At 51.5% G+C, this 109,034-nt stretch overlaps 1 protein-coding gene across 5 annotated transcripts; it reads right to left on the reverse strand.

Annotated features, from left to right (window-relative positions):
- Positions 1-27,129: 27,129 nt before the first annotated feature.
- Positions 27,130-87,893, reverse strand: ELFN2 (extracellular leucine rich repeat and fibronectin type III domain containing 2). Of its 5 annotated transcripts, none has more exons than XM_073330283.1 (3): positions 87,805-87,893; positions 49,287-49,359; positions 27,130-31,393 (listed from the first exon to the last, which is right to left on the reverse strand). In XM_073330283.1, exon 3 carries the CDS (start codon positions 30,859-30,861, stop codon positions 28,456-28,458), a length of 2,406 nt encoding a protein of 801 aa, XP_073186384.1. In that variant the 5' UTR covers positions 30,862-31,393; positions 49,287-49,359; positions 87,805-87,893; the 3' UTR covers positions 27,130-28,455. The 5 variants fall into 5 exon arrangements, with proteins under 5 accessions (XP_073186384.1, XP_073186393.1, XP_073186402.1 ...); XM_073330292.1 differs by lacking the exon at positions 87,805-87,893 and adding an exon at positions 67,792-67,973; XM_073330301.1 differs by lacking the exon at positions 87,805-87,893 and adding an exon at positions 63,855-63,901.
- Between the last annotated feature and the right edge of the window lie 21,141 nt (positions 87,894-109,034).

Here is a 109,034-nt window from a genome sequence, read left to right on the forward strand (position 1 = left end):
AGAGCAAGGCAACCCAGTGCCTGACATGCCGTGACCCAGTCCTGGGTCGTGACCCACGGTTTGAAAAACACTGCTCTGTGAGACTAGATCCCCCTGGCTTGCCGTCTGGGACTGTGGTGGGCCCACTGTGCACCCCTGACTCTCTCCCCCCTTACCTCTGCTTGCCAGGAGCCAATCAGAAAAAAAAAAAAAAAGAAGCAACAAGCCAAAAACTAGCCAACAAGCAACTCACAAGCCAATTAAGCCAAAAACAAGCCCAATTTCTGCATTTTTTTCGCGGGTTTGGCACATCTGGGATGAAGCAAATCGGTATCAGGGCCTGAGACAGGGAGCCAAACAGAGAAAGGGCTGGAGAGAAAAGAGGAGAGTGAGAGGCAGAGATGGAGGAGGGGAGTGGGACAGTGGGGAGGGCGATGGAGGAGATTTCTCCCCCCGCCCCGACAACAGTGCTTACAGTAGTTGAGGCTGTACTGACTCATTTGTCAGTGCTGTGGAAGACAGTAGCACATGGGTGGGGGGTGGACGGTCCCAGTCCTACTGCAAGCAGCTGAGGAGACTGGGAAAGCAATGAAGTTGATAATGAACTGTCATGGCATGAAGGGGCCGTGCCTCTGAGACACGAAGGGGACACATGAGCCAGCTGCTCCCCCTCTCCTTCATTCTGCTTCTCCTCCACAGAGCCAATCTCAGTGCTCCTGCTATGTTTCTCTCCCTTCAGAGTGGCTGCTTGGAAAGTTCATGATGAAGAGAATTGATCTTGGAGCTGGGATTCATTTTCAGAGCAGGGAGATAATTGCTCGGGGAAAATCCCAAGAGCCAGGGCTTGCTTTTCCTCTCACCTAGCCTGGGGCCCGCCAGAGTCCAACAATCAGGTCCACTGCATTACTCAATCTCTGTGTAACCTCAACAGCTTCAATAGCCTCAACAGCAGGATGCAACACAGAGACACTAACAAACACACCAAGGAGGCACACTCAGACCCCAGGCCCAGACATAGAGAATGCATACATCTACACAACAAAAACGCATAGCAGCATGTCATGGAGCAAACATACACACTGAAACCCGGCACAAAGATGAACACAACTAACCCTCAATCCAGACACACACACAGCACACACACAGAGACTCAGCACACAGACAGAATGCAATCACACATAACAATGCAACACCCAGAGCACACATTCTCTGAAACCCCATGCAAACACCCTGTGCTAACACCCGGAACAAATCCCCTGATACTCAGCAGGCCATCACAGAATAAAAACACAACCTACACAGGTGCAACACAAACACCAACACGCAAAGAGCAAACACATATCTGCACAACATAGAAAGTAAACACAAGTTCACGCACACTACAACCCAAACCACAACACAGTACAGATCATCAGAATGCATTCTAACACAGCACAATCATACACACATGACGCAAACACGAGGCAGCAGCACTACACACGCACTGACCCAACACACAACTACATTGGCAGGGCAAGGGTAGGCTCCATTGTGAAGAGCAGTGTGATAGTGACTGTAGAGGTATTTAATGATTGCTGCAGGGCTCGAATTACTGTTTTGTTCATCCAAGGAGCGAAGTCCCATAAGATGTCAGCTGAAGCACTTGTCTTGGGCCCTCATTTAGACCCCAGTTATGCTTATCATATGCAGCTCTCTCCTCCCCAGGTTCACCACTTCTGTCTCTTTGTCTAGCCCATCCTTTCATTTATTCCTCTCACTTAGTTAGTCTCAGGTGAGACAACATATGACTAAGCCAGACACTGAATCCCTCTCTTTTCTAAAGCCACCAGCCCTCTCTCCCCTCAATGCCCTCAACCTGTGTGTGAGGGGGGAGGATTAGCCACAAGCAGCCATCAGAGAACTTGAGCTGCCCATCCACCTCTTTTGCTGGCCAGAGGCAAGTGGATGGAGGAGATGGGCAAGTGCAGAGAAGGATGGCAAGAAAATCACTCCCAACTCCCACTTGCTCCCCATTGAAGTCAAAGGGAGCTTTGCTGTGCCTACTTCAATAAAAGCAGGAGCAGGACCCTAATTAGGAGCACGGCCTGACAATGCTAAACCATGGGTGCCCGGGGGCTTGAGGAGAGCGAGCCTGCCAAAGGATCCGTTTCATTAAGGTGAAGAATAGCAAAGAGCCCTTCCTGAACTGACATCCATCTGTCAGTGGAGCCTGCATGCAGAGACAGAGCTGACAGGGGCCCCAAGGAGAATCTCATTAGGAAGGTTCGAAGGAGCCTCCTGGCAAGAGAAATTGGCCTTGTTTTCCATCTGCAGGGGGCCTCTTGTGCCTGGTCAGTTTGTTCCCTTGCCCCGGTGGACAGGTAATACCGACGGAAGTCACGGGCACAGAAACGCAACCAAGGAGCGAGGAGCGTTGAGCTGGCTGGGACGCCGTGGGTGGGAATCAGAGGGAGACATTCCAAGGGTGCCCCAGGCCTGGCTCTGAGCAGACAGACTGGGCAGTGGTCTAGGGCAGAAAAATATGTGAGGCTGTCAGCTCCCCAGTGACAGTTTGTGCCATGAGTCCGGGCCACTGCGGGTGGACTTTGGCCCTGACAGCAGCCCCCAGTGCTGGCCAGCCAGAGATAGCTCTTTGCTCTCTGCTTGCGTGGGATGGGTATGTTCAGCATCCACAAGGCGTGTGTTGGCTCCGGGAGGTTTTTATACAGGTCTCCAGTTGGTTGGATCAGTCCAAAGCCCAGCATGGGGTGGATGGGATAGGTTGTGTGCTTGTTCCCCCTACCCGCCCCCTGCCCCCACCTCCTCCTGGATCAGAAATGAGGAGGAGCTCTTGCACTTCTTCTTAGTATATGTGCAACATGCCGCAGGTGACAAGGATTCATCACCAAATTTGTGCCGCTGGTTGGATCATTCGCTTCCCTGGCCCGGCTCGGGTACTGACAGGGAGCGCAACATGAACGCTGATCCACACCCCCTGCTCTTCCACTCCCTGGGCAGCAATGGAAACAGGGGGGGTATGTGCATGGACTCCCAGGGCTGTATCTCAGTGTCAAGGGTCTAATCCTTCTGCAGCACCCCTTGGGGCTGTGACAGGGGCATGTGCTCACACAGGCTCTCATCCATCCACACTGGGACAATTAGCATGACTGGCCCACGGGCAGGAACTCAGGCCTCCGGCTGCACCCTTCTGGAGCTTACCCTTGCGGTGCAGAGGAAACACAAAGAAAGGTGCAGGCAGGGATGAAAAGAAAAATCAGTCCCTGAGGAGCCACCAGCCTCTCTTCCTTCAGGTGGGTCTTGGGCAAGTCGCAGTCCAGCTCAACATCTTCCAGGCAACCACCAGAGAGTGCCTTGGTAATCCTTTATAGCCCAGCCCACCTCTATCTCAGGGAGCTCAGACAGTTTGTAGGCATGGGAGCAGGCTCCCCCTAGGAGATAGGGGCTTCTCCCAGCACTGCCTCCTACTGAGCTGGGCCTCTCCCTTGCAGGTGTGACAAGGCAGGACTACTTGAGCCCAGAGCATCTCTTAACCCCTTCCTGTCTGGTGCAAGGTGTGTACAGCCCCATCACACTCAGGAACATCTGGGTCTCGGGGCCTGATCCAAAGCCTGTCAAAATCAATGTGTATCTTTCAGTTAACGTGAATGGACTTTGTATCAGGCCTTTGTTTTGTAAGCCCTTTAGGTCAGGAACCTTAGCTTCTTCCAGGTTAGGACAGCACAGCGTGAGCACCACTGGAATACAAACGGGGAATAGTAAGCTGGGAACGTCAAAGCCATTCTACAGCAATGAGACACACATCCCCCATGAAAATTAGCAGGCAGGTATCTAAATCCCCTAGCCAATTTTGATCATCTCATTCATCATAATGTCTGCATTCACTGATGATGTCACCCCTGGGTATTTCTCTTGTGCACGCTGGTGATGTCATATGGATAGTTACATGGAAGGCTTGCAGGGAGGTTGTCACATTGGGACTTTAAATGGGTGCACTGATGTTGCCCTCTGGGTCTTAGGGCACAGTGGGTTTCCATGCAAATTAAGGGTATCATTTGGGGTCTCATCTAGAGGCTCACATTGGTGATGTCACTTGGTAGTTTTTAAAGACTTGCACTGATGGTGGCGCTAGGTGCTTTTAAAGTTTGACACTGACAATGTCTTTCTCTGTCTTGGAGAGCTTAGAAGCTGTACTCAGACAGTAATTATCAATGGCCAGTACCTGGTCCTGCCTCAGCATGGGGAGGTGCACTAGGTGACTCGTCGAAGTCCCTTCCAGTCCCACATTTCTACGAAAGCTCATGTGACAATGTGCCTAATACGTGTACAGTGCTTGCCCTTCTGGTTTCTTAGGGGCTTGCACAGATGAGGTCAACGTCTATAAGGGTCACTGCGGGCTGCTCCGGGGGCATATTTCACAGCGCGGTGGCTGTGAGACTATAGTTGAGCGGTCTTTTTTTCCCTCAGTCTTCCGTGGCTTGGAGAGAATCCATCTTGAAGCCCTGACCAAGACTAATGAGCCTCGGCACACCAGCCTTGAATCACTAACCTCCCACGAGCTGTCAGCACCGGTACAGACACAGGCGGACGGATCAGCGCCTGGAATGTAACCTCTGTCCATCAGCTGCTTTATCTCTGTTCTCTGAGGCCTTGGGAGCTTCCATCTCCAAATCAAACAAGCCGGGCGAGTGCAGGGCTGGGAAAGGTGATGCCAGCTGCCAGCACACAGCGAACGTGCTTCTCTGCCAGCTACCACACGCTTCTATCACTTATCTCCCCCAGGGCTCCTTTCCCCTGGTGCTGGCAGTGCACTCGGAGCCAGCAAGCGTATCCCTGCTACTACCCAGGAGACACCTCCATTCCCCAAACTCTGAGTCTCGAGGGACCACACACCCCACTCCCAGAATGCTCGTCAGATCTCATGCTAGTGGCTGGCCCATAAAGAAGATAAGGAACCTGCTACTACTGCTAGCGAGGGGTGATTGCTTCAGCTCAAGTGGTGCAGGCTCCTGCTTCTGGAGCTCAAAGACCAGGCCCATAGGCCCCAGCTCCCGTGTGACAAGTAGTAGCTGCGTCTGCACCTGGTGGATTCATTACAAGTGCAACTTGACTTAGCGAGAGTGACTCTGTGCTGACAGCAGGCAGCCTCTCCCGTGCTCTGTTCCCTCTGGAGAGGCAGCGGGAGCTGACTCGGTGATGGGTTATGGCCAAGCAGGTGTCGGGAAAGGACAAGACGTCCCCGCTTTCTAACCCTGGGCCGCCATGTCTTTTCCAAGCTGATTTTGCTCAGAGCAGGACCCGTATTGTATTGACTGCACTCGGTGCTCCTGCTGGCTGGGGTAAAGCAGAACCTTTCACCTCCTCCAGTCCCCGGGGAAGTGCACAGATTGCACACGCAGGCAGCCAGACGGGCAGTGCAAGCAGCAAAGCAGCTGCTCTCTGCAGAGGACGTGCGCCTCTGATCCCCTTGCCCTCTCGGTTCGGGGAGGGATGGGTGCTGTCAGCCTGCCACCTCCCTCCCCCCTTCGCCCCAGCCACCACTGCCCAGCTTTTTCTGATGCTGCATTGGCAGCGGCTGACATAACTGACTGGGCTCACAAAGAGCGAGTGCCTGTCCCTTGGGTCACCCCGTCCCCCTGCAAACTCCAGTCACCCACCACCGTCCTCAGCCCTGCGGTATCCTCGGAGGCCAGAGCGCGGGAAAGAATTCCTGTAACAGGTTCTGGCTCAAAAGCCATGCACCTCCTTCAGTCTGTCTCTTGAACACACATGCACGGACAAGGTGTCTCCCTCTCCTGGGACTGTGGGTGCTTTTGAGAGCGAGGCCGGCTTTGGTAGGTGCTACGTGCTGTAACCATCTCTCTGCCGGTCTGCGTTCAGTTTGCTTCGTTCCTTGCTAGTATCATTGTCACTGGGGGGTTGTCTTTTCCCCTCCCCCCTTTTCCCAGGGGGCTGAAAGGGGACCACTGCAGATGGGGTCAGCACTCTGCCCCAGTTGCATGGGGTTCAGTGTATGCCTGCTGGCTCCTGCTCCAGAGAGAATGCATTGCTGAGCGTAGGTGAGGTTCTTGCCTGTACCAGTCTAAAATGTGCCTCTCAAAACTAGCAAATCTGGTTTAGGAAGGGGACTGGCTCAAGGGAGTCTTCTATTCCAGTTTTCACCCTGCTGGTGAAGTCATTTTTTCCCCAGTGTCGCCCCTTCTCCTGCAATGACACCCTGGCATCTGTTCTCTCCCACACTGGGAAGGTCGGTTCTGCCATTGGGATGATCCCGCTGAGCTGCGAGAGCCTAGTTCCCTAGAGGGAACGTTGTGTCCCTCCAATGGCAGGCTTAGGCGGAAAGTAACGCCGAGCAGCCCCTGAAGCACCACATGGATAGGATGGATTATGTGTTGTTTGCCACCCCTAGCACCTGAAGCCGTTTTTGGGTGGTGAGCTGGGTCGACTAAGAGGGTCTTGTCTGCTCAATGCTGGCTCTGGGTGAGAATATGGGATCCCAGGGGAGGGAGCTGGGACATCATGGAACCAGTAGGAGACAGAGCTTACGCCACTGAGACGTGTGCTCCCCCCTCCCCCTGTAAGGTCTGTTGTTCAAGGAGGAGCCCGCCATTATGATCCCGTTGCCTCCGCTTGGACAGAAGTGAGTCCTGGAGCCAGAGGCACACCTCTTTGTAAGCAGAGCAGAGACAGATGCTGGAGATGGGGGAAATGGCTTGGTGAGGAGGCAGATCCACCTAGGTCTGCTATTAAAAGGGCTGAGGCTTTGGAGGCCCATGAGCCGCCAGTCTCTAGGGAACAGGATTGTGCAGGGCTAGATGGTGGCTCCATGTCTGGGCCTCCCTCAGATATGGTGAGCCCTCTTGCTCTGCACCCTGCCTACTGCGGTGATGACACTGAGTCCAGCCCAGGGCTGCCCTGCCCCTCAATCCTGAGAGGACAGGTATGATCCACGTGCCAACCAGGCCTGTTGGGCCCGTCCCCCTCCTAAGCAATGTGGATACTGAAGCCGCAGACCAATGTTCTTTGAACTGGCAGAATCTGAAGGAGAGGAGGAGGATGACAACAACCCTTTTGACTCCTTGCTGGTCCCCGATGTCCTGGCCAGTAAGCTGGACCTGATGGGTGAGGACAACATGCAGATCGGTGACTTTTGAGACAGCACTAAGAGGAAATGGGGAGTCAAGGTGGAGGCCTATTCCCCCAGTGTACGATGCTTGGCCCTCCTGGATTCCCTCGATTTTGAGGGACGCCTCGTTTCATTGCCAGAAAACGTTCCCATCTCAAGAAGCAGGTGTGCAAGGCTCAGAAGCATACATGCGCTGTTCAGGGCACGTAGATTCCCCAGGCTCGCGTCTCTCCAGGTGACCACACTTCCCATCGTTTCTCTCTACTCTTTGGCATGCTCCTTCTAGAGCATGGAGGTTTTGAGCTGGAGGGGGCAGAGGACAATGTGGAGGGCGCTGCTCCATGCTGGCTCTTTTAAAAGTTAATGGGTGCCGGAATGACCCTAAAAGGCGCAGCTTTTTGAATTTCTCAGACAAAAAAGAGCTCCATCTTTTTCTTTGCAAGAGACATCTCATTCCCGATAACCAGAGGGACTGCTTGATGGAGTGGAAAGGGGAAGTGTTCTTGAGCCACAGCTCAGAATGTCAGTGCTGGGGTAACTGATCTTTTTTCCTGGGGGAGCCGGGACACCGCTCCTCTCTGCGAAGGAGATTGGAGGAGCCAGCCCTGCACAGGGAGGCACATGTTGGTGTTGTGGATTTTAATTTTTTTATACTGTCTCTGCCTCTGTGGAGACATTGTATTTTTGCAGACACTTGGTCAGCTTGGCTGTTACCCTGATAGCATTATTGTCCTGGGGTGTGGAGGGGGACTTCAACTGTACCTTTGACTATGTTTTAGATTGGAACTATACGGAGCCAGACCCTCACTCAGCCAGGGAACACATTGTCCCTGCACACCATCAGGTTAGTGGGTTCTCATGCCCTGTTAGGCAGTACTCCTGGCTGAAGGCCACTCCCAAACACATCTAAGAGGAAAGATACTCCTGGGGGAACTCTGTGCCAAAAAATTAAAACTTCTGCGCACATTTCAAAATTCTGCATATCTTATTTGTTAAAACAACAATATAATCACACCAGTTTCAATTATTTTGGTAATTTATTTCAAAATATCTGTCAGCAAGTATGTCTAACAATACAGACAACAAAAAAGATTAAGGAAAATTGTTTTTGACAACTAGATTCCTTACGAGACATATTAATACAGAACTTTGAGTAATAATTCATTTAAACTATAATACAGACTTCAAGTTACAGAGAATTCATCATTTATACTAGTTTAAACCTGCAAGTGCCCTGCAGCATGGGGCAGGGGTCAAGGCCAAAAGTCCCCAAGGTCTTGGCCAATCTGATCCAGAGGAACAAATATGGTGATCAGTTGGACCCTGAGCATGTGGGCAAGACCCACCAGGCAGACCCCTGGGAAAGAATTCTCTGTAGTAACTCAATCCTCCCCATCTAGTGTCCCATCTCTGGCCATGGGGGATTTTTGCTACGGGCAATTGCCGATGGGCCACATGCCATTCTAGGCAGTCCCATCATACCATCCCCTCCATAAACTTATCAAGCCCAATTATGAAGCCAGTTAGGTCTTTTGCCCCCACTGCTTCCCTTGGAAGGCTGTTCCAGAACTTCACTCCTTATGGCTGGAAACCTTCTAATTTTGAGCCTAAACTTGTTGATAGCCAGTTTATATCCATTTGTTCTTGTGTCCACATTGGCATTTAACTTAAATAACTTCTCTCCCTCCCTGGTATTTATCCCTCTGACGTATTTATAGAAAGCAGTCGTATCTCCCGTCAGCTTTCATTTGGTTAGGCTAAACAAGCCAAGCTCTGAGTCTCCTCTCATAAGGTAGGTTTTCTATTCCTCTGATCATCCTAGTAGCTCTTCTCTCCATCTCTTTCAGTTTGAATTCATCTTTCTTAAACAGGGGAGACCAGAACTGCGCGCAGTATTCCAGGTGAGGTCTCACCAGTGCCTTGTAGAATGGTACTAACACTTGCCTGTCTCTACTAGAAACACCTTGCCTGATATATCCTAGGACTGTACAAGCCTTTTTCATGGCTGCATCGTATTGACACCTCCAAGTCATCCTGTGATCAACCAATACACCCAGATCTTTCTTCTCTGTCGCTTCCAACTGATAAATCCCCAGCTTATAGCAAAAAGTCTTGTTGTTAGTCCTTACATACATGACCGTACACTATTCAATTTCATGCCGTCTCTATTACTCCAGTTTACAAGATCATCCAGATTTTCTTGCGTGATATTCCAGCCCTCCTCCATACAGGCACTACCTCAAAACTTTGTGCCATCCACAAATTCTATTAGCACGCTTACTCTTTTATGCCAAGGTCAGTAATAAAAATGTTAAATAAGACTGGTTCCATGACCAATCCCTGAGGAATTCCACTAGGTAACCTCCCTCCAGCCTGAGAGGGCACCTTTCAGTATAACCTGTTGTAGTCTCCCCTTTAACCAGGTCCTTATCCTGCTTTCAACTCTCATATCAATCCTCACCTTCTCCAATTTACCTCATAATTTCCCATGTGAAACTGTATCAAATGCCTCAGTGAAATCCAGGTAGATTAGATCTACTGCATTTCCTTTGTCTAAAAAAAATCTGTTATCTTCTCAGAGAAGATCAGGTTGGCCTGGCGTGATCTACCTTTTGTAAAACCATGTTGTATTTTATCCCAATTACTGTTCACCTCTATATTCTTAACTATTTTCTCTTTCAAAATTTGTTCCAAGCCCTTGCATACAATTGAGATCAAACCAACAGGCCTGTAGTTTCCTGGATCACTTTTTTCCCTTTCTTAAAAAATAGTAACTATAGTAACAATTCTCCAGTCAGAGGGTATGACCCCTGAGTTTACAGGTTCATGAAATTGCAAGCCCAATAGCAATGATTTTTAATGTGCCCGTTCCTTTAATATTCTCGGATAGAGATTATCTGAAGCCCCTGATTTACTGCCTGTTTGAAGTTGGGTTCCCCCTCCGACGTGGTAACTTCTACCTCCATATCCTTGTTGTCATTAGCCACCCTATCACTACCCCTAAGATCTTCATTAGCCTCATTAAAAGCTAAGGCAAAGTCTTAGTTTAGGTGTTGGGCCATGTCTAGGTAACCTTTTATCTCCACCCCATCCTCAGTGTTTAGCAGTCTCACTTCTTCTTTCTTTGTTTTCTTCTTATTTATATGGCTATAGAACCTTTTACTGTTGGTTTTAATTCCCTTTGCAAGGTCCAACTCTGCTTGGCTTTTCGCAGGTCTCACTTTGTCCCTACACTTTCTGACCTCCAAGCGGTATCTTTCCTTGCTGATTCTCCTCCCCGTCATCTTCCATTCCTTGTTGGCTTTCTGCTTTCTCTTCATCACAAGTTGGAGATGCTTGTTCATCCAGCTTGGTCTGCAACCCTTCCCTACAATTTTTTGTCCCTAGCTTGGTGTGCAGGCTTCAGATAGCTTCTGCAACTTTGACTTAAAGTAGTTCCAAGCCTCCTCCACCTTCAGATCCTTGAGTTCTTCAGTCCAGTCCACTTCTCTAACTAATTCCCTTAATTGTTTTTAAGTTGTTCTTTTGAAATCAAGGCCCCTTGTTAGCTCATGATCACTCGAACCAAGGCTGTCCTCTACAACCAGCTCTTCTATGAGGTCCTCACTACTCACTAATACCAAATCTAAAATGGCCTTACCTCTTGTTGGTTCAGTGACTATTTGGTGAAGAAATCTGTCAGCTATCACATCCAGGAAAATTGGGGCCTTACTATTATAAGTAGCACTTGTCCTCCAATCTATAGCACGTAGCCAGAGAGACCCCATATGGAGACATACCTAGCGCCTCAAATTGCCTTAATCCAGGAGGCTGAGTGTGACTGTTGCAGGTTGCGTTTGCCAGGTGGAACAGGCCTGGTGCTGTAGAAAGCGCACCTGGGAAGGATGAGAACTGGGGGGAGGGAGAGGACTCGGTCATAACCCCCCTCCGGATGCTGCCCCGCTCCCCACCACACACACACACTCACTCTTCCCCATGCAAAGTCCCTGTCTCATTAGGCTCAACTGATTTAGAGCTTGAAAGGCTTTTTGGGAATTAATGATCTGGGTCATGAATATTTCCCACTGTTTTGTTCTGAATGTGGGCCATGGGGAGCTGCAGTTACCACTCAGAGCTGGGGGGAGGAGGGAAGTCCCCGCCCCTTCTCCGAAGGCAGGCACTGGCCAGCGTCTGATAAGTAGTGAAGGTGAAGGGACGGGTCTACCGAAGTAACTACATTAATGAAGTATAACCCCGATTGGAGAGACCACCCAGGTGTAATTGACCCCAGTAACTGGTGTGTAACACGATGCCCTGACCAGTTGTCAGCAGTGGGTATGGAACCCAGGACCTCTAAAAGTATGAGCCCCTGTTGCCTGAGCTAGGAGGGCCTGCTCTGCCAGCTTCCAGGCACCCACCTCTGTGTGTGGCCCAACCACTAGAGGGGGACAGAGCACCACACTGCGCAAGCACGTGTTACCAGTGCAAGTACCACCTTATGCCAGTGCAGTGCATCTACACTGGGGCTTGCACTGACGTAGCTACATCACTGCAAAAAGACCCCAAACATAGGCAGGAAACGTGGCAGGTTACAGATGGGAGGGTTCATAGATGAGAGGACTCAGAAATCTCAGGGCCTATCTATACACAGCAGTTGCACTGGCATAGCTTACATCACGGCAGTTAAATTGATGCAACTAAATCTAGCGTGTGTGTTCACGCACGGTGCAAACTACATTACACGGGAAGCCACGTGTCTGCACAACAGCACCGCCTCAACTGAAGTGCATCTCCCTGTGGGGTGGGAGCCCACGTCACTTTTCATTGCTGCCAGCAGTTGCAGTATTCTGAGCAATTTTCACAGCTGAGTGGGAAGTATGTCCTGGAGGCTGGAGTTACTGTGGGAGAAGGGGCAAATCCCATGAGTAGGGCCCTACCAAATTCACCATCCATTTTGATCAATTTCACGGTCACAGGATTTTAAAAATCGTGAATTTCATGATTTCAGCTGTTTAAATCTGAAATTTCACAGTGTTGTAATTGTAGGGATCCTGACCCAAAAGGGAGTTGGGGGAGGGGGGTCACAAGGTTATTGTGGGTTGCAGGGGGGTGGGGTTTTGCAGGACTGCTACCCTTACTGGTGGGGCACCACCTTCCGAGCTGGGCGCCCGGCCACCGCTCTCCAGTCACCAGCTGGCACTCTCCAGCCACCCAGCTCTGAAGGCAGCACAGAAGTCAGGGAGGCCCCCTTTAAAAAAAACCCCTTCTGACCCCCCCCTTTTGAGTCAGAACCCCCAATTTGAGGAACAGTGGTCTCCCCTGTGAAATCTGTGTAATAAAGGGTAAAAGCACACAGAAGACCAGATTTCACGGTCCCGGACGCATTTTTCATGGCTGTGAATTAGTTAGGACCCAACCCATGAGCCCTCCTGCTGTACCCCAGAATTCACTTGATGCCCCCAGCTGTATCAGAAAAGACCTACGAGATCATCCAGTCTACGTCCCGATCTCCAGTGCAGGGGAGCGTGTGTGTGTCCGTCCCACTCTAATTTTAAATATCCCAAGTGATGATGTTTCTACCCCCACCCCCACCCCTTTGGAGAATCTAGTCCACAGTCTAATACATTTCCCCATTAGGAAGATTTTTCTGCTACTCAGCCTTAATCGGCCCTTTCTTCATTTCATCCCAGTACTTCTAGTGCAAACCCTGGGAGGTTTCACCAACCTAAATAACTCCTGTGGCTCCTCAGAGCGTGTGCCCTTGACATACTTGGTTGGGGCTGTTGTCATTTCCTGCCCCTTAGTTGTTAGTCGTTGCTGGGCTGATCTATCCCTGGGAATCTTTCCTTGTGTATCAGTCCTTCTAGTTTCCCAGTCAGTTTGGGTGCTCTCCTCAGAGCTCCTTTCAATTTGCTGAGATCTTTCTGGGCCCAGGACTAGGGACAAAATCCCAGGAGCGGCCACCCCGGAGCCTTATGGAGAGAGACTGTCCTACCCCTGTTCTGAGACAATGTCTCTGCATGAGCAACGAAAGTCTTCATTTTGCTACCCCATCCTGTTCTCCGGTCCCTGAATACACACTGGTTGATTACGTCTTCTATACCTTCCCAGCTGTTTAGTAGCAGGTGTTGTTCAGGGAGAAGAAAGAGAGCACAAGGAAGACAGCTAGACCTCCATCACAGTCTGGCACACAGCTGGCTAGTGGCTTCAGGCATCTCAGTCCTCACTCAGTCTTACAGACAGTCCAGCAGCAGGTTAGTGCGGTCAGGCCAGTGGCCATCAGCCCCCACCCACTCCCAGAGAGTCTGGTCAGGGAATGATGGAGGTTACAGTAGAAGTGCTAGGAACTGCGGGCAGTTGCAGACTCTTGGTGGGGACAGGGCTGGGTGTGCAGGGACAGCATCACAGTGGTTAGCGTGGCAGGCTCTCTGCCGCTCGCAGGCCTCAGCCCCTCTCGGAGGTCACCCGAATGTTTCAGCCGTTCCCAAGGGGGCTGATGAGTCAAGCTCTATTTCCCCTTGTTCAAGCACTTTCTCTCCGCAACTCCATGCCCAGCTCAGCTCCCCGTGGTGGCAGAGACGGAGCTGCCCGCAGCTTCCTCTCCAAGGTCAGAGCCATCCGTCAGCGCGACGCATGACCACGGCCAGGTGGAACATCCTCTCCCCCCTTTACTTTCCTCGCCCCACCCCCTTCCTCTACCAACCCAACATTAAAATTCTGCAGAGCCACCGCATCTGTCTGGCAGGCACATGCTGGGAGACGTGGCCCCCTCTTCAGCGAGCATCCTTACCGCAATGATGGCCCTCCCACCTTTTACTATCCATAAGGGCAAGTGGTGGGGGGGCAGAGAGGAGTAATCGGGGGATGGGACCTCGGGGGAAGGGGCGGAGTGAGGGCAGGGTCTTGGTTCGGATGCCACTTTTAGGAAGCGTTTGCCATCCTCTGGTGCCCACAGGCATGTGATAGAGGGCTCCCAGTGGAAAGAGGATGCCCACTGCTGGGGGCATGTGACAGGGGGCATGGATATTTGTGTCTCCGAGCCCCTTTCCAAACTCCTGGGGTACACGGTCTTTTTCTGCCTAAGCTTGTGTAGAAGGGGCTGAAGGATCCCCCCACAACACACACACACACACAAGAGCTTGCCACCCTGTGTGCTTTGGGGAGCAAGGCGCTGTTCAGCGTTGGCTAGCCACTGATCTGCCAACACCTACATGCTCTCTTGGAAGGATTTCAGTGACCTCCCTGCAGGAGGAGCCCCATGGATCCCTGGCCCTGTAGCCTCCTGAAGCCCCTTGTTAGAACTTCCATCTGCCAGAGATGCCCCTGCTAGGAGAACCGTCCCTGGACGACTCACGCCCATGCCTGATCTGACCTGCATGCCCAGTGCAGGTAGCATCATGTCCAATTGCACATGCCAGGGCCTCTCTGATGGCTGTGAGGAGGCCTGTCCTATGGCCAGCAGCAGTTTGCCCCATCCCCACTTCTTCCACCCCTGTGGAGAGGGAAAGAGCACCCTTTTCCCAGTTGCCACTTTGGTGCCATTAGCTTCACTTCTTCAGTGCCTCCCTCCTGCTCCATTCCCCGAGATGGTCCTGAAAGTGGGGGTATTATCTGCACAGAGCCTGTGTGGAAACAGAGCCCCCAGAAGCCTGTAATTAGCCCTTATTATCTAAATCACAGCTTCGTTCTGGCAGCTCCTGCCACAGAGTGCTCAGCAGACAGCATCACAAATAAATACCAATACCAATCACAAATACCTGGCTGCCACTCCAGCGCGTGAGAGAGATGGGGGACATGGGCAGATGGACAGCAGGGACATAATAACGAGGAATTGAGCCTGGGGTAAACTGAGGCAGCAACTCGCTTTTTCTCCAGGCAGCATGGGCTGTGACAGATATTCCCTGCCTCCTTGATGAGGGGATGAGGTGCCCCTTCACGATCCTTCCCCCCAGGAGAAGGAACCACACACAACAGCTTCTAGTCATGTTCAGCTAGACGGTGTTCAGATACTACCGTGATGGGTGCTGTATAGCAGCTTGACTAGAATCTAGACAGCAGAGACACCACTCTTCTGGATGAGGTAGTGGTTAGAACAAAGGACTCCAACTCTCTCTGCTACTGACCCCATTGGGTGACCTTGGGCAAGTCACTTCACTGTTCTGTGCCTCAATTTCCCCATCTGAAATGGTATTTCCCTACCTCACAGGGCACTGCGGGATTTAAGCAGTTAATGGGCCTTGTTCAGACTGGTGGAAGTAGGAGCAGCTCAGAGACTTTCATGGAGCTGGACTTGCTAATGCTGGATCTGAGTTTGGCCCAGTGCTTGTAAAGCACTTCGAGCTCCTTTGGCGGAAGGTGCTAGAGACATGCAAAACCACAAACTCTCCAAACGCTGCCCCAGCTTCCTGCCTGCCACCTGCTGGGAAATACAACACAGGACACTGATGTAGCCTCTACAGCCTCGTCTCCTGCATCCGTCCTCTGAGTCCATCCCAATCCCTTACTGCCCTGGCGAATCAATGTCTTGGGTTCACAGGTCTATAATAAATATTGCAGTGATCCCTACCTCCTAGGCATAACTCCACTGAGCCCCCAGCCCCCTTATACCAGCTGTGGATCTGGTCCCCACTTGGCACCATGCAGGCTGAGGCTTGTACCCATGATTATAAAAGAGTCCCTTGCCCTGTGTCTCTCTCCTCCCCAGATTGATCCAAACAGCCAGAAGCCTAAGGCAGCAAAATAGAAGGCACAGGAAAATGCCCAGTAACGGTTTGGGACTCCAAGCTGGTGGGGAAGATCTTTTCCTGTTTGCCAAGGGAAGCAGAGAAACCCTAGAACCAGCCCTACTCTTCCCCACTCCCTCGCTTCCCTGCAATTCTTGAGAGACGTCCCCAGCTCTCACTCAGTGGCATTATTCAGACATCTCTCCCCTGCGCTCCGGGCAGCATCTCTGTCTCCTCTCCCTTCCGAAGCCGGAGCGAGACAAGCGGGACAAGGCACTGGGCTGGAAAATTGAGTACACGAGCTGCAATGAATTCTTAAAGCTGCCCTTTTGGGCTCTCTAGCTGGAGAATACATCCTGGAAGGCGCGATTTTGTTGATTTGTTTTTCATTTTGTTTTTTTAAAGGGTTTTCTTTAGCTTTGTTATTTAAGAAGCGAGGCAGCTTTTGATTCATTTCCCAAGGCAGGACCGACTGGGCTTGGTCGCGCTGCCAGCCTGCCGCTGCCTGCAGGCCAGACGCCACACAAATGCTTCCAAGGATCTGTTAGCAAGAGGGAGAGTCACCGGCTTCATGGACTAAACTCATCATCCCACACACCATACTCTGTTACCCTCATCCTTCCCCACCTTCAGTATTTGTGTTACGGCCACAGCTGGTGCCAGGGCCCCTTTGTGCTAGGAGCTGTACAAAAACAGAGCAAGAGAGGATAGTGACAAAGGGCAGGGCAACAGCAGTGTCAGTGTCTCCGTTTTACACATACGGAACTAAGGCACAGAGAGGTCACGTGACTTGGCCAGAGTCAGACAAGGTGTTCTGTCACATAGCCAGGCACTCGGCACAGATCTTCTACATCCCCAGGCCAGTACCTTGACTGCAAAACCGGGCGATCCATCTGTGGCACTTGGATGCCTCTTCTAGGTACCCAGTCACTGGAGTATCTGAGCATCCCCCAGGCAGGGTAGTTCTCCTCACAGCTCCCTGGGAGATGGGGAATAACAGCACTTCCCTATTGGGCAGATAGGGAATGAAGGCACAATACCTTTGAGGCTGTGGGCCTAAGTGACTTGCCCAGGATCGTACAGGAGGTTTACAGCAGAGCAGGGAATTGAACCCAGATTTACCCCAGCTCAAGCTTGGCCTCTAACCACTGGACCATCCTTCCTTTCATCAGCCAGTCCCCATTCCCTTTAGATATTTAGGGATTTCTTCCCCACCCCCACCAATATTTGCTGCATGGGGATAGAAGTTAGACCAATACAGGTAGTTATTTTAGAGTTACCATATTTGAACATTCAAAAAAGAGGACACTCCACCGGGGGGGGGGGGGAAGAGAGGAGATTTGCTTGTGGCCCCCCGCCCCAACTCCACCCCTTCCCTGCCCCCATTACAACCCCTTTCCCCAAAGTCCCCGCCCCAACTCCACCCCCTCCCTGCCCCATTGGACCCCTTCCCCAAATCCCCCCAAGCCCCACCTCCACCCCTGAGCATGCCGCATTCCTCCTCCTCCCCCCTCCCTCCCAGCGGCACGAAACAGCTGTTTCATGGCGCAAGCACTGGGAGCAAGTGGGGAAAAGCGGGCACTCTCTCAAGTGATCAACATTCACTCTCTTTCTTGAATGATCAATTCTTCTTTGAAGAAAAATAATGGCAAAATCCCGGCCATTTTTAGATATTTAAAAATTCCTCCCAGACGGCGATTTAAGAACCAAAAAGCTGGACATGTCCAGGAAAATACGGATGTATGGTAACCCTCCTTATTTGGCAGGATCACTCCTCGGTCCTCTGCTGAAAATGGTTGTTGTGTGCATTTGTTTTTTGTGTACACCTCCAGTCCCCTCTAGAGGGCAGAGAACCAAGGCTATACCTAGACCTCTTCCCACACTAGAGCCCTGGGCCAGAAATATCCCTTCCCCCTCCAGTCCCTTATATTTATATAGGCTGCCTGGCAGCCCTCTCTGTATCCCCAGAGCTAGCCCAACATGGCAAGCATCCCTCTGCTCCACTGATGTGTCTCAGCCTTCAGTGGGCAGTTCAGTCTCCTTGACCAATTTAATCTTTGGCTTCCGTTTCTGCTGGCCAGGGACTCAGTTAGTGCTGCTGGTGGGGTGGCTGTGAGTTCCCAAGGAGCTGAAATACCCACCCATTTCCTGTAGGCCTCTAAAGAACCAGCTGAGGGTATCATACCTGGCAGGGCCAGTCTCAGGGGCATGTAATCAAGGCAGCCAGCCTCAGTGCCAACTTCCAGGGGGGGCGGGGGGGTTAGTTTTTACTCAGCCATTTGGGAGGATGCCAAAAACATTTTCCAGCCTGGCCAATGAGCTACGTAGGGCTGGCCCTGGTAGCTGCTGCTGTCTGAGCATGGAGGTGGAACTGATCGCGGGCCCCACGTCTTATTGCCGTTCCACTGAAACACACCCTGAAGATTCTGCAGCCTTACGAGTGAAACCTATCTCCGCGGGCTTTGGACACCAGACAGACAGGGGCGCACTGCCAGGCCTGATACAGTCCAGCCAGTAGAGGGCAACACTGCACACATCCCAGCACATTGCACACAACATTATAGCCAAGGGCCTGTGTAATCAGCAGCCATGCGACTTGCTATTGATTCCGCCCCTTGCCGGGGGTAAAAAAAAAAAAAGACACAAATTCTGGTGTTTGGTACGTTTCTAGCCCTCATGGCATGAAAATACCCTTGAAAACAGGAACTGAGTTCAGCCCGATGCAACACTGACTTCCTGAGTCTGCAGGCAGCCTGAAACAGTAGCTGAGACAACTGAATTCAACTGGATTGTACATTCCCCCCTGGAACCAAACAATGGCAATTTAGCACTGGTGACTGGTTCACTGCTGAACATTTAGCAGAAGCACTTGGTTCATGCGGTCACCCCATAATCCCAAAGTGACTCCAGAGCCTTCCTGGGTGCCACAAGCCATGACTGCCCCCTACTCGGTTACCAAAACCACCTGGTAGCTTTTACCATGCAGTTTATACAGTCTCCCTTGTAACAGTCACAGCCTCCAGCACACACCCTCACGGCGTGGGGTGGCCCTGCAGCACCTCTGCCTGAATTTCCTCTCTTCAGGGCTCCTTAGAAACACCACAGCCCAAGGCATTCAAAAACAAGACTCCGCTTCTGGGGTCCAGTTTATTAAGCCCTTACACAGTTTCCAGTTGCCCTCCAATTACTCGCCTCTGGCTCCATCTGGACTGGTACCACAGAGTCTGTCAAAACAAATGGAACTCAAAGCCAAGCCTTCCCAACAGTCCTTCCTCCGCAGCATCTCTGCTGGGGTACAGCAGTGTCTCCATGCTCAGGAGATCAAAGGTCAGGAGTTGGACCCCCCCCCAAAATTCATGAGTTGGGGGGTTTGGGGATTAAATTGTGGGGTTTGTTTCTGGTCTGTGTCCGATTTCTAAACTCCCCTCGCCCACCGTGCGCATGACAGTGCTGCTCACACTCCCAATGTTGCCGCGTAACAGGATTTCAGCCCCTACCGCAGGAGCTCTCACCCCATATCTGCCCATCCCCTGCCCAGCAATTAATTCTGTCCCCATCCACCTAGTTTCAGCACCTCCCTCAATACAACCCCCTCAGCCTCCTCCATCCCCAGTTCTGCCCCCATCAGCTCCTGCCTCCTCCAGTTCAGCCCCCCTACCTCACCTCTGCTCCTCCTGGGATTCTTCACCCTCCTTTCCCAGGCCTGGGGGGGCTGCAGCAGGGTCCCCTCTCCCCCTACCAAGCAAGGGGGCAGATCCAGGGGCCCTTTATTCCTCTACCCCTTCCTAGGCTGGGGGCTGTGCAGGGAGAGAGGAAAGGGGGGAAACTGTCCTGTCCCCATTGCACACAGGAGAGGAGGGGGTAGGAACAAAGCCCCCTGTGCTGCAGAACTCTTACTCTTTCTGCGTTGCATCCCTTCCTGCCAGCATAGCACTGGGGTGCTGAGGGGAGGGGGAGAGACAGACAGCTCTGCCTGTAGCAGTTCTGATCCATTGCCCAGTCCCAGAAGGCCAGCAGCAAATCAGAGGGCTCAAATTCCCTAGGGGGCTGGAGCTTCCCATACCATCCCAGATTGGTCAGCCCCTGCCCAGATCCTGTCACTGGTGAGAAGGAAAAAAACAATCAAGAGAAATGGCAACACTACAATGCACTGCATTCTGCCTACCTGCTGCCAGGGCTTGGAGGCCAGAGGCCAGGTCCCAGGGCAGGGCAACAGGCAATCAGCCTTCTCCTGCTAGCTCAAAGTCTTCTGCAGAAGCCTCCTTGCATCATCACTACCATAGCCCTCAACTTCCACCATGCTCTCTCCAGGTGTCTTCCTTATCCACCCCAGAGGCCTCACTGAGTCACCTGACCGCCTTCATTTTCCCCTCCTGGGGAGGAGAGTGGTTGGCAACACAGGCCAGCTCAGACCCATCTCGCCTTAAAGGGCCAGCCACCCTGTGACATGCTGACCCAAACCTCTGATGTACCAGACACTGAGAACGTGGGGCCAGCGTGAACAAAATCTAATCTCAAAATAAATGCCAGGGGGTACTGTACTGACTGGATTGTTAATGGTTATATTTAATTCATTAAACCCTCCCAGATGTGTCATTTAATAGCCATAGATCCCTCAGGCTCCCTAGTCTGCACCAGGTTTCAGAGTAGCAGCCGTGTTAGTCTGTATCCGCAAAAAGAAAAGGAGTACTTGTGGCACTTTAGAGACTAACCAATTTATTTGAGCATGAGCTTTCGTGAGCTACACTAGTGATGCAGAATCCAGGCAGCTTGTAACACCTTTCCGTGGTGTACAAAGGGCCTTGATTACACCCAGGCCTCCTCTTTCTTACGAGAGCATGCTCACCTCCTCGAGTCCTCCTCAGCCGGTCTCCCCAAGCCTGTCCTTTGTAGCTCTACATGTACAGAGTGATGTGGAGAGTTGAATTCTCAGAAAAACAGCCAGCCAGGTACCCTAGAAGGGCAGCCAGGGACTCCTCCTGACACAGAGGAATCCCTGAGTGAGGCACAGCTGCTGTAGCCCTAGTAACCCCCTCCCTACAAAGTGATGTCGGACAGGAAAGGAACTTATCTGGGGAAGAGGGGGGCGGAGAACTGCACATAACACTGTCAGTGTAGTGGCTGGCTGCAGAAGGCATAACGTAGAACATCCCCAAGGCTGCTCTGCGTTAGGAGGGAGCGGTGTCAGTCCCCAGCAGTCCTGAGATCGGGGGGAGCAGAAAGTGTGTTTGGCCCAACTTCCCTCCCCAGCCCAGGTTGTAAAATCTGTACATCTGAGGGCTGGCTCATTTGCTTTTGCTGATACAGATAGGAAGTAGAGGCTGCTCAAAAGCTGCTATTAGATGTGTGCAATCGAATCCACATGCATTTGAATAGTATGAGAAGCCCTAGAGAACACACAGACCTTGGAGAAATTGGACATGGAAACACAGCAGGAGCGGACCTGGAACGCAGGGGTGCAAAGTTACAGGGGGCAGGGAAACAAAGTGGGGAGTGAACTGGGTGTGGGATGGATGGAACAGAAAGGACCAGGATGCAGGATGGTGTTAACAAGACATGGAGGAGGTGGGACGTAGGAGGGAAACGGAGTAGACTTGGAGAGAGGCAGTGGCTAAATGGAGCAGATGCGGGGCAAGAGCAGAGATGGAGGCAACATGGGCATGCCTTTGTTCTCAGTGGACTCTGCTGGGTGCTAAGCACTGCTGGAAATTCAGCAATTCATCTTGCTCTTTCTGTCCCCCAGCTAATTTCTGTCACTCCCCACCATCACCGACTTTCTCAGCAGTGCATCCTATGGTCACTCCCCCATCCCAGGAAGCGCCCCGCCCCAACTCCATTCCACCCCAGGGAGCCCTTCCTGGGGGACTAGGGGGAAAGCCAGGCGGTGAGAGACAAGCAGACTCAGACACAGACTTAGACTTGCTCAATTCGTTTTGTTTGTTTTTTGTTTGCTTTTTTTTTTTTATAAGAAATTTATTGCAAATATAGAAATTGATTTTCTCCATACAGGAATCTCCGAGTTGAGGGAAAACGATTTCGTGCCATTCAGTTTAAAACAAGGGGGGAGGGGATAAAAATAAAAACAAGATAAAAATCAAATGTGTCCATACACAACCAAGGGTCACAGGGTCGTTACAGGAGGAGGGACAGGAGCTGCTGGCGAGGAACCAATCTGGGCAGCTGCCTCCGGATCTGCATTACATTCAAGGGACACATGGGGTGGGCACTGGAGAGGGAACCGCTGGCTCTCTGCCCTTCTCTGGCCCTCTGGTTTTGTTCCTGTGACAAAGCCATGGGGGTGGGAGAGCTGGGCTGACCCCTCACAACCAGCCTTCTCCCCAGTGTGCCCAGGAGCAGAGGAAGTAGGATTTCTAGAGCAGGGGTCACCTGAGAGCAAGGCCTCATGTGGGGTGGGGAAATGTAGGCAAAGGTCAAGTGTCCCTATGATGGTGCGGCCTGATGGGAGGAAGGAGGGAGCAGAGGAGAAGGGGAAATCCATCCCTTCCAGGAAAAGGAGAGGAGATGGAGGCACCCCACCCAGAGAGGGCTGGGGGGAGCAGCACAGAGACAGCCCCTGGCTGTGTGGGGGCAGGTGGTCTGGTGGGAGCAAGGTACAGAGACAGGCCAGTGCCACAAGAGACTTCAATGTGTCACAGCCTCTACTCTTCCCTCTTGGGGTAAAATGCCAGAAACCTCCGGGGGAGGGAAGGGAAGATTCTCCAAGACAGCAGATCCCCATGGGGAGATGAGTTAAGAACAAGCCACTCACCACCACCAGTAGCTTGCCTTGTTCATAGAGACATAGATCCTGAGGCCAGAAAGGACCACTGTGATCATGTAGCCTGCCCTCCTTATAACAGACCAGAGAACTTCCCCAGACTAATTCCTAGAGCAGATGTTTTAGAAAAACAGCCAATCCTGATTGAAAAATGGCCAGCGATGGAGAATCCACCACGACCCTCGGTAAGTTATCCTAATGGTCAATTACCCTCGCTCTCAAAAAAGTATGCCTTATTTCCAGTCTGAATTTGTCAAGCTTCCACTTCCAGCCATTAGATCGTGTTACACCTCCCTCTGCTAGAGTGAGGAGCTCATTTTCAAATCTGTGTTCCCATGTTTCTTGGGATGCCATTGGCCAGGAAGGGATGTCCTACAAACCTGGGCAGCTTCATGTGTGCCAGGCACTGATTGGCCACCCCAAGGTGCCTCCCGTTGGGTAGCAGGACTCGCTATGCACTCCCCATGCTGAGCTATGCAGGGGAACTCCCTACATCCCAGGCTGAGGCAGTGGGAGCTGCGCTTGACAGGTTCCAGATGGGAGGATCTTCACCAGCGGAGGCATCCACAGAGGGGGAGTGTTCCAAGATATGCTTCTAGCCATGGTTTGACTGGGCTGGCCTTCCAGTGACGCGCACTGTTGCCCCACTTGGCCCATTGCTCTAAGTGCCAGCTCCCTGCCACGCTGCTGCCTGTATCCAGCCCTACGAGGAAGTGGCACGGTACCCACAGAGAGGGGTCAGAGCCACCCCATCGACCCAGCCTCCTCGGTACTACTCCTCTGTCATCCCATCATCCACCGCTGCCTCTCAGACATCGTATCTGCTCCTCCATTCAGTCACTTCAGTCTCCTCCATCCCCTCTATCCCTCCTTCTCTCTTCCCTCTTTGTTCTCTCCTCTCCACAGTCCATCCCAGCCCTCTGTCACTTCCTCTACCCACCCGACACCCCTCCCCTAGTCCCACCTCTACATCTTTGCCATCCCTCCTTCCTCCTTTATCCTCCCTTTGTATACTGTAACTGCCCTTCCCCTCCATCACCCGAACTCCTCCTCCTCTCTGTCAACCTCACCTTCTCCCCTGCCCCCACCTGCTTCCTCCTCTCCAACATCCCCACCCTTTTCTCTCCTTTCCATTGTCCTGTCTCCCTCTTCCACTTCCTCTCCATTGCTCCAACTCCCCCACCTCCCGCTCTGCCACCTTCCCTTATCATCTCTCTCTCCCTCTCTTGTCTCATCCCATCCCTCGCTCCTCTCTGAGCCCATCCATCCCTCCTCTTGCTTTCTGCTGCCCACCCCTGCTCCCCTGTGCCCCTTCTCCTTGCGAGCTGCCTCAGAGAGGCTCTGGCGGGCAGGGGCGCTGATTAGCATTGCAAACACATGGACACCGCCTCAGCCAGCATTTCTTGACATTAATTTTCATTTGTAGTTCATGAATATTTCACAGCAGCCTGGGGAGGAATTGTACGACATAGGACGCAGGGCAGCGAGGAATGAGTATTATACAGCACAAGTGGGGGCTGAACCTAGCCTCTCTTGCAAGGGGAACAGCAATCCACTCAAGGTTCAGAGTCCCTCCCAGGGGCACAGGAATCCAGCTCAAGTACTTCCCCTTCTCCCCGGGGGGCTGCACCCAGCATCCATCCCAAGGGCAAAGGAAACCAGTTCTGCTCCAGCCAACTGATCGGAGATTCCTGTCGTCCCTGCAACAAATCCTGGGTTCTCTCCACCAGCACAGAAACAAAGCAAGAAACTAGCCATAAGCTTCAGGCTCTGAATCTGCCCCAAGAAAACCCTTTCCTCTGAGTGGTTTCACAGCCTGGCAGTTGGAGGTCCAGGAACTCCAGACAGGGCAGGAGACTCAGGGTGGCCCCCTTAACACACCCCTCCATCCCAAAGGCATTAGCAGTTCCACCACACAGTGCCCCCCATCCAAGCTCCACCCTGCCAGCTATCTGAGGGGGGGGGTGGAAAGGGTCAGCTCCAAAGCCCTCTCAAGTCAGCAGGAGTCTTTCCATTGACTTCAGAGATCAGGCCTGAAGACATCAGAGGGGTGCCCAAAGCTGGGGCACCCCAAACCAAGACTCTGTCTCTCCACTGACTGGCCTCACTCATGGGTTCAGGCTGGGGGCCTTGCTCATGCAAGTGGCTCTACTGACAACAGTGGGGGCCGAAGGAGGAGGAGGGGCTAACGACCACAAGAGTGAGCAAGGGCTGCAGGGCCAGGCCCATCACACCTGACCATGAGGTAGCCACTACCCTAACCAGGAGCTAGGAAACTTGTGGGGGATGGGGTGAGGGGGATGGATATTGCAGCGTGAAGGGCTGGGGCATCGTTCAGCTCAGGCACCTGGCTTGGGTTCTCTTTGGCGTCCGCTCCCTCCAGAGATCTTAAGTCTCTTGTCCAATCACAACAGGGTGAAGGTGGGGAGGGGAGGGACCAGGGAGAGGGAGGGGGTTAAATCTCAAAGAATGGCACATACACAACAGGTGTTTGCTCAGAAAAATACAGTCAAATCATCATGCAAAGATAAGGTTAGATCTGCTCATTTCAGTCATGGTGTGTGTGTACTTCGCTGGCGGTCCTTCCCATTCGCCAGCCAGCAGCGGGGAGGAGGGGCGGGCTGTTCCCCCTCCCATCCCCTCAGAACAGTCCTCTTGTGCAAAGCTCCCCCCCCCCACAAGGCTGGGGGTCACTGTGGGGCAGGAGCTTGGGTTGCACACCCCTTCAAACCCACCCCCAACCCCACCCCAGGCAACAGGAGGAGTTTCTCCTTCTAGGAGACCAGCAGCAGCCCCCCACCGCTTCACCCACCCCCCTTATTCTCCATCTCCTTTCCTCCCCTGGGGGATGGAATGGGAGCTGAGATCCTGGCAAAGTACAGCCCCCCCACCCCCACCCCAGCTCACCCCACACCATGTGGCTATGTAGAATAGCTTATGGGACTTCCCAGGCACTGGCAGTACCGTTGAGGAAAAGCAGAGGGGAGGGAAACATAACAGGACAAGGTATACACAGGATTCAGTCCCGTCAGTCCCCCACCAGGTCCTCACCCTTTCCTGAAATGATGGGAGTCAGCACCATCTGACCCCTTCCCTTCATCTGCAGGCTCACTTGTTTTATGAGCCCCCTGGAGTTGGTCTGAACCCCAGATCCCCACTCACCCTTCCCCTCACTACTCAAGCTCGGGGGGCAGAAGGGCTGTGTTGCGGCCAGGGTCAGCGCAGGGCCAAAGAGCCCATGCTGCACGCTGACAAGCAAAGGGGTCTGAGGAAACACGAGCCTGGGGTTGCACTAGGATATTTAACATTGGAATCGTCATGGGGACTATATCCCGAGATTCCTTCCCTAGGCCCTTCCTTGGGATTATACCCCTGGGATCCCTTCCCAACAATCTCCATAGGGAATACACTCTGCGAGCTCCTAGGAAATAATCCCCTGGGATTTACCACACCGGTCACTGGATGGTGCTGTTGCCCACGAATAGCCGAGACTCAGTTTGACAAGACTAGGCGGGCGAGGTCGATGGCTCGAAAGCGGGTCTCTCTCACCAACAGAAGTTGGTCCGATTAAAGCTGTTACCTCACCCACCTTGGCTCTCTCCCATCCCAGGACCGACAGGGCTACTCCACTGCCGCATGTGAGAATCTGTTTATACTAACTAGCTCCTGCTAATAGGATCCAAGCTGTCTGACAGATACTGGTACCTGTGCCCAGTGTGGAGAGATACCCGGGCCCTATATCCTTGTCTCCCCTGCCCCCCAACCCTGCAACGCGGCCAGAGCCTCTGACCATCCCCTGGGCTCTGAGCAGCTCCTCAGAGGGAATGCCCCCCTCCCAGGCTCTGTGCATGGCCTGGGGCAGAGGCTGGAGCCAGCCACAATGCAGCCTCCCCCTGGAGAGACAAGCTCAGTGTTGGACTGGAGGGAGGGGAGACCTCGGCCTCTGCTTTGCTCCCACCTGAGAAAGGGGAAAGATTGTCAAAGGTTGGGGAGAGGGGTGGCCAGCTGACTTGAAACAACCCCCACCCTGCAAGCAGGCTCCCCAATAAAGGACACGGCCGGGGATTTGGTGGGTGCCAAAGATTGTGCTTTTGGTTTCTTCAGACAGGGGGAAGGGAGGGCAGTGGGCTATAGCCCCCTTCCCTACCTCTCCCCAGTTGGCGGGGAGCTAGGGCCCAAGTCGCAGGGAGCAGTGTGGGGAGGGGAGCAGGCTGGGCATGTGGGGTTTGCAGGCACGTTGGGGATTCCCTCTGATGGGTGGGCACCATGGCAAGTGGCACAGAGGACCAGCCCAATACGGAGGAGGAGGAGGAGGCCTGTTGGGAGTTTTGCAGAGGGCAGGGAAAGAGCTCAGCCCAGGAGCAGATAACTCTCCCATCCCAACACCACCTCCATGACAGAGCCCACAAAGGGAGGGCCCAAGAAATCATCCCCCAAGGCTGCTCCCCCCTTCCCCTTGCCTCAGAACCAATCTCCTGGGCTGTAACCTCTTTCCCCTGGCCATTCCCCACACTCTCTCTCTCCCTCCCTCCCATATTTTACCCCCTCTTCTCCAAGCTCTCGCCTATCTGTGGGAGGTGCATGTGCCCTATTCGTGTGGAATCCAGGTCCCCCACACTGTCCTCTCCAGACTCATCTTTTTACACATCCAGTGTAATGGGCAATAGAGAGCTGTCCCCGGTCCCATCCACTCATTCTACCCCCTCCCACCCAGGGAGAAGGGGGCCCTGCTCTGGTCTAGCTGGGTGGGAGGAGGCATAGGAGCATCCTGTGACTGTTATTCCTCCCCTAGGCCCTCCTCAAGGGTCTGATCCCCCCTCTTCCCCCACGAAGCACAAGGGGGGGTGCAGAACCTGCAGCACAAATGAAGGAGGTGGCAGACGCGTGCCCCTCCCCAGCTCTGGTGCAGGGCAGGGGTGGGGGTGAGAGGGGGAACCCTTCAGATCTCAGTGCAGTTGGGAATTCCCGTCTTCTTCCCCACTCCCCCATCGCCCTGCCGTTAGCGAACCCCACTTTGCCATGCCAGAGAACATGCTCCCCAGCATTTCCTGGAAGACAACTGGACTGTTCGGCTGGGGGTGGGGGTGGGGGGTTCCCCGGGGTCTAAGAAAGTCGGTGACCTCTCTTCTGAAATGCACCGGTGGCGGGTAGAGCCCTGTGCTGTGTGCCCTACCTCCCTTCCTCAGTGAACAAGGGAGGCTGATGTGGCCACAAGCCAGGAGACCCAAACCCAAGCTCAGGGAACCCTAATGGAGTCCGAGGTGGAGGAAAAAGAGAGAGCCTCCAGTTACATGCTAGAGTCTGTACAAACCCCACAAGTCTTGGGGGGGTGGAAGGAAGCCTTGAAGACCCCCAAACCCTTAAAATGCCAAGGAGGGGCTCTTTGTTTTGTGACATCCCCCATTTTCTCTTGGTGGGGGCTTCCCCCAAGGGAGCAAGCAGGAGCCCCACTCCCATCCTTAAAAACCCCCCACCATCTGGAACAAAATAACAACAGGAACATAAAAGCAATGGTTAGTGGTTTAGTCTAGGGCTGGTTAGCATCCTTCTCTGCCCCCTGCCCATGCCTAACCCCCTCTTCGTCCTTCCCTCCCGCTAGCCCGTCAGCATCATTACCACAGTGTCAAAGCAGGCGGCTCCTCCCAACCAGCTGCAGGAGGAACAGTGGTCCCCATAACACAGGAGAGACAATTCATTGCGGGACTTTGTTTTTTGTTTGCCTTTTTTTTTTTTTTTTTTTGTAAACTTTGTAAGAAACGGTTCTCGGTTCGTTTTTGTCATGGCGGGAGGGGCCTGTTCGGTTTTTGTTCACAGTCAAGTGGTTCTTCTGTTGGTGGTTGTTGGGTTTTTTTTCTTTCCTTTTAAACAGAGAGTCACAACTTCTGCTGAGCGGAGACTCCTTTCCAGTAATCCAGGATGTCGTGCAGATCCTCATCCTTGGCGAACTGGACTTTCTTCCGCAGGGCGTGGCCAGCCGCCATGTAAACCTCCTCCCGGTGGTGCTTCTTGTAAGGCCGGAAGCGCTCCCAGATCTTGTGGGTGCTCTCGGACGAGTACTCGGGGCTGGAAGAGTAGCCCGAGAAGTAGTGTCTGGGGGAGAGCTGGGAGTACGTGGAGTCCCGCTTGGAGCGGGAGAGAGGCTTAAGGAACGACACCCGCTGGCTCAGGGTGTCGGCACTCTCCTCGTAGTAGAGGGCCGGGAAGGAATGTCGGTGCTCGCTGCAATGGTAGGAAGGTTTGACCTCCAGGTGGTGGATGGCACCTGGGGATACCAGGGGAAGACGATCCAGGGGGCTGTTGAGTGGGCTGCCTTTCTCAATGTACTTGGAATCTGACTTGCTCATTGGTGGGTGGTCGGGCACATCAAGGCTGAAGACCTTGGCACTCTTGATGGAGCCACTGGATGAGACGCTGCAGGTCTTCCTGGCCACAGCCGCATCCGCGCTCAGCTGGCGCTGCAGGGGGTGGTGGGAGCTCTCCTTGTAGGGTGGCGACAGGAAGCCGGGCCGCTCCAGCCCACCCGAGGAGCTGGCAGGGATGGACTGGCACTCAAATGCCATGTCCGAGTCGACACCACTCCCTCCTCCCAGGAAGGAGGCCGTGTCCAACTTGAGGGCGTCGATGCAGTTGTTGATGATCTGGTTGACCTTGTCCACCTCCTTGGCGATGGTGGAGATCTCAGCTGCCGAGCCCTGGCCGTTGTCGAGCTCACGCAGATCATCGTCCCGCTGGGCTCTCTCCAGCGCATCCCCGCCGCCAGTCCGCACCTCAATGTAGTTGCCCTTGGTGGTAACTTTGGGGGTCTCCATCCCAGCCTCCATTGACTTGGACGGGGGCAGCTTATCCCCCATCATGGAAGGGATGGAGGACATCCGCGAGACAGGGATGACGGGCGGCTCGCCCAGCTTCTGCGAAGTGTGGACGATGGAGCTGGTGTCTATATCCGAGCCATAGCGCATCTCCAGGATGGTCTTCTTGACGTTGAGGGACTTCTGCTTCTCTTCCTGCATCCTTCGCTTCCTCAGGCAGTAGTACACCACTCCCAGGACGATGACCATCCCAAAGAGGCAGCCCAGGATGGTCATGATGTAATGAGTGGTGGTGGAGGTATTGGGCACTGGGTCCTCCCTCCCCTTGCTCCTGGTGGCGAAGGACAGGCAGGTGTGATTGTAGCGCTTGGAGTTGCGGATGGAGGCCACACAGAAGGTATAGTCCGTGTGGGCCTTCAGCTTGCTAAGGGTGACAAACTCCTTCTTGTTCTTCAGGGTCGTGACATCAGAAACGTAGCTGTTGTTGTACTGGACCAGCACGTACATCTTGCTGAAGGGCGAGGGGATCGTCACCACCAAGGTGGCTGAGGTGATGGTTACGTGGTGCAGCTTGATGCTGGGGTTGAATGAGGAGTCGGTGGTGGAGGAGGCTGGGGGCTCGACGGAGAGGAAGTCCCCGGGGTTGAACCCCGAGTTCTCATCCAGGTCTCTCTGGGAGTCAGGAGTGTAGGGGGTGGGGTTGATCCTTGAGAGGGATGGGATGGTGCCTCCCCGGCACATGGACTGGAAGATGGTGATGGCGTTGCGGTTGTGGTGGGGTCGAGGCATCAGGAGCGGGTAGCCGGCGAACTCTCGGGGGGTCTCACACTGCAGCCGGTCATAGTTCTTGGTGACGTTATTGAAGACCACCAGCCAGGTGAGGAAGCTGTAGAGGCTACAGTCACAGTTGAAGGGGTTGCCAGCTAGCTCACACACCATCAGGTTGCTCAGGCTGGTGAAGGTGTTCCCCTCCAGCCTGCTCAGCCGGTTGGAGGACAGGTCGATGCTGATCAGGCTGGGGCACTCAGAGAAGGCGGTGGGTGTGACCACCTCGATCAGGTTGTGCTGCACGAAGAGGAACTGCAGCCGGGCCATGCCGCGCAGCATGCCCTCCGTCAGGTTGGTGAGCTTGTTGTAGCCCAGCTGCAGGACCTGCAGGTTGGCCTGGCCCATGAAAGCCCCGTCCTCAATGTAGGAGATCTCATTCTTAGTCAGGTTCAGGTCGGTGAGGTTGCTGAAGCGGTTGAGGGAGGAGTATAGCACCACCTTGAGCTTGTTCTCATTCAGGCGCAGGTCGTGCACTGTGCTGTTGATATGCTGGGGGATGGTCTCGTAGGGAGGCTGGTTCTGGCTGCAGATGGCCAGCCACACATAACCCTTGTCCCCCTCGATCAGCCAGCAGTCGCCACGCACCATGCCAGGGGAGAACACGCAGAGCAGGGCAGCTGCCCACAAGCCCAGAAGCAGCATGTTTGGATGCGGCACCCCCCCCTCCCCCTGCTGGCAAAAAGGAAAACGAGCCTCCGAAGAGCAAAGGGAGGGGACGAGAGGCGACGCTCCCTTGGTGGTTAGCGATAGGAGGGCACAGGCACCTCAGTTCTATCCGGTGCTGTCACCAACATTTTTCTTTCTCTCCGCGCCAACCCCGGGGTGTAGAGCAGCAGGGGGCAAAATCCACTCCTTCCTGCCGCTCCCAATCGGGGGGAAAGGGGGGGGGCGAGCGGAAATCTGTGCTTCTCTTTAAAACAAAACAAAAATTAAACAACTAATCTTCCTGGAGGCTCAGGAACGACACCTCCCCACACCCTCTCCGCCTTCCCCCACGACCCCCAGGTGTCTCGGAGGAGCTGCCTCTTCTGTCGCTGGGCTCCCTGGGTTGCTCCTCCTCCCCCTCTCCTGGGTCCCCTCCGAGATGCTTCAGAACTTCAGATCAAACATCTTGAAAACAAAAATATAGAGAGCTAGAGAGCTAGCGAGCGAGCGATCCATCTGTCACCGGAATCTGGAAAGGAAACACATGAGAGACAAGTGGAGGCATCAGTCAAGGGGGCTTTGAAATACAGAAAAAGACAGCTAGGGTTGTTAGTTTCTTGGGGACAGGGAGGAGCAGAAAAGAGAGCGTTGTGGGGGGGGGAGGTGGTATTGCCTGCTACACTGATAAGCCTTGGCAAAGGGATCCCTTGCAACATAATCTTGTATCGGTGATAGCTAGAAGGGTACTTGGGTTTCATTATGTAATGGAATCACAGCCTGGTTGCGGTGGGGGGGGGGGGAAAGGTGGGATGGAACAGAGGGAGGGACACGGCTGTGTTATGATCGGCTTAAAACTCCAGAGCATAAAGAAACACAACCCAAGCCAACCCAACCCCAAGGAGTTTCAGCTGGTGTAGAGAACGGAAATCGCGCAGTACACAAACGTGCGCGCGTACTGACGATAAATAAATAAGAATCCCAACTAAATGGGGTTTTTTTCCTTGATGCAAAATGATAAATAATTCATTGGTTGCATAACCGCTCTCGTTCCGAAAATAATTCCCTCGTCTCAGTGCAGGCGAGGGTTGGGGACAACGCGGCCTTTGCAAGCAGGGCTCAGAGAGGGAAGTCTGGAACCGGGGGAGAGGGGGTTGTGAGCGCCGGACACCCATGCTGGAGCAGAGGGCTGTGTTGGCACAGGGCGGATGGGGGCTGTCAGTCAGAGCCCTCCAGCAACGGTTGGCTGCTTTACTTGGCATAGGACAGGTATACAGAGCTGCACCCCAGTGTGGTGTGGGCAGCATGTGCTGTATTATTAATTTTATTTATTTGTGCTCTCGTGGTGCCTACTGCCAGGGAGGGAGACCAAACTATTTCCTGCCCAGGCTGGTTAAAGAATCTAGCCAGCTTCATTAGGATGAAGGGAAAGGATCATCAGCCGCTTTACCCCACCGTGGGAGAGCACCCCCTGCTGGTGGCAGGGAAACATTGCTGTCCCCCCCACTCTCAGGCTCGGAGAGTCATCCTAACCTGGAAAATAGCACCCCCTACTGTCGCCAAGCCAACATCCTCCCTGCTCCATCCTGGAGTCACCTCTTCCCAGGGGCTGCCAACACACCCCTCTCTTGTGAGAGATCCCCTGCTGGTGCCAAGGAGTCATTTGCAGTCTCCCTTCTCTGGCCCGATCTGCCCTTCTCCGTCAGCACCACCTGCTGACACATCCCCATTCGCCCACTGACCCCCTCTCCCACTATGCTCTCAGTGCATCCCCAGCCTTGGCTCAGTGCCCTCTGCTGGGGGCTAAGGAGACATTCCCATTCTCCAACTGGGGCACGGGAAGGGGGAGCTATAAGAAATAAGAGAAAAAAAAATGCATCTTAGTTATTTAAGATTAAGGATTCTGTCTTCACTCTTCTTTTTTTTTCCAGGGACGCTCACTAAAGATATTGCTAAACCCTTTGCTGCTAAAGCCCAACCAATTTCCAGTGCAGAGACCCGAAGGGCAGAAAGAAAGAAGAGGTGGCTGGGGGGGGGGAGCGGAGAAGAAACGCAAACCCTTGAAGGAGGAGGCTTATGTCTGTGGAGAGATCTGAGCTGATCTGGGGCTGCAGAATTACCAGGGCAGCCGGATTAAGGGATCAGAGATGGTGTCAGAGAGAGACATTTACATATTCAATAACCCAGAAAGGAAAACCAAGAGCCAAAGGGGAGGGCAGGGGGAGGAAGGAGTGGGGCAAGGGCGGAGGTTGAGCGGGATCCAAGCAACAAGAGGGAGGAAAAGACCCCTTCCCCACCGCTGCCTGGCTGAGGCCTCCACCCTTATTCCGCCTGTTACCATCATGCAACGGCCCCTGGCTGAAGTGCAGGTTTGCTGTGGCCAGGGACTGTGCTGTAGCCAGTGGTGCTGGGTTCCAAGGTCTGGCTCTTCTTGTCTTCAAGTCTTAATGTAATAATAAATAATGCCTTGACTCGGCATCCCCCTGTGGGTCAAGGGAAGGAGACTCAGCTGGCCCCAACTGGGTCACTGCTGATTTGCTCCTGTCGCTCCCTAGCGCTCTTCCCCACCTCCCACTGGAGCTGGCTGTCTCCCTACCTAGGTCCATCTGAGAGGTTTTTGCTGTCCCGCACCCCTACGCTGTTCTCTTTGGCCCTCCCTCTCCCTTAGCATGGCCTCTGGGTTCCCTGCTTGCACGCATCCAGCCAGCTCCACAAACACAAGGGAAAGGGATAAACAGACAGACAAATGTAGTTTCCAGAGACAGCCCCAGGAGCAAGGCTCCCAACACACCCTCAGGTGGACTGTGGGAGCAGCCCCTTGCGGGGAGGGGAAGAACTGAACTGGGTTTCTCTCTCACACACACAAGTACCTCTACCTTTGCTACTGTTTGGCTTGGCAACCTCCCCTTGGCTAGTTGTCCCCAATGCAACCCCCCACCCCTCTTCACCATGGATGCAGTGCCCAGACTCTGTTTAGGCCTGGCGCGCTGCTACTGGCTTCAGCCCATTTCATTATGTTGGCTGGAACTGACAGCAAAGCGGGAACTGCCGCAAGCTCCCACGCTCCAGTCGCCGGGCCAGCTCTGGGGTGCAGAGCCACCCGAACACTGGTGCAGGGTGGCGCCTGCACAGCTGAAGGGGAGGCAGCACCCAGGACAGGCCCAAGGTTCCTCTCTTGCAGAGGCAAGCCTGGTTCGGCCAACATGACTTGTGCAGAGGAGCCCCGACCCGTGCTAGTCAGATCTGGCTGGAAGAGAAGGAGGTGGCTGGTGGGGAGGGGGGATGAGGACGAGGTGTGCCTGTAAGGGCTGGGGGACACCATGGCACACTAGTCCCCTGTGGCCCCCCCATGTTTGGCTTCTACTCATGCTGGATCCCTATGCAGTCCCCCTCCCACGCAAAGGGACAGCAGCTTCGCACTCCCAAGGGTAAAGGGCACAGGATGGGAGAGGTTTTCCCAACCCCAGCTCTCCCATCTCCGTGCCTTGGCTCCTGGCTCATCCGTAGGCAGAGTTCCTAGCCAATAAATGGGCCGGTCGTCACATTCCTGCAGCAAGCTTCATCAGCCCCCTCTCTCCTCCTGGGGCGACCCCCTGCACTGTCCTTCAGGGCAGCACCCCACGATGCCTCTCCTTCCTCTGCCCGTTCCTGCCTCTGCCATCACAGCCAAGGCATCCGCCACTCAGGGGCGGGGAAGTGGACCATGGTGTCCTGCAGCCAAGCCCTGCTATAAATCAGCCAGCAGATGAGTCCATCAATCCCAGGAAACAGCAGTGTCCTCAGTATTGGCCGGGAGGGTGCTGACACCACACTTGGCCACAATCCTCCCTCTTGTTTCTCCGAAGCCCCAGCAAGGGAGAGAATGATATGCGCGGTGGGTGGAGGGAGCAGCTGCAGACTAGGGTGGGGAGAAGGGGCATGCTGGGGAAATGCAGGTAAGAAGAGAAGCCCCATGGGGCTGGTGTGGAAGGAACCTCAGGAGGAGATGACACCTCTCCCAGAGCAGAGGGTTGCGGCCCCCCAGATAACTTCCTTTGTGACAAAGTGGGAATTTTTGGTAATATTTTTATGAAGCCTGTGCATGCCTCAATTTCCCCTATACTTTGCATTGCTACCCTGTGGGGAGTGGGGGGGAAAGGATTAAATTTGCTCTCAGGGCAGCTAACAGACAGGGGTGCGTATGTGTTGCCGAGCTGTCTGAGCGGACTGAATGAGTCTGAGAAAGGACTGGCCTAGGCTGACCCATATCACTGGAAAACCCGAGAAGACACTGGAAAGCCCAAACGCCGGGCTGCTGACACCTAGCAACCAACCACCCAGAGGAAGAGTTCCCCGCCTCTCAGCAGGGAAGCTGAGCAGCTTGAGAACAAAGGCTGGAAAGGCGGGAGATGTAGGTTATGGAGGAAGCTTGGGGCTCTCTCACCTGGGAACTGACTGAGGAAGTCAGAGAGAGACCCAGAACCCAAAAATGGAGCTCTCGACAGCTGAGCTGGTGAATTGCTCGGGGCTGACCACAGAGGATTTTGCTTTAACCTTCAGTGCACTGTGCTAACCTAAGCACTTCCTATGCTGCGTTCCAGTTGACTAATAAACCCCACTGTCTTGACAACACTGCGTGAGCGTCACTACCAATGCTGGCTGAGTCCCTGACAAGTGCACAAGTCTCTACCAGGGGTCTGTCAGTCGGACTCACTGAGCAGAGCTCACAGGGTGAAGCAGGGGTGCTGAAGGCCCAGAGGGTCAGTCTCAGGAGGCTCTGAGACCGCGTGGCCTGCCCGGAAGGAAGAATGAGACCCCTGGGGGGTCTGGCATATCTAAGGGGTTCCTCCACCAGACTGTTCAAAAGCTGGAGGCGTAGCACTGATCCTGTGGATCCGTGACAGGGGGTCAGAGGACTGGGGGGTTAGTAAGCCAGGATGGTATGGAGGAATCGGGGGGTGTCAGTAAGCCTTTGGGGGATTGGAGGGGTCAGTGAGTCTGAGGGGATCAGGGATGTGGGTGGGGCTCAATGAGCCAGGGCAATATGAGGGGACTGGGGGGGGGAGAGTCAGTGTTTCAGGGGGATTGGGGGTTTTAGAGGTCAGTGAATTGGGTGGATCAGAGGCAGTAAGTCAGGGCAGTTCCAGGGGACTGGGGGGGTCAGTGAGTCAGGGGTTTTAGAGGTCAGTGAGTTGGGGGGATCTGGGGGCAGTGAGTCAGGGTGGTGCTGGGGTATTCAGGGGTCAGTGAGTCAGCAGTAATGGGGGTTTTAGAGGTCAGTGAATCAGGGAATGGGGTGGGTTCAGTGTGCCCGGAAGGTTCAGGGGGCCCAAGCGCAGGCCCCATGTGTCAGTGAAAGCACAAGTCACTAAGGGAAATCCTGGGAGTTGGGGCCTGCGTTGCCAACATGCCATTCGCATCCCCTCCCCGCGGGGCCCAGCGCATTAGGAAGCCGGCGTTTATTCTACCATCACATAAACGGTGCTAAGAGCCTCCCCATTAGAAATTTATGCTTTAAAAACCCACCGAACACTACTTGCTCCCTGCGGGACTGGAAATCCAGAAGCAGGCTGAGCCACCCTCCCTCTCTGCCTCTCCACGCCCTGTCCAGATGATTGCTCACCTCCACATACCTGCCTGCCTCTGGCTGGCTCTCTCTCCTGCACTGGGGCCTGCTCTGTTTTCAACTGGGCTCTCCTCCCCGCCCCCCACATTTCCCTCCCCTCTCTTTCGCTCTCTCTAATCCCTGTGCAGACTCTCCCAGTATGAAGCTGGCACTTATGCCCCCCAATATTGCTCTGCCCCACCAAGATTTGTTCAGCTTTTGCCCCGTGGCTTGTTATTTGAGTTCCAACCACCCCGAGTCAGTGACGTGCCGCCTAACCCCCGCCACGGCTCTGCTTGGTGGGTAGCTTCAGATCACCCCCTGCCCTTCTGTGCTGACATAGATACGGCCGGGTCCATATACGGCTGGTTTAAATGACAGCTCTCTCCCTCACCCGGGGCACTGCGGGCTGCAGGAGAGCTTCCACTGTCGTAGCCCCAGCTCACGTGGCTCTAGTCCTGGCTGGCACGGACAGGGCACTGCTATGAGGAAGCTCACAGTGCTAGAGTGCCCACTGGTACTGGGTGGGCGCTAAGCTGAGGAAGCTCCCACTGTCTGAGTGCCAGCACTCAGTGATGCAGGGCTTCCCAAGGAGGTGAACGTTGCAGAGGGCTCAGCTGGCATCGACAGGGCCCAGCTGCAAGGAAGCTGGAATCTTGGCTGCTAGAACTGAATGGGGAAGTTCCCACTACCTGCACCCTAGCCAACGGGGCACTGCCATGCAGAAGCTTCCATTGCAAAGGTCTGGGAGCACACAGATAGGCTACTGCTGCATAGACGCTCACATCACTGGCCCCGGAAGGGACACACTGGATCAGGAATCTGGCAGTGCAGGAGTATGGGCTGGTTCTAACAGAGTACAGCTGAGAGGCTGCCTCACGGTATTGGACTCCTAGCTACTACAGGAGGGCACTGTGACAAAGAAAGTCTCCCAGCGGGCACCGCTGTGAGGAGGTTCACGGGCAAGAGTCCTGCACGGCACCACTGTGGGAAAACTAACTCCTCTGAAGCTCTGATCGATATTGAAAGGCACATTGCTGTGAGGAAGTTCAGGGAGCCTGCACCCTAGTTGGCACTGACGGGGCACCGCTGTGAGGAAGCTCACGGAGCCTGCACTCCGGCTGCCACTGACAGGGCACCACTGTGAGAAAGCTCACAGAGCCTGCACCCTGGTTGGCACTGACGGGGCACCGTTGTGAGGAAGCTCACGGAGCCTGCACCCTGGTTGGCACTGATGGGGCACCGCTGTGGGGGAGCTGGTATGGCTGAAGGGCGGAGCTGGGTACTGCTCAAAGGAAGCTTTCAGCACAAGTCCTCCCCAGTGCTAATACGGAAGGGGCTGAGCTCAGCTGACAACCCAGAGCCACCCTCTTCTCCACACACCTAGCCTGAGGCAAAAGAACACATATCCTCTGTGGTGAGGAGCACAGGAAAATCTGTGCGGAGCCTAACATCTTCAAGGAAAAAGTAACCACATCGAAAGGAAAGGAATGATGTAAATAAGCCCTTTGCAGCGATTACATCCCTCATCTGTCAGACAGGAGGAAAGGGAAAGCTCTGGAGAGATAGTTAGAGCAGCTCAAGAGTTTAAGAGCACCACACAGATGAGGGAGCTTTCAAAGAGGAAATCTTATTTAGGAGACCTGAGGGCTGGAGAAATGGTCTTCCATGCAGGAGCCACTTCCCAGGCAGGCCAGAGAGAGCACCCTCTGTTTTCCCAAGTGACCTAGGCACTTTATATATTCATAGTACTACCAAAGGTTATGGGGAATTTGCATCAACTCAGTCCACCTGGAGAACCCACAGCAGCTCCCAGCAGGGAAGGGGAAGGTGGGCACAAGAAGGGGAGGGACAGGGCAACAGGAGATCAGAGGTTCTGAGAACAGTTATTAGCATCAGAGCTCTCTGCATCGCTCTGCCTGACAAGGGAAGGGAGGGCTTCAATGTCTCTCCTCCGTCTTATTCCCCTGGACTGCACAGGAGGAACCAATGTGCACAAGAAAGCAGAAAGTGCTGGCTTCAACAGGAGTCGCTGGAGGGAACAGGGTGGGAGCGCTGGCTGTGGGAGAGTTGCTGTAGGGAACGGGGTGGGAGCACTGATTGTGGCGGAAGACGCTATAGGGAACAGGGCGGGAGCGCTGGCTGTGGGCGGGTCGCTGGAGGGAATGGGGCGGGAGCGCTGGCTGTGGGGGGAGTTCCTGTAGGGAACGGGGTGGGAGGGCTGCCTGGGGGAGAATCATTGTAGGGAACAGGGAAGAAGCACTAGCTGAGGTTGGTGTCGCTGAAGGGAACGGGGAGAGAGCGCTGGCTGTGGGGGAATTGCTGTAGGGAACAGGGTGGGAGCGCTGGCTGTGGGGGGAGTTCCTGTAGGGAAGGGGGCAGAAGTGCTGGCTGTGGGGGAGTTGCTGGGCGGAAAGGCATGTAGGAATGATTCTACCACCTAGGGAGGTGGTAGAATCTCCTTCCTTAGAGGTTTTTAAGGTCAGGCTTGTCAAAGCCCTGGCTGGGATGATTTAACTGGGAATTGGTCCTGCTTCGAGCAGGGGGTTGGACTAGATGACCTTCTGGGGTCCCTTCCAACTCTGATATCCTATGATTCTATTCTATGAATGAAATCAGGAGGGCCAAATCGCACCTGGAGCTGCAGCTAGCAAGAGATGTCAAGAGTAACAAGAAGGGTTTCTTCAGGTATGTTGGCAACAAGAAGAAAGCCAAGGAGGGTGTGGGCCCCTTACTGAATGGGGGAGGCAACCTAGTGACAGAGGATGTGGAAAAGGCTAATGTACTCAATGCTTTTTTTGCTTCTGTCTTAACTAACAAGGACAGCTCCCAGACTGCTGCGCTGGGCATCACAACATGGGGAGTAGATGGCCAGCCCTCTGTGGAGAAAGAGGTGGTTAGGGACTATTTAGAAAAGCTGGATGTGCACAAGTCCATGGGGCTGGACGAGTTGCATCCGAGAGTGCTAAAGGAATTGGCGGCTGTGATTGCAGAGCCATTGGCCATTATCTTTGAAAACTCGTGGCAAACGGGGGAAGTCCCAGATGACTGGAAAAAGGCTAATGTAGTGCCAATCTTTAAAAAAAGGGAAGAAGGAGGATCCTGGGAACTACAGGCCAGTCAGCCTCACCTCAGTCCCCGGAAAAATCATGGAGCAGGTCCTCAAAGAATCAATCCTGAAGCGCTTACATGAGAGGAAAGTGATCAGAAACAGTCAGCATGGATTCACCAAGGGAAGGTCATGCCTGACTAATCTAATCGCCTTCTATGATGAGATTACTGGTTCTGTGGATGAAGGGAAAGCAGTGGATGTATTGTTTCTTGACTTTAGCAAAGCTTTTAACACAGTCTCCCACAGTATTCTTGTCAGCAAGTTAAAGAAGTATGGGCTGGATGAATGCACTATAAGGTGGGTAGAAAGTTGGCTAGATTGTCGGGCTCAACGGGTAGTGATCAATGGCTCCATGTCTAGTTGGCAGCTGGTGTCAAGTGGAGTTCCCAGGGGTCGGTCCTGGGGCCGGTTTTGTTCAATATCTTCATAAATGATCTGGAGGATGGTGTGGATTGCACTCTCAGCAAATTTGCGGATGATACTAAACTGGGAGGAGTGGTAGATACTCTGGAGGGCAGGGATAGGATACAGAGGGACCTAGACAAATTGGAGGATTGGGCCAAAAGAAATCTGATGAGGTTCAACAAGGATAAGTTCAGGGTCCTGCACTTAGGACGGAAGAACCCAATGCACAGCTACAGACTAGGGACCGAATGGCTAGGCAGCAGTTCTGCGGAAAAGGACCTAGGGGTGACAGTGGATGAGAAGCTGGATATGAGTCAGCAGTGTGCCCTTGTTGCGAAGAAGGCCAATGGCATTTTGGGATGTATAAGTAGGGGCATAGCGAGCAGATCGAGGGACGTGATCATTCCGCTCTATTCGACATTGGTGAGGCCTCATCTGGAGTACTGTGTCCAGTTTTGGGCCCCACACTACAAGAAGGATGTGGATACATTGGAGAGGGTCCAGCGAAGGGCAACAAAAATGATTAAGGGTCTGGAACACGTGACTTATGAGGAGAGGCTGAGGGAACTGGGATTGTTTAGTCTGCAGAAGAGAAGAATGAGGGGGGGATTTGATAGCTGCTTTCAACTACCTGAGAGGTGGTTCCAGAAAGGATGGTTCTAGACTATTCTCAGTGGTAGAAGAGGACAGGACAAGGAGTAATGGTCTCAAGTTGCAGTGGGGGAGGTTTAGGTTGGATATTAGGAAAAACATTTTCACTAGGAGGTTGGTGAAACACTGGAATGCATTACCTAGGGAGGTGGTAGAATCTCCTTCCTTAGAAGTTTTTAAGGTCAGGCTTGACAAAGCCCTGGCTGGGATGATTTAATTGGGGATTGGTCCTGCTTTGAGCAGGGGGTTGGACTAGATGACCTCCTGAGGTCCCTTCCAACTCTGATATTCTATGATTCTGTGATTCTATGAAAGGGGCAGGAGTCCTGCCTGGGGGACAATCATTGTAGGGAACAGGGCGGAAGCACTGACTGAGGTTGGTGTCGCTGTAGGGAATGGGGTGGGAGTGCTGGTTTTGTGGGGCGTCATTGTAGGGAACACAGCGGAAGAGCTGGCTGTGGGGAAAGGTCTCTGGAGGGAACAGGGTGGGAGCGCTGGATGCAGGTGGGAGAAGGGGGAGTTGCAGCAGGGAATGGCCAAGGAGCCCTGGCTGTGGCAGGGAGGCAGCATGCTGGAGAAGGCCAGTCTGCAATCCGGCATCCCCTGAAAACAATTCCTCCCACAGCACAGCTCTTGTCTTTGGGATACAAATAAATGAAGTTTGCCCAGGTTCCTCCACTGTTTCCCCCTCAATATACCACTCCATGCTTTGAGGTCTAGCAAATCCCTGACCTAGACACTCCCACTCCTCTCTCATGTTCCTTCTTTGTCGTTCCCTGTGAGAGGCCGACCTCCAGGAGACCTACTCCCATTTCATCCCTTCTAGGGCAGCGTGCAAACTGCAGCCCACCCATCTTGAACTCAGGTACAGACCCGCATGGGGAGAGGCATTGCTACCAAACTTGGTACAACTCTGCACATGCCCTGCTCATCATGGCAGCTAGACACATGCATTTTGCTCTGCCCCCAGAATCAGAGTGAAATTACGATCTCTGGCTCCAAAGCACAGACCTCTGATTCACCAGGAGCAGTGCCAAGCACCTACGCTCTGTGGCTCTGCCACAGAAGGGGTCACGTGCTCACTTGGCCTCATGAGTTACACTTACGGCTGCACCTTTGTTTCGAACTCACCCTCTTCCAAGGAAAGGGATGCAACCCTACTCTCTGCATCCTCAACACCTGGGCGGCAGCAGCTCCTAGGCACTGCTGGGGAGGACTTTCCCCCACCCACCAGAGAGCTAACACTTGACATGCATTTTGACACAGCCTTGCCTCTCTCCCTCCCCACCTCCACTTGCTTTAGAGCCTGGGTTTTTTCTTCCATTGCCAAAACACAATGACTGTTATAATTAACTGATTATCTCAGCGCGACAGCTGCAGTCCTTTGAAAATTAGGTTGAATAACAGGATCCCGGTGTATGGTAATTTCTTTTAGTCTCCAGAATATTTCTCTCTCTTTCTCTCTCTCTTTCCCTCTCTCGTCATTTTTTCCTTCCCTCTCTCACTCTCCCTGCTCGTCGGAGTTATTTCTTTGGGGTTAGGTGGGTTTTCTGGGTACGCTCTCCCTCTGTCAGCTTCCTTCAATCTTCTTTTACTATCATCCTTCCAGAGGAGACCAGGGTTGCAAACAGGAATGTAAACATGGTAGAAACAGAAGCACAAGTGGCACCCAGATACCAGGGTTATGGGCACATAAGAAAGCCCAGGCAGCCCACTCATCTACTAGGGTAACCAGCACATAGGAAAACCCAGGAAAGGAAGCCAATGGAACTGTATTTGCACCATATTTACAGACAGGATGGCTTTGGCAACTCAATTCTACTGTCCCCTAGGTACATCACACTGCTTCACTGATCAGTCTGTATCTACCCCAACCCAGCTGTGCCACCCACCCACTGAATCAGCAGTTGCACTGAGTCACCCTATCCCTCTCAGAGTGGGTACTTCCACCAAAAAATCCTAGGGTTCCTCTCACCAAGCGAGTGGCTCTCCCACTTAACACTGGCTTCAACCATTATCCACCTACATCTGTTTCTCTATGAACTACATCAGCTCACTCTATAATTGCCTTGAACCCATTCAAAATCCTCCACCTAGCAACACCATTCACTAAAACCACATGCAGGACTGACTCAACACTTCTCACTGAACGATGGCTCTTTCCTCTTCAAAAATGAGCGACTGCATGGAGTTATTCTTCCCTGCCTTGTTCAGTACAGCCCCAACACACTCACTCAAATAACCCCTGCTTCATACAGCCCAAACTCACTCACCCCCTCCATCTGAACTCAGTACAGCCACAACTCACTCATTCACTCATCCCTACACCTACGGAATACATCCCAACTTACTTATCCACTCCTCCCTACGTCTACTCAATACACCCCAACTCACTCATTCACTCCACTCCATCACTACTCAATACAGCCCCAATACAGTCATACTTCTCCCTACTTCTATTTAATACAGCCCCAACTCATTCTTCCAGTTCTTCTTACCCCTTCTCAGTACAGCCACAATCCATTCATTCACTCCTCTCTAACCCTACTCAACACAACCCAACTCACTCATCCTTTACTCCCTATACCTACTCAATACAGCCCCAACTCATTCAGCTGCTCCTCCTACCTCTACTCAATACACCCCCAACTCACTCAGCCACTCCATTTCACCCCTGTTCAGGAGAGTCCAAGTTACTCATTCATTCCACCCCTAATCAGTACAACCGCAATTCATTCATTCATGCACCCATACTCAATTGAATAGCAACTCTCACATTTGCACCATTACTCTAGGAAAATCAGAGTAATTCAATACACTGTCAGTCAGTCATGCTAATTCTGCAATAATGCTCCTCCTCTTCACTCTATAGTCTTCCTCTCATTTGAGTAAAGACCCTTGTCCTTCATTCCCTCTTTCTTTCTCTCAGCCCCAGGCATGTTCACTCCAGTTACTGAACATCTCCTCATTTATTCAGTGTTACTTATCCAAATATTCTCTTTATTTATGAATCTCTCTCTTCTTCAGTAATATTCGCTTGTTCAATGCTATGTGCCAGTGATACTCAGACTGAGGCTCGGGAGCTGCAAGTGCCTCTTGAACACGTCTCCTGCGGCTCCTTGCAGCACGGTATTAAAACACTGTGTGATTTAAGTATTAACCAATCTAAGTTATTAATCAATCAGGATGCTTTTACTATGTTATTAACCAATTGTGGAATACTTGGTCAGTCATTTTGATGTGAGAATAATATATTAAGTGAAACCATGAATTCACACTACTGTGACTCTTCTGGGTAATGCTGATTGCTAATTTGGCTCCTGAACCACTGAGGTCTGAGTATCACTGCTCCATAGAGTCTTGTTTACTTATCCAATAATAATGATTTCCTAACCAGTGATTCATACCCCCATTGGCAATTACAGTTCTCTTCATGCTTAGAAACATGCTTATTCATTTTCCTACCTACAATAACCTATGTCTACTCATTACACTACACTCCCTTCAAAAGCCATTCAAGGAACAGATGATCAGTGTAAAATAAATCAATAATGAAATAAAATAATAAGATTGATGTATATGTTTTTGCATCCCTTTTTAGGTATAGGGGTCAAATCCAAAGCTATTATTGCAAGTCACCCAAAAGTTGGGGGATTCAGATAGAAGGGGTCCCCAAATTCACATCCTCCTTAGTTTTGGTTTATCCCACTGTTCTGCCCTCTCTCAGCTCCTTACTCTCTATTCTACACTTTTTCCCATTCTTTACTGGATGTAGTAGTAGTAATGGTAATGCCCAGCTGAGATCAGGGTTCCATTGTACTAGGCACTGTACAAATATTGTAAAAGACAGTCCTTCCCCCAAAGAGCCTACAGTCAAAATATACAAGACAAACAAAGGTATCATAGAATCATAGAAGTGTATGACTGGAAGGGACTTCAAGAGGTCTTCTAGTCCAGTCCCCTGCACTCAAAGCAGGACTAAGTATCTAGACTATCCCTGACAGGTGTTTGTCTAAAAATCTCCAATGACAGAGATTCCACAACCTCCCTAAGCAATTTATTCCAGTACTTAACGACTCTGATAGTTAGGAAGTTTTTTTTTAATGTCCAACCTAAACGTCCCTTGCTGTAATTTAAGCCCATTGCTTCTTGTCCTATCCTCAGAGATTAAGGAGAACAATTTTTCTCCCTCCTCCCTGTAACAACATTTCATGTACTTGAAAACTGTTATCGTGTCCTCCCTCAGTCTTCTCTTCTCCAGATTAAACAAACCCAGTGTGTTCAATCTTCCCTCATAGGTCATGTTTTCTAGACTTTTAATAATTTTTGTTGCTCTTCTCTGAACTTTCTCGAATTTATCCACATCTTTCCTGAAATGTGGCCCCCAGAACTGGGCATAATACTCCAGTTGAGGCCTAACCAGCATGGAGTAGAGCAGAAGAATTATTTCTCGTGTCTTGCTTAGAACACTCCTGCTAATACATCCCAGAACGATGTTTGCTTTTTTTGTAACAGTGTTACACTGTTGACTCATATTTAGCTTGGGATCCACTGTGACCCCCAGATCCCTTTCCGCAGTACTCCTTCCTAGGCAGTCATTCCCCATTTTGTATGTGTGCAACTGATAGTTCCTTCCTAAGTGCAGTACTTTGCATTTGTCCTTATTGAATTTCATCCTATTTACTTCAGACCGTTTCTCCAGTTTGTCCAGATCATTTTGAATTTCAGTCCTATCCTCCAAAGCACGTGCAACCCCTCCCAGCTTGGTATCGTCTGCAAACTTTGTAAGTGTACTCTCTATGCCATTAATTAAATAATTGATGAAGATACTGAACAGACCCGGATCCAGGACCAATCCCTACGGGACCCCACTTGATATACCCTTCTAGCTTGACTGTGAACCACTGATAACTACTCTCTGGGAACAGTTTTTCAACCAGCTATGCTCCCACCTTATAGTAGCTCCATCTAGGTTGTATTTCCCTACTTTGTTTATGAGCAGGTCATGCGAGACAATATCAAAAGCCTTACTAAAGTCAAGATATACCACATCTACCACTTCCTCCCTATCCACAAGGCTTGTAATCCTGTCAAAGAAAGCTATTAGGTTGGTTTGACATGATATGTCCTTGACAGATCCATGCTGACTGTTACTTAGCACCTTATTATCTTCTAGGTGCCTGCAAATTGATTGCTTAATTATTTGCTCCATTGCCTTTCTGGGTACAGAAGTTAAACTGACTGCTCTGTAATTCCCCAAGTTGTCCTTATTCCCCTTTTTATAGATGGGCACTATATCTGCCCTTTTCCAGTCTTCTGGAATGTCTCCCGTCTTCCATGACTTTTTGAAGATAATCGCTAATGGCTCAGATATCTCCTCAGTCAGTTCCTTGAGTATTCTAGGATGCATTTCATCAGGCCCTGGTGACTTCAAGACATCTAACTTGTCTAAGTAATTTTTAACTTGTTCTTTCCCTATTTAACCCTCTGATCTTACCTCACTGGCATTCACTATGTTAGATGTTCACTCACTACTAACCTTTTTGGTGAAAACTAAAAGAAAAAAGTCATTTAGCACTTTTGCTCTTCCCACATTTTGTTTTTTCCCCCCTCATTGAGTAAGAGGCCTACCTTGTCCTTGGTCTTCCTCTTGCTTCCAATGTATTTGTAGAATGTTTTCTTGTTACCCTTAAGTCTCCAGCTAGTTTCATCTCGTTTTGTGCCTTGGCTTTTCTAATTTTGTCCCTCCATACTCGGGTTATTTGTTTATATTCATAAAGGACTGTTATCCCCATGTTACAGATGGGGCACTGAGGCACAAAGAGATTAAGTGACTCACCCAAAGCCCCACAGGATGTCTGTGTTGGAGCAGGGAATTTAACCTAGATCCCCTCAGTCACAGTCCATCTTTGCTCTCCGCAAAGCCCTCATAAAAGGCCCACATCCATACCTTATTATGCCTCTTGCTCATCGTCCAGTCCTCATTCCCTCTACCTCTGCTCATACTTTCGGGCCTTGAATCAGCAAACCACTGAAGCACATGACCAACTTTAAGCACATGCACAGTCCCATTCCAGGGCCCAGATGATTCTTTCTAAGCATCCATACTGATCCTACCCACATCTCCCAAACACAAGAGATTCTTCCTGCTTGGGCGCTCCCTCTTGCCTTTGAGTGATCCATCTTCTTTCTCTCTCTTCTCCTCTCCCCCTTGCTTCTAAAAATATAGTCTCCCATTTACTACTGACCGGACACTCCAGCCTGTCATGTCACCCTTCTTCCCCTTTCCCCTCTGGTGTTCCAAAAATACCTGATGTTCCTTTAAAGAGGGAAGTTAGGTCAGGGCACTGCTGTCCATGGTGCTGAAACAGAGCACTGGCAACAAGGTCTCTGGGGTGTGAAAGAGCAGGACTGTGGCCAAAACTATGAATTGCCATTGCTGATCTTAAACACAAAAAAGAAGCTTACAAGAAGTGGAAGATTTGACAAATGACCAGGGATGAGTATAAAAATATTGCTCGGGCATGCAGGAGTGAAATCAGGAAGGCCAAATCACATCTGGAGTTGCAGCTAGCAAGAGGTGTTAAAAGTAACAAGAAGGGTTTCTTCAGGTATGCTGGCAACAAGAAGAAAGTGAAGGAAAGTGTGGGCCCCTTACTGAATGAGAGAGGCAACCTAGTGACAGAGGATGTGGAAAAAGCTAATGTACTCAATACTTTTTTTGCCTCTGCCTTCACGAACAAGGTCAGCTCCCACACTACTGCACTGGGCAGCACAGCATGGGGAGGAGGTGACCAGCCCTCTGTGGAGAAAGAAGTGGTTCAGGACTATTTAGAAAAGCTGGATGTACACAAGTCCATGGGGCCAGATGCGTTGCATCCAAGAGTGCTAAAGGAGTTGGCAGATGTGATTGCGGAGCCATTGGCCACTAATGAAAACTAATGGCGATCTGGGGAAGTCCCGGACGACTGGAAAAAGGCTAATGTAGTGCCAATCTTTAAAAAAAGGAAGAAGGAGGATCCTGGGAACTACAGGCCAGTCAGCCTCACCTCAGTCCCCGGAAAAATCATGGAGCAGGTCCTCAAGGAATCAATCCTGAAGCACTTACATGAGAGGAAAGTGATCAGGAACAGTCAGCATGGATTCACCAAGGGCAAGTCATGCCTGACTAATCTAATAGCCTTCTATGACAAGATAACTGGTTCTGTGGATGAAGGGAAAGCAGTGGACGTGTTGTTCCTTGACTTTAGCAAAGCTTTTGACACTGTCTCCCACAGTATTCTTGTCAGCAAGTTAAAGAAGTATGGGCTGGATGAATGTACTATAAGGTGGGTAGAAAGTTGGCTAGATTGTCGGGCTCAACGGGTAGTGATCAATGGCTCCATGTCTAGTTGGCAGCTGGTATCAAGCGGAGTGCCCCAAGGGTCAGTCTTGGGGCCGGTTTTGTTCAATATCTTCATGAATGATCTGGAGGATGGTGTGGATTGCACCCTCAGCAAGTTTGCAGACGACACTAAACTGGGAGGAGAGGTAGATACGCTGGAGGGTAGGGATAGGATACAGAGGGACCTAGACAAATTGGAGGATTGGGCCAAAAGAAATCTGATGAGTTTCAACAAGGACAAGTGCAGAGTCCTGCACTTGGGACGGAAGAATCCAATGCACCACTACAGACTAGCGACCGAATGGCTCGGCAGCAGTTCTGCAGAAAAGGACCTAGGGGTGACAGTGGACGAGAAGCTGGATATGAGTCAACAGTGTGCCCTTGTTGCCAAGAAGGCCAATGGCATTTTGGGATGTATAAGTAGGGGCATTGCCAGCAGATCGAGGGACGTGATCGTTCCCCTCTATTTGACATTGGTGAGGCCTCATCTCGAGTACTGTGTCCAGTTTTGGGCCCCACACTACAAGAAGGATGTGGAAAAATTGGAGAGAGTCCAGCGGAGGGCAACAAAAATGATTAGGGGACTGGAACACATGACTTATGAGGAGAGGCTGAGGGAACTGGGATTGTTTAGTCTACTGAAGAGAAGGATGAGGGGGGATTTGATAGTTGCTTTCAACTACCTGAAAGGTGGTTCCAAAGAGGATCGATCTAGACTATTCTCAGTGCTAGCGGATGACAGGACAAGGAGTAATGGTCTCAAGTTGCAGTGGGGGAGATTTAGGTTGGATATTAGGAAAAACTTTTTCACTACGAGGGTGGTGAAACACTGGAATGCATTACCTAGGGAGGTGGTGGGATCTCCTTCCTTAGAAGTTTTTAAGGTCAGGCTTGACAAAGCCCTGGCTGGGATGATTTAACTGGGGATCGGTCCTGCTTTGAGCAGGGGGTTGGACTAAATGACCTCCTGAAGTCCCTTCCAACCCTGATAGTCTACGATTCTATGAAATACAACTCCCTGCTCCATATTAATTCCCCGCCATTTCCACAATCAGCTCAGCTCAGTTTTCCAGGTCAAAATGAGATTCTACTTCCCTCCATTGAGCCACCAGCATGGGCCTGAGGTCTGAAATTTATAATTCACATTGACAATACAGGCTGGGGTGGTCCTGCTGGCTTGGATAGAGGCAGGACAGCAAGAGTGGCTTCTGCAGAGCTCACTAAAGTGTTTTCTAAGTCCTTGGTTTTAACTGTAAGCAAAGCAGGAAGCACTCAGGAGGCAGACACACCTGAGAGATGGGAGAAGTACTCATGGTATCCCGGTCTCAGCAAGGAGCTGGAATCCCCTCATTATCTCCAGTTCTATGGAAACAAACAAGTGGAAAGAAGGGTTATAGCATGAGGGATGGAGACGGCTGTTTGGAAGCGAATCCATGGGATAATCCAGCTATCTACCCATATATTTATCTCTGTCTCTATGCCCTGTTGCATCAAACACCAATTTGAGTGGTTGGTAAACAAGTTAGGCTGTTCAGCTGTCCCATTAATTTGCTCCTTGCCTCACTAGTCTACCTGTAGTAGGAAAAAATGTATGTTTGGAAATTGGCAGTGTTGGGTATAGAATTACCAGGCTGGGGGTCCACTGACTGCTAGAGAAAGAGAGAGACAGACAGACAGAGAAAGATTAAATATTGCAACATCCATGCCTAGATATTATGATTATGGGCACATTAGAAAGTAGAAAGAAAAGAAAAGAAAAGAAAAAGAAAAAGAGTCCAAATTAATTTCGGAGTGATATACTGAAAACAAAACAAAAAAAGGGAAAGAATTAAATACGCATTGACGGGAAACTGGGAAAGAATATTTTTTTATGCACTTGTTAACATTTGTGAAGTAAAGTAACCCAAAATTTATGCCATTAATTTGCATGTATTACATTTTCCCCCCTGTGCTGCCAGTTTATAGTCTCTGTGAAACCTTTGAAAAGTTGTGGTTTTCCCCCTTCGCTTGTGTTAATTAACGCTTGTGAAATAGGTTTTTGTTTTGTTTTGTTTTACACAGCTGCTGTTGTACATCACTAAACTAATCATCAGATGATCCCTATGCCTTTTTCCATAGGCCACTTCTGCTGCCTCCCCATTCACTTGCATGGGAGGTGACCCAGGGTCCACTAAACCACATTGTTAACTAAGCGTGCCCAGAAGCAGGAGACTCATGCCAATCATCTTTCCAGTTTGCACAAATTGTCACGCAGAGGGGCTTTCACTGGGGATGGTCTCTGACAGATGAAGAGTTAACAGCTCCAAACCACTCATGCTATCACATTGCCATGCTGAGGCACACTGTATTTACACATTAGTAGTCACTAGGGTGCTTTGAAATCAGATTCCCGGGGGAAATCCAGCCAAAGACTCACTGAGACTCCTAATGAAACGACTGACGGCCACACCAGGAAAAAGAAACCAGTGTTTGGACTACAGCATATTCTCATGCTGGTGGTAGAGGAAGGATTTTCTCCTGGGTGTTAAGGACCCCTGCAAAGCCCGAGATCTGGAGCAAGCATTCAATAAATTCAATTCAGGTTCTTCCCCTCCTCCCAGGGGCTACCCCCAGAGTGCATTCCAAGGACCACAGCAGCCCTGTTCAAGTTCTTCCCCACCAAGGTAAATCCTGGTATTCCCATTGCAGGCAGGCATACATTATTCCCAGGGAGCTAGCAGAGTTGGAGAGACCCTTTTCTGCCTGACTCTAGCACAGAGTGTATCTGTCAGATCCTCTTTGAGCTCAGCAGGTATCCCAGCATGTGATTTTCTGTGCTCAGCTGGAGGGGAATCTTAGTCCTGGCCTCATTATGTCCTGACTTTCCCTGAATGTCTCTAAGGCCCCATCCTTACCGGTACTACAATGACTTGTGTTAAGCAAGAACACAGGTTTTAAGCTTGGTTTTGACACCGGTTGGTTCCCAGTCGTGCTGGCCAGCCAAACCTTCTTAGAAACCAGTTCAGCTAGGACCACGATTCCGCTGATGTTCAACATTGATCCTTGTGGGCAGGGCCTGACCCCCTCTCAAGAGGCACGGCCCCTTCTTGTGCAGCGAAGGCAGGGAACAACGTTGAAACCGTTAATCACTTCAACAGTGAAGATGCTTCCCCCTCCCCCACCCCACCCCAAACCTAATTCTCTGCTTTCAATCAACTGAAGGCTCTGGCAGGCACTTTATTGGTATCCAGGGGGGGTCTCTGTTGAATTGGAGCGGGAGGGGGGGGTGTGAACCAGATTTCTATTCTGACATTATTACATTGCGGCATGGGGGTGTTAAGCACTGGGGAGGATACTTTCATTTACTCGCTGGCTTTCTGTTGCCTTGGCAACACGAACAATGAATCCGAACCAGGACTCCAGCTACCATGTGGTGGTAATGGGGCGGGGGTTGGGTTCCCACCTGTCTGTTTGTTTGGAGGGGTGCAGGGCAAAGTGGTGAAGAGCGCCAAGGTGACAAAGGGAGCAGGGACGGACTCCTACACAGATACACACCTCCCGCACACGCCAACAACATAAACACAGACACCCATGCAAACAGACACACGGCCTCCACACTGAGAAATGCAACCACACCCCCTCCGGCGTCCATGCAGGCACAAACAGATACACAACAGGCACAAACTCGCAGGCACATTCACATGAACACACAGATACACCCTTGGCTTTTTATTCTTGCCATTAACTTGCACCCCCTGCCCTCCTGGACTACTGTAGCTCGTTTCAGGCACTTAGACCAGAGTGTCCCAGGCTTCAAACTCAGGGCTCTGAAGCACAAGGAATACAAGGGGGCCATCCCTGCTAGCTTCGCCAGAGAAGGGATTTTCCATCTCTAACCTGTGCCAAAAGGCAGCTGTGGTCTGCCCGCAGCCTACTCACTCTCCCAGGAGATGCCAAGCAGTTTGCGGCACGTGCCCGCTCAGCCCCTCCTCCTCTGCTAGGCAGCTGGCATCACCGTGCTCCCATTTACACCTTTCAGCACTTCAAACTAGGGATCTGGCTTGGACTAGTGACAGGCTGTTCCACATCTGTGACTCAAAGCCACCTGTCCCAGCCAGGAGCTGCCTCCCCCATTACAGTCCCTCAGCTGCTTCCCCTGCCTCCACCCCAGCCCAGCTGGACAGCTGAGGGCCCTCATAATCACGGCAATTCCCCTCCACTTCTCCAGGCCGGCCCGTCACAGACACAGCCTTCTGACCACGGGGAATGAAACGGGCAACTCACGGGAGCCCAGCTACACACCGCCAAAGGGGGGCACTGTACACCAACGCTAAGTGCTGCTTTGTTTCTTGGCCCCCTGGCACCACAGTTCTCCCAGCCTGGGCCGTGTTGGGTGTATCTCCCGCGGGATAGGCAAGAGTGGTAACCCTATGCACACCCTTCCCGGCTGGCTCTGGGGGAGCGAGCAGAGCAGTGAATTGAATCCCCGTCCTGTGTTCCCACGCAGCCTTTGGGCTGCTGCCACTCATATTCCCTTTCCCATAGCCCCCTCTGAGCCCTGGGAGCAGAGGACAGCTGTGGTACGGTGCCATGTGGGCATGCCCCCTCCCTGCCCTCAATGGACCCCTACACTGGGGGCTGAAGGCCGGGCTAGCCCAGAGCCTGAATGCCAAATCTGCTCCAGCCAGAGGGGAGACTGGCTTCATCCACTTCCAGGCTGCCAGAGTGATATTAAGGGGCCTTCGTGTGATGGGGAATCAGCCCCCCACCCTCAGAGGGGGACTCTGCCAGGGGCAGGATCGGGTTCCCGTGCGGTAGAGAAGGAGGCAAGGCCTGAGTGAAGCTGGAGACTGAATTCCCGTCAGGCCAGCAGAGCAAGTGCCTGGGGGTGAGGGGGTCAGGCCTTAGGGGAGCACTGCATGCAGAGGGACGGGAAGTAGAGAGGGGATGCCCCACTCAAGCCGGCAGGGGGCAAAAGCCCTTTGCATGGCAGAGCCAGGGTTTGTTGTGGCTGGCACAGCATTGTGTATGTGTGTGTGTCAGAGGGCGCTGCCTCCTGTCCACCCCACACCCACAGGGCTTTCGACGCCCAATTAGGCTCCTGGCTGCCTCCCATCCTGTGACTCCAAACTCTCCATCTGCTCAATTAAAAAAAAAACACCACAGGAAAGGAGAAAAACAAACACTTAATTTCTAATCTCATCAGTCCTCTCGCTAATTAGCGCCCTCTGAGCTCAGGCACAGGCTTCCTGAGACACCGGTGGGGACGGTAATGACCCCCGACCTGCGCACACATATGTAGGGAGAGGAGGGAGGGGGAAGGGGGTTTCCAATCCCTCCAAACAGTGTCGGGAGGAGGTCACAGGAGCGTGGAGGCCTTGTTTGCTGTTGGTTTGAATCTACTTTCATGCACTCTCTCTTTCCCCCCGCCCCCCTCCTGCCCCCCAAGTAAACCAAGAGAATGGGATTCTGGGGCAACGCCCCTTCTTGGCAGGATCCCTGGGGTGGGGGGGATGGGTTTAGGGGAGGGGAGGGGACTGGAGCAGATTCTGTCACTGATCCCACCTTGAAACACATGCTAATTTGTGCCTCCTGCAATCACGTCAGTGGTAATGAAGGGCTCCGTTCAGGACACGCGGGACACTAATTAGGGGGCTTCCAAGCCAGCATTCTGTGGCGTGCTCTCTAAAGCGGGGGTGTTCTCTGCTCAACGGAGGAGTTTTGGCTGCGGCTGCTGGGAAGGCTCTTCCCCCCTCCCTTCCCCCCCCCCATCTCCCATGGCAACTCTAACATGGTAGCAAGCAAGTTGCAGGTATCTGGTGTGAGCAACCCCCAGCCAGCCCGGTTGGGGTTTGGTACCAGGTGTATGATGCCAGGGGAGGAGTTACAGAAGATAGGTCCCTACTGCTCTTGGAGAGCTGGGGAGACAGAGGAGAGAGGGGGAAGGCGATAGAGGGCAGAGAACGAAGAGGAGGAGAGAGAGCATGAAGGAGTGAAGACAGAGAGAGAGATGGAAGATGAGCCGGACCACAAGTGAGGGAAAGAGAGGAAACCGGAAAGAAGAGGAGACACTCAGAGAGACAAAAAGAAGAGGCAGAGACAGCACGGTACTCATGCCTGCTGGAGCTGGTCACGCTTAGCTTGGTTCCGAAACCAGCCCCTGTATTTTGGGGAGCAAATAACTGCCTGATTCTGCTTTCCTCATTCTCCAGAGTGTTTGGACAAAGTGCTCTTAGCCTCTGGGTCCTCTGCAAACTGCGCACTCTGACTCGTCACTGGCAGGGCTGTGTGGCTGGCTGGTTGTCTACATCCCATCGCGTTACTGCTGCTCACCGATCGGATGGCTGACACGTTTTCAACGGGACGATATCAAGTAACGGATCAAGCGCTTGCCGCACAATTGTCTGTGCAACTTCAGGGACTCACAGGCATTTTCACAGACACCTGGCGCTCATCCAAATACTGATGACTAATGAGTTCCACAACCACACAAATCAGAGCAAGCCCAGCTCATGGGCACATCAGCCTGTCTATCTAGGCACCCATCTGGCCCATGACACCAGAGCATCTGAGCACTACACAGCACTCCCTGGGAGGAGGAGAAACACTTGGATTCCAGTTTTACAGATAGGGAAGTGAGATATGGGGGGGATTAAGTGACTCACCCAAGGCCACACAGCGAGTTTGTGGCTGAACTGCAAATTGAACCCAGGACTCCTGATGACTGGTCTAGGGCCCTAGCCACTAGAACATCCTTCCTACCCTAGGAAACCTTCATGAAAGGTTTGGTGGTAAGTATCACAGTGCTATTAAACAGGCACAGAGTTAGAGACAGAAGGAGAAGGACAGACAGAGAGAACTAGGGACAGAAGGAGATTCATGGAGAAGGAGAAAGTATGAGTCGGAGAGACAATGAGAGATGAGAGGAAAAAAGCATAACTTTCCATTGTCTTCAATGGGCTTTGGATCAGGCCCAGAGAAAGAGAGAGAACAAGGGAAAGAAGAGGAGGAGGAGAAGAGAAAGAGAAGGAGAGATGAGCAAGGGAGAAACCGAAAGAGATGAGAACTGACTCCGAGAGACAGAGACAGAGGCAGAGACTGAGAGGTGCAGTTTGACTAGTGCTGATCAGCAACGTGCGAAGTGCTGCTATCCAACGGGCCACAGAGTGGCACAGAAATCCCAACCAGCCTGGGCTAGCCTAGAGGCTGCCCACAAGCTGCTTTCATTGACTCCAGGGTGGGAGCCACACCACCATGTTCTGATGAGCCAGGACCTTGAATGTGGCTAAGCCAGCCCAGTGCTATCCTGCAGCCACCTCCTAGGGATGCCAGGCTGGACCCCCTGGGGGTGTCAGAGACCATCACTGCATTAGAGCCAATGTAATTTACACCAGCTGAGGATCTGGCCGTGCCACTGGGCTAGCTCTGGTGCGCCAGCCGCTCCCTTCCCGGACATGGCCACTCACTAACACTGCCTTCCCCAATTTCCACTGTAACATTTGCAAATTCAAATCTCGGGCTTTATGTAAAAAACATGGTGTTTTCTTAGAGCCAAATCTCCCAGCTAATGAGTCTGAGATGGTGATGAAGCCTCAGCATGCTAGGGAAAATGGCTACCCGCCCCACCACCCTTCACTCCCCATCACTCAGCACTGTACATTAGCAGCCCCGTTCTCTCCTTCATGCACAACACTTCATCCCCGCCCTGGCTCCGGCAGCCCCTACAAGTGCCCGCCCTTTCGGGAGACTCCAGGATTAGCCAGTCTCTCCATGTCCCTTGCTTTCTCTCTCCTTCCAGAGAAAGTACCCCAACGCATCCACCCACCACTGGGGCAGCACTGTATCATGGACAGGGCAGCCCTGCCTCCCAGGTGATGCCTGGCATCCCAATGCTTCCCTCAGAGGGCACTACCTACTGTCCCAGCAAACGGTATCCCTGTAGCAACATCCCCAGAGTCTCGGGGGAGCATGGGGCTCTGCAGCAATGAGTGTGGGACAAGGAGTCAGGACACCTGGGTTCTATTCCTACTGGGTTCTATTCCTACACCATCTCGCTGTGTGATGTGGGCAAGTCCCTTTGCCTCTCTATGCCACTTCCCCCCACCACACAGGGGTGTTGTGTTGCAAAGGCTACTGCATGTCTGTTCAGTGTATTGGAACAGGCGAAGTGACCTCTATGCTGTGAGTCGTGGTGTTACAGGAGATGGGCTCTCCCAGGAGTGCCTCATAGGAGACCTCAGGTGTTCTCAAAGGAAACACCATGCTGAGCTAGGAGGGGAATACCAGGGAACAGGGCACCACCACACATCCCCGCAGGGGTGGCAAAGCATCCTAACCTATTCCTTGCAGTACACGCCGCACTGACCCAAGGGATAGCACCAGTGGGACAGAGCTCCTGCCACCACCCCAACAGGAAACACAGACACCCCACTGACTGGGGTGGGCCTACCAGTTAGCAGCACCCCGTTCTCTGCTCCCTGGACTCTGCCTGGTTAGGAATCTCTCTCTTTCCCTGCCTCTGCCTGGTGAGGAGAGCTCTCTGCATCAGCAAATCCTCCCTGATCTCCCAGCCGGCTCTCCCAGACTGGAGAGGAGATAAAGATCTTTGAAGTGGGATTGAAACTACTCCTCCACTTGAGAACCCCTCACTTAAGGAAAAGCCTCCCTGAGTTAACCTGCATCTCTGCACACAACACAGCATGTCAACAGACAGCGAGGAGTCAGGAGAGAAACGACAAGGGAAGGGGAGGGAGAGAAACCAGTCCCACATTCTCCCGGCTTCTGCAGCCAAGGCGGAAAACCCTTCAATGGAACCTTGAGCCTCTCGGTCACCCCCCTTCCCTGCCTCCTTCCCTAAGCTATGTTACCCTTGTTCTCCTGACTGGCAACGCTGTCATGGGTCTCCCAACACCCAGCTCTGGAAAGGAATGCAAGGCCCAAATCTCCAAGGTCCCCCTAGAAACACGGCTGAGAAATGGGCAGGTGCTACTGTTTTGCATCTGCCTGCCCATTTGGCAGGTTCACTTTCCAGGGCAAGGTCAGAATGCAAGTCCCTGTGGGAGGAGACTGCACTGTGTGCACTTATCTAGCACATATATCTGTGCAGTATTTTGGAGGCCATGGGCTCCCAGGAGTGCCTTCATGTGCATCGGAGATTGTAAGGGCACCTACCTGCACTCTTACTCTCAGAGTTGGTGCATCAGAGGGAATATTCATGCACGTGTGTGGGAGAGTGTATTAGCATATGTGTGAGCATGTGTCTGCCCCAGTTGTTACAAGGCATGGAGGGTGTGTGAGCACTTGTGCACATGAGTGTGACTGCTTATTTCGGTGGATGCCTGGCTTGAGTGGGCCCACGCAGCTTATTTCGGTGGTGCAGGCTTGAGTGAGCCCAGATCCATATAAGCATGTCAGTGCAGATACTAGTATGTGAGTACACACGCAGAGGTGTGTCTGTGACTGGCAGTTCAGATCCATCAGAGTTTATCCGCATGACAAGATCACCTGTGAGCATGTGTGCGCGCACACACAGCAGAAAATGTATTATCCTTCGAATGTGCATAGGCATGTGTGGATATTAACATGCCCGCATATGTACACATAGAACAATGTACACCAGTGCCCAGCTGAGGATTGGGCAGACATATGCGAGTGTGAGTGTGTATGCATGAAACTGAGTGCAAACACTGTGAATGACAGCATGCCTGTTTGCTGGGGAACTTTCCATCTAAACCAGCTGACAGCTGCTCCCCTGAGTTTCCTGGACACCAATAACGTTTTCCCTTTCCTAATCTCCCTGATGTAAATCCATTCGCTGCGAGTGCCTAGAGACTTTTAATTCCATCGGCATTAAACTCACTAAAACCTCTATTACCAAAAGCTTTCAGGATTTTCCCCGGAATCTACAAGTCAGGTCTGTAACATGACAAACTCCTCTTCTCTGGGGCGTTTTAGAAATTAATTTGTACATTCTAAATGCCAGGACCACAATGGGACGATCCAGATATCCCCCTTCTGACTGTAAGCTCCAGCCACTGTGGTGTCCAGGCAGAAGCAGTTCCCAGGTGCTGTGCTGTATTCCTGCAGCTATGGCTCAGTGCTAGAGGTTCCCAGATGCCCTAATATACAAGAGCAGACATGTAGCAGACAAGCTGCCACAGTAGCTTGGTGTTGGAGGTCCCCAGAGGCTGTCAAATAGTGAAAGTGACACAGATATCTCTTAGTGCCAGGGGTTCCTTGCTGCTTTTATATAGCAGTGGTGATGTCACTGCATCATCGTGCTTGAGGTTCCCAACAAGGCAAAGATGATGAAGTCCTGTCACAACGCTGCAGGTTCCCAGTACTGTAATAGAGCAGAGATCATCCACTTATGTCTCAGTGCAGGAGGCTCCTGGACACTGTGATAAAGAGGAGGGGAGCCGGAGCGGTGAGTTGCTGATGGAGGTTTCTAGGCGTTGTAATATAGCAGAGGTGAGGCCACCAGGTCTCGATCCCAGAGGTTCCTGGGTGCTGGAATATAGAGGTGATGTAGTCGTGTCTCAGCCCCTGAGATTCAGGGTGCTATAATGGACATTTCTAAGTATTCCAAAATTACCTCCAGTGGTATCAGAGCCTTTAACCTCTTGAAAAGGTGAGATATACATGCTTAGGTCTGATCTCTTTTCATTTCCAATGGAAGCAACTCTGCGTGAGTCATCAAAGAATCAGGTAGCTCCAGCAGAGCAAGGTACTTCAGTGTATGGAATCCGAATGAGGGGTAAAGAGAGAGGAGTACAAGAGGGTTGCAAGAGTCTACTTCCCTTTGGCTAGAGAGCGCTGAGCAGCAATACCCCTCATCATTTTTGTTGCCCTTTTCTGAACCTTTCCCAATTCCAAGATTTTTTTTTTTGAGATGGGGCGATCACATCTGCACGCAATATTCAAGGTGTGGGCATACCATGGATTTATATAGCGGGAATATGACATTTTCTGTATTATCTATCCCTTTCTTAATGTTTCCCAACATTCTGTTCGCTTTTTTGACTGCCGCTGCACATTGAATGGATGTTTTCAGAGAACTATCCCCAATGACTCCAAGATCTCTTTCTTGAGTGATAATAGCCAATTCAGACCCCATCATTTTATATGTGTAGTTGGGATTAATATCAGGGGGTAGCCGTGTTAGTCTGTATCCACAAAAACAACAAGGAGCATCTGAAGAAGTGAGGCTTTTACCCACAAAAGCTTATGCTCAAATAAATCTGTTAGTCTTTAAAGTGCCACCGGACTCCTTGTTGTTTTTGTTGGGATTAATGTTTTCCAGTGTACATAACTTTGCATTTATCAACGTTGAATTTCATCTGCCATTTTCTTGCCCAGTCACCTATGGGAGCAGTGAACTAAGGTAAAACTGCTGAACTGGGGTACACTCTTCCCTTGGGAATGGAGAGCCTGGGATTTCTGGGGGTATCCAATGATAAGGGGCTGGACACCACAGGAGGACACTTTGAAGGCTCAGAGGCTGGGGAGCTTTCATAGTCAACCTGCAGGGCAAAGGCAGGGCCCGTACAGCCCAGAGGAGAGCGCCTGAGTGGCTGACAGGCTGGTTGTGTTAGAAGCTAATACCCAGCTGGCACAGGCAAGACGCGCTCGAGCTGGAGACTGCTGGCAACAAGGTGGCTCACAGCCCTGCGTGCCCCAAGAAGAGCAACAGTCTAATGATGCACTGTGTGAAAAAGTATTTCCTTTATCAGTTTTGAATTTGCCACCCTTCAGTTTCATTGCATGGCCCTTTGCTCCTGTGGGATGGGACAGGGAGAACAGAAGCTCCCCAGCTCCCATCTCTAGACCAGTCACTGCTTTATAGAGTTTAATCATATCCCCCTTTATTAATCTCCCTTTTATAGGTGAACAATCTCAACCTTTCTTCATATGAAAGAGCTCCCATTCCCTGGATTATCCTCTGAACCTCCTCTAATTCTTCACGGTCCTTTGTGAGACAGGGTGACCCGCATTGCTTACAGTATTCCAGAGGAGGCTGCATCACTGATCTATATAAAGCATAATGTTTTCCGTATTATTCTCTATCCCATTCCTTATGCAGCCTAACATCCTGTTTGATTTTTTGAATGCATCTGCATATTGAGCGGAGGTTTTCATTTAACTGTCTACAATGAAGCCACAGTCGCTTTTGTGGGTTGACACAATTAATTTAGAGCATTATGAGGTGCACGAGTAGTTTAGATCTTCCGCTCCATGGTGCATTACTTTAATCAACACTGAATTTCATTTGCCATTGTGTTGCCCATTCACCTAGCTTGGTTAGGTCTCTCTGAAGTTCCTCACAGCCCTCTCTGGTCCAGACTAACCTAAATAACTTTGTGCCACCTGCAAATGTTTTCTACCTCACTACCTCTTTCCAGATCATTAATATATTAAAACAATGCAGGACATAGTACGGAATCATGAGGTTCCCCCACTCTTAACCTTCTGCAATGATGAAAACTGATCATTTAATCCCATTCCTTGATTTAGTCTCCCAGCCAGTTAATGACCATGCCAATATTTGGCCTCTCATGCCATGCTTCTTTAGTAGTCATGTGTGTCAAAGGCCTTTTGAAAGTCTAAATAAATTGTCAGCCTGTTCTCCTTTATCCGCTACTTTATTGACACATTTAAAGAATTCTAAGAGATTAGGGAGACCCAGTTTTGCTGTGCAGAAACTGTTCTGATTAGACCCTATCAAATCATCATCTTCCAGATATCATCAACATAGCTTTTTATTGTTGTTTCAACCAATTTGCCAGGTACAGCTGTAAAGCTCCCTGGTCTATAATTCCCCAGATCACCACTAAAGCCTTCTTTAAATGTAGGTACAACATTTGCTACCCTCTGCCAGCGTGGCTGGCATTAATGAGAGATTGCATGGTTTTGTTAGCAGCTCAGCAGCTTCATACCTAAGCTCCTTCTGAACTCTTGGCTGCACCACCTGGGCCTAGCGACACTGATTTTTAAATTATCAGTTTGTTCCAGCACATCTTCTCCTCACACCTCCGCATCTGAAAGTTCCTCATCTTTGTTACCAGGCAAGAACAGGTCTGCAGTAGAACTCTCCCCAATATTCCCAGCTGTGAAGACTGACACAAGAGGAATCACTGAGCCTCTCAGCGACGTCCTTGGGACTGGGGCGCTGAGTCACTTTAAATGCACAAAGCATTTGAGGGTGATCAGTATGGATTTCCCTGCATAACCTCCATCCCAAACTTGCCTTGTTCTCTTTATCTGCTTGGGTCTGTTGCCTCCTAGTGAGTTCCAGCCTGACCCTGGCCCCCTCGCTGGAGGTTTCAGGGCTGGGGAGCGAAGGTTTGACTTTCTACAGCCCAGGGCTCAGTGAAGAGAAACTGACCTGAATGCTGAGGGCTGTGTGAACCTGGGAGGAGATGAAACCCAGAGAGGATGAAAAGGAGTAAATCAGAGAGGGAGATGAACAATGCAGAGCTGTTAGCTCCACTGATTGCCTTTCAGCTCTGAATCAGCCAAGAGACATAAAATAGGATGGGAAATGCTAGGAACTCAAATAAGAAGCCCCATTATCCAAGTATCCCTCTCTCAATGCCAGCACTGCTCACAGCCTTCTCATTGCTCGTACCAACTTCAAAGGGTCCTGGGGATCAGATCAGGCTAACACACACATGCCAAAGCACACATGTGTAAGAAAATCCCCAGGGTGCAAGCCACCAGAATACCTGGGTTTGCATGTCTGATTACCACCTGCTCCCGCAGGAAGCCAACCACACGCACACACATCCAAGCACATGGTCACATGCGCCACGTATCTGACAGGCAACGAACGAAGCCTGCACATGAATACACAAACACAACACACCCATTCACATGTTGCAGCTCCACGCAGCCTGCTCAGATCTCGACAGACTCACCCAGCCATAATATACATGAACCCCACATCCCTTCAGAGCACACTGTTCCATCAAGGATCCCCAAGTGAACATACAAGATACTTGATTCCCACTGTTGTTTCACAGGGACGATATGAAGCTAGGATTTCCGAGGCTGTGCTTTGGGTGTATAACCAGTTGTCATTATGATCAACCATCCACTGTAGACCCTGATGATGTGTGTTAATGTGGCTGTCCTCATTTAACAACGCCCCCTTGTCCCTGGATGTGGCATTGCAGGGGACTTTGCCTCTCGGACCCCCTTGGCCTCACAGCCAGGGTCTTCTCCCAACTCCTTCTATGGCTCAGACCTCAGGCCAAGTCACGTGACAATTCACTCTCCTTCTGGGGTAACTGGAGAGGTTCACAATGGCCGCTCTAAAAGTTCTGCTCATCTCGGACTCAACTGAAATCCTCTGCTTCCTGGCTCCGGCACAGATTCTCTTGGACCACTTCTTCCCCAGCAGGATTCCCCCACTGCTTCCCGTGGCTGGGGACTCCAGCAGTTTACGTCTGAGAATCTCCCTGTTCTTTGTAGGCCCTATCTCATGGCTCCCCCACAGGCACCTAACCTACTCCCATGGGTGTCTCCAGGCCTTAATTCAGGGCATCCCCTCTCCCTGACAGGAGCCCATCCTGCTCCCTGTGGGTACCTCAGCTTGACTTCCTCAGGGGAACTCCCCTTGTTCTTCCTTCCTGCACTGTGTTCCCAGCTCTCCCTGCTTCATTGCCAGGGTCAGTCTGTCTCATTAAGCCTCATTACGCCCTTCTGGGGTCACTAATTAGCCCATAGCTTACCAGTGAGGCTGACGGCTGAGCCCAGCTTGCCTCAAAGGGCCAGCCAGCGTGGGCCTGTGGCCCTATCTATTATCTGGGAGCTGTCTGGAAGCACAGAAACAGCTGTTCACACATATTCAGGCAAATCTGTGGCCACCAAGCCGGAGCCACTCACTTCACAGTTGTCACTATGCTTCACATCATGGCAATGCAGGATTTCATGGCACCTTGAGGGACAGGACTTGGTCCTGCTCCAAAATCCCAAGCCCTTGCCACATGAGCTAAAGGAGAATCTCCACTAGCTGTTATGGTCTTTGACACACAGCTGGACTGTTCTGATTCCATCCAGTAAAGGGCAGCCTGAACACACACCCTAGCCACGTCATTGCAATATCAAATATGGGGGGAAGGGGTGTCTTTCTCCTCTGAGTTTCACTGACTAGTTTATTCTGCTTGTTGATTATTTCCTGCCATTTCCTTTGAGACAACCAGCAGGCAGCACGGCAGAGGACACTAGGGAGGGGTCTGCCAGCAATGCCTCTGACCTCCATACTCAGAACACAGGACAAAGCTGAACAGAAGCAGGATTCGAACCAGCTGCCTGGAGTCTCAGGAGATTCCCATTAACTCTCTGAGCTGGGGAGATGCCTCGGAGAGGCCAATGGCACAGATTCAGAGTCTCATCCTGCTCACTACTAGTTGCATTCTTGGACAATACGGCACTTCCCTGATCACATGAGCCAGTGTGTCCAGTACAAAGGCTGCCATCTCCTTGGTGTCTGCCTCCCAACTATAATCTTTGTGTAATGTGCGGAGAAATGAATAACTGACCCCCACCTTGGACCTCTCACCAAGGCGGACCATGGCCTCACCTCCCTGAGGCGACATGGCTCTCTGTTTCTCTCTCTTCCTTCCTTTTCAATTGTTCTTTCTCTCTTACTCTCAATCCTTCCCTCCCTTGGTTATGCTGCTACCTCTTCACTAGGTATCTGCCTTTTCCTTTCACTCCCCTTCCCTCTCTGCCACCTAGCTCTCCACTTCCTTCTGTGTTTCACTCCCCGCCTCTCTCTGCTGTGTATCTTTCTGTCTCTCTTTTTTCCCATCACTCAGCCTTTCTCCCTTTCTCTCCCCCTTTCCCCATGTTCCTCTTCCTTCCACTCCCTGTACCTTTCTCTCCCACCGTGTTCTCCTTGGGTGGGTACTTTCTCTCTCTCCGTTATGTGTGGCTCTGTCCCTGGGTGTATCGCGGCCCCATGCTCAGCATCCCCAGCAGCGCGTGTGGGACAGGGTTGGCACAGCTCCAGTGGTACACACACAGCATGCCTGCTCAGTTAGATCCAGTTAAGACGTCTGTCCATCGTCAATGAATTCTCATTCTGTTTCCAAAGTGCAAAGCCACAAACTCCCTTTCTCTCTGCAAACAAACAGAGGCTTGAGAGTCTCGCTGCTTCAGCCCTGGCACACAGCAGACTTTCCATTAGGGATTCTCCTCCACACCCCTGCTGCATCCCCTTACCCAGGAGGGTGCCACCCAATTCAGTTTCCTGGAAGGGGGAGCAGCCACCTCTCCTGTTCATCATCCCCTCCCCCATAGCATTCATGCTTTGTAGACATTACCAAGACCTCACGTGTAAGCCAGTCATTGTCATCCCTATGTCACAGGTGGGTAAATTGAGGCACAGAGAGGCTTCCCATGTAAGGGGCTTCCCAGAGCAGAGAGCAGAACTCAGGAGTGTCTGGCTCCCAGACCCTCATTCCTTCCAGTACTTCATGCTGTCTTCTGACTTCACTGAGGGAACTGATTCCAGGCCTCTACCTCCTACCTCACCCGAGTGGTAGGCGCACACTGGAAACACCATCCCAAACCTTCTGGCCTTGGGATATAAAGGGAGATTGACATCCCTGACCCCCGCCGTTCAGCAGGATTTGGGGTCTCTCATTGGGGCAGCACGACTCTCTCTCGCTGACCAGCCCTTTGGGGAAAGCCCAGGAGGAGGTATTTCTGTAATCCAGCAGGAGATGCTCTTCTCTCTAAGGTGAAGGTCTGACGTGGGCTCTGATACAGGTTTAAGCCAAGATGCCCCTACCATCCACACATAAAGCCTTGGGACGTGTGCCCCCAGAACACGGGCTTCCTGACTCAGCTGGGCATAGCGCGAGCCCATGTTCCTCTACAGTGAATGTCTCAGCCTGCCCACTTTTGGGACGTAGCTAAAGCATGTGATGCCAGGCTCAAGTTTGGACAGTCCACCAATGTTATCCCACAATTCCCAGGGCCTGTGTGTTCCAGCCCTTCTACCTCCCAATTTCCCACTTGCCTCCCATGCACCAGAAGTAACCTGCTAGCTTAAATACAGCTGTTCAGCGTTTAACCCTTCAATGCACATGTTTTGCTCCGTTTCCAACACAGCGAAGCTGAGCTCGCAGAAAGGCAGGGGAAACTGCCCCCCGCTCAGCGCTGACCCCAATACCCCAGCCTGGTGCTGGAGGAGGCAGAGCTACTGAAGGTGGTGTCCACAGCCCAGCAGGAGGCAGTTGAGCCCTGCGGTGGGTGGTGCTACAGGCAGAGGTCTGCATGACTCAGGATGAGGCGCTCTTCTCGCTGAGTCACTGCCAAAACAGCGCCCCAGGAGGCTGGGTCATTTGACCAGCACTGAATGGCTTCTGATTTTCCACCTCACAGGGAGCTGGCTTTTTGTGTCCAAAAGAAATGACATCCATAGCAGAGAGCTCTCTGCTCACGCCTACGTCCCACCCCAAAGGCCCGCTCACACCCCAGACAGAGAACAACATATCAGCAATAGAGTCACCACCCTCTACAAAAGTGCGAACCAGAAGGATCTGGGGGAAAGATCGCCTGGAAATATTGTCTGCCTGCGAGAAAATTCACAGACATCCCATGCATTAATGAAAGCCCCTCCCATTCCACATAAACCAAGGGGGCTTGACGCAGGGAAGGTAAATGCTGATGGGGATAGGATCTACTGAAGAGAAAAGCCAGAGGGGAAGGTGCTCATGATATATGGAAGGAGAACATACCCATCAAATACACTTTGAAGGCTGAGCGCTGTGTAGCTAGGGTGGGGTTGGGTTTGGAGAGCTGAGAGGCTGTCTATGATAAGAGGAGTGTAGAAAGGGACTGGACTCATGTAGCACGTAAACCCACACACATACACAGAGGAAATATAGTGAACCATAACTAAAGGCTCATCCACCAGCAGCTGGGAGATGAAATGGGTTTAAGATATGGACAGTCTATCATGCAGCACAGTGCCCCCTAGTGCCATGCTGGGGATACCACCTCCAGCAGCACATTGCTCTAATCCAGCTGGGACCATAGCGCCACAAGGGATAGTCCCTTCACTCAGCCGCAGGGCGCCCCCTAGCGCCACGGGGACAGTCCCTTCACTCAGCCACAGGGCGCCCCCTAGCGCCACGGGGACAGTCCCTTCACTCAGCCGCAGGGCGCCCCCTAGCGCCACGGGGACAGTCCCTTCACTCAGCCGCAGGGCGCCCCCTAGCGCCACAAGGGATAGTCCCTTCATTCAGCCGCAGGGCGCCCCCTAGCGCCACGGGGACAGTCCCTTCACTCAGCCGCAGGGCGCCCCCTAGTGCCACGGGGACAGTCCCTTCACTCAGCCACAGGGCGCCCCCTAGCGCCACGGGGACAGTGCTTCCTACCACCAGAGTAGGAACAGCACTTTCAGCACCACAACGCTCCCTGCTCCTATTCTATTCTATCCCAGCTCCCCCGCATTCTGCAAGAGCCTGCTGGGAGTCGGAAGCCATGAAAGACAACTCAACACCCCCTTCCTAGCGCAGTGCCACGCGAGGGACAACAACTCCCTCAGCATGGCGCAGCCCATTGCCAAGCTGGAAACAGTGTCACTAGTATCTCTGGGTCCCACAACTCCGAGCAGGATGGGCCGTGGGATGGGATACGAAGGACGGATCTCCCAGCAACACAGCAGCCCCTGGCATCTGCCTGGGGAGATGGAGCCCATCCAGCTCACGAGGGCATGACTCCCCATTGCTCCAGGGGAACAGGTCCGGGTCTGGTAATGAAAGTCAGCCCCTGCAGCAGCACAGTGCCGCTCCCCATTCTGTGCTGGGGCACTGGAGCATGTCCAGATATGAAGCACAGCACAGCACCCCTCATCCCTGTGCTGGGGTGCTGGGAGAAGGAGCGTGGTCCTAACGCTGGGAGAAGGAGCACTAACAGACCGCACCGTCAGCACCACACCACCTGCAAAAGCTATACTGGGCTGCTCAGCGAGGGAATGTGCCCAAGCGGAGGTAAAGTGGGGGGCGGGGCTCGGAGCCAGGTCTGAGCCAGCCCTAGCACTGAGAAGGGAGTAAGGTCTAATGGGTTAAAGCAGGCGGGGCTCAGAGTCAGGACTCCTGCGCTCTATCCCCAGCTCCAGGAGGCCTCCCAGGACCAATCTGGTGTTCAAAGAGATGGAGCGCCCAGACATGAGGGAGGACAGCGCCTCCACCTGTAAGTGAGCCCTAACGCCATGCTGGGGTATGGAGAGCAAGAGAACATTGGAGTTTTAGATGGACAGTGGCCTCCAAAGCCCTCTCTCTCCCACCACCCAATGCCATGCTGGAACAGCGCCTCCTGCAGTACAACACCCCTCAGTACGCTGCTGTGAGATGCATCTCCAGGAGCCAAATGCACCCCAACATCATGCGAGAGTGCACAGGGACAGCGGGTGGCTGCACCATAGACTGCACCCTACCTCTTTGCTGAGCAACGTAAAAATCTCTGTCCCTTCCACCGAGAAATGTGGGGGAGAGGGGAGCAGGGAGGAGACAGAGGAAGAGAGAGAGAGGCATATGTGGGGAGGAGGGGAGAGACAGAAAGCTCCGGATTACATACAGCAAACCTGCACCGCTTCCTCCTACAGATTTGCAAAAGACCCTCCCGTGCCATGCATGCATCGCTGAGATCAGGGGGTGGCATCAGCCCCTAACCATGGGTAACAGTTTAAGCATAGATTCAATCAACAATGTTGCAGAAACTCAGCCTTCACACCCCCACCTCTGGGGACCGAGTGACACAGAGAGCGACACACACACACACACAATTAGGTTTTCTTACCTCGGGATGCCGTGCTTTGAATGCCGGGGTACATGGAAATAGGGACAGGTAAATCCGCGCCCCCTCACGCCCCTCAGAGCTATATAACGGACTCTTTCAATCACACAGAAGAGCAGGCAGTGACTCATTGTTCCAGCTCTTTGATGGACCAAAGCTGCCACCGTTTCATTGCAAAAGTCTTCGCCTTTTGCAAGGAACGGGGAGGGGAAAAAACAGCTTAAGACTTGGAAGGGATATACACTTCTTTCTTAGGTTTCCAATGGCAACCGAATATACCACAGATGAATATCCAGAGAGAGAGAGTGTGTGCGGGTGCGCGCATAAGACGGAGACAGAAGGAGTGAGATGCACAGCTGCTGAGTCCACAGGCAGTGCAGGGTGTAACCTAGCAGGGGCATGTCAGTGCTCATGGGAAGAGACAAGCGGACACAGACAGAGGGGCAGACAGACGGTCTGAGGGAAAGAGCCTTGAAGCATGGAGGGGAACGTGGCCTCTACCCTAAGGCCTGAGCAGTCCCACCAGTGATAGGAGTGAGCCAGCACCTGGCAGTGTGGGAACAGGGAGGGTCTGCTGTCTAACTGATCCCCACAGGGGCAAAGTATAACTATATCTCCATACACACCGGCACGCTTGTAATCCCACAAACACACTGCACGCACAAACCCCACACACCAACTTACTGTGCACACGCACACCACCCTACACACACTCCATACATGCAGCCTCACACACCAACTTGCTGATACACACACACCATATACATACACCGCCCACATACACAGCCTCATACACCAACATACTGATACACACACACCCCCTCAGCCCCATACACATACAACCCCCTGCAGTGTCACCAATTTACAGATACACACACACCAGCCCCATACACATACACCCCCACAGCCTCACACATGAATTTACTGACACCCACATTTACACACACACACACACACAAACTCACACACCGCCCTACACATACCCCATATACCAACCTACTCATACATATACTCCACCCCTAGACATACGCAGCCCCCTCCACAGCCTCACACACCAACCTGTTCATACACAAACATACAAACCCAAACCTCCACCACCGAATGAGAGGCTCACCATTTCTCTCAATCATACACAACATGCCCACCCCACCACAACACACACACACACGTACACACAGCCAAACATATGCTGTCTTTCAGATACTCGTCACACAAATGCTCATGCATTCTATACATAACATACACCATCACACAAACACAAATACATGCCAAACACAAACACACCACCACACAAACATGCACCATTACACAACACACACCGACCACTTGAACACATACAACACCACACAAACACACTCCATTAAACAAACAAACATTCATACACAGAGATATGGATACATGTACAAACACCATCATTCAGACATGAATATCTCACAAATATACTATAAATACAAACCACACATAACATACAAACTTACACCAAAAATACACACCAAACACCACACCACAAACATACACCACCACACAAGCACAAATACACATGAACACACCTGCACAAATATTTGTCATCAGACACCACCACCAAACATACACCAGGAGACAAACAAAGACTACACACATAACACCAACACATCCCAGTGCATGCAAAAAAGTGACATTCTCCAAATAGCTGGTAAACAGGAACTTCATTTGGAAATCAGTGTATTGCTCTGTACACCTGTGCACTGCACACACTCACTCTCTCTCTCTCTCTCACACACACACACACACAATTGCATCTAGTCAGCTTTGACTGTCCCCCTCTTTTATCCTTTTATTCTGGTTCGGTCCATTTCTCCAGTCTTCCAGCGCTGTCCATCTCTCTGTTCACCAATAAACATTGCAGCTTAGTGACTGAGCATCTAGAGGAAAAGCATCCTACATACATTCACACTCCTCCCTCCCTCCTTCTTCCTTCCTCTTTTCCATTGGCATCGGATGGGTATAATTTGCATGCATAGAAGAGTGTGAGGTCCCACCAGCCCAGAGTGCTGTGAAATTGGCTAATAGCGGCATCAGGGGACGTGACTGCAAAGTCTAAACACAGTGAAGTAATGCATGAACCCTAATGGAAGGTGGGGGGATGGAGGGGAAAGTGACAGTTTTCTTCTAGGTCCGAGTAGGGACAGGGAGACAAGGGAACGGGTGGGACAGGGTGGCAGAGAGATGTAGGCAGGCTGGATGCCAGGGACATCAAGAATAGAGTTCTGTAAGGCTTGCTAACAGGCATGGTAATGCCACTGCGTGAGGTTCAGAGTTCATGACTGCGGGTGAGCGGGGCCCCGTGTAAGGTCAAGCGAGTGTGTCTGTGCCTCGTTAGAGAGGAGAATACCTGTCTGCGTGCGCGCATGTGAATGTGCACAGATGATGTACGGGGGTGTCAGGCTGGGTGTAGATGTGAATGAATGTGCGTGGATTGGTTCATGGGGGGAGGGTGAAGGAGCACGTACAGCGTACGGGTTCGGGTATGTGGCCGGCTGTGCATGAGTTTGTGTCTGTGTGGATGGTGTGGATGTGAATGGGCTTGTGTCCGTCTGGGAGATGTGTGTGTCCCGGTACCTGTACAGTATGCGTCTGTATGAGCAGAAACGCAATGCGCAGTGTGTGTAGGTGTGAGCAGGGAGCCCAGCGCAGCCCCGGTGTCAGCAGGGGATGAGGTCAGGGTTATCACACCTGCCTGCCCTGTGTGCACCTGGGTTTTTGTGGGAGGAGGCACAGGCAGAGCAGACGAATCCTGAAGCCTTTGCGCACGCAAAGCCCTCATTGAAGGCAATGGGCCACCTCTTCAACTCCTGGCAGTCAATGTGGGGGAGGCCACAGGTGCAGCTCCCCTCCCCACCCAGCAGTTCCTGGGGGGCTTGTGCTGGCTCAGGCACGGGAAAGGCCCCAGGCACTCACTACAGCACACGCTGTGCCACCCTTTGGAAAGGTGAAGTGTGGCCTACACCAGACCCTGTCTGCTGGTGTGGGCGAGGGGCAGATCCTGCCCTCCCCCAACTTCAGCTCCACAGACCGGAGGAGGAGTCCCTGGACTAGGAGAGCACAGGCCTTTGCAGGACACAAGCCTGCCCTAGTTTCAACGACTCCCTATCAAGGTGGACTTCCCAGTGACATCAGTGAGTGATTTCCCTGAGCGATAGCTCAGGAAAAATGGAGGAAGGCCACCAAGATACGGTCCTGTCTCTGTGTGTGTGTGTGTGTGTGTGTGTGTCTGCTCTGATAAGGTAAGTACAGACACAACCGACACACACAATCATCAACACAGCTACTGAGACACACAAACACTCTCCCCCACAAAACTGCCTAGCCAACACAAACACCCCTGCACCACACTCACACACACACACACCCCCACTCCTTAGCTCACACACTCCTCCCTTCCCCCTCCTACACACACACCAAACACAAACACAGGTTCTGATCCTGCTTACGCAGCCCCACAAAAGAGCATAGAGAGAGGGCTGGGGACCCCCACATTTCCACCCCCCCCAGCAGTACCAAAACTAAATCTCCCTCCCTGTGTGATGCCAGCTCTCTGGAGGAACCCTCTCCTCGCCCTCTGACCTGTAGGGGACCCACGGTCCTAAGGACCTGGCTTGCGGTGAGTATCCTTTCCTCCCCGATTGCACCTGTGTGCCTTCCCCGCCTCACGTTCTCCGCTAACATTTCTTTTGCATTACAGGTGATAAATAATGCAGGCTGCAAGGGGAGAGGAGAGACAGTACATCGGAGCAGGGGATGGCACGCCCGTGATACCGGAACAAAGCCGACACATGCTACCCACACTGGTGGCTGTTGCTGACCCCCATTACAGCCACACAGAGCTGACAGCTATTCCAGTGAAAGCGCTGTAGGAAGGGCACTTTAAAAGGGCTCTGTAGTCTGTGTTTCTTGCAGTAGCAGGGGGAAGGCCTCTCTCATGCAGGCGGCAAGGTGGATCTTCAGCTCTGAGCTAAGCACTGACAAGAGTTGCCAATGGAGCTGGGAGCTGTCACCCTAAACCTGCCCTTCTCACCATCCGCTGTTGGGCTTTATGACATGGCAAAATCACCTTAGCTTGTTAAACAAAGAATGAGAGAGGGCGCATGTATGTCTGAATGGTGTGTTTGTGGGGCTGCGAGTGATGTATGCTGTCTTCTGTGTATGTATGTATGTAGGTGTGGTGTCTGACATGCCCATGCACACACATGCACATGTACCAACAATGTTATGCCTGAGCATTTGTGTAGAATCGCTGTGGATAACTGGTGTGCGGCGTGTGCCTCTGTGAACGTTTTCTGCATGTGTGTAGCCTCTGCATGTGTGTGACATGTGAATACATTCTGAATGCACAGCACCTGTGCAAGTGTGGTGATGGGTGTGCAATTTGTGCCTACGTGTAGAGGTGTGTTCTGTGTGCATGTGAATATGTTCTGTATGCATCGCGCCAGTGTGAGCATGGTGAAGTGGGTGTAACTTGTGTGTATGTTGGGGGGGTGTTCTGTGTGCATGTCAGCATGTTCTGTTTGCATAATACCTGTATCAGTGAGGTGATTTGTGTGTAACTTTTGTGTTTGTGTGATGTGTGCAAATGCATTCTGTATGTATAGCACTTGTGTGCCTGGCATCTGTGGGATTTGTGGATAACTTGTTTTTGTTGTGTGTGGTTTTGTGCGTATGTTCTGTTTGTATAGCATTTGCATGGCTGACATTGTTAGGGTATCTGTGTACAATGTAGATCGGGTGTATCTTTACTGCATGTGGGTGCGTGTGGTTGTTCATAGGGTGTTCCTTTCTAAGGTGAAGCAGACAGTCTGGCTCTCCTCCCAGTCTCTGCTTCTCCTTCCTCACCCTCCCTCACTCGCTCGTTCTGTGACTGCAGCGTGCTCAGCCCTAAAAATCATTCCCCAGAGCTAGGTAGACCAATCCCCACAATCCCTGGTACATGCCTGGAACCCTACTCTCCCCTGGCTGGGGAGCACAACACAGACACTGCCAACAGGAACACAGAAGCTAGTTCCCTGCTCTTTATACTTAGACTGAGGGGACTGGGATGGGCGGAGGCAGGCTTGGAGGACAGGGGCTTGTGTTAGAGAACAATTCTGGTCTGGAGGATGCAAGGAAGAGACCTCCATGGGCTACCCAGCACTATCCACCCCTGGAACACACGACTCCCACTGATGAGGCAGGAGCCACGAACCAGACCAGATGAAAGAAGATCTGACTGAAATCTTCATCCCAACATGATCTGAACCATAAACCTTCAGCCACATGCCTGCATCAACATGCAACCCCCTTGAACCTAACCATGGCCATGAACTTCACCCAAACCCCTGAACCCAACCATGAGCCTGAACCTTCACCCAAACCCCTGAACCCAACCACAACCTTGAACCTTCACCCAAATCCCTGAACCCAACCACAACCTTGAACCTTCACCTAACCCCTGTGCACTAAAGCCTGAGCCTTTGCCTAATGCCTCTGATCTGAAGGAGGGCAGGAGCAGCATGGGTACTGAGCCTTTATCCAATATCAAACCCTGAACTTTTCCCCACAATCTCTTGGCCAAACTTCAGAATCAAGCAGCCCAGGAGTCTTCTTCCAAATGCTGTGATCTGAGCCCCTTACCTGACTCAAACCACCTCAGTGCCCTGAACCAAAATCTTGAGCCCCAAATGTTTGTCCAACACCCCAGTCTTTGTCTTTGCTCTGAACCCTGGATTTTCACCCAAACCCTCTGAACTGAGCCACTGAAACAAAATTGTAGCACCTGAACCAAACCCCCAAATGGGAACCTTCCCTCAAATCCCCTGAGCAGAGCCTCGAACATCCACCCATGCACCTGGAGGCAAGTCCCAAACTCTCACCCAAGCATATAGTTCAAGCCCTGACCCAAACCTTCGCCCAAAGTCCTTCAAATTGAACTTCAAGCCCTGAATCTTCCCCCATTCATCTGGAATCCAATCCCAAACCTTTGACCAAACCTCATGGAGAAAATCCTGAATCATCACATAGCCCCATTAATTGAAGATGAAGCCTCAAAGCTCCCTCCAGCCCTAAAACAAACTTATGCCCTAGAACTTTGTCCCAGGTCCCCTGAAATGATTCCCCATAGATAATGTGGTATGAACCTCAAGACCCTTCCTCATCAGCTGGAGGAAGCTTCGCTGCCCATCAGTGGGTCAATTAATCCTTTGCAGGTGGGAGAGTCCAACCTTGGAAACTTCCCTCTCACCAGTGTTGCCCACCTGGTTCAACAAAGCCTTATGGGAAAATCCTGGTTGGGTTCTTCTACTGCTCCTGGGGGGCTGCATCCAGAGGCCATTCCATGGGGCTCAGAAAGCTCTTCCCAGTCTTGTCCCCACATGGCCGAAGAGGCTAAAAGGAGCCCCTCTCCCAGTCTGACCCCAGTGCAAATTTAGTGAACATTTCACTGGTGATGCTCCAGCCAGGAAAACCTCCCTGTTAATATTTAAAGACACAGCTCAACCAGTGCCCTCTGAGCCTGGCCCCCAGCGCTACCTGCTATTCCACTCTTGGGCTCTGCCGATGTACCTCACTCCTGATCTGTGGCCCCTCTTCCCCCATGCCAATCTTGAGCGCCACACACAACTCTGCCAAGGTGCTTCAACCCTCACCTGCAGCCTGCCCTCCCCTCCCAGCTATTCCAGCCCTGGACACACACACGCCCCACAGCCCTGCCAATGCAGTTCAATCGTCCTGCCTTGCAGCATAACCTGCTGCTTCATTTCTAGGGCCCCCTTAAGCAGAAAGAGAGACCAAGTGTCTGATTGCCATTCTGGCTAGATTCTGATTACTATGAAGTGCCCCTCCAGAAGACACATTAATAGCCCATAAAGTTAACTTAATCCAACCAATCTTGTGTGGTCTCTGCCCGAATTCTTGATTAAATTAACATTATTGAATCTTAATTAGCATGTGAGGCAGAGGTGGCATTATTAATAGAGATAAAGCACAACGTTAAAAATAAACAGGCCGTCCTTCCCCCTGCCGCATATGCAAATGCCCTTTGGGATTGAGGTGATGTGAGATTCCCCCATGATAACCCATGCTGAGGGGAGGAGGTGCTCTGGGCCAGAACGAGTGAAGGGACACAGGGGCAAATCAATGCACCAGGGAGCGTCATTCCTTTCTGCCAACATCCAGCCCCTCATCCCTGGGGGTAAGTCCCAGATCACTGGCCTCGGAAGCAGAACAGCAGCTTATCCTGACCGGATTCTACCTCCACCACGATAGGTAATTCAGGGGCACTCAGATCGCTCAGGGAGTGAGAGTGCTCAGCCCACACTAATCCCTCTGGTCTTCCAGCTCACCCTCAGTGGGAGAGGAGGGCTAGTAAGCAAAGATCTCAGGGGGCCAGCACGGCACCAGTGGTGACTGCTCCAAAGCATGTGGGGTTGACACGGAAAGGAACTCAAAGGAGGCAGACAAGGGATCTCTGGGAAGATGGGATGCAATTCACACATGCATTTCTTGACCAGGTAAGGAATGGACTGGGGTGCTAGGTTAGTGTACAGAGGGATAGTGTAATGGGGGCAGGCTTGGCAGTGCAGTGGGTGGTTGCTAGAGGCTGGGGCTCTGCCCATGGCTTAAGATCACAAGTTAAAGGAGTTCAGTGGGTCTGAGCCTCGTCTGCTGTTTGTGCACGCTCAAACCCACAAGCCAGAACCAAGCCGCTCTGTTACTGCCAGACAGGACTGACTGGCTCTGGCCGAGAGATCTGCTGCAGTGGAATAGGAGAGGGGAGGCTGCAGGTCAGGAGAGGCCTGCACAGCCAGAGCTGTGGGTGGGGAGCCCTGGGCTGGACTAGCGGAGGGTGCTGAAAGCTAGGAATAAGGTGCATTGGCAGTGGGGGCAGAGCTGGGGGTGGGAGCTGAAGACTTGCACAGCAGGGGGCGAAGTGGGTCTGGACTGGAGCGCCTCAGCAGAGCTGTGGGTGGGAAGCTCACCCAGCGCCTGCCTACACTATACTGCCTCTAGACAGTGATTTCAGTCCTTTATTTTCATGGGCAGGAAAAATTCACTCACAAAATGTGAAGAGAAAAAAACTGAAGAGCCAGCGATGGCAAGGATGTCTGCACTGAGGGCCGTGCTGGGAGCATGTTGCTGGCACCCCCACAGCACGGCCTTGCCCCTCCCTCAGCGCCCACGGAGCGTCGCTGCTCCGAGAAACACACGGGGAGACTTTGTGGAGCTGCCAAGGCACATGAGAGGGGCAGCCTGGCACACTCACGGGTGCACGCCGTTGGATCCCTAGCACGTCACACATCTATCATCATCATGCTCTGGAGGAAGGCATGTCCCAATGGGCTGAAGTCGCCCCCATCCCTCTTTCCCTGACCGCTAGCACCCATAACTGCAGAGATGGAGACTTGGGGCCTGATCCAACGCTCACTTGAATAGAAAGGTTCCCAATGGGCTTTGGATCAGGCCCTGAAGCATCAGTATCTTGCTGTGGTGGAAGCTGGTTAGAGTCCCCATCATACACGGCAGTGACATTTAGCACCAGGGCTGCTCCCTGCAGCATTCCCAGGCCCCTGATGGTCCCGGGGCTGACAAAGCCACAGCAGGGACCTAGCTCTCCCACAAGGCAGTGCAGAGCACTCACCCCTCAGGCCAGCCAGCCAGCCCGCCCCACCAAAGCCATTCTTGCAATCATTCTTCTCTAATCCTGTTGAGCCATTTTTCAGTTGCTTTAAGGCAGAGATGAAAAAGTTGCTGCTGCCCTAAGATGTTTTCCTGACCTGGCGCAACTCAAGATAAAGGCTTTGATTTCAAACATTGCAGTGGGGTCTGTCAATAATCCATAATATGGATTAAGGAAAACAAACAGAGACCCATGGCCCAGCTGGCATTAGGTGAGAGAGTGGGGGTGGAGAAGACAGAGGGAGGAGAGAGAGCACAGAAGAGAGAGGGAAAGGAAGAGTGGAGAGCGAGGGAGGCGTAGGAGACGGAAGGGGGGAAGGAGGGACAGAGATGGAGCGAATATATTGCAGGGACTACCTACGGGTGGGAGAGGCTGGGCAGGAGGTATCTCCAGCAAACATAATGGTACCAATGGCAGGGATGTGGAAAACTCCAGGGACCCGGTTTTTCACCCCAAACTCCCTCTCCTTCCCTTGTGCCCCTCACCTACACGGCAAGCACGTGCTGCACGTGACTGTCCCCACCACCCTCCCTCTTGCTTGAGTCTACCTGGAAAGTTGCCTTTTATCCTGAAAGCTACAAAGAGGATCTGGGAAAGGGGAAACACCCACAATATTAACCCAGACTGCCCAGCCAGGAGGTCTCTGAGACTGGAGCTGATGATGAACAGAGCAGCCCCCAGTCTGCTCTTAGCGTGGGAGCCTGCTGGGAGAGGAGATGGGATACAACCCAGGAGATTCTCCTAGTTGGTTGTGGGTAGACTACAGCTGCATGCCATCCTGGTGGGTGCCACACTGCAGACGGGGCCTCCAAAAACTGGGCAGAGGGCCAGGGGAGCAGCCAGAGAAGCAATAGCTGAGGAGGACAAGGGGGGAGATTATGGGAATGAAAAACCAGAGGCTCTGCAAGGCAGTGATTCTGTAGTCTGGTGATATTACTGGATGCTACAGACAGAGCAGCTCTGTTCTGTGCCATAGATCTCCCCATGCTGCTCACCTCTGCTACTTCCTCCTTCCCCTCCTCCCTCACCTTGGGCCACTCGACCACCCCTCATCCCTCCTTCCCTCTCTCATCATTAAGTCCCCCTTCTTCCTCCCTACATTACAACCACTTTCAGTACCCCGCTTGCAGCTGGTCCCTTCCCCAGCTCTTCACACAGCCCTCCCTAGACCCTAACGGTCTCCATAACCCATCCCTAATTCTCCCTTTCTCAGCAAAGCACCAGGGAGAGCAGTTCTCTCACCAGCCACCTCACGCAGCAGCATCCTCAGCCCTTAATCTGGATGGCTTGAAAACCACTTTCCCTCCTTAGAGCTGACCTCCTTCTGTAGGCTGCTGCTCGCTCCTTTTTCCCACCTCTTCACCTCCATTGCCATGGACCACTCCATTCCCCCCAGACCTCCTCTAGAGCCCTGGTTTCCTCCCGTTCAGGTTCTGTCCCTCCTTAGCAATCTGCCCTGTTCCTCTCTGCCTGCAGGCCTATCCCCGCGGGAGTCTGGGGGAAAATTCCTTCCTAACCCCAAATATGGTGATCAGTTAGACCCTGAGCATGTGGGCAAGACCCACCAGACAGACACCTGGGAAAGAATTCTCCATAGTAACTCAGAGCCCTCCCCATCTAGTGTCCAATCTCCAGCCATTGGAAATATTTGCTAATAGCAAACACAGATGGGCCATATGCTCAATGTCTCAAAGACAGACATGCTCCTCTCGGAGCCTCCTCAAACACAGCTCCATCTCCTCTAGCTCCTTCCTTGATTCCTGTCTCCAACAATTAGTGTCCTCCTGAAGTTCCCATTTCCTGTGTCTGCAGATTTGCCTAGCATCACTTCCACAGCCTTGCCTGTATGTCCACCACTGCCTTAAAATTCCCATCCAGGTCCTCATCTCCTTGGGCCTTGGTTCTGACCTCTCTTCTCTCCAGCCTCCCCAGGTCCCACTCTCCAGGCTCCTGCATGTGCAGAATCACACTGCTGGACATCTCACCCATGCAAAGGAGCAGACACATCACTCTGAGACACCATCGGGTCCCCGTATATCCCAGAATGCAGTACACAAGCAACTTCCTTTTTTGTAAAGCCCTCTGTGATCTTGCTCCACCCCACCTCCTGGACCTTGACTCTCTCCACTGACCACAAAGCCCCCTCCCTGTTTCTTCCACTCATATCATACCAGCCTCCTCTTTGTCCTTTCATGCAATCCCAGCACTGTTGGCATGACAGCCTTCTCTGCATCTCCTGTTCCCCATTTCTCACTGCCATATCATTTCAAATCTCCTCTGCAAACACCCCTTCTCTCTCCGGCCTGTGTCCCTCTGCCATTATTTATTGTTTAATTCTACTCTGGCATATTGGGGTCTGGCGTGAATGAAAGACTCTGTACAATGCTGTGCTTTTTTACTGAGCAATGAGAAGAGTAGAAATAGCAGATTTCAGATGGAACAAGAAAGAAGGAAGTTGCAACTGCAGAAACAAGTTGTTTTTTACAACCAGATTAACAACGAAATGGAATCAAATTCCAGAAGGGGCCAGGAAAGCAAAATTGCCTTGAGATCTTCCATATGAGCCCATGTTGGGGAAGGGCTAACGACAGGTGCGACAGTCGGGCTCCAGATACCCCAAGGGGAGAGTAGGGGGGTTGAACCCAAAAGAATAAGAAGTCAGATCAACTGATTGTGTACAATAAATGCCAAAAAAGGGTCCAGCTAGTTCAGCAAGGTGGCGCAAGACAAGCAATTCACATGGTGGGTGTCAGTAGGGTCATCCCTTCCCTGCTATCTTGGGGCTGGACTGTGACTCAGGACTAACTGCTATCAAAGACGACTTTCTGTCATGGAGTTCGGGATGCAGTCCAGACCAGAGAGGCGTTGTGTCACCTCCTACCCTGTAACTCCCTGCCTGGGACGTTCACAGTTAGCAACACACGTGCATGTCACACCCTGAGTGTTTCTGTATAGCTGCAGCCCTGATCCAGCAGCTCTAACTCCAGCAACAAACCAGTCACCCTCCCTGGTCTCTACCCACCTAGGTTACTATCTGCAGGGTGACCCCAACACCTTACCAGTCCTGAATTTTCCCAAAACCATGTGCTCTACAATGTCCAGCTCTGTCCTGGATAGTTCAGAGAAATAATATGATTCTTTTGTTCTTCTGAAGACACAAAAGCACATCACAGCTTATTAACTTAACTGGGGTAAATACATCCTTCCCTTTAAACACAGCACTGAGTTGGTTTATAAGAAAAATAAAAAAAATTATTATCAAAATAGGCAGAGGATTAACTGAGTTCATGCATAACGAATGACAACAGAAAGCATTACAAGTAAAACAAAACAAAACAATGCTTCTAAAAGTCTAAAACTTAATCTAGCTAGATACAGGCTTTGTTCAAGATGGTTTCTCTCACCAGTCATTCTTCTTCCCAGTCATGGCTGACTTTCCCTCAGTTGGGATCTTCCACAGAAGAACAAGAGGCTGGTTTCCCTTGTCTTCCTAGGTGAAAGAGCTTTGCCTAAGCCTGTTTCTCACCTATATTCAGTTTCCAGACACTTCAACCCCCACATTGGTTGAAGGACCCATCTTTCTCAGCTTGCAAGAAGAGCTCTCTTCCCTTGTGTCTGCCTAGTGAGGGATCACCTAGGGGTTCTCTGCCCCTCCTTTTATAGTCCAGTAAACATTTGAAAGCATCTCTCTCAAAGTTCATTGACTTTGCTTCAGGATGACTTCATGCTGTTCTTCCTTCCTGAGGTCTTCCCACCCCCCTGCTAAATTCTCTGTAAATGGGGCTTCCATTGTTTTTGGCCACACCTTGCTTAATTTCTTTGGAAACAGGTAGATAGCTGTGACATTCAATCCCTCCTGTCTGGGAGAGACCTGTTTCTCCCTTTGGGTCACTGACTTTAAAGCATAATATCATTAAGTATCCATATTTCCTCAGATACCGTTAATATACACATTTCACAATTATATTAATCACCAGCGTGATATTAGCTTTCAAAAAAGACCTCACTCGATACACTTTTATAACACAGTAAGATTGTACACAATCAACATCACTTGAGATGCAGCCTCCCGGTTTTTACTGACCAGTAAACCTTTGCAACGTATTCTTTGAAAAGTAAAACCCGGACCAAGTTTCTCTCTCCTACTGGGACACAGATGCCACGTCGTCTCCTACCTGACTTGTTGGCTTGATAGCTTTGTTCACCTAATATGTAAAAAATAGACCTTCACTGTCTTTGCCTGAAGTCCCAGCTAGTCAGAGAACCAGCTACACATCAGTGTGTCTAATGTGCTTACTCACTGCTTGCCAAATACATTTTAAGAACATAAATCTAGGGCATATTCATAACTTTTTGTACACACCCCATGTATACATCATGCAAAAATATTAATGATCAGTGAGTTATTACTTTTCCAATGATAGCCTGCCTGACACCCTTTAGATACAGACTATAACCATAGTGAGTTGGAGTACACTGAATTGGTCAGGCCATCTGAAACCCATCACCTGCTACCAGTGAGCCCCTTGCCTTCTGGCACTGGGCTGCTCTTAGGGTCACACCTCCCCCCTTACAAAGTTGCAGGCAGGTTAGCCACTGGCTGACCCAGACACAGCAGGTCAGGGCCCTCTCTCCTGGACAGGGCATCTACCATGATATCTCCTTTGCCCTTTATACAGAAGAAACCTGTGTTGTCACCTTTGTCTGTTTGTAGTCTCCAGGACAGAATAGCAGCGAGAATCCATAATTACACCTACTGAGGAGTTACAAACATTTCACAGTGACATTAATGACCAGTGTGTTTATTACATTTTACACGATATACTACAAGTTACCTTTTAAATAATCAGCCTGACTCCAGTGTATGAGGTGTAAGGAGTATGTCAGGCCTGACAAGAGTTGCTGACACACCGTACTGACCCACAAATGGGTGTCTGTGTCACACCTTCCCTGCTCCGGAACCCTCTTAGGGAGAATGTCTGTGGTATGGAGTTAATTCCCCCGACACCTTACCTCCCCTCCCCAAGGGCACTCTTCTGGTGCCCGTCTGTCTGTGACTAAAACTTAATCCCCCTCAAATCCCCGTTCCCACTCACTGAACATGTTGTCCCCTTGCTAGATTGTCTGTGACAGAGCTAATCCCTCTGAAGTCCCTTCAACCTTCCTGGACTTCTATCCCACTGCTACACTATTAGCATCTCACAGCTAATCCTTTTATCTGACCCCATTGTCCTACTCTGTGACTGGGGGCTGATCCCCTTGACCCCGCTGTCCTGGTGCTGGACTTCTCTGTGAGTGGGGCAGAGCCAAGCCCCCTCGCCCCACTGCCCTGGTGCTGGACTGTCTGTGACAGGGAGGGGGGCTGATCCCCCTGAAATGGTCCTTCAAACCTAGATTATTCGAGCAAGTTTTTTTTTTGACACAGTTCCCATCTGATCACAGACCCACCCCCAAGGCCACTTCCTATACCATGTCTCTAGAACACTTGGGAGTGGGGGCCTTACTCCCCCTTGCAAGCTCAGTCTACAATGGGGCAGATTCCCTCTCCTCTGGGCTCCCTTGGCTTTTTCAACCATGTCTGCAGTTTTCCCCAGCAGCAAGACAGAAAAGCAATAAAATGAAAAACGCAGTCAGCCGAAGCACAAGATTATGCAGAAATTAGAGACGGAAAAGGCCTCTTAAGTCACATCCTCCTGACTCTACACCAAGGCAGGACTGTTCCCCGCAGTATTTTTCACCTGCCTATCTTTAATTGCCCCAAGCGATCACGTCTCCAACGCGCCCCCTGGGAGACCCTTCTGTAGCCTAACCGAGCCTCCCGGCAGGAAGTGTTTCCTGACAGCCAGCTGAAATTTTTCCCCTTTGCTCAGTTTCATTCCATTACTCCAATTTACACCATCTTGCGCCACCTTAAATAATTCCTCTCCCTCCTTGGTGTTTCCACCTCTTCACTGTGTGCAGACTGTTATCGTGTCATCGTTTAACCAAGCTCTACATATTTAGTGCATTTAATCTTAACTCATAAATCAGTCCCTCCAGCCCCTTAAACATTTTTGTGGCTCTTCTCTGAATTCACTCCACTTTGTCAACATCCTTCTGCTAGCGAGGCACCCAGGACTGAGCGCTGTTTTCTAGGCGGGTCTCACTAGAGCAGTGCAGAGAGGAACTATTAGCCACTCGCTCCAGGGCATGTCGTCTCTGGATGTTGTCATATACAGACACCATGAGAGCTAGCTCATTACATACAGCTGGCACCAGGGAATAGAATTCAAGAGCTTTATCTTTTGAAGCACAAACTCTCTGCCCATGGAGTTAAAGAAGCAGAACAGGAGCTCTGACAGGAAAGGGAGTTGATATATACCTGGGCAAGACTGATCAAGTCTAGGAGGGGGCAGTGGTTCATACACACGTGCCAGTACAAAGAGTAGCTCACAACCCTGGGTTTAGCAGGCCAATGCTCAAACCACTGAGCTATCCCTCCCCCCAACAACTAGCTCACTTAGTTCATCCAGGAGAGAGGACCTCAGATACCCCAACAACTCTAACACAGTCCCAGCACACAAGCCACAGAAAGAACTGATGTGAGCCCTGACATATCCCAAATAGCCAAGTGGACACAATCAGGGTAAGAGTTTGAATGTCTAGAGCATCGTCCATCCAATGATCTCAAAGCACGTCACAAACATTAGCTTGTACCAATAGTCATTAATGAAGTACAATTTGTGAGTGTTAGGCCCATATTTCAGCTATGGAAACTGAGGCACAGAGCAATCATGTGACTTGCCAAAGCTCACATAGGACAGCAGGGGCAAAGCCAGGAATAGGACCCAGGTATTCTTACTCCCAGCCCCCACACCTCACCCACAAGACAGGCCACCCACCAAAACCAAACACCCACACACGTGCCAGAGAACAAGCCAATATACGTATGTGCAGTGAATAGTCACTGCTCCTCCTCTACATTGGTACCCACCAGCACAGACACAACAATGCCGATAACGGCAACTTGCATTTATATAGACACTTTAAGCCAAAACTCACCGAGTGCTCTACTAAGATGAACCCATCCATGCCCCTCTGGATAAAATCTCTCCTATGAGAACACTGACCTCAAAATTGTTCTTCCCAACCCTGGTAACCTTGTGCTTTTCTATAGGTTCAACAAAGCTTCTTCCTGACTAAGTTCTCAGAATGCCTGAGATTCTTCAGATTTCAGCATGGTTGGACAAGACTCACTGGGCCTGAGGCAGAGCCCAGTAATAGGAGATGCATCCCCCATCACTAGCTGGAGACTGGGACGGAGGGGTCTTTGGACTCAGTTTCCAACATATTAGATTATGCAAGGTATGGCTAGATAGATAGATCTGGGTTTTCATACCATATTCATCACCATGGTATCGGATACCATTCCACATTTAGAGTGCTATTTAGCAACATTACCTTCCCAACCCAGGGCCACCTGTAGTATTAATTATCTTTGTGAGTATTGATGACCCCAGTGTAAACCCTAAGATCATTAACACCAGACTAATGGTTGATCACCTTGTTTCCCCCTAAAATACCTTGGGCCCAAGTCCCATCCCTCCTCCATACATCAGCCAGGCAGAGATCTCACTGTCTTTGAGTTTCTGTTGACTGGCATGTGTGGAGCACATAAAGCCAGTCTCCTCAGTATTAGAAAATTATTTTATGGATTCCATCTCTTATGTATTTTTATAGTTCTCCTCACTGTAGTACGTGGGCATCTTCCAAACCCCCATGACTCATGAGGTAGGTAAGTATGTTAATTTTCATCTTATAAATGAGGAACCAAGGCACAGATAAATTACTGTAGAACCTCAAAGTTACAAACACCAGAGTTACGAAGTGACCAATCAACCACATGCCTCATTTGGAACTAACTGGAAGTATGCAATCAGGCAGCAGAGACCAAAAAAAAATCCCACCACAAATACAGTACAAAAGTGTTTTAAACCATAAACTACCAACAAAATAAAGAGAAAGTTTTTAAAAAAGATTTGACAAGGTAGGGAAACTATTTATGTGTTTGTTTCATTTTAAGATGGCTAAAAGCAGCATTTTTCTTCTGCATAGTAAAGTTTCAAAGCTGTATTAAGTCAATGTTCAGTTGTAAACTTTTGAAAGAACAACCATAACGTTTTGTTCTGAGTTATGAACAATTCGGAGTTATCAACAACTTCCATTCCTGACATGTTCGTAACTCTGAGGCTCTACTGTAAGTGACACGCCTGACATCACCTAAGGAGTATGTGGTAGAGGTGAGAATTAAGCCCAGGTCTTCTGAAACCTAGTGCAATGCCCATAACCACAAGACCATCCGCCTGAAGCTCCCAACTGGCTATCCTACCGTTGATGTCATTCCTGTGACACCAATGCCAAAGTAGCATACCTGGCTCTTTTTTGTTATTATGTACAACATTAATCCTCTTTCATGTCGGTAGGAAAGCTCTCCCACCAGATCACCTCTGGAGAGAGGAGAGTCACTGACCTTCAACCTGGTCCCCCACCTCTGAACTCTTGCCTTTCAGCCCAACACAAGCCATTCTATAAACACCTTCTTTCTAGAAATGTGCTGTCCAGAATATTTTGTCCCTTGACACCCCAACATTCCATGTGGTGCTAGAATTCCTGTCTTTATGACCTGACTCAACATCATCACCGATTGAGGCTATGTGACTTAGTTGCAAAGCCTCATGTGAAACTGAGATTCCCTGACTGCCTGTAAGAATGCAGGCCAAAGCCAAGAAGACCATGACCATCCAGAGAATTTCAAAACGGTGGTGACCCTGGCTGGGGCTGGCCCAGGAGATTTTACCCCAGCTGCAGAAACTGAAGGATATGTCCAGGGGATAGCACTCCCTGGTTTTCTGCCAGCACCAGGGACATCCTGTCATCCTGGCCAGCGCTTCTGTTCTTTTGAAAAAGGAAACAAAACCATCCACACTCAATGCAATGGGGACTGCTCCCTGGACAAATGGCACCAACACCTCTCTATATGCGATGGCTGTACCACCTCGACCCCACACGGCCACATGGTCTACAATGGGCCAGGTTCTTGTTAAAGTGAGGCATTGCTCAGGTGTGTCTTTTGTCAGATGATGGTGTGAAGTGCTCTTCTGAGTTAAACTGGCTCTGACCCAGCTGCTAGGATCTACTGGAGCTTTCGAGGATCTAAACAGGCCTCCATGCAGCTGCTACGATTTTTAATGGCTGAAATGGCTCTGATATGGCCATTAAGGTCTTCTGACTGAGCCTAAACTAGTTTTGATGAGACTGCTAAGATCTCGCCTGCCTGAACTGGCTTTGGCATGGCCTCTAAGATCTCCCATGGCATGCTCCGGGGTGCATCCATTCATGGGGAAATGCCAAGCGGGAGAGAGGAATTTAAGCCACTTTTCACCCCTCTCATTTCTACCCTCATCTGATCAGTTTACCTATGTGAAATTAACAGTCTTCTTGTTTTAATCCCATCCTGCAATCCACTCTGTATGACACAAGCTGAACCCAATAACCCACCCAGAACCAGCCCTGCTCTTTGGCAGGTAGATCCCATGCCCCCAGTGCCTGGAGAGGTCTTCTCACCCACCCAGGCTCATCACCAGGGGGTGAGGGCCACAGACACAGCCCTGCCTATAGTGCCTTAGCTGTTGGCCAGGGCTGCCAGTCCCCAGGTTTGCACCCTTGTGGAGCTGCTGCCTTGCATGTGGAGGGGGCATATAGGGGGCAATCTGTTTGATGCGGGGCTCGCCCCTCCCTCTCCTCCCGCACCGCGGCCCCTGACATCTCCTCGCCTGTGCCTTCCTGCGGCGCAAACAGGGAGGGGGCGGCGAAGGGAGGCGGGGGGCGGCGGTATTTAAATAGATTAATAATGCATGTTCCATGCAAACGAAGCTTTCCCGGGCTGTTGCGTTAGCGCTGCCGGCAGGCTGCACCTCCCCCGGACCCACACCGGCGGGGGCTGCTCAGCGCAGAGCGCCGCGGTGGCCGCATCAGGCCCAGGCGCTTGGGGCCCCGCTCCCCAGCGATCCCACCCCTGCCCCGGGCGTGACACAGCGCGGCGCAGGCCAGCTCCCCCCGGGCATGGGCCCGGCCGCCCACCTCCCAGAGCGACCGGCCCAGAGCCCCGCTCAGCCCCCCGGCCTCGCGGGGGAAGGGGTGAAAATTGAACCACGCAGCGCTTCCAAGGCCCAGCCACACGTGCATGCATGTGCTGGGCACTCTCTCCGACCTGCAGCAGCCTGGCACCCGTGGGCACTCACACGTGCCCCCACGGGAGGACGCATGCACGTCCCGGGGCGCCCATGCCTGCATGCATGCTGACACACATGTGCACGGCGGCCAGCGGCCCCACGCGCACACAGGAGCAGACGCGCAGACAGCTCCTCCCGAGCGTGCCGGCTACTGCAGCACCGGCTGCTCTCCGGCCAGCTCCACGGTCTGTCCTGGGATGACAATGGGATGCGTCTGGTCCCTCTTGTTCAGATTCTCCTCCCCTCACCCCATGGTCCAAAGCAGGGGGCTGCTGACACATACAAATGTGGGCACACTTTCTCGGGTGCAATAAACCGGCGCGCGGGCACCCTGCTCCCAGCACACACACACACAGGCACCCGGCTCTCTGGGCTGGCCCCTGTGGCGCTGGCCAGCTGCAGGCACACACCACACGTTCCCGGGGAGCCTCCTGCAGCCAGTGGAGCCTGCCAGCAGAGCACGGGGGAGCCAGGCACAGCAGCCGGGGGCTGACTTTCCCCACCCACCCAAAACATACCCCCGCCACCCACGCACCCCTGCCTCTGCAAAGAATCCCCGCCAAAGTTTGCAAAGCCACAGAGGCTGGAGAAAAAGGTGTGTGTGGGGGTGGGTGGGGGACTACACAATCTCTCTCTTGCCCCTATAGTTGCCAGCAAAAAATTAAAACCTACCCCTCTTGCTCCCGCAGGGGTTGCAATGGGGAAATCCAGCCGACCCCAGCTGCACGCCGCCGACTCGGCAGCTATTCACGATCCCCAGGCACACAGAGAGACCACGGGCGTGCAACGCACGGCTCCCTCCCTCTCCTCTTCACGTGTGCTTCATCTGGCCGGCCAGCCCCTCGGAGCCGCTGCTCTTCCTTCACCTGCCTTCCCCCCCCCCCCCCCCGGCCCCAAAGCAGTGACAGCTTCGAAGAGAGATCGGAAGGGGGAGGGAGAGATGCAGAGGCGGGTTTGATCCTTCTCGCCCTAACCTGGCTGGGAGACACGGGGCGACACGAAGAGCCGGGGAGCCAGCCCCACGGTGCATGCACAGCCGCCGCCGAGCGAGACACGTACCTGCCGCTCCCGCGGGGAGACTCTCAGACCCCTCCTGGCTCCGAGGATCGCTCCTGCAAGGGCTGGCGCTCCCGCCGCGCGCGCGCCTGTGTGTGTGTGTGTGTGTGCGCGCGCGGGGGGGCCCCCTCCCCCGGCCTCACCCCTTTGCACGGTGGGTTCCCCTCTCCCCCAGCTGCTTCATTGCCCCGAGGCCCAGCGGCCGGGCTCACGACCCCCCGGCCGGGCGGAGACGGAGGCTGAAGCCGGGGCGGGCGGAGACAGGCGGGGGATTGGCCGCCGCTGCAGCTGCATCACGGGGAGCACCAGGCAGAAGGGGCCGTGGTGGCATTTAAACCGCCAGTGATGACTTCGGCCCGGGCTCTGGGGCGAGGCGAGGCTGCTGCTCCCAGCCGGGCAGGCTGTGACAAGCGAAGGTCTGTCTCCCCTGGAGCTAGCGCCCAGGCTGCACCGCCTTGCCCAGCCACAGCTCCGGTGCACACAGGTAAGGGGGTGGGCCTCCGTTAGATATGTTAAAACACACACATGCACCAGCTGCTGGGAGACTACCCCCTCCCCTCACGCGATCGCACACATGCAACAGCTGCTGGGCACTGCACCCCTCCCCTCACACGATCGCACACATGCAACAGCTGCTGGGCACTACACCCCTCCCCTCACGCGATCGCACACATGCAACAGCTGCTGGGAACGACCCCCTCCCCTCACGCGATCGCACACATGCACCAGCTGCTGGGCACTACACCCCTCCCCTCACACGATCCCACACATGCAACAGCTGCTGGGCATGCAGCTACATAGCTGCTGAGACACTATCGTTCCCCATACACACAAGCACAACAGCTACAGGGAAATCATCGTATCCCTCACAGAAACAGACACACACAAGTGGTGTAGAAAAATAATGCCTGCCTCCAACCCCCTGCCCTCCCACACCTAGATATATGCAGCAGCAGAAAGGAAGATAGCTCTGTTCCTCACATTCACAAACACCACAGCTGTAGAAAAACTGGCCACTCTCTGAGACACAAACACACACAGACAGACACAACAGCTGCAAAGAAACTCCTCATGTCTTTCGCCCAAACACACACATGCAACAATGGAAGGGAAATGGTCCAAGTCCCTCAAACGCAGCTGCAGAGAAACCGCTCACATCTCCTTCTCCCAACGCACACATGCACACAAAGAACAGCTGGAGTGAAACCAGCAGCTCTGCACAAATATAAACACACATACAACAGCTTCTGGAAAACTACTCATCTCTCTGTCTCTCTCTCTCTCACACACACACACACACAGAAGCTGATGGGAAACAACTGACATCACACACAAAAATGCAGCAACTCTAGAGAAACTACCCTGTTGATCAAACATATCCGCACAAGCATATGAAACAGCTATGTTATTATTAATTATTACTATTTGTATTGTGATATTACCAAGGCGCCCCAGTCATGGACTCGGAGCCCATTGTGCTAGGCCTGTCTAAACAGAACAATAAGATGGTATAACTACTCCATCTATCAAACACACACACACCACACGCAAGTGTGGGGAACAACTATAGAGAAACTCTCTCCTCTGTTATAATAATAATACTTAGCTCTTTTCAGCTATAGATCGCAAAGTGCTTTGCAAAGGAGGTCAGTATCATTATCCCCATTTTACAGTTAGGGGAAACTGAGGCATAGAGAAGTAAAGTGACTTCCCCGAAGGTAAGCAATTAGGCCAGTGACAGAACCGGGAATATAACCCACATTTCCTGACTCCCAGTCCAGTGCTCTATACACTAGGACACACTTCCTCTCTCTCTCACACGCACACACATACACACACACAAAACTATCCACATCCCTCCCAGTGGCACTAATTATGGAGGGCTGGGGGGCGAGGTTTTTACATTTGCTCAGAGTTCCACGGGGTAGAGCCGGGGCAGGGCCAGGGCCCAACCACTTTTAAGAAGTGGTCCAATACTAAATCAGAGCCACTGCTGCCGGAGTGGTTCAGAGCATCACTCCAGCTGTGCGGTTGCAACACTACTGAAATTGGACCCAGCCGCCCCATCTCTTAGACATACACAAACACAGGCAACAAGTGTAGAGAAAATAGCCCCTTCCTTTACTCTCAGATTCAAAGTTGCAGGAAAAGTAGCCCCAGCCCTCACATATGCAATAGCTGCAGAAAAGCTGTTCTTTCTCCCATACACAAAACACACAAGTACCCCAGTGCTAGGGAAACCAACTACCTGCACTCCACACACATATTGCATTGGCAATAGCCTCAAAGAATAATTGTATCTCTCACACACACGCTCTCTCTCTCTCTCTCACTCTCTCTCCAGCTTCAGGAAAACTACTTTATCTTGCCCAGCCACAGCTGTAGGAAAACCACCCACAGTGCACACACACAGACTTGAGAATCCAAGGGACTATGAATGGACAAGATATATTACGCCCCATCTGGTCCATCCCCTGGTCCAGTGCAGAATTCTTCCTTGCAATATATTCTTCACGGCTTTGTCCGCTGCATTTGTAAATGTCCGTGGGGGATTATCCCATGGCTGAATAGACTATACACATTAAGAATGTTTTCCACACCTTCGACCTAAGTCAGCTGTAGAGACAGTCCCTCTCCCAGTTCATCACCCAATAAGCAAGGCCTTCTCCTCTCCCCTGTCCACTGCCACATTAGTAGCCTAGCCTTCCAGACATCCCTCAGCGCTCAGTTTCGTAAACGTCGCCCTCCACAAAGATCAGTAAGCAGACAAGGGTGTAGGGTCTGGGCCCCATTAAGGCATCTGTATGACACTCTGGAGAAGGGGGGTTGAAGTAGCCCCATAGAGCCCCCTCAGGGTGTTTGGGGAGGGAAGGTGCAAGCCATTCCCAAAGGAGCATGAGGGGAGGAAGTCATTCAACCTATCTCCCCCCATCCCACACACACACACTTCTTGATCCAGGTGTGACCCCATGAGTGGGAAGGGGGAGGGGAGGAAAGTGGCTGTATGCACAGGGTAATCTGCCTTTGGAGCCTGGTGAGTGGTGGCAGGGGAAGGGGTCACATTGAGAGGGATTCTGATCACCATGCCAGCTGAGCTCTCTCTCTCCCTCCCTCCCTCCCTCCGTCTGTCCGTCTGTCTCAGTCCCTCATCCCGGGGCTGCATTCCGATTCCCTGCTCTGCGAGGGAAAGAAGGAGGGACCCATGAGGAGGCCAGGCTCAGCCTCTCGCTGCAGTCAGAATCTCTCCACTGATCTATAATGCGGTGAGCAGTGACAGATTGATTTTACAGCTCTCCTTGGAGCCGGCCGCTGGCCCTGCGCGTGGGATGAATCAGCTTTCTCTGGGCCTTGGCTTTTAGTTCATTATTTTCTCTGAACCTCCCTCGCAGGCAGCTGGAGAGAAAGAGAGAGGGAGAAACACAAAGTTGGCGGAAGGGTTTTTTTTGTTGGACGTTCCCGCACTCACAGCGTGGGGCAGGGACTCCAGAAGGTGGGAAAGAAGAGGGAGGGGGAAGGGAAGGGAAGGGAAGGGCCTGTTGTCCATTAACTGGTACCTTGTTCTGCACCTGCTGCCCTGTTCAGAGAAGCCAGGTCCATTTTACATGACTAACTAGTTGCTCCATGTACACTGTTTGGGAGATGGAAAGCACTACATAGGGCTAAGTAGTATTCATGATGATGATGATTATACCAGAGCCTTATTCTGCACTGAATGGAGCCTGGGTCTATTTTAATGTTACCAGTACTGGCTTCTGCAACACAGAGATTGGGTTCATTTGGCATAGTACCAGTACCAACTGCTGCCCTAACAGCCCTGTATATAGAGGCCGGTTCCAATGACATGTTACCGGCACTGGCAGACTGAACGTCGTCCCCTTGGCACGTCTATGGGATTGCTGACTAGCAGGCGCTCACAGGTGAGTTGAGTTGGAGAGTTCACTGCCCTAGAAATCAGCTCCCAGGGGCAGGGGTGGCAGGTTTGTAGAAATTTTGGTGGTGCCCAGAACCCGCCCCTGCCCAAACTCAGCCCCCCACCTGCCCAAGGCTCTGGGAGGGAGTTTGGGTGGGGGAGGAGGTCTGTGGTGTAGGCCCTAGGCTGGGGCAGGGGATTGGGGTGCAGGCTCTGAGAGGGAGTTTGGTGATGGGAGGGGGTGCAGAGGGAGGGGGTGTGGGATGAGGGCTGTGGGGTGTGGCTGCAGATGTGGGGTTTGGGGTATGGGAGGGGCTAAGGGCAAGAGTAGGGGTGTAGGGAGTGAGAGCTCTGTCTGGGGCTGGGAATGAGGGGTTTGGGATATGGGAGGGGCTCAGGGTGAGAGTAGGAGTGTGAGGGTGAGGGCTGTGTCTGGGGGTTTTGGGGGGTTAGAGAGGCTAGGGGCTCAAGCAGAGGGTTGGAGTGCAGGGGGATGAGGGCTATGGCTGGGGCTGGAGATAGGGGTTTGTGGTGTTGGAGGGGGCTCAGGGCTGGGGCAGAGGGTTGGGGTGCAGGGGGATGAGGGCTCTGGCTGGGGCTGGAGATGAGGGATTTGGGATGTTGGACGGGCTCAGGGCTGGGGTAGAGGGTTGAGGGTGCGGTGGGGAGGTGAAAGTTCTGGCTGGGGGTGTGGGCTCTGGAGTGGGGCAGGGCTGGGGATGAGTTTGGGGTGCAGGCAGGCTGCTCCGGGACAGGGGCCAGAGAGGAGGACTCCCCCCAGCCCTTTCCCTGCCGGCACCAGCGAGCTCTGGGGGAGGAGCCCCCCTTTCCTAACCCCCCCCCCGGCAGCACACTCACCCCCACCACTGTCACTGCATGTGCTCCTAGGACCCCTCTCAGGTCCAGGAATCTCCCTCGCCTCCCCCGTGGTGGGTGCCAGGGGGTGCTGCGTGTGCCTCCTCCCCTGCTGTTGCCCCTGACTGTAGCCTCACTGGGGGTGAGGGATGGGGCTGCCTCCTTGCCCAGCATGGGGCAGGAGAGGTGCCTGCACGCGGAGGGGCCCCCTGTGCTGGTGGAGGGTCCCGCCGGAAAAGGGAAGGGTCTGAGGTGGAAGGGCAGGCTCAGGGTCAGTGTGCCCTGGCAGCGGAGTAGGGGGCACTAGGACCCTGCAGCAGCAGTTGCTGTGGAGAGGCAGCATGGAAGAGGCAGAGGCAGGGACACTCTGCTGGGGGGCTCCCAGAGGCAGCAAGAGTCGGCGGGGGACACTCAGGGGAGGTGCAGGGGGGCAGCAGGTGGGGTCACCCAGCCCCAAATATTGGTGGAGCTGGGCCCCTGGGCTCTGAATATTGCTGGTGCTAAGGCACCACGTGGAGATATAACTCGCCGCCCCTGCCCAGGGGTGGGCATGGCACTGCTGGCATTGGCCAAATTACCCTTGGCAATCTGAGCCAGCCGGACTCATCGCTCAGTCCATTGCAAACCCCACTCAAGAGGAGAGTAATAAATCCCACTACCTAGTCTGAAGAGGCAGGATGAGGTCAGGTTTTCAGATATGTACCCAAGAGCATCGTGTACCTCCAGAGTCGGGAGGGAGCCATCAGGACCCTGCACGGAGCCATGGATTTGTGCAGGACGAGGGGCTCTGGGTGACGTATGCCTAATGGGAGGCAGGCACAGTTTGGTATCTAACGGAAGATAGGGATATTCCGCTCTCTGTCCCCAGGCTCCGTGTAATGAATTGGAGCTGATCTCTGCTACATCTGAATCTGAGTCTAGACCCACTGCTTAAAAGACATGTCAGAGCTGCCTATGGGCTCTAGGGAATGTCACCCTGATGGGACACACCCCTCCCACCTGGCCTGCAGGAGAGAGAGAGGAGAATCCTACCTCCAGTTCTTTCCATTCCAGCCTTCTTCCCACTCATGGCTCCCCCTGTCAGACCCCACCCATTCCTCCCTCTGCTGGGGTGAAAGAGGAGCTTGGCCCCAATGTTCAGTCTATCCCAGGCTTCTCCTTCATACCCTGCTCTCTGAATGGGGATGGAGCCCTGGGTGAGACACAGGCTGCCTCTGATCCTGGCATGTCCCAGGGCCTCCTTGGAGGGGACAGATTCCTGGACTTACAGGGGGGAATGAGGGTGTCCCGTGGAAGAGAGGAAAAGGAGTGGAGCTGGAGTCACAGGGAGCAGCTATACAAAGGGAGCTATGATATCATTATGATGGCTGCACCAATCCCAGGCAGACAGCTTTCCACATCAATCCCATCCCCCCCCTCGCCATATCTCCATCCTCCCCACCCCACCTCGCAAATGCCTGTTGACCTGCACACCATGTTTCAATCACCCCCTTAGGGGACAGCTGGACAGGGATGAGAAAGTGGCCTTCAAGACAGACGGACAGACTTGTGTACTTCAAAATCAAAAGTCCTTTTGATCTTCAAAGATCAATGGGAGATGAGACAGAGGAGGGTGGGGAAAGAGGTGGCAGGGGGAGACAAAGAGAGAGAGTGAGGTTTCCTAGATTTCTACCCCAGTGAGAGGAAGAGAGACAGCACATTCCGTCTCATCCACTTTGGGTAATCTTTTAATCTCTTCTGTTTTAATCTTTCACGTCAGGAATGAGATAAAATAAATATTAAAAAAGAAAAACCCACAGTTGGAATGGGGGAAGGAGGAGACAGACAAACAGACAGTGTATCCTTTCCAGGCCTTCTCTCTCCTTCCCTCCCTTTCTCCACTGTCAAGCAGGAGCCTGATTCAAGGCAGTGTGGGATAGTGGATCGAGCATCTAACTGACAGCCAGGATACCTGAGATCATGGCAGTACCATTGACTCACTGTGTGGTGTTGGGTAAGTCCTCACACCATTCTGTGCCTCAGTTTCCCCAACTTTTGGAAGGGCTGTGGGAGCAGGAGATGAGAAGCAGTAGATGTGGGAGCAGTAGATGTTGTTAGTGGGATTTCAACCCTCTCATGAGCTGAGGGTGAGAATAACAAATGAGCCCACAGTGAGCCACAGGGAAATAATCCCAGCCAGTGTGGCCCATGGAGGGGACGAGAGTGGGGGCATCATCAATTCCCAGGGCAGAGCTGGGAGATGGAGATTATGATGTGAAAAGGTCATGGCCCCTCCCCACCTTCTCCCATAGCTAATGGCAAAGGATCCAGTCCTGGCTCCCATTGAAATCAACAGCAAAACTCCCATCCATTTCAAAGGCAGCAGGATTGGACTCTCTTTATTTCTTCTGTGCCCTTTCTAGGCTATTGATTGACCTGTGTTTAGTGAGAGATAGCTAAGATATTAAATGAGACATTTGTTTAACAAAAATATAGATCCCAGAAGGAAAATTGAACAGACTTCTATAGCACAGTAATAGGTGCAGTCAAAAAACCAGAGAAAGAGAGAGAGAATCTTCCTATATGCATGGAAAGTGCTCAACACGTAGTAATGATGGTAATGCAATTATTATTAGATTTATACAAAAATATTGAAGGCTACAGATTTCACTGTCACAAATTATCAAAACAAATAACATTATGAATATTTTACATATCTATCTCCCTTATATACAATCCTAGCCTATAGAATGTCACTTACTAACCCATGGATCATAAATATTCTAAAGAACCGAAAATTGATACAGTATAAAATAGTAACTTGACGACAGACTCCACTTAATTAGAGCAGGGCCACAGGGATGCTGAACTGGCCTCGTGAACTCATATACCATGGGTAGTTCCTCCCTCTCTCTGTTAACAAATTAGCCCTTCAGCTGCTGCACTGAGGTGACAGCTGCTTCCCTCTTGGTGTTTGATCCTGAATGGTGCTGAGCACTTGGGGTGAGATCCTGGCCCCGCTGATGCATATGGGAGTTTTGGCATTGCCTTCAGTAAGGCCCTCGGCCCGTGCTCCAGCAGAGCACTCGAGCCTGCACAGGGACAGTTCCACTGAAGTCAACAGGACTGTTTGTGGGCATTGTTGGGTTGGGACCAGAGGGCTCAGCTCTTTGAGGATGGAGCCCTCAGTGTCTGGCTCAAAGCCCATGCCAGGTGAATGCAGTGTAAAGGTGGTTTCCACTGGTGCTGGGTGAATAATGCAAATACCTTTAGGCAGCTATTCAGGCAACGCTTTCTGTGGATCCACTTGGCCATATCCATGCCCCTTTCACATTCACTTTCCATAAGAGTTTGAGCAATAACGTTTTGCTCACAAAAATGTTGGCAGAATATGAATTTCAGAGTTGCAGCTGGTGTGAATACCATGGAGACCAAAATGACTGTTCACACACAAGTACCTTCACCAGAAATGCTTCTTGCATCTTCACTCAAACAGAGAGCAGGAAAGAATGCATGTGACTTATCTGACCAATCACAACTCAGCAATGTGGTTTGAATGTGGGATATTTGCAATCAACCTAACGAATGCAAGAAAATTGAAATAACATATAAATTGTGATCTGCAAGCAGAAAAAGAGGTTCCATTGGTTGAATGAATTATTCTTAACAATTAGTTGCTCACCTCTGCTTTCAGGATTCCAGAACTTAACAGAACGAGTCAAACTGGAAATATGGCCAGGAACTTATTAAAGGTTGCTCTTACTTCTTAGTCCAAACCTCATCTTCTGTTGTTTGTTACAATATTTCCTTACATCCTATCCATCTCATGCCTATTACTATCTATCCATCCATCTGTCAGGCGCCTGTCACTGGTACCTATGCAGCGCTCTCACCTGGTATCTCATCCAACTCCCACTGAAGTCACAGGGAGCCTTGCCATTGTCTTTAATGGGAATTGGATTGGGCCTCCTGGCCCTTTTCCCATAATTCCCCTCTCCAGTCCCTCCACCTGCCCTGCAATCTCCACCCAGCAGAGTTCCCCACCCTTTACTCCCTGAGGGCCACACTTTTGCCTTCACTTCCAGAATGCCAATGGATAAAGAGAATCTAATCTCCCAACCGACCCCATCTCCGCCCCATCGATAAGGCAGGAAGATGGCTTTAATGAGGAACAATTTGCTATTCAGTAGGTCCTTAATTAATATTAAAATCTAAGGCAGGTGTTGAGTTTTAATTTTAAATCTTCTCTCTTTTTTTTTTTACATTTATTTCACCTTGTTAACGCATTTGTGATTTAGATGCAGTTTCCTCTCTCCACCGTGCTTAATGAGTCGCAGGCTTTATTCCCTCTCACTCTTGTCCTCATGGGAGCATGCTTTGATTTTCTAGTGGGTGCATGAAAACACAGATTAAAGCAATTAGACAGAAATAATCTTAGGGAGAGGAGAGAGAGAGATCCAGAGCGCCTAATTATATCATTTTAATCAAGACACAATTATGCAGAGACTTTTATAGATGATAAATTAGCCAAACTCCAAAGGCAAAAAAGTATCATTTTAAATACTGTGCATTGCGCCTGTTGTTTCCTCTTTTCAAACTTTCCTGAACTGGATTTCTAGGGCTCATCTGTCCTGGGTTCTGGAGGCAGCCTGTGGGAGAGGGAGGCGAACCAAAACTGAATTTCAGTGCTCACTGAATTTGTTAGCATTTTACTGATTAGCTGAGGAAGTTGTGTCTGCTAACAGGCCACCGTTTACTGCAGAAGAATTCCAGCAGTTTATAAATCAGACAGAGCTTGGGTTTGGTAAGAAAAGACAGGGATCTGGATGCTTGCAACTTCACCATGTTTTATTTCCCCCAGTACACCCCAAAAGGATACGCCCAGCAGCTTCCTCGTAAGGATTCTGGGTCGTGTAGTCCAAGAGGCAATTTCCTGTACTATATGTTACAATTAGAACCACCACTAGAGGGTTTCCAAAATACTGTGGGCAAGAGTCCGCTCTGTGTTGCACTGTTATAAACATAGAGTAACTCCAACCAGTTTTACTCCAGTGAAACTGTGATCAGAATCTGGTACCATGAACGCATTACCGTACAGGATGCAGCCCCCCAGAAGAGGAGGGAGAAGTGGAAATGGAATGCTTTCTGGATGCAGCCTCTAAGACTAGGAGAGCCTGAAATGGATGTCAGGGCCCACCAGGAATGGATTCCAGCCTCATCTCATGGGCAGTGAAGAAGAGGATTGTTCAGTCTCCATGGCCCATTCAATACTTGGCTTCTGCTGGGGCTGCCAAGAGAAGAATCAATCAACATCATTCATAATAGGGAACACCTGTCTACTAAAAAGAGACCCTGCCTCCTCACAAATCGAGTTTTTATTTGTATTATAGTAGCACCCTCAGTAGCAGTAGAGAGATTATTTTACCTCTGCATTAGGCAGCAGTGTGAGTGCTGCTGGAATACTGTGTCCAGTTCTGGAGACCACAATTCGAGGATGTTGATAATTGGAGAGGGTTCAGAGAAGAGCCACGAGAATGATAAAGGATTCGATAACATGCGTTGTAGTGACAGATTCAGAGAGCGCAATCTATTTAGCTTAACAAAGAGAAGGCTAAGGCGTGTCTTGATGACAGTCTATCAGTATCTCCATGGGGAACAAACAGTTAACAATGGGCTCTTCACTCTAGCAGGGAAAGAGAAATGGTTGGAAGCGGAATATAGACAAATTCAGACTAGAAACAATGCAAACATTTTTAACAGTGAGAGTAATTAACCATTGGAACAACTTACCAAGGGCTGTGGTGGATTCTCCATCACTGCCAACCGTAAGAGGCTAATTAATTAAGAGGAGCTATTATCAGCAGGGGGGAAAAAATTAACGTAGGTTTCAACAGAGACTGGGAATGGCTTGGACATTACACTAATTGAATCTATTTCCCCATATTAAGTATCCTCACACCTTCATGTCAACTGTCCGAAATGGGCCATCTTGATTATCACTTTAAAAGTTTTTTTTCCCTTGCTGATAATAGCACCTCTTAATTAATTAGTCTCTTACAGTTGGTATGGGTACTTCCACCTTTTCATGTTCTCTGTATGTATAAATATCTTCTTACTATATGTTCCATTCTATGCATCCGTTGAAGTGAGCTGTAGCCCACGAAAGCTTATGCCCAAATAAATTGGTTAGTCTCTAAGGTGCCACAAGTCCTCTTGTTCTTTTTGCTAGGTATTATTGTTTCTCTAGACCAGGTTTTACAGGTGAGCTGGTGGATCGTGTTAGCTAACTCAACCTAACTAGTACCTTTAGCGGTCTAGTCAAGACTAAGGTTGTGCTTTAGCACATGCAAGCTGGCCAAGCTAGGCTGTAGCTCAACTGTGTAAGACGAGTCTAGCAATAAGATCACTTCTGCGAGGGGTGCTGTGAGGCAGTACTTCTTTAACTGTCCAGTGCTTTCAGATGCTAGGAATGAAGGTGCTAGAGAATTATTAAATTCCCTCTCCACTTGCAGGCAGCTATAGTATTCTTCACTTCCTGGCCTATCTGGCTGCGCAGTGTTTCAATGTGCTATTAAGCTGGTGCTGCTCTCCCCCAGTGACAAGTAAAGGGAGTTCTCTCTACCCATTAACTAGCTCATGAGGATGTTGTGAGGTTTGAGTCATTAGTGCCCGATTCTGCCCCCCTTTCTCACTGAGTAGCATCTTACTCCATGAATAGCTCCACTGAAACCACTGGACCCACATGTGAAGTAAGAGCCTATGCAGTGTGAGTAAGGGGAGCAGAATCCAGCCCACAATATTTGTATGCACCCACCTCTGTGATGCCCGAGTGCTAATACCCGAGATGAGGTGCTTTGCATCCCAACCTAGGAGTGAAAGGCTCAGCAACCCATTCCACAATGCCCCCAAGCTGTTCCGTTTCCCAGACTGGAGTGGGTAACCCTAAGGTGAAAGGCTGTCCCTAAGATTCCATATTTACCGTACCCATCCTCGGAGCGTGTGTCTGTGGATGTGTGTGTGTTTATGAATGCGATGCCTTGATTTGCCATGCCAGGGAAGTGTGATTGAATGTTTATGTGAACCAAGACTGTGCGGGTGTGTCTGAGCGACAGCCTGTCTCCTAGACATTTCTCTCATACCACTTGTGTTGTCTATTACTTCATCTTGCAGAAAGTCAAGTGGGTTTGTAGTCCCCCTGCTGTGACTGGGAAGATCCCTGTTCACCACCCCCTCACCCAAGAAGACACACCCCACACCCGAGATCCAAACCACACAAACAGGCGGAGGGCCAGGGAAGGGGTAGTCAGCTTTGGGAATCTGCCTGCTCTCACAACCAAGAGCTCAGCCCTGAGGGGGCATTGAGTAAGTAGTGGTGTTGGAGTGCCCCCTGCTGGCACTCTCGCTGGACTGCCAGCTCCTTCACAATCCTCCAAACCCTGCACACTCCCTTACACATACACACATGGTTGGTAACTCTCCTGCAGATAGTCTGGCCTCAATTTCCCTCCTTCCCCCCCTCCTCCCCACACACATTGCTACCATTACAGTCACTGCTGGATCAGTTATGCAAATGAGTCCATCATCTGGCCAACCTCATCGCTGTGACCGCAGCAGAGCCAGTGCGTGAGCGTGATGGGAAATCCTTGGAGAAGCAAGGACATAAATAGCGATAAATCTGTGTCTGCCTCTGTGTGTGTGTGCTTCTCTCTCTCTCTCTCTCTCTCTCTCTCTCTCTCTCTCTCTCTCTCTCCCCTACTGTTGCTGCAGAGACACAGCAGGGACTCCCAAGGACTATTTGGATCTGTTCCCAGTCTCGGATGAAGGGTCCATCCCCTCCTCTTGCCTGCCCCGTCTAATCCAAGAATAAATAAAGCCAAAGAGGCTGGTCAGGGATGACCTGAGGCCTCTCCCAGGAGCCTGGGCATAATTCAGATTTCAGGCTGAGTGGTGACAGAGGGGAGATGAAGGCCTTGCCACAGAGTATTATCCTGTCTTTATGGATGTCTCCAGGACTATGGAGGCGACATCCCTCAACTGACCGCCCAGGACCCATTAGCAGGCCCTAAACAATGCCAGCACGCGCATGCTTTGCCTTGTCAGCCCAGCATGTTCCTTGAAGCTCCTGAAAATGTTTCCCCTGCCTGTATTCCCTGACTCTCTAGCACCACAGAGCGGAAGGGGCTGGTGCACCAGCCAGGGAGATGAGACAGTAAAAGGTCTAATGGTGAGAGCATAGGATTGGGAGCCAGGACTCCTGCATTCTAATCCTAGTTCTACTATTAAATACAAGGTCACATTGGGCCAGAGCCTTGGATGATGTAAACTGATGTAGCTCCACTGAAGCCAGCGTGGATTTACACCAGCTGAGGAGCTGATCCACAGTCTATTTGTGCCTCAGTTTTCCAATCTGAGGATAAAATCCTGACCTGACAGGGGCATTGTGAGGGTTAATTAGTATCATTTGGTCTCTTTGTGATCCTTGGAATTAAGGTGCTAGAGAAATGCTAAATAACAGTATTCATTATTATTATGAACAAAACAGAATTATTATTATTATGGGTAAACAGAAAGCAGGAGTGGGGAATCTGCCTGCCTCCTGGCTCAACACAGCTGGGATTTCTTGGCCCCAGAGGAAAGTGTGGGGCTTAGAGAGACTCAGAGATGGTTCCTGCCAGGTGCTGAGCATCCTTGTCTCCTCCGAATTCCAATGCCAACTGAAGGAGCTAAGTATCAGCTAGGATCAGCCCCTGACACAGCATTACCAGCTGGCATTTGAAAGGATGCAATCAGGTCAATTCAGTCCACAATTTAGGTTTGGTGAAACCCTAAACATCAATGGAAATGTTTTCAGGGATTTTCTTTTGTCAAGAAACAAACCCACCTTCAGTGAACACAGTTTGCTTTCAAAAGAATATCGTTTTCCTGCAGCCTCTGCAAGCCAAACAGCACAGGATCCTGTGAGCCTAGGAGAACTGGAGGGTGACACTGACCAGGCCTCCAATCCAGCCAAGTACTTAAGATGGCTCACAAGCAGTAGTTTAGTTTACTGGAGAGGGACAACTCCCCTGTTTAGAATTTCACATCCGCTTAATTGCCTTGCAGGAGAGGGGCAGGCACCTAGAATCAGAAGTGAAACTGACTGCTCTGTCTTCATCCTCCCAGCTAAAAGAAATGCAAAAACTAAACAAACAGCAGCAGGGGTGGAAAGTAAATGGGATTTTTTTTTTTTCATTTTTAGTTAGAGCTGGGCCCTAACCGAAACCTCCTGTATAGATACACCAACCTGATGATGAGAAACTGGAGCAATCTCCAAGCTTCGCTCACCTCTTGTTTTAGGCGTACCACAGGTTCGGAAATCTGCTTGGTAAAAATATCAGAATGCCAGCTTTCCAGTGCTCCCTTAAAAAGCAGCTCCCCCCAGGGAAAGCCCATCACTTTCACAAGTGACTTCTGGGCTGCACTTGAGGACGCAGTCTGTCTTGCTGAGATACTGGTGTTGAATAGCCTGGCTGTGCTGTCTTGCCAGACCCATCCGCTCACCCCTCCTCCTTGGTCCTGCTGCAGCAACCTAATGCTGACTACCCTGTGGTGCCAGGGGGCTGAGGAGGGCCTTGTCATCTGCATCACAACACTGACGGGCCCATCTTTAAAGAAAGCAGAATATCAGGCCCTGAAACCATTCCGGGAGGAATGGAAAGCCAGAGAAGAGCACCCCCTTCTGGATCTGTTAGGAAAAGGGACATGTAGTCTGGATCCCATGCTGAACTCAGCACTTACGTGTTACAGTCTGCTGAACACCAGGGAGAGGGTAACTGATGGAGGGTGGGAGTTGTAGGGGCTTTTGTAAATGCCCTTGGTACTCTTGCAAATGTCCAGAAACACAGGCAAAATGATTGGTTAGCCCTGATGACAATTTTTTCCAGGAGTCCACATAAAGCCTCAGACCCAATTCTTCCCCTACAGAATAGCTCCCACTGAAGTCAATAAGAGTTACGGGTATCCTGCCAGGGAGTGATCAGGACCCACTCTGGGGTGTATCTCGATTTGTATACTCTTGGAGGAAACGTCTGAACTGGATTCCTGAATAGGCTGGAATGGACTCTGGGAGGAGGAACTGGATAAGACTCCGAACTGGATCCCCGTGTCCCTCTGGAATGGCCTCTGGGTGCAGAACCCTGGTGGGAGGAGACTCAGAAGGGGATTTCTGTGGCTCCTTGGCTGGAATGGACTTTGGGTACAAGTCCCTAGGTACTGTTTCCCCCCTTCTGCTCCTGTAAGTGTCTGTGCAGTTTCCCACACCATTCCCATGCTACCTGTGTGCAAGCGCATATTATAATGCTGTTCAGTGAGGATTAGAGTTGTTATTAGAACCCTAGACGAATGCAGTTGATCTAATCTAATCTGCCTATCTATGGATTTTCTATAGTGCCTACCACCAAAGTCTCTAGGTGCCTGTGTCTACTCCCTCCTTGATTCCTTCTTTGTGCTGCTATTGGCCTGTATCATCCATGAGGTGTGACACTAGACTGACCGGGATGCAAGGGCTTGGCCTGAAAAATGATTAATGCTTCTGCTATGTATTCCAGGCTTCATCCACTGTAGGAGGGCCATGCCAGATAGGCCCCCACTGGGTGTTTTGTGCCTGATCTCTGTATGCAGGACTCCAGAGAAAAGAGGCAGCTCTTTGATAAACTCACAGCTCCTTGGAAATGAGCAGCTCAGAAGGGAGGGGTGAGAAAAGGAGGAAAGAGGGAGGGGGAACAGATACAAAGGAGATAACTATGGAAAAAGGGGAAAGAAGAGAGGCACTGCAAGGGTTAAGGAGAGAAGAGAAAACTGTGTATGTGGAGAGATGGTTATAGGAAAATAGACAGGAATCAAAAATGAGGGGAGAAGGGAAGAGATGCAGAGAAAGAGCTGACAGGGGTGAGGGAAAGAAAAATGCAGAGGCTGACAGAGAGAATGAGATAGTGAAAGACACAGGGAGCGAGAAAGAGAGGGCATTGGAGGGATTGTCTGATGTCAAATCTGATAGAAAAGAGGATTTGTCTGCAAAAAATAACCCAAATCTAAGCCGCAGCTTCAGAGCAGCTGCATATTTAGCGCCATCGACTCTGCATATTGGTTCATAAAGAGGAGCCAAAGGGCTGCAAAATGAAAGCCACTGCTGTTTAGGAAGCAAAACAAAGCAAGCAGGGATGAGTATGATGGTCCCTTCTCACCTAAAAGTCTATGAGCCCCAACTGGGTTGAATGAACCTCCAGAATGATCTAATAATGACACCAGCTGGGAGGGGATCTGCCAGGTGAGTGGGGTTAAAGCCACACTTGGCTGGGCTGTCCATGGTGCTGAATGGAGTTGGCTACTCAGTCTGGACTGGCCAAAAATGTAACTGGCGACTCTCCCCCTCTATGCCCTTCCACTCACACCCGCACGCTCTTCTCTCAGAGTAAGAGGCACCAGTTAGAGGGTGCAATGCACTGAGAAGAGGCTCACACATCTGTGACGTTGCACTCCATAATGTTTTTGGAAACCTCCTTCCTTAGAAGTTTTTAAGGTCAGGCTTGACAAAGCCCTGGCTGGGATGATTTAATTGGGGATTGGTCCTGCTTTGAGCAGGGGGTTGGACTAGATGACCTCCTGAGGTCCCTTCCTACCCTGACATTCTATGATTCTATGATTCTATGAAAAATGCTTATGAGTGTGAATATAATGTAACTGGAATATGCTTCATGCAAAAGGTCTCTTGTAAGGTATCATTACAAAGCTTATGATCGACTGAGTGTAGTCATCCTATTCATTTGCCTGTATTATTTCTATGTCTGAAGTGAGGAAAATAAGATATAAACTTGTATTACTGATGTAAACCCATTAAATGGAAACCATTAAGGGTGCTTCAGAATCAATTACCTGTAAATGGCTCTGTTTACTTGCAAACCTTCCTGGGAACCTGCAGGCCAGCCCTGGAGGAATGGAGGCTGGGGTCTTACAGGACATGTGAACATGTCACCTGATACTGGAATCCATCTTAAAGCTGGTGCTTTTCCATTTAGAAGGAGGGGTGGGAACCCAGAGAGACAAACGATTCCCACCTCATGCCAAAGCTATAAAAGGGGGCTGCCAGTCATGAGAACACCCCTGCTTTCCACCTAAGATGTCTGCTGGAACTAACAAGATGGTACCAGGGGAAAGGATTGGGCCCAGACTAGGTAGGAGTCTAGTCTGTGAAAGAAGCTTATTTGAACATCTCTGAGGGTGAGATTTTACCTGTAAATAGTTTCTTAATGTATTTGGCTTAGCCTTGTGTATTTTTGCTTTATTTTGCTTGGTGACTTACTTTGCTCTGTCTGTTATTACTTGAAACCACTTAAATCCTACTTTTTATGCTTAATAAAATCATTTTTTGTTTATTAATGAACCCAGAGTAAGTGATTAATACCTGGGGGACCAAACAGCTGTGCATATCTCTATGAGTGTTATAAAGGGTGCAAAATTTATGAGTTTACCCTATATAAGCTTTATACAGAGTAAAACAGATTTATTTGGTGTTTGGATCCCATTGGGAGCTTGATAGGTAACCTGCTGAGCTGTTTTTGGTTAAAGTCTGCAGCTGTGGGGGTGTGGACCAGACCTGGCTCTGTGTTGCAGCAGGCTAGCGTGTCTGACTCAACAAGGCAGTGTTCTGGAGTCTGAAGTTGGCAGGGAAAATGGGCTCAGAGGTAACTTTAGCACGTCAGGTGACAGTCCCAGGAGGTCTCTGTGACTGAACCTGTCACACACATCAACTTGGACAGAGGCAAAGATTGCCCACAAAGCAGGAATGAGTCCTGTGATGTTTCTAACAGCTTCTGTGTGAGAATCCATGGGTCTGGAACCCAGGTGTGCTGATTTCTGGGTGGCTGTCATATCCACACCACCCCCAACAGCTCTGGTGTAGTGGGGAACAGCAATCTAAGAGCCCTGTGGGTTCAGGCACCACTGGATGTCCTGCGCCCAGAGGTCCTGACTGGAAGAGCCTACCACGGTCTCTGATTGGCCCAAGCATGCTATTTAATAAACATCTGGAGGCTGTCTGTGCAACTAGGTGGATCCCTGGCTTTCTTCTGCAAACAGACCCTGCTGTGCATTCCTGATACCTTGCCTTGCTCCTGATTCCTGGCCCCAGCCTTGCTCTTGATACCTGGCCTCACGCCTAGTCCTGGTTCCTGGTTCCCTGCTCCTTGCTCATGCCTCACCCTGCCTCAGTTCCTAGTCCTCAACTCAGCAACTTACACCTTACCCTGCCTTTGTTCTGCTAACCCTACTTTGGCTGACTCACTTGGCTCCAGGCTGGTGTGGCCCATTGACCTTGACTCCAACCTGATGCTTTGGCATGGCATGGGTACGGCCTGCTGCTTCTGGCCTTGACCCTCTAGACTGAATTCAGACCATGTTCTTGAGTCCCTTCCAAACCAGGCCCCAGCCTCAACCCACACCCCTGTAGCCAGGGTCCTGACATCCTGATTTATACCTGGAAGGATTCCATTTCACTGCGCAGAGAAACAACATAGGATTCAAGGGGTAGAGGAGGACTAGTGGAAAAGATGCCCAGGAATGAAAGGACATGAAGAATGAATTCCCTTCCCTTTTTAACACTGGAGCAGGATCTATCTAGAGGCACAGTTGGGGGTCCCATTTGGTGAACAGTGTGTCTATGATCTCCCATTGGGGGAGAGGTGTGTATGTGTTTGCTCACACATACATGTGGGGAAGGGGCTTTCATGATGGAATGAACTGAACACATGGCCCAGATCCTCAATCATATTTAGGTTCCTAACTTACATTGAAATCAATGGGCGTTAGGTGCTTTAACACGCTAGAGATTCTTGGCCTTAGCTCCCCTCTTGCACTGGTAATCAGTGTCACACTAGGAAGGTGTGTGTTTGTGCATTGTGCAGGCACACAGTGGGGCTAGGGCTCTCCAGATGGGAGGAACATAGAATCCCAGCAGTAGATCTGGAAAATACCTTTTAAGTGACCTTTTCTCTCACATTCGCACCTCACCAGCCAGTGCATGATTGTTCCTTAGAGTACCAGCTGGGGTTCTCATGAGGGGCTGCATCCTGCCAGGTGCTGACAAATTTCCAGAGCTGTTGAACACTGAAGTCATTAGGAGATGAGGGCCATCAGCACCTCCAGGAGTAGCTCTGAATCTTGCAGGATTGGGCCTCAAAGAGAGCAGTGTCCATCTGCATCTGGGCACATATGGTATTGTTGCCCCTTCTTTCGATCCCAGTAACCCCATTGTTCCTCTGCTGAGCAGTGGCAGATATCGGGGGTCTTGCAGATCAGCCTCCCCATGGGGAATTTGGTGTACTCAAAGTGTAACTTGGCATATTTACACACATACACCAGTCCTGGAATAGAGGCAAGACAATCCCTTCTTTCAAGGCTCTATCGAACACCAATGTCTGGTTCCCAGGAAGTAACTCAGCCTCAAGAATGGACTCTAGTCAAAGAGCATGGCAGAGAGCTGACTCTCCTGCCACTCTCACAGCTCTCTCTACCCAGAACCTCGTGTAACCCCAACAACAACGCAACACACACTCATTTCTTCCAAGACTAAAAACTTGCTCACACACTAAGAGGAAAAACAGCTTGGAACACTGTGTGTAATTGTGACACCTGGCAACTCTCACCATAACAGTATGTTTTCTAGCCATGATAAGGGAGGGCTGGTGATGCTCTGGCAAACACAGCCACAGGTTCTGTGCTCACCATGTTGCTATGAAAGCCTGAAAAGTGCCTTGCAACAAGAAAGGGAGGGTCGGGTGGGGAGCAGGGAAGAGACCCATAAAAACTTGATGAAGGTCATGACTGATAGCGCCCACACAGGTGCCTCTGCCATTGGGTAGGTATCTGAGGCACACACCGTAGTGAGGATTGGCTCAGTCTTTCCCTGTAATTGAATTTCGACCCAGATGCCAACTGCTCCAGGGTTTACGGGCGTTTGGGACTTCAGTGTTTGGAGCAGCCCATTGCAGATCTGGGGCCAGTCTTGACCTCCACTCTGATTCAGAACCAGCTCAACATTCAGAGAGGTTTGGATGCAGAGCTTCGGCTTGGCCCCATCTCCACAGTGGATGGAATGGAGCCCAGCAGGGGGATGCAGGCTGGGTAGCAGCCAGTCGGGTCTTTTGCCTGCAGCAGGGGTGGCCAACCTGAGGCTGAGAAGGAGCCAGAATTTACCAATGTACATTGCCAAAGAGCCACCATAATACGTCAGCAGCCCCCCCTCAGCTCCCCTGCCCCAGCATCTCCCACCCACTGGCGCCAGGCTCAGGGGATGGGGAGGGAAGGGGGGAGTGGGGGCAGGGCCTGTGGCAGAGCCAGGGGTTGAGCAGTGAGCACCCCCCAGCACATGGGAAAGTTGGCGCTTGTAGCTCCAGCCCCGGAGTCGGTGCCTCTACAAGGAGCCGCATATTAACTGCAGAAGAGCCGCATGGGGCTCCAGAGCCACAGGTTGGCCCCCCTGGCCTACAGCGTGCACTCCATGTGCTTGGCCATCCCATTGCTTGGGACAATTGAAAACTAGACCTGGGAAAGCCCAGGAGGACACACTGTCCAGAACAACCCTGTACTGGCGAGGCAGGACAGACTAACTGCCCCACTAGGTCTTTCCCATCACTGCTCCCTCTGGTTCTAGCCGTGCGGAGCAGGCGCTGCTGTTCCCCTCCAGCGGGCACGTGGCTGCTCTGGAAGGGTCTTTTCCCATTGGATTATGGGTCAGAGCATACCAGCTGTTAGTTACCTTTGATTAAAACCAGGACTCCTCCCTCCCAAGCTGGAGAGACCTATGTCGCTGTTATTTACTCTGCTGCCAAGCCTGGCGTTCCATCTCTGCCCTGTGGCACTCACTAAAAGCCAAGGCAGGGTGGGAGCCTTGCGTGGGGGTGGCGACGCAGGCCCCGCTGTCCCATTTGTTTCTTTTGCAATCCGGATTTGGGTGGGAGAGTGAGAGAGACCTTCCAGGGCCTGCAGGAGAGACAGAAACGCGCTGCCCTGGCTGTCTGAGTGCGGGGCATCGGGGTCTGTTCCTGGACTATACTCTGCATGTTCCCGCTTCACTTCGCTCCTCTCTCAATTACCGCCCCCCATTCCAGCCTTCCCGCCTCGCTTGCCTCTGCTCTTCCCAGCCTCCTTCAGCTGCCTCTTATTCGCTCCTCACTCTTATTTCTGTGCTCTCCCCTCAGACTCTTTCTCTCATCCTTTCTTTCCTCTCCTCCTCTCTAGCTCATGTCTTCACCCTCCCTATGCTCTCATCCGCTTTCTCGCTCTCTCTTATCCCATTTTTCCTCTGCGTCACCCCACCCCCTGTTTGCTTTCACTATCTCCTTCATTTTTCTCATTCCCTCCATTCCCCTTGCTCGGGCTCCCTCTCCCCCAGCCCCAGCTGCTAGTCCAGGACAATAGAGCAGATGGCAGGCTGTTTGTTTTATAGGTCCCTTTG

This window comes from Lepidochelys kempii, chromosome 1 (genome assembly GCF_965140265.1).
Source record: "Lepidochelys kempii isolate rLepKem1 chromosome 1, rLepKem1.hap2, whole genome shotgun sequence".
Lineage (NCBI taxonomy): Eukaryota > Metazoa > Chordata > Testudines > Cheloniidae > Lepidochelys > Lepidochelys kempii.

Bases quoted from the DNA above. Each gene is read 5' to 3' on its own strand.
- ELFN2 (XM_073330311.1), bottom strand. From the start codon at position 30,861: ATGCTGCTTCTGGGCTTGTGGGCAGCTGCCCTGCTCTGCGTGTTCTCC.